This window comes from Tiliqua scincoides, chromosome 8 (genome assembly GCF_035046505.1).
Source record: "Tiliqua scincoides isolate rTilSci1 chromosome 8, rTilSci1.hap2, whole genome shotgun sequence".
NCBI classification, from domain to species: Eukaryota; Metazoa; Chordata; class Lepidosauria; order Squamata; family Scincidae; genus Tiliqua; species Tiliqua scincoides.
The window spans coordinates 7426805-7568419 of NC_089828.1; the positions used below are offsets into that span (position 1 = coordinate 7426805).

At 47.3% G+C, this 141615-nt stretch overlaps 5 protein-coding genes and 2 non-coding genes across 8 annotated transcripts; 2 read left to right on the forward strand and 5 right to left on the reverse strand.

The window, feature by feature from the left end:
• Positions 1-206: 206 nt before the first annotated feature.
• On the forward strand, positions 207-29122 carry MAP2K1 (mitogen-activated protein kinase kinase 1). 2 transcript variants are annotated; one of them, XM_066636606.1, is made up of 11 exons: positions 207-381; positions 12247-12457; positions 12815-12961; positions 15870-15947; positions 16875-16926; positions 22453-22577; positions 23255-23462; positions 24915-24979; positions 26581-26642; positions 27333-27378; positions 28037-29122. In XM_066636606.1, exons 1-11 carry the CDS (start codon positions 302-304, stop codon positions 28148-28150), a joined length of 1188 nt encoding a protein of 395 aa, XP_066492703.1. In that variant the 5' UTR covers positions 207-301; the 3' UTR covers positions 28151-29122. The 2 variants fall into 2 exon arrangements, with proteins under 2 accessions (XP_066492703.1, XP_066492704.1); XM_066636607.1 differs by lacking the exon at positions 207-381 and adding an exon at positions 10917-10986.
• On the reverse strand, positions 29055-35880 carry SNAPC5 (small nuclear RNA activating complex polypeptide 5). Its single transcript, XM_066636608.1, has 3 exons — positions 35742-35880; positions 32341-32430; positions 29055-30714 (listed from the first exon to the last, which is right to left on the reverse strand). The coding sequence occupies exons 1-3, from the start codon at positions 35829-35831 to the stop codon at positions 30622-30624; spliced, it is 273 nt and encodes a 90-aa protein (XP_066492705.1). The 5' UTR covers positions 35832-35880; the 3' UTR covers positions 29055-30621.
• Positions 35881-38551: 2671 nt separating this feature from the next.
• Positions 38552-45922, reverse strand: RPL4 (ribosomal protein L4). Its single transcript, XM_066635936.1, has 10 exons — positions 45839-45922; positions 43348-43519; positions 42169-42275; positions 41165-41303; positions 40815-40939; positions 40332-40461; positions 39700-39856; positions 39428-39511; positions 38872-38992; positions 38552-38767 (listed from the first exon to the last, which is right to left on the reverse strand). Exons 1-10 carry the CDS (start codon positions 45839-45841, stop codon positions 38642-38644), a joined length of 1164 nt encoding a protein of 387 aa, XP_066492033.1. The 5' UTR covers positions 45842-45922; the 3' UTR covers positions 38552-38641.
• LOC136659593 (small nucleolar RNA SNORD18) lies at positions 40210-40280 on the reverse strand. The gene has a single exon (XR_010794861.1). It is a non-coding gene; the product is annotated as a small nucleolar RNA SNORD18 (small nucleolar RNA).
• Positions 41378-41477, reverse strand: LOC136659594 (small nucleolar RNA SNORD16). Its single transcript, XR_010794862.1, has one exon. It is a non-coding gene; the product is annotated as a small nucleolar RNA SNORD16 (small nucleolar RNA).
• Positions 45923-48222: 2300 nt separating the features above from the next.
• Positions 48223-59012, forward strand: ZWILCH (zwilch kinetochore protein). The gene is made up of 16 exons (XM_066636148.1): positions 48223-48295; positions 48570-48685; positions 49416-49612; positions 50182-50261; positions 50405-50575; positions 50929-51000; positions 51474-51567; positions 51747-51799; positions 52193-52298; positions 52958-53037; positions 54391-54547; positions 55548-55576; positions 55790-55926; positions 57777-57872; positions 57960-58078; positions 58924-59012. The coding sequence occupies exons 1-16, from the start codon at positions 48275-48277 to the stop codon at positions 59010-59012; spliced, it is 1617 nt and encodes a 538-aa protein (XP_066492245.1). The 5' UTR covers positions 48223-48274.
• A 2561-nt stretch (positions 59013-61573) lies between these two features.
• Positions 61574-75559, reverse strand: LCTL (lactase like). Its single transcript, XM_066635372.1, is given in 13 exon segments — positions 61574-61689; positions 62441-62504; positions 63897-64096; positions 64709-64835; positions 70688-70956; positions 71866-72026; positions 72112-72179; positions 72335-72417; positions 73415-73556; positions 73680-73786; positions 74215-74302; positions 74772-74932; positions 75457-75559. Coding segments are annotated over 13 exon segments (1689 nt in total).
• Between the last annotated feature and the right edge of the window lie 66056 nt (positions 75560-141615).

A 141615-nucleotide genomic window follows, 5' to 3' on the forward strand; every position in this document is an offset into this window, starting at 1 on the left:
GGGGGGGCGCAGCTGCCTGCGGGCGGCCCACGTGCGGGCGGGACACCTGCGCCCCCCGCGCGCTCTGCCGGGGCCGGCGCGCGTGGCGGGGAAGAAGAGGCCAGCCCGGCCGGGGCGCTCCAGCCTCAGTCGCCCCCGCCCCCGCCCCGGAAGCCGCTGGCTCGGTGGGAGGCTGCGCCGCTGCTGCCGCCCGCCCGCCCGCCCGCCTGCCTGCCTACCGCCCGCCCGGCAGCCGGAGAGGAGCCGCTCGCCGGGGAAGAGCCGGCGCTGCAGGAGCCACTCGCGGGTCGAGCGCAGCAAGATGCCCAAGAAGAAGCCGGGGCCCATCCAGCTGAACCCCGCGCCCGACGGCTCCGCCATCAACGGCACCAGCTCGGCCGAGTGAGCGCGGACCCCCGGGGTGGGCTGGGGGCTCTTCCTCGGGCGGGGCTGCAGATGCACAGCGACCCCCCGGGGCTGGCTCGGGCTGGGGCGCGTCGTGCCTTCCCTCTCCCCGGGGGGGGGGGGCTGCGAGGAACTCTGGCCAGCAGCCTGGGCTGGGGGGTTCAGGCTTCGTGTTGGGGGACTCTCGAGCAAGGGGGGGGACGGGGGGCGGCTGGAGGCGGCAGGACGCGGTGGGATCCTGGAGATGCAACCAGTGGCGTAGCTAGAGGGGGGCGAAGCACGAAGTTTTGCAGGCGCCGTGCAAGCGGTCCCCCTCCCCTTCGGCGCCATTCCGGGCACGGGGAGAAAAACAGAGCCGTACGGGGCAGATCGGGCAGCGGCAGGACACGGTGGAGCCTGAAAGAGATCCTGAAAGTGTAACCAGTGGCATAGCTAGAGGGGGGCAAAGCACGAAGTTTTGCAGGCGCCGTGCAAGCGGCCCCCTCCCTTTCGGAGCCATTCTGGGCAGGGGGAGCAAAATGGAGCCGTATGACTCAGTTTTGCTCCCCCTGCCCAGAATGGCTCCAAAGAGGAGGGGGCCGCTTGCACAGCGCCTGCAAAACTTCGTGCTTTGCCCCCCTCTCGCTATGCCACTGCCCTTTCCTTCACTCCACTTTGTGTTCCACTGTTGTGATCCCCAGAACAACATGAAGTGGGTGTAGCATACATGAAATATGAAATATTGAAAAATATGCGCACACACCACATCATGCTGGATTTGCCAAACCCCACAGGTTCCCAACCCAAAGATGCTCCGGGTTGCATCACATCATGTGGCGATGTCCATCTCCACCTATTCCGGCAAAGGTGCCTTTTTTCCCCCTGATTGCAGGGCTGAGGAGATTGTGTTTGTACACAAGAAGGCAGGAGGTGGAGGAAATGGGAGACAGTTTTTTTGTCCCCTGTAGTCAAAAGCATAACCTGTCATTGTGGGGGCTGCTTGTGAATTAACAGCCATAGCAGATTGTTTGGGAAGTCTGTGCCGAAGCCTTCTTGGAGGTGTGCGGAATAAATTGTATAGTCACAACAGGTCCTCTTGCACTGTGGTCAGTGCAGGGTTTTGAGATGCCTTCTCAGAGGCAGGGGGCTTCTTCTGTGGCCTCTTGTCTGTTTGGTTCTTCAGGAGAAATCCATGGAGAGTCTGTCAATGGCTGTATGCTACCTCTGGGTTCAGTAGCTATATGCTGCTCAAGACCTGTTGCAGAAAAGCAATGGTGGGAGAGGGATGTGTCTGCGTGCCTTTCCTTTCTGCTCATGAGCTTCCCACAGGCAATGGTAGGCCACCATCTCAGTCACTCTGCCTGCCTGGAATGGCTCCGAAGGGGAGGGGGCTGCTTGCGCTGCCCCTGTAAAACTTGGTGCTTTGCCCCCCCTCTAGTTACACCTCCACCCTTTCTTTCACTCCACTTGTTTTGATCCCCAGATGACATGAAGTGGGTGTAGGAAATGCCACTTGAAAAATATGCACACAAACCTCAGGAGTGTGTAAAGACTGGAGTGTGTAAAGGAGTACAAAGACTGTCACAGGCAACGTCAGGTGTACAGACACTGCAGGCCATAACTGCCCATGTAATGCTTGATGTCTAGCAGAACCTTTAAAAAATGATTCCTGTGCAAGCAGACTTATAGAAAATTTATGTTGGCTTTAGGCATTCACTTTTTGTGGAGATCGACCTTCCTAACCTAAACTTCCACATGGATGAATAGACCAGTCCAGGCCTGCTGTTTCCCCCCTCCTCAGGAGCAATTTCACTAGCAATTACAGTGGTAGAATCTGTAGGGAGGTTGGGTAGGGAAAGAACAAATCTGTCTTCCGAAAATAGTCAAACATAGGAATTAGCTCACCAGAGTTCTGATTCTACTGGTGTGCAGGTGTTTTGACGATGCTTGTGACAGTCACTCCTGAGTAAAGATTGCTTTTGGGGGGGGAAGCTGTAGGTCCTGCTATAAGTCAATACAGAAGAAAAGCCCTTCTGGATCAGGCCCAACGCTGATGCTAGTTCAGCACCTGTTGCCCATGGTGACCTTCCATCTGCCTCTGGGAAGCTCATGAGCAGAAAGGAAAGGCACACAGGTACATCCCTCTCCCACAGTTGCCTTTCTGCAACAGTTTGTGAGCGGCATACAGCTGCTGAACCCCGAGGTAGCACATTGATAGACTGACTCTCCATGGATTTCTTCTGGTGCCTTTGAAAGCCATCCAAGCTAATGGCCATCGCTACATCTTGTGGCAAGGAATTCCACTGATCAATGATGTGCTGTGTGAGGAAGTATCTCCTGTTGTTCATCTGAAATATGCTGCCAGTTGGTACCATTGATGACCTTGGTTCTAGCATCAGAGAGAGAGAGGAAGAAGAAGGTTTGTCTGTGTACTCTCTTCACACCATGCATCACGGGTAATTTTATAAGTCTCAGTCATGCGCCCCGTCAACTTTTTGCCAAGCTGAAAAGCCCCAAATGTTATAGCTTTTCTTCATAAGGAAAATGCTCCATCCCTCTGATAATTTTGGTTGTCCCAGCAACCAGAAAGGCAGGATATAAATTTTTAAAAATAAATAAATCTGGTCTTGGTGAACAAGCTTTGCAGCACATTTCCAACATTTGCTAATGGCAGGGGGGGGGGCAGGCTTTTGAAAAATGCTGACCAATTACTGAGTGGTCTTCGCCACCCTGCGTCTGGTTATGCTTCAGAGCTAACCTTCCAGTGAATCAACATGAACATTAACTGAAGCCAGACCTTCTCTTGCCACTCACAGTGGGCAAGTGGGGCCAAAGACAACCTTTTGTGGCAGTGGTGAACTTGGGGTCACGACCCTCCAGCATGTGTGCTGATGAAAATGTGGCTGTTTAAATGAGTGGCCGGCCAAGATCTATAACCTGTTACATGGCTGGAGTTATAGATCAACCTTCGTGCTACATAGTAAAGGGATAGTGTTCCCTTTCTCTGTATCTCCTGTTCCTACAGTGCTGTGACTTCTCTGAGCAGTCATCGCTTTGGAAAATCCAGCTGGTTTTCAAGATGTGTATTTTAGAGTTCTCTCTATTTTCCTGCCCAGCCTTCCTTGTACTTGACTGCTTTCACCAAGATGCCCTTGGTGGGGAGGCATTAGGAACTTAGCATAATTCCACCCTAATGATGGAATGTTTTCTTAAATAAGCTCTTCCAATCCAGAATAAATTGCCTGTTCAATTCCAAGCCCAGATTAGTACACCTGCTTTCCAACCAACCCCCAAGAGAAACGGAATATTTTCTTTTAATTGCAAATACAACAGTCTGTATTTAGAGATTGTGAAAAGGAAGGTGAACTGAAAGTCTGTCTTTAATCCTTTTATTTGTTGCTGCATGAAAGAAAAATGTATCCATTACAAGTCCTTCTATACTTCTGCTGCAGGAAAGGAAAGGAAAGGAAAGCCTTCTGGGGCACAGTTCACCAGGAGAGTTATGCGAGTTCCATTGACATGATTCTGCTGTGCTAAAGAGCACATAGGTATGAAATATAGCTGGCCCACATCTTAGGTGCACTTTACGTGCACGAATTCAACTACATGTGCTTGGCAAAAAAAAAAAAAAGTGAAAAACAACAGTCTAAATCAGCGTTTCTCAAACTGTAGGTCAGGTCATGAGCAAAGTTTGGGTGGGTCACATAGCACATGGTTCTGCCACCATTGAAAATACAGAGTTGAAAATACAGGGTGAAGATCTGTTGAGCGGGGCAGGCTCCTGGTGGCAGAGAGGCCTGGTGCTTTGCCCTGAATAGGGGGGAAGATGGGATGCTGGGAAGGGGTGAAGGCTGTGTGGTTGGAGAAGGATCCAAGTTCTGTGTTCTTCTTTGATTTCCAAGCTGGAATGTTTGAATTCTGAGCTATGCAAAAAAACAGCACAAGTACAGTGGCTAATGGGACCTTTGGCTGATTTCAGCATAGGTTTGAAGTTAAACTGATGATGTCAGTTCCATCACCAACATAACTTCTGGTGGGTCCCAACAGATTGTCATGCTGAAAAGTTTGAGAAAGACTAGTCTAAATAGTGCAGACAATTCTGCATGCTTAAATATGTAAATTCCACTTACTAAATACATGCTCCAGAGGGAGCCTAAGATGGGAGAATTAAGCTGCTTGTTCCCTCATTCAGTCCCAGTACCCACTTGCCTCTCTTAATTTTTAAAGAGGCAGGACGTATTTTTTTGAATGCAAGGGATTTTCGAAGTAATTTTGAGTATACGAGATTTTAACTTTATGCACTGACTATGGAATGCAAACCTCACATAAGATGCAGGCCAACTGTATTTATTGATCATGTATTTTTTTTAAAAACCAGTTTCTGATGAGGAGAGGTGTTAAGGCACCAGTCTTGCAAAGCACCACTTTGTACAGTTAAGGTTTTAGTGTGTATGTGGTTTAATTCCCTTGAACGCAGTGGCAAACTGAATGCCCTCTGCAAAGCTGGCTCTCGATAAATGGTGCTCCAGGCAAGTAGCATCTTTGATGCCCACCCTCCATTTGCTTAAATTTTGCATATCTAATTTTTATTGCATTTGTAGAGCCTTTCACCCCTGAAATGTTCTGCATGCAAGATTTATCTCCCTCGTACAAGATGATAAATTTGTATGTAGGCATCTGCCGATCTGTATTTATTCATGCCGTAGATAAGCAAATTTATTTTCTCTGATCTTACAGACACTTGTTAAAAATAACTGAAATGCCCAGAATCTCTGATACTTGCCTGATGATGTCCTGGTTGCAAAATTATCCTAGCTAAGAACTGTTTTGACTTCTGACTAGGCACCTATATAGGCCCACTGTTGACTGTGATCCAGCATGATGGCGCAAGGGTGATGTTGGACAGTGACTTGGATGTCTTTAAGAAAGATGAGACAAATTTAGACCCGCAAGGTTTACCAATGGCTGTTACCTGTTATCCTTATCCAGGTGCAGAGGCAGTGTGCTTGAACCATCAAAGAGGCAAATGTTGCTGGTTTGCTTTTCAGTTTCAATGCATCTCTCTGAGCTTCCTGTCCCATAAGAGACAGCAAACCAACAGCTTCTATACACCATTCTTATTAAATCATACCTGTATCAGCTGTAGAAGTCCTCCAGGTTTTGTAGGTCCTGATTAGGTTGATTGTCTCATGATTTCTGGGCACAATACCTGTGCAGATTTCGACCAGTAGGGTCTTGCATAGCCTGGACCCTCCGAACTGGAGAGGCAGGCTCTTTCCTTGTGCTCTGAACTTTTAGCGCATTCTAAGAACTTCATCACGACAGAAGGCTCATGCCAAGAATGCCAAGCATGTTCGTGGCTGTGGCTCCTGCATTAAGATCTGCACTGGGAACTATTCAGGGCATTTTTGGGAATAGGACCAACTTTAGGCCAATTTGAGGAAATTAGGCCCCATTCCTCAGGGGCCCCCACGCTAGACCAGTGGATCGTGGCACTTTCCTGAATCTAAGAGATCACTTCCAAGCAGTGGCACGCCAAGCCAGCAGGAGAGACGCTGCCTGGACCAAGCAAGCACTTTCAAAGCTTGCAAAGCACATGGTCCTGCCAGGCTCCAGAGCCAGGGCCACCCTTAGGGTGATTTGGTCAAATCACCTGGAGGGGCCCCCTTGCTGGGGCAGCGAGTAGAGTGCCTGCAGCTGGCATCTTGCTCTGTAGCTGGCGCTCCGACATGGAATTTTCCAGGCTGAGGAATTACAAGGAGAGCTCAATGAGCGGAGCATTGCTTCTGGTTGGCCCTCCCAGGTGTCCCTGTGGCCGACTGGCTCAAAATCACCCCTCTGGAAGCAGTTGGTGGTGATGTCATCATGTCACTGCCACCTACTTCTGGGTGCCGTGCTTTGCACAGTGTGCCTTGGGCAGCTCTGCTGCTCATTTTGGTGAGTAGGGGGCCCCTCAGGGCAGTAGGGGCCCCGCACAAATGTTTTGCATTGGGTCTTACAGCTACTACGGCTGGCCATGTCTGGGAATTGTTCTCTCTTATTCTTGGTGCCGGTCAGGTTCTGATCTCCCAAGTAAAGAACAAGCAAGAGATGGCAAAATGAATTCTCTAGGCAGCATCTTTGCTGGGCCGCTGATTCTTGTTGAGAGAGATTTCCACTTTCTGCACTTGTGTACTGAACAGATGCAGCTGCACTCTCTGGAGCTGGATTCTTGGTTTGTCTCCCTCAGTACTGTGCTATCAGCAGCTCTCCAGGGTTTTCAGATGGGGGGGTCCTTTCCCCAGAGGTGCTGGGATCAAACATGGGACCCTTTGCGTGCAAACCAAGCTTCAGCCCCTCCCCTGTCCAATATGATTTGTTTTGTTGTTGTTTACATTCCACCTTCCTTCCATTGAGGCACATGTGGTGGTGGTATTTGTGGATTTCCCAGAGCGGCTTCCTTCCAGGCACCAAACAGACCATCTCCATTTCAGCAATCTGGGTGTATGCTGTGTCTAATGTGCTGTGTTTGGGAAACAAACGGTCACCAGCATCTGCCTCTCACCATCCACTTTCTCAGCAGTGGATGAAATGAGAAATGAGAGCACATTTCCAGTCCAAAGGGCTCTTCTTGACCAGACTTCTGCTTCCAACAAGGAGCCAGGCCGATACCTCTGAGATGCTTGAAGGGGGGGGGGGGGAGAGACAGCCCTCCTTGGTGGCTTCTCCAGCATCTGCTACACCAGGGGTGTCCAAAGTTTTTGGCAGGAGGGCCACATCATCTCTCTGACTCTGTGTCAGGGGCCGGGGGGGAAAAAAGAATTAATTTACATTTAAAATTTGAATAAATTTATATAAGTTTTCATAAATGAATATATTAAAGATGAACTTATATGAATGAATGAAGGTCTTGCAATAGCTCAAGGCCTATAAAAGGCCTTGCACAAAGCAAGGCTGGCCTTTCCTTTGCTGCCTCTGCTGCATCTCAGACATGAAACAGCAAGCAGTGGAGGGAGCCCTCAATCCACAGCTCACGCGAGACGTCAAACAGTCGCCCTCACGCTGACAGCAGTTGCGTCGGGCCAGTGCAGGCTCCAACAAATCTCCGGAGGGCCAGAGGCTCCTTGGAGACTGGGGACTCCCTGAGGGCCACATTGAGAGGCCTCGAGGGCCGCAAGTGGCCCCAGGGCCGGGGTTTGGGCACCCCTATGCTACACTATGACTTGCAGTGATGGCTAATAGCCAATGTGCTTCCTGTGGCCAGAAACCACTTTTGCTTGGGGAAACCTCTTTGGTAATGTCGAGTGTCCTGTCCTGTTGAGTTCTCCCGCCTTCAGGAGGGGGAACATTTCTTGTTCATCCTGTTATTGGAAGTAAATGATGGAAACTTTTCCCCTTTCCAATTTGGCAAATAGATCTTCATGTCAAGTTGCGCCCCAAAGGATTGCATCTGAGGACACTGTGCCCTGGCCAGTGGCATGCAAGCATTGGTTGCTGTCTGTGCTCTGCAAAAGCTCAACAGCTGTGTGGGGAGGAAGGAACCATTTGCTGCTCAGAAATTCCAAAGAAACATCTGCTCGGAGGGAAGCTCCCTCCTGCCCACAGTCCTGTCTGAACAGGAAGAGAACAAATTCCATTGGAACGTCACCGACTGACATTCCTTCATAGCTGTATCATGATTTATGAGCTCTCTGAGAGATCTCGTTGCTTCTTAGGCATTCCATTAGGAGCGCTGTGCTCCTAATGTCCGTGAGAGAAATGCTTGATTCGCTTAATCTGCAACCTCTGGGGAAAGGTTCCTTCAAAGAGGACCTGGAAAAAGATTCTGGATTCCTGGCAGCCCAGATTAAATGACTGAAGAGCTACCCATGTACTGTCTGAGAAAACGTTTAGGTGCCTACATACTAGCCTCAAATGTTTCAGAGCCCAGGTGAATGGGAACTTGGGGTTTTTTCCCGCTCCGTCTCTACATGCGATGCTGCACAGATTTCAGTTTTTATTCTTGCTTTGGTGTTCAGCAAAATTAGTAACATTTCCCTGGATTTACAAAAAAGAAAAGAAAAGAAAAAATGATTCTGGTTCTTTCAAGAGAAAGATAACGAATCAGTCAGTTTGATTACTAAATGAAGGGCATTTTAGGATTACTAAATGAAGGGCATTTTAGGATAATTGGAGTTATATAACATTACAGCAAAAAAGGGCTGCTAGAATAGCTTGGAAGGGAAGTCTACAATTCTGTTGTGTTTTCAGTCCCAGCAAAACTCACTTCATTAATGTGCCCTTACAGATGTTCCACAGAACTACTGCCTACTGATAACATTTGCTTCGTAGTGAAAATTAGGTCTCATTGAGGAAATGGGGCCCCTGACCACTGTGGTTGTAGGTGGGTCTTCATTCCTCTACCACTTAAATGCACTTAAAGCAGTATACAAATGCAGTGAACAAAAGAATATAAGAACAGCCCCACTGGATCAGGCCATAGGCCCATCTAGTCCAGCTTCCTGTCTCTCACAGCGGCCCACCAAATGCCCCAGGGAGCACACCAGATAACAAGAGACCTCATCCTGGTGCCCTCCCTTGCATCTGGCATTCTGACATAGCCCATTTCTAAAATCAGGAGGTTGTACATGCACATCATGGCTTGTAACCCATAATGGATTTTTCCTCCAGAAACTTGTCCAATCCCCTTTTAAAGGCGTAGAGGCCAGACGCCATCACCACATCCTGTGGCAAGGAGTTCCACAGACCAACCACACGCTGAGTAAAGAAATATTTTCTTTTGTCTGTCCTAACTCTCCCAACACTCAATTTTAGTGGATGTCCCCTGATTCTGGTGTTATGTGAGAGTGTAAAGAGCATCTCTCAGTGAACTAATATGAACATGAAAAATGTTATTAAAACAGCAGTAACAAAACGAGAAGGAGTGACTGAAAGAGCAGCAGGAAAGCTGCTTCTTCTTGCAACTCCTTTTGCTTAGGAGCTGCCTGTTAGTGTTTGTTGTTGCAGTGGCGTAGCTGGAGGGGGGGCAGAGCACTCAGGCTGGCAGCAAGGTGGGCAAGTGGCCCCCCCTTTGGAGCCATTCCCGGTGGGGGGAGCAAAACGGAGCCGGGAATGTCTCCAAAGGGGGGGCCGCTTGCCTGCCTTGCTGCCAGCCTGAGTGCTCCGCCCCCCTCCAGCTACGCCACCTTGTTGTTGAAATACTGAGCAAGGTCTTCCAAGCAACCCCTTCCCCTGATGCCTGCAGCTGCACAGTCTCTTCCACCCCTCTTGATGTATAAAGGTATCGTTCTTGGAGATGAGGCAGTGACAGGAGAGCTCATCAGCTCCTACGCGCCTGTTGCTTTTGGAAAAGGCAGGAGGCTGTATATGGTATGATTTGCACGAACAATTGCTGTTGGAAAAATCTCTGGGTTGGGGGAGCAATGTGATGCAGGAGACACCTGGATGTGTTTGGAGAAGCAAAATTCCTTTCTTCTGCATGACAACTAAAGCAGAAAGCCCAGAAGTTTCTAATTGCTTCACAAGATGAGTGTTTCAGGAAAGAGCAGTAGCAGGTTTAAGGTTAATCAATGTTCCGTTTTGCTACCCAAAAAGATTCTTTGCCTCAGTCTAGCTGCCTTTCTGTTGCTTTCTTTAGCACCTGGTTGTTCGTCTGCTTAGGAGGGGCGAAGCTGAGAACTTTAGCTTTGTCATCATCCTTCAGTTGAAAGCAGCATCCTCATGTGGCACCCGGCAGACCTGGCTTTGCCCTTGTATCTATTAAGCAGATGTCCACCATGTGGGAAATGGAGCATCTCCTGAAGCAGAGCTCAGCAAGAGGTCACATGACTGGCGGAGCCACCTGATCGCTCCCTCCCTGGGGAAACTCCGGCCCCTTTGGCTTGGCTGCCTGTCCTTAGCCAAAGAGTGCAGCTGATAAGAGGGGCCTGGCAGCTGATGTTCTTTCCGGAGCGTGAGCTGCTTAGTCTCCCTGCTTGTCAGACAACTTCCAGGCAGGAAGTACATAATCAGATTGCATTGACACTTAAATATTTACAGCGGTGTGATAGTGCAAGCGATCTGCTCCTCTTGCTGTTCTAATTTTGCCTTCCAATTGTCAGGATAAAAGGCAAGGCAGGAGGCAGCTGTTTCATCCACTCTTTCTGCCTTTTTCAGGCTGATGCTCCAGTTGTTTTGCAGTGGGCATGCAAGAAGAATTCTCAGCTTTTGTCCTAGCTGATTAAAGGTCAGAGCTGATCCTCTGGAGTCCTCTGATCCTCTGCTCTGCAGCAGATCTGTGTTGCAGACACTTTCAATCCTGCAGTTCCCATAAACAGCAATCTCAGAAAGCTGAGCTTTCTTTTTTAAAAAAATCACTACTCCTCAGACTTGTGAAATGCACCTACCCAGGCACTTCTATACAAGCGCAAGATGTTGCCTTCTACTGAGTCAGACCCTTTGTTCTTTCTAGCCCAGCGTTGGCCGCTCAGTCTGGTGGCAACACTCCAGGGTCTCAGGCAGAGCAGCTTCCCAGCAGTACTATCTAAACCCTCTTGCCTGGAAGTGATAGGGATGGAATCTGAACTATGCTTCCCTCCCAGCTTGCAACTGGTCACTGCCGGTGCTGCTACTGGACATGTGGGGTTTGCTGTTGCCCAGTGGTAGGTAGGTCCTCTTGGTCATGGCCTGAAGATGGAAGGAGTTTCAGCAAGGCAAAATTGGGGGGTTTACCTAACCCTCATTTCACATAATTTGGTTCCATGATATAAGGATAAGCAGGTGCTTGTTAGTATGTCAGTGCTGGGTATTGCCATTGATCTCCATTGGTTCATAAGGTGTGAAGGTGTCGGCTGTTCCTGGAATCTGATCAGAGCTCACTTTCCTGGTGCTTTGTACTCCGAAGCTGACAACCTGCAGCAGCCATTTTGGCATTGGCGCAACACAATCTGGGTGCTTAACAGATCAAGGAGGTTTTTCAGCTCCTGTAGCATGAAAGGGGAGTCAGCTTAAATTCCACAAAGAAAAAGGCACCGGCTAAAGAGGCGTCAGGATGGCCTGCCCAATTTGAAGCTGAAGCTCCTTTCTCTGGTGCCCTGCCTTGCTTTTAGGGACACGTTTTATTTTTGCAGGGAAGGAAATAAAAGCACAAGCCAGAAGCTTCCATACAGCATGTCAGTGCTTACATAATTGCCTGTGAATTGGCCCAGATAAGTGCCTAAAATATTTACACAGGCTCTCTGCGATATGGCGGGTGTTCTGTGCATTCACCACCCCCCCCCCAGCTGAAGCCGAGAGAGCTTTCTGCAGAGGTGGCATGATTGCTCATCAGAACACAAATCGTGAATCGCTGGCAGTGCTGAGTAATGAGTCCACTTGGCGGAGGTAGAGATGAAACTTGGATTAACTCTCTCCGCTGTCTCAAGGGGTGTGGTGGGTGACTGACTGGAAGTGCATTGTTGTTTGTTTATGTGCCGGGCTTACTAGTCCTGGCCTGAGCATCTTCTTGAAACATGGCAAGGTGGGCGTAATGCAGATTATGTGATTTACAGGTATGACAATTTGGTTTTGAGTTACCCAAACCAGCATCTTCACAATCATAAAAGGCAACAGTCAGGGCAGGCTTCAAAACAGCCTGAACAATTCTTTGCAGGTCAGCTTGGAAAACAAGTTCCACTGATTTTTAGTTAGAGTTAGTTTACCACTAAAGGTGCTTGGGATAGGACTCATTCCAAGTCCTTGCAAGGGATCAAAACTGCATTCCCGCAGGTCGTTGGTAAAACTGGGCTCCAACCCCTGGCTTCTGCCTCCAAGACAGGCTGATGGGCCACAGCTCTTCCTCCTTCATCCTGCTCCACCCTGCGCAGTGCCTTGGAGTCCTGCCTGTGTCCCTCAGTTGATGGCTCTTTCTCTCGTCTTGTCCCACAGGACAAATTTAGAAGCCCTGCAGAAGAAGCTGGAAGAGTTGGAATTGGACGAGCAGCAGCGGAAACGTCTCGAGGCCTTCCTGACCCAGAAGCAAAAAGTTGGGGAGCTGAAGGACGATGACTTTGAGAAGATCAGTGAACTGGGGGCAGGGAATGGCGGGGTGGTCTTCAAGGTGTCCCACAAGCCTTCGGGGCTCATTATGGCAAGGAAGGTGAGTATCCTTATCGGTAAGGACATTTGTGACAGTTTCTCCATAAATCTGGCCCAGGTTGACTTATTAACTCGGTGCTATAGCAAGCCATTTTTGACTATTTTACACATGGAAACCTGATCCAAATTCTGTCATCTGAAAACCCTCTACACCCCATGAGAGAAAAAGCATATAAAGCAATCGGATCTGTGTTTACTGAGGTTTGTTCTTGGAGAATTGGGCCCAGAATTATGCTGCAAGTTTCTTATGTCATAATTTTTCTGCATCCATTTCAAATTGAGGGTATAGGGTTATTTTTCCTTTTTAAAATTCTGAGGCCTGTGCAGAAAATTGTACAGCAATTTATCATTTTTGTAGTTAATTCATCTGGAGATCAAGCCAGCGATTCGGAACCAGATCATCCGCGAACTGCAAGTCTTACACGAGTGTAATTCTCCATATATTGTGGGCTTTTATGGAGCGTTCTACAGCGATGGGGAGATCAGCATTTGCATGGAGCACATGGTAAGCTTCTTTGTCGCCTTGAATATGTCTTGGGGCCTGCGCGCTTACTCTGCCTGGCCCACTGAGTACTAAGGGACGTGTTAATCGGATTGTCAGTGCCACGGTGAGATTGAATATAAAATGTTCTTTGTGCTGTCCTTGAAAATACCAACATTTTGAGATATCCACCATAACCAAGTTAAGGCATACAAAAGAAACCCTTGCTTTCTATAATGCACAGCTAATACATGGCACTTGGTGATACAGAACATTGTGGTTCTTGGATGGTGCCAGTGAAGAGCTCATCCCCCAACCTGTTTCTGAGCTCAGTTCAAATTGCTGGCTATTGCCTCAATTTTTAATTTTAATTAAATTAATTTTTAATTTTTTAATTTTAAAACCCTGAAGCTTTTGGTATTTGGATATTCAAAGGACAACCTGCAATAGAGGACTCCTGCCCCCCTCTCCAAGGTCTTCAGGGCTTGATTTTTCTAGATCTAGCTAAACTAATAAGCTTTTCCTTTTTAAAAAAAAATTCCCCCTTTCCCCATTTCATATTTACCATAATTTTTTGAATCTGCTAGAAAAGAAGTTCCACTTGATTCTTTGCACCTGTCAGCCTTTGTCTGGCCAGATGGAACCTCCCCTCACGAGCATAATTTCTTCCTCCCTCTCGTCAACCCCGGAGGAGGCACTGAAAAATTTCACGTGTGTGACCGCACATGGCGCAGAGAACAATTCTGGGATGCTTCAAAAATAGTTACTGTGGGGTTTTTTGCAATTGTATCTCCCCTTAGCCTTCCTTTTCCAGAAGGTAGAAGCTGAACTTTCTTGCCCTCTGTGCTTTTTCACCTCACATGTTTTTAAAGCAGTTTTGCTCATGGCAATTTGGAGAAAATTGGCTTAGAAAACAGTTTTTTTTTTGGGGGGGTAGGGAGCTTGGGGGAAGGGTTCAGCTCTCTAGACCTGCCCAAGATTTTCTTTAAGGCTGCGATCCTATCCACTCTTTCATGGAGTAAACCCCACTGAATACAGTAGGACTCACTTCTGAGTAGACATGCATAGATAGGATTGTGCCCCAGTCTCTCCTCCCCCCACTTCAAAGGAATTTGACTACAGACCTGATTATACACTTTGATCTACTGCTCTTGAAGTCAGACCTAACAGTGGTGTTAGGAACAAAAAAGATCTGTTCCTACTGACGAATGGGTTTGTGTTGTTGTTGGTGTTTGTTAATGTTATGAAACCCATCACCTTGCTTCTCTCTTACAGGGACACAGGTGTCCAAGCAGTGTGTGTGTGTGTGGGGGGGGGGTTCAGACAGGGGCTTGTTGACAAAGAATGTGTTGGCCTTAATGTATGACTTCTGCAAGACTTTGTGCACCGCAAGAGGGAACAAACTTCAGGCTTGTGGGATCTACTTTGCTTCTGATTAGAGAGCCCTTGGGGTCTGCTAACTGGCTGAAGGGGGTGGGGCCAATTATCTGCTGCACCCCATGAGCTGTAAACCACTGCAAATTGACATCCAAGTTGCTACAGATCAGGAATTAGAACACACAACTCAACAGTTGGCCAGAAGAGCTATACCACAAAGACCTGCTCAGATGCAGCCAATTCGGAGTCCTCTTTTACTGATGCAGAACAGAGAGGCTGAGAGAGAAGCTTTTAGCACCAGGCAGGTAATATTTGTTGACTTCTGCAAGTGTCCTGGCTGTTCTGGAACTACTGGGAGGCAGAAACCCCTTGTGCCCAATCTGTTGCAGATCACCCATGGATCTACCACTATATCCTGATCTACCTTCTGACAGACCCAGTTCTACAAAGTACTCTTGTTCAGTTCAGTTTATGCAGATTCGACCTAGAAAGGGAGAGGAGGGCACCCAAGACCACCCAGTTTGCCTTTTGCTGAAGCAGTAATTTAAATTTGAGTCTTGCTCCCCACCTGCTCTCTCCTAGATGTAGTCAGGGTGCAAAAAATGGGGACTGTTTCCCCCTCATTAATCCAGGCTAAGGGCTTGGTCCAAGATTTCAAGAAGGCTGGAACACTGTGAACCTCTCTCTCTCTCCCTCTGGAAAAAGTGCTCATGTCTTACTGCAAATGCATCAGGTGGACTCTGTTTAGAGCCTGCGCTTGACTTGTATGGCTGCGTACTAAAAATAAACACAGCTTCTGCTGTTTCCCTTCTCCCAAAGCTCTTGGCAACAGCAGTGTATATTTAACTCCGAAAAGGGTATATTTGTGTTCAGTAGCATCTTTCCCTTATCAGGTCACAATTGAAGGAGTTGCTTTGCATTCTGAAGCAAACAGCATCGCTGTCTTGTCTTGCTGTCTCTTGCCTGCCTTTTCCCTTCCAACATCTGTGCTGTCTTATGGGGCTGCTCATGTGCGATGTGGCCTGTGGCAGATGCTGGCAGTAGTGAAGCAAGCAGATGGGCGCTTGTCCCAGTGGCAATGGGTTCTGTCCTGGGCAGCTTCACCTCCCCCCCCCCCAAGCATATGTTGGAGGAGAAAATGAAGTTTCGATGGTGTCTCTAAACAATTTTTTCCAAAGCAGCCATTCAAGGGGGCAGTGCTGGGGAGGAAGGGGTTAGTGCTTTGCCCCATTACATTCTCTCAGTTGAAATTGAGATCACCCCCCCCCCCAAGATGATATATGCTCTGTATCTGTAAGTTTCCCTGGTGGGCCAACAGGGCCGTTTACTTTGGGGGGAAATAGTAGCCCTATTGCGGTGCTTGAATCCCGGCCCTGCCCTCACTTGTGCGCTTGCAAATCTCTCTATGGTGGCATTTTGTCAAGAAGAGAATTCAGCAGCCACCGCTCTGCTCTTGGGCGTCAGGGTGCCTTTTCCCAGGGGGCTTTTCAGAGTGTCTGCGCCGCTTTCTAGCAATCATTCCGCATCTGAATGTTGGAGCCTTCCTTCTTTCTAGGACGGCGGCTCCCTGGATCAGGTCCTGAAAAAGGCTGGCAGGATCCCTGAGCAGATTCTCGGGAAAGTGAGCATTGCTGTAAGTATGTTGCTGTAGCACTGCTGAAGCAGAAGGCAAGCGCAGTTGGTGGCTGCTGCAGGCCAGAGTCCAGAGGGCAGCTGAGGCAGCTCTTTTTCTCCCCTGTGGGCAAATGCAGGGATTTGCTCATCTTCTGCAGATCACCGGGAGAGATCTCACACGGGCAGGGGGGAGGATCGAACGGGATGGATGGATCAAAGTCCTGATGGATCAATATAATTATTTTAAAATAATTATATTTTAAATATAATCTTTTAAAATATTTAAAATATAATTCTTTATATTTTATATATATATATATAAAGAATCTTATATTTTAAATATAAAGAATCTCTCTGTGACTCGTAACTGCAGAGGGAACAATCCCCGAGAGATGAATGCTTACTTGGAAAGCGGGGATGATGAATTCATTTTAAAACCTTCAGACTGAGAATTCTTGATTTATAACTGGGTGGCTGTTTCCTTTATAGTGGAAGGAGGGTTACTTGTGCTTAACAAAATTCTTTTGAAAACAGAACGATGGTAACAATTATGGTCTGGTCATGATAACAGGTCCGCATTAGCACAATGTCTACCCTTCAGGGTGGTTCTTGGGCCACGGAGTTTGCCATCCCCTGCTTGAAGGACCAGCGTTTATTTTTCCTCCAGACAGAGAGATGGCCTTGGAAGAGTGAGCTGAGCATGAGCCTTCGTGGTCTCAGGAAGCCCCTCAGGGTTCTGAGAGCAAGGGGAGACCCAGTAGGGGGTCCAAGTGCACTGGCAGACATCTGTGCTTGCAAGAAGGCAGGGCAGGGCAGGCTACCCAGCGGGGCTGACTTTTTTGCCTCTTGGGAGGACAAACAGCCTGATTTTTTCCTTGAATCTTGTAAAATGTATGCGGTCTTTGCTCATTTGAGAAGAAAATTAATACTATGTTTTTAACCGCAGGTAATAAAAGGTTTAACGTATTTAAGAGAAAAACATAAGATAATGCACAGAGGTAAGATCCTATAGTTGCTTCATCCTTGCCTTTTCCCCCCCATCCCTATATAGAAAGGTATATTTGGAATACTAAGAATTGCTCATTGTTCCTTTGACTGCGCAGATTGGCTGTACGGTTCACGTTCCTGTTGGTTTTCAGAGAATTAAACACGTTGAGCAAGTGCTCTGTTTGAAATCCTTCAGTCCTGCCCTGAAATATATTTCGAAAGCTGGTTTAAGTCAGTTCAGGGATGGGCAGATACAGGCCGCAAGTCTATGCATACTTTCCTGGGAGAAAGCCCCATTGATTTTAATGGGATTTCTGAGTAGACATGCATAGGACTACCTTACCTTGTACCTGCATTGCCCTTACTTTGGTGCTGGAAAGTTGGTTAGGATTGAGCCCTCAGAAGAGTAATATGAAGATAAAATAGGAGGAATGTCCATGGGCACCACCTTGAGCTCTTTGGAGAAAGGATGGGTGCAATAAATGTATAATATGAAGCTTGCTTGTGAGTTTCTGAGGGGGGCCTGGCTGACCACTGCTGGGCACAGGAAGCCTGACAGCCCCTTCATGTCTGACCCGTCAGGGCTGCTCTTTTCATTAGAACCATGAAACACATTCTGATGTTTGAGGTGCATGTCATGCTGTTCACTGGGTCAGAGGAGAAAGTGAGGGGGGGCGTTGTTGTTTAGAAACGGCTTTGCTCATGTCCAGCTTTTTTTTAATTAGAAAAAGAGCACTGACAGTTTCAAATTCAATTTTATTTTTTTAAAAATCAATTTCCACTTCCAAACGCAGCGTGAAGTTTGGACGCCTGTGGCAGGTCACCAACGTGGGCTGCTGCTGCCCCTCGTAAAGCAATGGCAGTGCAGGTTTGCATCACAGTGTGGTGCCTCCATGGCTAACCTGGAGCACAGTTTGCAACCCCTGAGAGGTTGTCTCTAAAAGGCATCTTCCCTGCCAGCCATTATTGGGCGTTGCAGCTCAATAAGAGTGGAGAGAGGAGAGAGTTCAAACGAGTGGCATAAAGAAGCTAAGAAACGTTCATCTGATGTGAAACAGTTAATTGGGTGCTGTGAACTAGTCTACTTAAGGATCGACATCACACTATCCCTGTGCTTTACAGGGTAGAGAGGCCCAGTTTTGCCCCATGGAGCTTACAGTCTAAAACTGTACACAGGGGGACGAGGAGGGGAAGGCAACAGAGGTGGCACAGATATGCTTGACTGAGTGAGACCTTCCAAACGGTTCCCCCAGAGATGATTTCAGCTGATTCGGACTGCGAGGCCACCAGCTGCTTTGTTTTGCTTCACTTTCATCTGTGCACTCAGCTTGCCTGCATTTCTCTTACTCTCCAGTTGCACTATTCTCCCTCTTCCTGCCCTTCCCAAGGACTATACAGAAGAGACGCTCAGTATATTCTGCCCCGAAAGGAACCCAGATTCTAAAACTGGAATATGTGGCTTTGTGTCAGTTACCACTTTGTTGTGGTGGCTGAGTTACGAGCTCTGAAAACACTACCCCAAACATAAAAGTTTGTACCAAATGGCAGTGGGCCCAGGCCTCCCCAAGCCATTCAGACAAGTCTAGTAGCTTTATCCTGAGTCAGATCACAGGTTCATCTGGCTCCCAGCTATCTACTCTAATGGGCAGCTGCTGTCCAGGGTCTCAGGCAGAGAGAGAGAGAGAGAGCCCTTCCCCAGCCTTGCTGTCTCAAATCCTTCGAACTGAGATGCTGGAAATGAATGTGGGACCATCTGGATGCAAAAGCTGGGTTCTGTCACAGAGCTCTGGGCCTGCCCTCATCCATGGTTTTCTCCCACTTATGATGCTAATGGAAAATGCTCAGTCTTGTAACAATTCTCACACAACAACAATTGTGTGAAGCTAGGCAAATCTGCTTTGCCATTCGCATTCCTAAAGATGATGATGTAAGTTTGAGCAGGAAAAGGGTCAGACGTGCCCCTAAGGGTGGCCACTGAGCAGGACCAGCTGGGAACTGAATGCAGAACACTAAAGTGCAGTGGAACATCCACAGATCCTGATCTTGGCAGCTGTTATCCCAGAAGCGAATATATGATTTGCCTTTTCCAAGCAGGTACACAAATGAAAACGAGATGGTGAAGTTGTTGCATGCATTGACTTTCTCATCCTCAAAAGACAGGTGTGACTGAGGGGTGGACATCCTGGTTCCTTGAGTACCATGAATGCGCTGGGTCGCATTTCGGGTCTAGGTGCTGGCAAGGGAAAGGCGAGCTCTGCCAGGCTGTATTCATGTAATTGACGCCACTTACCTTGGTTTTCAGCCGGCTTGCTCTGCAGCAATAAAACACAGGGAAGTCATGACAGCCGGCCAAGGGGAGAGCAGAGAGGCAGTTGCTAAATATTGCATGCAAAGAGGGGAGGGCTGGTGTTCAGGCAGAGGTGCGATGGCCAAGATTTCCAACTTGCTGTTTCAGAGGGTTTCAGATCAAACTGGCCTGGTATCTTGTTGGGCACCTACCCCATTGCCCCACCCGAGTTGTGGTGCAGTATTCATAAATCTGCACACAGCACTTTTCATAGGATGAGATGATCGACCTGCCCCAAGGGGCTTTTGATCTAGAAACTGTTTTCAGAGTTGCAGCAGAGGTAGGGAAGGAAAATGGAAGGCAGCAGGGAAAGGGTGTCTGTTCATTTCATTTTCATGCTCTTTGCTTAGTTGCAGGAGGGGGTGGGGAAGGTCCCAGCAAGTTCAGACCCTGGCAGCATCTCTAGGCAGGGCTAGGAAAGACTCTTGCCTGAGACCATGGATAGCCCCTGCCAGTCGGCAAACCCCGCACTGAGCTCGATGGATTCCTCACAAGGTGTCCTTCCTGTGGGGCTCTGCACTTCTCCCCCAGAAGGACAAAAGTAGGGGGGGGAGCTTGGTTTGAAAGCAATATCCTGGAGTCTTCTGGCCTGTTGTACACGGCAGTGTCAGCACCAGAAAAAAAAAAATTGGGGCCTCCCCCAATAGAACATTTTTTAATGCAATAGGCATTTTGTGGGTGGATCAGGGAACTGGCCCAACATCTTAGATTTCTGAAGGAGAAAGAATGGTGCATTTCACGCTGAATCTCCCACCCAGTACACCTCTTACCCTGAAGTCCAATATCAAGTCCTCTTGATATCAAGTCCTCTTGATATTGGTGGAGTGAACTGCTGAGTGAACATGCTTGGACTGCAGCCTGTTTTAATTTATGAGTCCTGACTCAGGAGTGTGGGGGGTGGATGGGTAAGGCATGCGCCTCTCCTGAGCCTGACCATCCAGGCCAGGATTGTCATTGCCTGTGGCTCTGCAGGGCTCTGGCAGAGAGGGGTTTCCTTGAGTTGAACCTGGGAGCTTCTGCATGCAAAGAAAAGGCCACTGAGCAGTGGCCCCCATCCCCGCAAAGGATGAACCACTTGCCTGGGCAGATGTTTCTCTGTATTTTAAAAGTGGAGGTAGGGAAGGGACTGCAGACTCCTTGTTCTCCCTGCTCAGCATCCGAAAGTGGAAATCGCAGGCGGCTGCTCCTCTCGCTTCCTTGAATGCCCCCCCACTTTCCGAAGCTCTTCCCCTCCCCCCCAACTTACTGGGAGAATTGATTGCAGACAAGGCTGCCTACTTAATAAGGCTTAATGCATTGCTAATGACTGGATAAGTGCTCTGTTCTAGAGAGTGGCGTCCTACGCCTACAGCAGCAGAGATGAAAAGAAGTGCTCTTGGTGCTCCAGCGATTGCAAACAGGCAGTTTTCAGTTGCCTAGTTACTAGCGGCCTTCAGTTGAGGAAGCAGGGCTGCCTATATAAGCATCCAATTGCTGGTTCAATCAAGTCCCCTTTTTCTCCAATGAACCTTGACTTTTGTTATTCCTAAAAGACTTGGTGGGCACCTTCCGTCCACCTGGCCCGCTGGAAAATTCCAGGGGATCTCAGTCGACTGAAGAGGTCCAGTTGAGGGTGGACTTCAAGAGCGACCACGTTTTCCACACATTTGCCTAAAGCAGGTTGGTCTCCAGAACACATTTCTTGGTGAGTCTCTCCAGACCACCTAGTTTCAGCTGATTGTACCAGGAATCAATGGCCGTAAATGTGATCACTTCTTTGAGGCAAACATTCACTGTCTGTGTTGAATTGGTCCTCTCCGGAAAGGCTTTGTTTGCCCTCGTTATGGATGCTCCTTTGGAAGAGGGGAGTGGGCTCATTGCTTCTAACAGTTTCATATAATTATGAAAGGAGAAATCTGGGCAAGGCCTGTGAGCTTGGAACACCTTTCTAATTATTTTGTCTGGGGTTTCCAGATGAAAATGTTGTTGTGAGGGATATTCTGCAGTGACAACAGGGCCCACGAGAGGGGGGGGTAAAGTGGGTAATTTGTACTCAGGCCCAGGATCAAAAAGGGGGCCTAGGAGCTAAAGGAGGGTGCCAAAAAATTTCCTGGGAACTTACCTTTTCCATTCTCACACAGACCTGCTTCCCACATGGGATGCTGGGGGCTGCTGCAAAGCAAAAGCACCAGGCTGAAGAGTGCGTACATGACACTCCTTTACACAGTGTCAAATCTGGGAGGAAATTGGCCTACTACAGTAGCTGTTGGGCTTGTGGATCCACTTACCATGGAGGAATGTGTAGGAGCTCAGGGACGCATCTGCAGGACTACAGCTGCAGAAGTACATGTTGGTCCAAACAGGACAGTTTCCATTCTAGTTAAGCCTAAATACAATGATGCTCATTTTCTGCAATGATTTTCTAGATTTAAAAGATTTTAGAGAGACTTAAGAGTGTGTTCTGTATTACTATATCTAGCTACTGATGCTGCACAGGTGGGTAGACCTGGGCTCTGGATCAGGAGGCCTGGTAGACCTGGGCTCCCAAGGCTTTTCTGGCTGTTATCACCATCCCCTGCCTTGTTTTGCCCCCTCCCTGCCAATCCCTGTCACCACCCTCTACCCCTCCTCCCCTTGGGAGGGAACCCAAAAGAAACTTTGTACCCCCTGATAAAATTCCTCTGAGGCCCTGAGTCATGGTGTTTGTCCCATGGAATGAACTTGAAAGAGAAAAGGAGAGCAAACAAAACAGAAGGATCAAGAAAGAAATGCTTTTTGGGGTTTCCAGACCACAATCCAAAAATACCTGAATAATTCCCAACATTTTGCCCCAAATGTTGTGGCTTTCTCAAGGGAAGATCAGACTACCCTATCCCAAAACTCAGAACATAATATGTTGGGATAGCATAGTCAGATGTTCTCCTGAGAAAGCCACACACGGTTGGGGCAAAATGTTGGGAATTATTCAGATTTTTTTGGATTGTGGCCTGGGAACCCCAAAATGCATTTCTTTCCTGATGACAATTCTGGCTACAGAAGCCTCAGTTCGTACATTAAAATGGAAAGAGTATTTTTTGTAACTTCATAGTATGAGAATTTTTTTTTTTCTCATTCTTCATAGTGAGCATCAAAGATGGAAAAGCAGAGCAGGAATGCCTAAAATACTACCTAACCTATAGAGAGATATTTACTGATTCATTGCTTTTCCTAGATGTTAAACCATCCAACATTTTGGTAAACTCTAGAGGGGAGATCAAGCTTTGTGACTTCGGTGTCAGTGGACAACTGATAGATTCAATGGCAAACTCCTTTGTGGGTACCAGGTCCTACATGTCTGTAAGTACCACAAAATAAACCCCTGGATTTATACCCTTTTGTTAGTGTAGTTTGCACATGACAAAATGCCTATACAAAGACCAGTTCCATGAAGTATTTCTATGTGAGTGCATCTTTGTGCTGATTCTTTCATGAGTGGCAGCTTCACACTTGTGTGTTTTGCTGTGTACAGGTGCAACAAAATAACATGTGTGTGTCCATGACTATCTGTGTGTGGATTGCCCCCACCGAAAAGGCCCTCTATACTTGCATACTCCTGTCTGTTCTCCTGCAAAGAAGGGATGGAAACCGGAATTATGAAAGCTGAACTGGACAAGTGGAATTGTCCTCACTAGTGGCGTAGCTAGAGGGGGTGCCAAGCACTAAGTTCTGCAGGCACGTGAACGCGCCATGCAAATGGTCCTTTCCCCCTCCTCTTCAGAGCCAGGTGTTCTGCCTCCATTTTGCTCCCAACGCCAAGGAATGGCTCCAAAGGGGAAGAGGAGGGACCACTTGTACAGTGTGTTCAGGCACCTCCAAAACTTAGTGCTTGGCACCCCCTCTAGCTGCACCACTGGTCCTCACTCTCCCCGTGTTATGGCTGAACAGGAGTTTCCTTTTCATGTTACAGTACAGTGTTCCACTGCCTCTGTTTTTAGACGCACGTTTTGGTTTGGTTTGTGATTTCATGCACTTAGCCGGAAAGACTGCAAGGGACTCACTATTCAGTACAGTCGGACATCTGGAGCATGGGGCTGTCGCTGGTAGAAATGGCTATTGGCAGATACCCAATCCCCCCGCCAGATTCGAAGGAGCTGGAACTCATGTTTGGGTGCCCCATAGGGGGTGACTCTCCCATCTCTGAGACGTCACCCCGGCAAAGAACACCTGGTCGGCCAATGAGCGGTAAGATAACCCAGGGGCTGTGCAATTTCTGGGCTGGGGTTGGAAATGCCCGGGCGGTAAGATGTCTTTTCTTAAACTAACCTGCCTTGGCGTATGCAAGCTTTTTAGTTTAACCGAACGCTTTATTGTCCAGAATGGAAAAGTAGCAGAATCTCTGGTATAGCTGTACAGAAAAACCTAGGTTGTAAGCAACAAAGCATGTATAATTATGACAGCATATCATCAGCAGAAAGAAGTGGGGTTGCTTATAACCTGGCTGGCTCGCTTTCTACCTAAGATTCTGCTTTCAGTCGTGATCTTCCACATTGTTCATCCACCCCCATGAGGACCATGTTATGTACACACCCTTTTAGAGAAGATTCTGCACTCCTCTTAGATCAGAATAGGATTTTAAATGGTAGCCACCTGTCTGAACAAGACTTGAGAGCACCTTTGGGAAAACGTGTTCTTCTGAATGGTTCAGCAGAAATTTTACCATAATGAATCTCCCTAATCTGGTAGCCAAAAAAAACAAAAAAAAACTGCACAAGCCCCCCGCCCCGCCCCGAGAGCTGCATTCCAGGCCTCAGGCTTGCTTATGCCTGGAGTCTCTCAGACTGATCAGAACTCCCAACCTGCCTTCAGCCATATTCCTTGGTTCATGCATGCAGGGTTCCCATTCTCAAAGCATGGCTAAGGCCCCCTCAATGAGATCTCCTAGGGCGAGAACCGGGCTCGTGTCCAATCACTTCTGGAACAGCCAGGGTGAATTTTGCATGACATTGTTGGATGTCATTTTTTTTTAATTCCCAGCTGCTTCTGCAGAAGTGTTTTGCTGAATATTGAGAGAACCTCTTTCCTGACCACTTCCTTTTTCACAAGCACTTCATGCTGAGATGACAATGTTTTACTCACCATTTTGCCTTGCTTTGCATTCCATTGTTTTGTAACTAATTGCAAAACTTCAGTGATTGTGTCATAAACATCTCTTAAGCAATTGCCCACTGAACTGAATGCAAGTGCTTTGGAACCACCATTAAGAGATGGGGCTGATAAGACTTACTGAGGCGTTACTGATGGCGTCACTAGGGGTTTGTGTCACCCGGTGCAAGAGGACAGTGCGTCATCCCCATGATGGACCTTCTCCCATGCAGCGGGCGGGGCAATGTCCCGGCCAGTGGGCAAGGTGATGTGCCATCACTCCACCCCCACTGGTTTTTTGGCTACATCTTTTGATAGAATAGAAATATTTCAATGTGGTTTCTTTCATTGCATTCTGCATGAAGTTATACATTGAATGATATACAACATTATGGTATTGTTCAGAAATATAAGATTTTAAAAGTGGTGTCACCCCCTGTGCGCATCACCCAGTGCGGCCTGCATCCCTGCACCCCCGTAACAATGCCACTGGGCATTACAAGCAGTAGTGAGCTGTCTTGTTAATGTCCTGCCTCTCCTGTGACCTTTCAGCCTATGGCTCAGACAGCAGACCACCAATGGCCATCTTTGAGCTCCTAGACTACATCGTCAACGAGGTACGTGAGCTGGCTTCTTTCCTTGTGTTTTGCACTATGGCGTCTGTGAACTTTGCAGACAGAAAGCTTAACCTTCATGGGGAATAAAAACTGGATTCAGATATTACCTGGCCCCTGGGCAGGGTCCTTCAGGAGTTAAGTGTGCAAAAGTAATTTGCTGCATCCTGTTGATAGTCAAGGATAGGGGCAAAAAAGCTGTGCCAAATCAGAGAAGTGTGTCCCATTCAAATCCTCTTTTAATATCCTGATGACCCCAGCCCAGTTGAGCCCCTCTCCCAGACACTCTGGCCTTCTGGAGAATTATTTCCAGTCCAAAATTGTCCAATTCAAGTCCAGTTGGTTCAACTAGGTGTAAGGGCTCCAGAAGTCTGGCTAACCTGATCTTTCTTGTCCGGTGATGGTAGCCTCCCACTCTCCACTGGAAGGAAGTTGGGACATTCCCAGCTCTTAGAGATCCACTTTGGACCACGCATAGTTCTGACCCAGTGCTCCTGGAACTCTCATTCTGCCCAGGGGAATTGCAACAGAGCACACACTCTCTTTCTCCAGTGTTGTGGTTTAGAGATCAGTCCATAGGCTGGGTGTAAGCAGAAGGCAGGTTGCCATCAATGGATAGGCCTCTGGGTGATTTGCGGAAGATTGCCAAGGATTTCTGACTCCCAAGATTTGAACAATGGCAAGGAAAAACCCCACTCCTCTGCCCTGGCTGGCCTTGTGCCAATTGCTGATCTCAGCCTCCATGTCCCCCCCTTGTGAAACAGGGGCACGAGTTGGTTGCTTTGGATCAGATACCTTTGGAGAGGTTTGTGTTTACATCTCTGACCTCTGGCCGTTACAGAGTTGATCTGCACTTGCATATGGAAGTCATCCCAGCATATGGCCCCTGGGGTGCAGTAGAGGTAATTGACTGTGCCCCCACCCACCTGAGCCAGTGTTTAGCACCTGACTCCAGCAATCTTTGGCATCTGCAGCATGTGTGCCAAAAACAGTTGTCATGGCAACAGTACATCTATACTTCCAGTCTCAAAATGCTGGTTGACTGGAAAATATTTAAAGTCTCGGCAGTGAGCACATAGTAATTCCACAGACGGTAATGACAGTGGGTCTACTCGTGAAGGTGATGCAAGGAGTAGAGATACATGTGGGGAACTGGCAACAACCTGGGCTTCCCACAAAGGCCTCATCCTGCCCGATGCGCATGCGTGATACTCCTGGTTGAATCCCGCTATCTGCTTGCAGTTAGTTCTGTGGCCTGAATGTACCTGTTGAATATGGGAAGGTTCTTCTTTGGGCAGGTGGGCTGGTTTTCCTTTCCATCCCTTTCCACTCTTGGAGGGATCGTCCCGTTCATTGTCAAGGAAGAGCAACCTTGGGAAATGCTTTGGAATGCAAAGCAAGCAAAGTTTAGAACAAAACAGCTCAGCAGCCAGAGCCTGTGTGAATGTAGGTGCCCTCTACCAAAAACAGCCACAGTGTGCCACAGAAAGCCCACCCTGACTTGCACTGCGCTTGTGCATTTGTGTGCCTAACCTGAACAGCAAATATTGGAAGCCTCCTGAGATCAGTGGTTGTGCCACTGTCCCATTTGCCTTGTCTTTCAGCCCCCACCAAAGCTTCCCAGTGGAGTCTTCAGTCCAGAATTCCAGGACTTTGTGAACAAATGGTGAGTCCAGTTCCTCATTGTTGATTATGCACACTGTCACTCTCCCTGGCTCTAGGCAAGTGGCAGACCCTGATGGCGGTTGGCTATTGCTTTGTTATTTTACACTAATTTTTACATTATTTGTGGAAAAGTAGGATAAAGTAGAAAAACATGTTCAGATGATGTTTTGCTTTTGTCTTCATAAAGGGCTTTTGAATGCACTTGGGGTTTGCAGGGTGTTTTTTAAGCGTCCCTAAGATCCTGAAAAGCGTTTTCAGATGGGGAGGGTCAAGACACTTTCCTGCATGACATGAGATGCCTGATCTTGTCTGATCTTGGAAGCTAAGCAGGGTCAGGCCTGGTTAGTACTTGGATGGGAGACCGCCTGGGAATACCGGGGGCTGTAGGCTTATACCATAGTCTTTCGAGACTGAAGGTTGTCAACCATGAAAATTTCCAAGGGCCTCCTGCTTCCCCCTGCATTGTGCCCTGGGTCAGAACTATTGGGAAGTTCTCCTGCACAAGCTCCATTGGAAACAAGCATGAATTGCTGCAGGAGCTGCACTGTTGGGGGAAGGCAGGCCTTGGGGAGCTGCAACGGGCCGTGGCCGTGTGCTGCCTTTGCCCCTCGTTCTCCTGTAACTTTTGTGACACCCTTTGAGAGAATTGAAATAGCAACAAAGCACTTGGTGCTCTCTCTTCTTTACTCAGCTTGATCAAGAACCCAGCAGAGAGGGCAGACCTCAAGCAGCTCATGGTGAGTGGAAGCGCCTTTCTGTAACTTGCAAGCATGCTGAGGCTTTTGGGGATCCCTCTCGCCACCTCCCACTCTCTAGCTTATTGGAAACCATCAAGTGAAATCTGAAGTTGGCTCAAACAAGGTTGTGATAAAGAGGACCACCAGGCCTGAACATGTGGCAGGGGGATTATACTGCCTTGGAGACTGCAAAGTCAAGGGGCAGGATAAGATGTTTAGAAGTAAACTTTGGCTGGTCCCCTGGGCAGTCCCTGCATAATTTCTTAATTCCCTTTTCTTGCCTTGGAGCTCCCCACAATGGTTCCTGCTCCTGTTGTCCTGGGAAGCAGCAATACCAGCCATATGCCTAGGTAGAGAATTCTGCTGATCACTGCCCCCCCCCCTTTCCCTGTGGAGTGTAAAGGCTGGGAGCTATTGCTATCATCAGTTCAGAGCAAGCAGGAATGCTTGGTGAATGGGGAAGAGCACCACCTGCCCTCTGGTACCCCCCCCTTTGCTGCCACCCCCTTTTAGGAAGTGGAGCTGGGAGCTACATAATACCATGACTGGGTACCCTATAAAATTTCATCATTGCACCTATAAATGGTGGTATTGTGGATCACCATGAGGCCCACAGTGATGGGAAAGCAGTAATGATTTTCCATTTTCCTTCCTGCAGGTGCACACATTCATTAAGAGATCAGAGGCTGAGGAAGTGGATTTCGCAGGTTGGTTGTGTTCGACCATCGGCCTGAACCAGCCCAGCACCCCGACCCATGCTGGAGGAGTGTGAGTAGGAGTTCCCAAGTGCAGCTGCTCTACAAAAGTGAGGCTCATTTCGGAACCCCACCCAAGACCCTGGAAGTGAACTGGAGTGGCACTTGGTGGATTCAGCCCCAAAGAACCTCCTGTCCCCACTCGTGAAGGCAATGCTATTTTGGTCTCATTTCCTCACAGCTTCTGTTTATGGAGAAATGTGTATTTCCCTCCTCCCCGTCTGAAGAATTTTTCTCTTTAGCATGTGCCAAAAATTTTTTCCATGTCAACCTTTTTTTTCTTTTTGTGGTTCTAAAATTAACAGCTGTTGTGTTTTGATTACTTGTTAACTGACCAAAAATGTGATGCTTTAAGTTAGTGACCTGCCGATTCAGAGTGAATGTTGGATCTCCTTCCACCTTGGGGAATTCTGCTGGAGCTACTGCCTTCCTGTCCCTGCTAGGTTGTTTTTGACCCTCTGACTTTTGTAACTTGGTGGTGCTTTCAACTCTTGCTTAGCCAGCCTCCTGGGGAAAACAAACAGTTAGGGACACCCTGAACAAGCCTCAATCAGGCATGGATTTGCTGCTGCAAAACTCAGAGCAATTTTGCTCTTTTGGATTGTACAACACCTGGAAAATGAGAGCCAAGTCCCCTTCCTGCACTGCCCAATTCTCTCCCACCCCACTCCATCAACATTCAGAAATCTGTTGACATGTTTCCTATTTATTTTTAAATGCACTGTTGATTGCTTTGGGATAGCTTAGCAGTGGTCCATCTCCCTTCCCTTCTAGTTAATTTGCTACTTTGAGAATGGGGAGTGGGAGAGCTCTCCTCATACAGAATCAAGTGGTTGTTTTTTTTCCAAAAATGCACCAGGATCGCTTCCTTTCTAGATCAGCTGAAGTTTGACATGACAAAACCAGGCATCTGTTGTGTTTGAAAACCATTTTATTCTTTCAGATGTTGAGCAATTTCATCTTACACTAATAAATATATTATGCTGTTACATCAGGGAATGAATTTATTTAAAAACACACATACACCCCCCCCCCCAAATGTGAGCCAATGCTGTTGGCTGGTTGGTGCCAAAAAAGATCTAAGGCCTTCCGGCTACCAGAGTCTGCCTCCACTCCTCCACCCTCCCTCCTCAGCTCAATGGACTTAGTTGGAGGCATGTGCTGCCCTCACCTCAGGTCAGCCACAGATAAAATGATGCTGCTCTTCAGGCTCCCATACATCTAGGTGAGGATCAGTCCCATCTTCCTCCATATGGGCTCAACTCATGCCTGAGCAGGGGTTTTGCTGTATGCAACCTGGAACGTGGCAACTCTGAGCCTCCACAACTCATGTTTCATACTTCGGAGAGCCACAGGGTTCAAGCTGCTTTCTTAGGGTGACAGGCCCTCTCTGGCCCTAAACACAATTCTTACTTTTGCTGGCAGGTGGGAAGAGTAAGGAAAACCAGTGAGGATGCAGAAGAAGAACAGCCAGGGCCATAACAGACATGCTCCCTTCAGCCAGAGGAAACAGGAATGTTGCAAAGGGATGTGGGAAGGAATAGCACTTTCCTCCTTGTTGAGAGAACAGAGCAAGGAAGGGCTGAGCAGGAGAGGTCTTCCTTTAGCATGCTAGAGGCATGTACCCTGATCCCTACCATGTGACTCGTTTGCAGCAGGACAACGTCCAAATAAGGGGTATATAGGGTAGAATGCCCAGACACTCCCCAGAAGAGTGCAAGAGGTTCTCTCCAACTAAGCTTGTGCTAGTTCCTTCATTACAGCCCATAGTTTGGCACCCACATTCACAGCAAGAAACCCCTAATTTTTGGAAGGTCAAAAGTCTCCTCTTAAATTTCATATTCAGCCAAGTTGGAGAGATAAACGCAAGGTCCATCTCTGATTTGCTGTCAGGACCAATGTTCTATTTGCCCCTTCTTGCAGGGAGAAAAAATTCAGATGGTTTCCCCTTGATACTTGTAGATAATCTATAAAATGTTCAAGGTTTCATACTACAAGCAAAAGATGGTTCAAATTTAGATGTCCTATACAGAAACAAGAGCTGTTGTATTAGTGCCACAGCACCCAAAACTCATTTTCTTTTTAGATTTTGCACAGTGTAGCCTGATGAGGTTCACAAGGATCATCAGCTTACAACCAGTGATTTTCCAACCATTTTCACTAGTAGTAGAATATGCCTTCATGGGCAGGTTATTGCTTTGGGAGTTGCAAGTTGCTTCTCCCAAATGCTACTTGGCTCATATATAGTTTTTTTGTAGTTGCTTAAAAAGAATCATGCTACATAGTTATGCACCAACTTTTTGCATCCTCCCAGCACCCTCACTCACACCCACAGTTTTTCACCACTGCTGGAAGCCTTCAGGAAGCTGAGTAGGATCCGTGAGCGTAGTCTGGTTTCTGTAGCACCAAGCAAAGTCTGGTGAACTAGGTGGATGGGGAGTTCCTGAGTCTAGGGGAGAAAGGCAGTCGGGCTTCTGTGTGCTCTGCTTTAGGAATCCGATTCCTCTTCTTCCTCCTCTTCCTCACTGACAGGCATTTGTAGCTGCAGCTTTGTTTGATTGATAGCTGCTTCATTGTCCATCTGTCCAAGAGTTCAGTAAAAACAATGTTAAAATTGGTTGTTTTCATAATAAGAAACTAACGAGATATCGCTCTGGAAGTCAGCAGCTCTGTTAATTTCTGCCCAACAGAAATGTGTACACCTGTGGACCGGGCAGAAATGGGTTAATCTACTGCAGCAAAAAACAGAGTCTAAATCAGGGGTGCTCACACTTTTTTGGCTGGAGAGCTACTTTGAAACCCAGCAAGGCCTGGAGATCTACCAGAGTTTTTTTACAATGTTCGCGCCATCATAACATATAACATTTATGTGTACAATGTATGTTGATGTACCTTGCATAACCGCATGAGCCAATATTGCACAACACAACATAATTATCTTTAAACATTTTTTGTAATTACTTGAGTTTACTTTGATGACTTGCACTGAAGTGAATCAGCCAAGGATGCATAGTCTGGACAGTAGCTGCTGACAGCCAGCCTCAAGCACACTTCCAAATGTTCATTAGTCATGGTGGACCGGTACTTGGACTTAATGATCTTCATGTAGGAAAAGGCTGACTCACATAAATAAGTGGAGCCCTTCCTGCCTCAGGTGCTCTTATATCCCTGAGGGCCCTATTGCCTTCAAGTGGCTGCAGCTGTGCAGCACACTCTGCTGGATGCCCATGCCTTACCCTTAAAGGGGCCACTGCTGACACCACATCTACCTCGATTCCAATACAAGTGGGGGGGGGAGCAGATCTCTATACAGACCAGTGCAAAAACAGGGGAAAGGTGTGGGGGAGGGAAGATCTCTATATAGACATCACAGCAAGACCAGTGCAAAACCCCTTGCACACAGAACCAACAGATGGAAGTTGGGGGGGGGCAGATCTCCATACATACCAGTGTAAAAACAGGGGAAAGATAAGTCAGCCCCAGTAGAGTCAACGGGGCTCACTCCCAGGGATGCGTGGACGGGAGAGAAGCCTGCCAGCAGCTCCTCTCCAGGTCTACTCACCAGTCACCCCCAGTAGAGTCAACGGGGCTCACTCCCAGGGATGTGTGGATGGGAGAGAAGCCTGCGATCGACTCATTGTGCCTTGCGATCGACCACGATCGACATATTGAGCACCCCTGGTTAAATCTATCCTGAACTTATGACAAGGGTGGTCTTTCAGTACCATCAGGGCCTGTTGCGTTTGCAGGGCCTCCCACCTACAGAACGTGCACACTTGTGCAGACATCCTCAACAGAATCACAGAACAGCCTGGCTGGATCTGAACTCAGCCCCCATAGTTGGCCATTCAGTTTCTGACAATGACATTCAAGCTCTCTTATCAGCTCTTATTTGGAATGCTTGAGACAAGTTAACTGGGGCTTCTGGTGGTTCCCCATCCAGGTACTGATAAAAAGCACCTGCACTGCCAGGTAGCACCAATAAGGCTAACAGCAGCAGTTCCTTCCAGGATATTCCATGGACTCAACTGCACTGTAACATTAGAGGGACTCTCTTGTGCTGGAGGAAGTAAGCGTTATGAAAGGGATTTGCTAGCAGAAGAGATCCTGAACATCTTCCTCAGCACTAGAGCAGAGAAAGGTGGCCTCTTTTTGAACCAACACATGAAAGCAGCCTTCCTGACAACAGAAAACAGATGGACCTTACATTTGGACTCTCCTCCGTTACAGCCGCCGAAGATACTGACACAGTTCCTTCCCTGGCGCTGATCATGGACTGGAGGGCCAACTCTTCCACCTATAAATGTTTTGCAAGAGTCAGTCACTAAAATAAACACTCCGCATTCTGCTCTCAATTCTGGTCACACTTTGTGTCCTTTTCCCCCCATGCATCCCATGAATTCCCAAGTCAGTCTCCCCTTTTCCCCACGAGGCAGCCAGAATCAGGAAACATTTGTGTATGGCAAGTCAATAGCCAGAATTCAGTGCCCCAAAAGGACAAGTTCTGGATGTTCACACTGTGACAAACGATGCAGCTCTCCCTGAATCATTCGATCACTTTAGAGAGAGGGTCTAAGATCTTGTCAGCATCGGCACAGGTAGTAATATTTTCCAGTTATGTCACCTCTTTGCAGTTAATTGCTGTCTCCTTCTTGGACAGGTGATGAACAGAACAAATGAATCACTGTTAGAGGAGAGACAATGGAGCCTGGACGGGGGGGGGGGGCAAGGAGGAACCCAGGTAGCTTGAAAAACAGAATATACTCAGTCCCATTCTAGGAAAAACCCATTAGGGAAAAACCCAAGGGGAGTTTTGTCTCTGCAAGCCTTACTGGAATTAACTGGAAAGAGGACACCATGCATTGCCCAGACAGTTGTAAGCTTGTGGCTAACAAAGGTTGGAACTCAAATGCTTTGGTCAGCTTTGTACTTTAACCGAAAAATGAGTCTAAAAAAACAAACTTGGTTCTGCACCAGATCACAAAGTCCATGCTTACAAGGCCCACTTCCAGCACTGCCTGGAGGTGCCCAAAAAGTGGCAAGTCAGCTTCCGAATAGCACCACACAGCCTGCACATGCCAGCAAGCTTAAGCTTTAATCCCTTCCGGAAAGCGCATTCCACGGCCATCTATTTATAATGCCGCCCTTTTTGGTGTGTGTGTGTCTGGCTCACTCTTCTCCTCTTCATGCCACAGTCTTAGCACCCTGCTGACAGCTGTGCTAATACTTGTGAAGCCTTGTAGCATTTATACGGAGGTTGCAAACGACAAGTTTGGTGCAAAACTATCCAGGCCCTTTTGTGGGTACAAGCTCCACCGGAGGAAGGAAGAGTTGCACAAATAATGGTCAGGGGAAACGCCTATTTCAGAATGCCCCAAAATAGTTTTCTCTCAGAGACTATGGGGCCAGTGGTGAGAAGGCTGTGAATCTCCCCAGGTGCTCAGATCTTTAGGGGAGGCTGTGCTCAAGTTTCCTCTACTTTCTGAAGTTGGGCAGATTGTTTTACAGTTGCCCCACTTACAGCATCTCCCTACTGAAGTTCCCTCTCTCTCATAAGAAGAGCCCTAGTGGATTAGGCCAAAGGCCCATCTAGTCCAACTTCCTACATTTCACAGTGGTCCACCAGATGCCTCAGGGAGTACACAAGACAACAAGATACTGTACCTGCATCCTATTGCCACTCCCTTGCACCTGGCCTCTTGGGGAGTGGGCAATTATATTTTTATCCCAGTCTAAGGATATCATACAGGATTATATTATATAATTACAATGTAATTCTATACATGTTATTACCGGTGTTTTAAAACATATTTATGATGCAATTCCAGTTTAGTCATCTCTTCATATTGAGATTAAGTCAATGTTGTCTTAGAAACCACCTTGAGGCACACAATGGAATTATAAAACAGGGGCACAGATCTTTTACACACACACAGTATATATCTTGCTATCTGGAGAAGAAAGGCAACTGGTCCTGGCCTAGACCAGTGGAAGCAGAAACCCTGGGCAGCCTAAGCAAAAATCAGACACTTGTGCCTCCCTTCTCAACCTGTTAAATGGAAATAACAGTGACACAAGGCAGTAAGTGCACACAGCAATGCATTAATGGACTACAGCTGGGCAAAAGCAGATTTACTATTACATGAATCTAGGAAACAAAAAGCCTCCAGTCAAGAACTGAGGAAAGGGGGGGGGTGGCAATGACACTTGATTCCTTTTGGCATATATCTGCATACCTTCATGCAAACAACTATCACATATAGTATCAGACTGGGTTGGGTCCTGCAGAAGAGCTGGGAAGAAAACTGCCTGAGTAGCCCTGCTGGACCAGACCAAAGTGGGTATATCTAATCCATCACCCCACTTTCTTCAGGGGCCAAGTGGTACTCAGCTGCTGCTGCTCCCCCAAGAACTGACATCAAGGAGTAAGTTCAGTGCTTCTGGGAATGGAGCACCCACTGAGCTTTGGCTAAAGGCCCAGGAGGCAGAGCCCTGCTGGATCAGGCTGCACACCTGACACTGCAGCTGTCAACCAGGAAAGTGCAAAGGGGGGCATGACTGTGAGAGCAGCTGATATTGAGAGGTGCAGATTCCCTACAGCAGGTTCTTCAACCTGTGGATTGGGACTCCAGTGGGTTGCAAAGCCTCATTCTGGGGGTCACGGCAACCTTCAGGGCCAGTGCAAGAGAGCTTGGATCCAATCCAGTAACAGTCCTACCTTGTCCAAACAGAGCTCTTGATGCAATTCTGCACAGCCTCTTGCCCTGCAGCTCCTAGGGCCAGCCCTACTCTGGTTGCTGCAGGGTTGTTGTGAAGACAAAAATGGGGAAGGTGGGGGTCCCAAGAGGGGGTGGGATCAGCAGTGGGTCCCCAGTCTCATTATTTACTTGGTTTTTTGGGTGGGGTTGGGACAAAAAAGGTTGCAGACCACTGCCCTACAGCTGCTATCCCAGCACCAGAGTCCAAAGGGGGTCAGCCAGAGCCAGCGGGAACCCGTTTCCCACTCCGGCCAAGGGCATCTCTGCGAAGACCGTGAGCAGGGCATGTGGGTCCCTCTGCCCCTCCCCCGGAGGCTCCAGGCACCTGACACTAGGCAGCGTCAGGTGCTCATCACACCAGGAAGACGCCCTCACAGGCTGTCACAGGACGGGGTTTCCTGATGCTCCCTCTGGTAGCATCTGCTGACATCAGGGACTGAGAGGTAGACTGCCCCTGGCCATGGAGGCTCCAGGCACCTGACCTCGGGCACCTCATGAGGACCACCAGGGTGAACCTGTCACATGACGTCACGCGACCCTGCTGCTCCTCTGGCAGTCCGTGCTGCCCTCAGGGGCCGAGAAGTAGACTGCCCCTGGCCATGGAGGCTCCATGCACCTGACTGGTCGTCGCCTCAGGAAGACCATCAGGGTGAACACGTCGCATGAAGTCACGCGACCCTGCTGCCCTCAGGGGCCGAGAGGTAGACTGCCCCTGGCCACGGAGGCTCCACTGCCGCCCTGCTCCCCAGGGTGAAGGGGCGGCGCGAGGCCGGGCGGTGGCCGACACGCGTCCCAGGCCGGGAGCACGTGTGAACGCGGCAGCGGCAGGCGCCCCTCCCGCCCCCCGGACCTTGAGGCGGTTGAGCTGGTCGTGCAGCGCTGCCTTGACCCGCAGCAGCGTCTCCTCTTCCTTGCGCAGCTCCTGCAGGCGGCTCAGCATCCTGCTCGCCCACCCGCCCCGCCTCCTCCGCGGGCCGCGCGCACAGTGATGACGTCACGGCCCGCGCCCAGCCCCGCACTCTGCGCGGGGCGGTGCTTCTCGCCGGAAGTGGGACGCGACCTCCGGCAGAAGGCGGGCCTTCGGGGTTTCCCAGGCGACGGAGGGACACGCCCATTTTGTCCCGCGGGTCGGGTAAGCCCGAGGCTGGGAGGCCGCGACTCCTCCCCGGCGGCGTAGCTGGAGGGGGCGGGGCGCTCAGGCTGGCGGGGAGGCTCAGCGGGGCGGGCAAGCGGCCCCTCCCTTCGGAGCCATTCCCGGCGGGGGAGCAAAACGGAGCGGTACGGCTGGGAATTGCTCTTAGGCAGGGACCGCTTGTCCGCCCCCCCTCCAGCTACGCCGCCCTGCTCGGGGGCCCTGCACTCCTCTCGGGGCAGGGGCCTGGCGCGCTCCAGAGACGCTCAGGGGCCCCTTCCTGCCCGCGCAAGACCTGAAGCGGCCCCGCATCCACTCAGAGCAGGGATGTCAGTCGTGGAGCCTTCTGGAGGACGGGAGGGACGCCATCCAGCAGGGAGTGACGTCATCAAACAGATGGCTGCAAGAAAGTGAAGTCATCGAGCAACTCATGCCAAGACAGACATCATTAGACAGGAAGTGACATCGTCAAGCAAATGGTGGCCAGAAACAAAACTTTGTTCTCACCCGAAAACTCAACTGAGAAGATGTAGCTCTTGCCTGAAGTCAAGAGCATCACACTGGAAGAGCCACTGACAGGCCCTTATGCTACACCCAGGGTAGTTCCAAGCTGCTCAGGGCAGGGGAGCAGAAAGGTGAATGCCAGAGAAGTCCCCCCTTTCATTTTGGCCCCCCAGAGGCACCTGCAAAACTTAGTGCTTTGCACCCCCTCATTGTGTTGGCAACCTTCAGTCTCAAAAGACTCTGGTATCGCACTTTGAAAGGTGGTTCTGGAACAGCGTCTAGTGTGGCTGAAAAGGCCAATTCGGGAGCAACAATCCCTACCTCACTGGGAGCAAGTGCAATCTGTCCCTGGTCTGTCTCCCTGGCTATGGGCCTTCCTTCTTTGCCTCAGTCTGTTGGCCAAGTGCCTCTTCAAACTGGGAGAAGCTATGCTGCACGGCCTGCCTCCAAGTGGGCCACTCAGAGGCCAAGGTTTCCCACCTGTTGAGGTCCACTCCTAAGGCCTTCAGCTCCCTCTTGCAGATGTCCTTTTATCGCAGCCACCAAATGGACCAAAAGGTTCTTCCTTCCACCTTTGGGGCAGCAATGAGTAGATTCTTACATTGCAGGGTTTGGGTGGGAGGCATCTCTGGAAGGCGAGTGCCCCACCTCCAGAGCAGTTATGCCACAGGGCAGAAACTGCAAGATCCCACTTCCAGGGCAGAAGCTTCAGGGCACCAGGCAAAAGCAGAAAGGCCATTTTTAGATGCCAAGCTATGTTTAAATCATGTTACGCACAGTAGGCAGCATAGAGAATGGATTTGTTTTGCAGGGGGAAGGTCACACCATTTTACACAAGACATTTGCTTCTGGTGGTTCCACTGTCCTTGTCATTTGCAATGTTGCCCTTTGTATTTAGATGTGCAACATACAAAGGGCCCAATCCTATCCAACTTCCCAGCACCAAAGCAACCACCATCAGGCCCCACGCATTTGTTCCCATACCCTGTGAAGGCCTCCACGATTGCTCCCCCCACCAAAGGATGCAGCACACAAATCTTTTTGGCACAGCTACTATGGAGCTAGAAAGTTGCATAGGATTTATAATCTGTTACCTGAAAGCTCCTACAGGCCTCCTACTACTAAGAGAAACTGGTTTTCAGTGTGAAGAAAAAAAATTCTCAAAATTGAAAGTGTAGGTCTTTATCTGGTACTCCCAGCTCCACCCTCAGCATCACTGCTGCAAGGACAAACAGCATGATTTAGGCACTCCATCTCTTGAAAATATTATCATGATCTGCATATTTTTTCTTCTCAATGGCAGCTAATGAGATCCTAAGTGTATGGAACAAGCTTGACACTCCTGACCTAGAGATGCATGCCCTAGCAATAGCAGTGAAGTCCATCCAACTAAAATGCAAATGAGGCTTGTCTATTTCAGCACTTCTTTGATCCATATCATAAATTTATTGAAAGTTTATTTTCACAGTAGCACCCATTTTAAGCTTAAAAGTTGCAATTTCTCTGTACTTCTGCTCACAGCTGCTGTCAACTGCTACGTCCTGAAAAACCCATGCAGCATGGCTGTTATGAAAATGAAAACTGTGCTTAGATGTAGCTAATTGAACTTTTATTACCCATTCTCAAATCCTTTGCAATAAAGGTAGTGCTGTTACACAACCCCCATTCTTCCCTATTGTTCTGTAATTGCTAACCTTCATTTCCATGGAGTCTTCTTTCTTCCTCTATGAGCCTCCTTCCATCATTCCTCCTTAGTTCCCTCATATTTCCATGACATATACTTGGTGGTGGATGCAGGCATCTTCTGCATCCTAAGTCTTGCTAGATTAATTCACAACTAAACCCATCATCTTAACTCTAAAGCTCAGTTTACATTTTATTGAACACTATAAATTAAGGAATGGACTAGAACAACCTGAAGCCTAAGGACTGACCATTCTACAAACACATACTTTAGATTCCTAGTTATTCCAACACTTTCAGTAAGGAACAGTGTCAACGAAAGGTAATTGTGAAGACATTAATCTGGACAAATTTGTTTTTTATTAACTGTATAATCCACAGTACAGCCCTTTTCGGCACTGAAGCAGACAAAGAGCTGAATCTTGCCACATCTATGCTGAAGGCTTAGCCTTAGGCTTAGACTTGGCCTTAGCAGCTGGAACAGGTGCCGGAGCTGAAGCTGGAGCCTGCTGGGCCACCTCTTTTCTCTTTGCCACTTTCTCTTCTCTGAGTTTGTGCTGTGGAAGCAAAAAATATTTAGTTTCTACTACTCTGCAAACAGAAATTTTTATAAAAAATTTGCAAAAATGCAAATATTCAGGCAAATGTTCACCCCACTCACATTTTTAGCGTGGGCCAGAATGGTGTTACGTCTCAGAGTTTTGGCATATGGATTCAGTTTAATCATAACTCTCAAATTCTTCAGTGGATTCTTCTTAAGAACTCTGCGGTGAATCTTTTTCCTGCAGAAAAAAAGGATTGAGATAAAAGCTGTGCACTCAATTTGTAAAATTATACCTTGAAAAGGATCCTCAATCTTTGAGAACACCAGAAACACACAATGGAAAAGACCAAGAGAAATACTGCTACACAAAAGAGATCGTCAACTCAACAAGAAACTGAGCTTTAAATCTACAAACAGAAGATCTGCAATTAAACAGCCCTTTTATCTTTGAGGAATAAAACCAAAACCTTAGAACATAAGACCTTGCTGGATCAGGCCAAAGGCCCATCCATCTAGTCCAGCTTCCTGTATCTCACAGTGGCCCACCAGATGCCTCAGGGAGCACACACAATAACAGGAGACCTGCATCCTTGTGCCCTGCCTAGTATCTGGTAAAGGAACCTTTTGTTCCTTTACCATTTAATGCCGAGGATTCAAAACCAGGAAGACTTACTTTGGTGCACGAAGAGCTTTCTGGATCTCTTGGCTCTTCAGGATTCTTCCCAGATCGGTATTAGTCATCTTGTGCATTGGCAGGCTGCATTTAAACACAGTGAAGTTTTAAAAAAATGAACCAATACCTACAGCCCACTGAAAATACCACCTCCTTCCAAGAGGAATCTACCTTAACTCATCTGCCTGTTTGTCTAGAAATAGCTCTCAGTTGTATTTGTAACTGTTTGACAGAAGGCAGACAAACCAGTCTGGGTTTAAAAACATGCTTACTTGTAGTCACTCTTCAGGACAGCCGGCTTGCGCCAGGTCCCATACAAGTCATCCAGTTTGCGGAAAGCACTTTCAGTCCAAATGCAGAAACGCCCAACATGGCCACCAGGGGCAAGTCGCAGAAGGTTCAGCTTGTTGACGCTGAGAAGAGTAATTCCTAGAATCAGATTAAAAACCGCAGCATATAAGTTTTATACAAGAAACAGGCTCAATTCCTGTCAATGTAGAGTCAGTTATTTTCTTGCTGCTTCTATACTAAACCTAAAGGATTAGAATTCTGATCCTGCTTTTTGTAACAACTCAAGATAGGTTAGGAAAGATAACACGCCACTCGAATACATGATAAAAGTAGAAAATATCACCTTCAAAATGTTGAACAGTCACAGGAAAAAGACCAATTCACACTGACAAGAGGTAGGTTTCGCAACCTCTCAAGAACAATTTTTATCTCCTTCAGGGAGAAGGCTCCACAGCCAGAATGAAAAAAGCTCTTCGGCAGTTAAGAGGTGCTTAGTCAGACCTTCCACTCAATCATGTGTTTCAGAAACACGGACCAATGAAGTAGAATATCATCATTTTGCACATTCCTCGAGCCAGTCTCAAAGATCTTATGCATCTTGTGCTAAGATTACCTGGGATATTCCTGAATGCTTTTATGATGCCATTGTCCTCATTATAGATAATGCAAGGTCCCTTGCGCTGAATGCGACGACGGTTCCTCATTTTACCCTTGCCTGCACGCATACGCTGAGAGGCATAAACCTGGGTAGAAACAATTTGTGTATTTTAAGTCAAAATACACCACCATTTTCAGAAATAACACATGTGCTTCTGCAACTCAGAATTTCACCATCACCACTGTTCATCTGAAACACGGACCAGTGAAAAATTCATCATTTTGCAAAGACAGCATTCTTAAGCTTATAACACCAAATGCTGACAAGCTATATAAAAGAAAAACTGCTCGATTACTTACTATAGGGGGTAGAAACATCTTAGTGCAACAAGACACTAGTCTGAAACATCTAGTTACCAAATTACAGTAATCATATTTGTACTTTCAATGAAATTATTGATCTGCACCACACCTGTCTGCCCATCTATGATCAGCTCACCTTTTTGATATCATTCCAGGCTTTAAGCTTCTTGAGCAACAGAACAGCTTCTTTAGTTTTCTTGTAACCCTCAACTTTGTCTTCAACTACCAGAGGAAGTTCTGGGATCTCTTCAATACGGTGGCCTGAGTGAAAGGAAATCTTGTGTTTAAATAAGTCCGGATTTGTCCATGAATCCAAACAGCAAAATTATTTCTCCAGACAGCTGTTCTTATGTGTTCATACACTCTCTAGACTGTCATTTAGATACACTAAAGTACCCCCCCATATAATTCTGGGTGACACATGCCAACCTTCCAAATTCTATAGACCTGCCACCTCAATCAACATTACATAAACAGCATACTTACCTTTGGACATAACCAGTGCCGGAAGGGCTGAAGCTGCCAGAGAAGAGCAAATGGCGTAACGCTTCTGGGTTGTGTTCACCCTACGGTGCCAGCGTCGCCAAGTCTTGGTTGGGGCAAACATGCGGCCGCCACGACACATCTATTTATCCAGTGTAAAGGATGAATCCAGTGGTTTTCTTGTCTTAAACACACACACTGCCTTCCCATTAGCCTTGCTCAGAATTAGATGATCGTCAAGCATCTGCACCAGCCTGATGACAGCAGGCAACTGTCGCTGAGTACAGAGTAGGACGCAAATTACGACATCATGGCAAGTAAGATCCCTCTACCCTCATCTCCTCAGTAAAACAGTATGGTGATTTCTGTACAACTTCATAAGACCAATGTTTCTATACATACCACAGGACAGCTGCAAGACCGTTTAGAGTTCAAATTGTGGTGACTAAGTGATCATTGTCTGGTCTGATCATTGCAGGAGATCTGGTCTAGAGGGTAGAGCCTCCGTTAGCCCGAAGTTAACATCAGAAGGTCGCCAGTTTGAGGACACCTGCAGCTCCCTGAACGGCTGAGAATGGTGAGACCTTGAAGCAGCTGACAAGCCGAGCTTAGTGATTCCACCTGCTCTTGCTGTGAGCAAGAAGTGTCTTGGCTGCCCTCCATGTGAGATGGAGCTGCTTGCCAGCCTGCATGGGAGAACTGGAGGCCAGAAGTGAGACCAAACCAAGAAGATCCATTCTGAAATGTTGTTGGTTCTTGAAAGAGAGAACCTCTATGATTGTAAAAATTCCCTTGAGGAATTTAGAAATACCTGCCTATGTAAACCGCCTTGAATAAGGTCAGAGGAGTAATCTGATGACAAGAAAGGCGGTATATAAATACAGAGTTATTATTATTATCATTGTTATAAACACTCATATTCTTATAGAAACCCAGCTAATCCTGTCAGCTAATCAGAATTCAGTTCTTGAAGGCAGACTCAGAAGGGGCAACCAGAATAAGGATACATTGCCAAAAGCACCCTGGCCGGATCGATGCGTTCCACCACCACGAACTCTTGGAATACGTGCAACTGCTCTCCCAGTACCCCAGGATTCAGCACTGGTCTGATGGCCTGAAGGGGGAAAAAAACCAGATCAACTTTAAACTACTGATTGGATGCTCCAATTCTTTCTTCAGGAAAATGACTAAAGACACACCATCAGAACTGCCACTGATATCAAAGTGCTCAAAAACCATGAACCAGTTCAGTGTGAGTTTATCACTATTAAGTGGTACAGATTCTGTACTATGTTGCAGCTATCTGCATTAGGGTTAAGTGAAAAAAATTAATTTACTCCATTGTATTTATGACTTAGAGCAGGGGTGCCCAAACCCCTGCCCTGGGGCCACATGTGGCCCCAGAGGCCTCTCAATGCGGCCCTCAGGGAGCCCCCAGTCTCCCAATGAGACACTGGCCCTCTGGAGATTTGTTGGAGTCTGCACTGGTCCGATGCAACTGCTCTCAGCGTGAGGGCGACTGTTTGACCTCTCGCGTGAGCTGTGGGATCAGGCCTTCTTCCAATGCTTGCTGTTTCAGGTCTGTGATGCAGTAGCGGCAGCAAAGGAAAGGCCAGCCTTGTGTTGTGCAAGGCCTTTATAGGCCTTGAGCTATTGCAAGACCTTCCTTCATTAATATAAGTTCATCTTTAATATATTAATTTATGTAAATTTATTCAAATTTTAAATGTAAATTAATTCTTTTTTTTTCTTGGCCCCCAACACAGTGTCAGAGAGATGATGTGGCCCTCCTGCCAAAAACTTTGGACACCCCTGACTTAGAGGGTGTTAACCAGGCAAGAATTTCTACTATTGGCATCTTTAGAAATTACAGGGATGAATTTACCCCGACTCTGAAGTTAGGGAGCTGGTGGTGACTTAGGAGCAACATTTTCAGTACCAAAACCCCAGCTCTGACATGCCTCCCCCAGTTCATGTGAGGTCTAACTCAAAATATTGTTATTTCAGATTGTTTGTAAGTATAAGATTTTAAGCTTTACGCTGTCCTGCTATTTAATTTTTGTGTTTTATTATACTGTACCAGTTTTCATGTTTTTATCTTGAATGCCACCTTGAAATAATCTTAAAGACAGGATACAGGTATATTAAAATAAAAACATGAGAATATTTTCCTATACAAACCTTACCTGCAAGTTCGCTGACAGCATAGGGCTGCCTGTTGTTCTTTCGCAAATTGGTGTGAACAAAGTTCACAATATCTGGACGAATAGGAGCCTTGAACACAGCAGGCATGGTGACATTTTTACCTGACACCTCTCCCTTTTCAGAGTATACCGACACCAATGGACGAGTACAAGCCTAGAAAGAGAAAGCATTCTTAATTCACCTCATTACTCCAACACTACAAATATTTCTCAGTTTCAAAGGAATCTTCAGCTCAATAGCATGTGGATAGGAAGCAAGTGTCCCTGAAAAGTGCGTAAGATTCAAATTACATATCAATAAATGCATTCACGTATAAACCACTGTACACCTATACCCAACATACATATTCAGGTTAGGCACAGGGACATCTCTTTCAGGAACATCTGCTGCCACTGTTTCTACAAGCTTACTTAACATTTTGTTGAGATTTAGACTTATAATATAAAACACTGCAAAGAGTTGTTTCTTTCCCTCTCTTCTTGCACCTGTGTAATATATACCTGGAACAACAAACCACCTCAAAAGAAGAGACAGCAGGCACCTAAGTTGTAAGAACATGTCCTGCTGGATCAGGCCAAAGGAGGCTCATCTAGTCCATAATCCCAATTTCCTACAGTGGTCCATAAGCTGCCTCTGGGAAGCCCATAAGCAGAAGAAAAAGGCAAACTCTGATTTCACTGTTGCTCCTGTTAGAAATGTTTAAAAGGCTGGAATGTGGAAGCCGACAGTTGGCTGGTGGGCAGTTGAGGAGCTGACAGTGGGTGAGAAGACTGGTATTTTTGATTCTCTCTGAGAATAATACTCAGGCCCAGTGTGTAATACTTTGCTGTATGATGAGAAGTAAACTTGTTTTTTCCCTTAATGCAACCTTCTCTGAGGCCAACTTTTTTCCCAGGTGACCCCTGCCCAGACTTTTGCAACACTCTGCTTTTCAGAAGCATATTAATATAGTGCATGTCACCCAGTGCCATAGCTGGGGGTGTGTGTGCAAAGCACTAAGTTCTGCAGGGAGCCTCACCACAACACACAAGCAGCCTCTCCCCTCCTCTCCAGAGCCCTTCTGGGCAGTGGGAGAAAAATGGAGGGCCATGGTGAAGCTCCCTGTAAAACTTAGTGCTCTGCACCTATCCCCTCTAGCTACACCACCACTATGGTGGCATGCACTACATTTTCGTAGTAACAATAACATGCTTATAAGAAGCAGGTGCAGGGGGAGCCACAGTGGGATTGCTGTTTGCCTAATTGAGAGGATGGTCCCTGCTCCAAGAAACTGTCCAATGACTTTCTTCCAAGGTATCCAGGTCAGTGGCCATCACTACATCCTCCTGTTGCATCCAGTGGGGATGGATAGAGATGCTCTTTTACCTCTTATACAACACCAGAGCCAGGGAACATCCACTAAAATGGAGTGTTGGGAGTTAGGATACACACAAAAAATATTTCTTGACCCAGTGTGTAATCAGTCTATGGAACTCCTTGCCACAGCATGTGGTGATGCTATCTGTCCTGGATACCTTTAAAAGGGACTGGACAAATTTCTGGAGGAAAACTCCATCATGGGTTACAAGCCATGATGGGTACCTGGATGTAATTAGTCTGTGGAACTCCTTGCCACAGGATGTGGTGATGGTATCTGTCCTGGATGCCTTCAAAAGGGGACTGGACAGATTTCTGCAGGAAAAGTCTATCACAGGCTACAAGACATGATGGGCATGTGCAACCTCCTGGTTTTAGAAGTGCTGTGTGTGAGGAGGCTATTCAACAAAGACCTCTTAAAAAACAATTAACAAAGTCCTTTTGCTGGGAGGAGGAAGGGAAAGGGCACCTCTGAGAAAGAAAGCAGGGAGAAGAGCATCAATTTGGGGGTAACTGTTAATCATCAGTTATCTGCTAATGATAAATGAGTTGAGCAGGAGAGCTGCTCTGCACCCCACACAGAACTCAATCCTATGCATGTTAACCTAGAAATAAGTCCCTTTCTACTCAATGGGGCTCACTCCCAGGTAACCACGTGCAGGATCGCAGCCTTAGAGCCTCGTCCCATGCGCGCGTCTACTCGGAAGTAAGTCTCTTGCGTTCAATGGGACTTACTCCCAGGAAAGTGTGCAAGGAGCGCAGCCACAGAGCCCAATCCATGCACACGACTACTCAGAAGCAAGCCCCTTTCCAGTCAAAGGGGGTTACTCCCAGGGAAGTGCGGACTGGATGGCTGCAGGCCCAGATGGCTACGCACTAGCCAAGCCGCTTTCGGTGCCCCCCTTTGCGAGGCTTCCCGGCCTCCCCAGGCCGGGGATGGCAGCGAGGAGGCCTGGACGCCCGCTTCCCCTCCCCCACCCCACTCGGCCCTCCACGCGGCGGCTCCGGCCAGCGCTAAGATGGCGCCCGGCAGGCCCGAGCGCCTGCGCCCCCCCCGGCTCTGCCGCCCCACCGCCAGCCCCTCACGGCGGCCGCCTCCCCTTCCCCCGCACTCACCATGGCGGCGCCGGGCCCGACTGGCCAGGAGCCCCTCGCGCTGCCTCTCACTCCGTCGCGGCCTCGGCCGGAAAAGGAAGGACGCGTCGCCGCCGCCTCGCCTTGGTCCCTCCGCGTCACGCGCCCCGCCCCCCGCCCCCGAGGGACATAAGAGTCCCCCACACACACTCCGACCCTCTCAGGGCCTTACGCCGAGAGCCCGGCGGGCGGGCGGGTGGGCCCTGAGGGGAGCCTCCGATGTTCCTCCTGTGGGGGCGCCTCCGACGGCTCGGAGAGCCACTTTTTTCAGAGCCTTCTCACTGCGGCGGAGGGATTCGCGCTGGCGCGACTGAGGGAGAAGTAGTTCTGGTACGCAGTTCAGTCGGCGAGGGGAGCAGCGGTGGAGACTGGACATGCGCGGACGTAGCGCCGGCGCTCAGTCAAGAGCAACGAGTGCGCATGCGCGGGTATGATTGTGGCGCGCAGTTCAGTTGGCTGAGTAGAGCGGCGGCAACTGCGCATACGCAGACCTGACTAGGTCTAGGTTTCAGCTGCCAGCCGGCAATGGGCGCTCAGAGGCGGCAGGAGTCGGTGCTTCGCTTCCGCGGCCTCCTCCGCCAGTGAGTAGCCGCGCCTCGCCGCTCTGGGGGCAGCAGGGGGCTGAGCCTGCCTTCCTGGTGGTCATTCCCTGCCCCCTCCCTGCACAACAACCCTGCGAGGTTGGCCAATTGGAGAGAGAAAGTGAGGCGTTCACACACAGTTCTGCAGGGGGAGGGGGTGTTCTCCCCCCACCACCACACCACAGCCAGGGGGCAGCCCCTAAAGCTGAGTGTTGGAAGGGTCAGGGCAGACAAAGATTATTTAGCAAGTGTCTGTGGAACTCCTTGCCACAGGAGGTGGTGATGGACAAGCAGATGGAAGGATGCTCTTTCCCCTCTCTCACACACAGCACCAGAAAAGGGTTCATCTGCTAACTGAGCGTTGGGAGAATTCAAACACACACAAGACAATACTTCTTGACCAGTGTGTCATTACTCTGTGGAACTCCTTGCCACAGGATGTGGTGGCGGCTTCTGACCTGGATGCCTTTCAAAGGGGATTGGACAGACTTTTGAAGAAGTCCATCACAGATTACTAGCTGTGATGGGTATGTGCATGTCATTAGCCTGTGGAACTCCTTGCTACAGGATATGGTGATGGACATAGTGGCTGGAGGGATGCTCTTTTCTTCTAACACAACACCAGAATAAGGATTCATCCACTAACATTGAATGTTGGGAAAATTCAAACATGCAAAAGAAAATACTTCTTTACCCAGCATGTAGTTGGGCTGTGGAACTTCTTGCCACAGAATGTGGTGATGGTGTCTGACCTGGATGCCTTTCAAAGGGGACTGGACAGGCTTCTGGAGGAAAAGTTCATTGCAGATTACAAGCTGTCATGGGTATATGCATGTGATTAACCTGTGGAACTCCTTGCCACAGGATGTGGTGATGGCTTCTGGCTTGGAAGCCTTCAAAATGGATTGGACAGATTGATGGAGGAAAAGTCCATAGCACGTAACAACCCATGATGGGTACATGCTGCCTCCTGATTTTAGAAGTAGGCTGTCTCTGAATGCCCAATGTAAGGGAGTGGCACCAGGATGTCTTGTGTGCTCCCTGAGGCCACTGAGATACAGGAAGCTAGGCTAGAGTGGCCTGATTCAGTGGGGCTCTTCTTATTTTCTTAAAGTGGTTGGTCCAAAGCTGCCCAGTCTCTGTGCTGCCTATTCCCCGTATTTTAAAATTCATTCAGCACCCCTGCAAAGTAGGTTAGGCTGAGAAAGTGAGAAAATGATTGGCCTGAAGTCACCCTGTTGAAATTTTTGGCTGAGTGGGGGAGGGATTTGAACCTGGGTCTCTGTGACTTTAAATTTCATGTTCTGGCAACCCCATCATTCAGATAGTGCAGTCCCAGGCATGTCTACTTGGACGTAAGTGCCGATGTGTTCAACAGACCCACTCCCAGGCAAGCTCTTGAAGGAGTGCAGCCACCAATCCTTTATTCTCACCCTGATTTTTACTGTCTTGTCACCCTACTTTATATTTTGGGAAAATGACATATAAATGGTTTAAGTTAAATAATCAAACCCACAATAAATAAATAACTTAGGTTAAATTATCAAAACAAACATGCTTTGTTACATTCCAGAGTTTATGAGGAAGGAACAGCAAATATCAGCAAAGAACCGTTTATTTTTGAGGTATGTGTGTATCCCTTTTTCCCTGATTACTTTTATATTCCCAGAAAGTAGCTGAAAGTGTTCAGCTCTTTTGTTGGCAGAAATTCTTCCTTTAGAAGATCAGAAACTATTGTTTTGGTTTTGTTTTGTTCTGCCAGGGTGATGCGCAGTGCTTTCTGACTGATGGGGGATGTGCAGATCTCTTGGAGAGCTTTTGGATCGGAAGCGGTGCAATGTTTGTTGTGGAAAGAGTGGTATGTTGGGCATTGATTATTCCGCTACAAATGTCTTTACCGTGCTTCTCAGAACTGTGCTCTCCCAGGGTGGTAAACAGCAATTAATGAACAAGCCTGTGTATGTTTACTTGAAGGTAACTCACACTGTGTTCATAAGGCTTATTCTCAAGTCAGTGTTGATACAAATTTTGCAGTATTCTGACAGCCACCAAACTTCCAAAGCAGCAGTCCATTGTTCAGCGCATTGCATGTGTTTTTCTGCCCCTCCTGACACAATTACTGATTCTCACAGAGACCACATGAGGAAACCAGCTATGCGGAAGAGCAGGAGATTGATGGAACTTGCATTTCTGGAGGTTCTCTGAAAGAGGATTCGGCACTGCTCGCTTTACCCCTTTCACGAGCAAGGTTTGTTTATCTTCGCCTATTTTAAAAGAACTCACATTCGTGTGAACAAAGAGAAGGTTACAAACACATGAAGTTGCTTTGGCCTGAGTCAGACCATTGGGCCCTCTGGCTTACTGTCAGGCAGGGGCTTACCAGGGTCTTTGGTGGACATCTCTCATTCTCTGCTGCCTGATCCCTATAGCTGGAGATACCTCAAATTGAATCTGGAGTTTTCTGCATTCAGAGCAGGAACTCTGCCACTTAACTGAGAAAGCAGGGGCCTGGGAAAGATCTTGGATCTGCTGGACTGTGCCCTCCTGCTTACCCCAACCATTTAACACCCACTGTTCTGTGAGGGGGGGAGGGGGAAGAGGAGGAGACAAGCAATGGCATCTCCTGTTTCTGGGATCTTATTGCTGTTGTTAGACAATATCTCCTCAGTGAGATGGGATTACAATTTTTAAAACAAGCTATTAGCTCTCTCTGTAAACTTCCATCTAATGGTGAAAACAAATCACTTATTCCATAGACTGTCAGTTGCCACTTCTCAAAGAAAGGCCTTGGTTCAGTTGGCACAAACAGAATGGTTTTTACTAGCTATTTGCTAGTCATGATTTGAGACGACCAAATACATGTGCTGACCCCTAACAAAGAATGTGTCATCCTTATAACCTCACGCGGCACAGGTACAGTTAACTAGTTGTGTCACTGTTGAATTCTGACAGTTTAACAACTTTATTTTTATTTTTAGGCAGCTGATTTCATTCTATACACTGTCTCAAAATCCAAATTTGACTCATCTAAAAATAAGCAACCCAGCACCGCTTCCTCCGTTGTGGGTGAGATGTGATTGCTCTGACCCCCAGCAAACTATATGGCTAGGAGCTGAACCTCTCTGCTCTGGAAACAAACTTGCAGGAGTTACTCTTCACACTATTACATGCAATGGTGAGGTTTTCTCTTGGTTGGCGTTTCCCAGCAAGCCCCTTGTCAGATTTGAGTGAGGAAAGAAAGCAATGGAAGCCTGCCAATAATGCACATAATTTTTAAAGCTCATTTAAAATGTAGGGAGGGCACTTGTACTCTGGAGAAAGCAACTTGAATCCATGTGGAACAAAAGGTGCCTTTCCAGATGTGACTATTGGCACAATTAATGTTGCATGTAATATAGAAAACAATCACTTTTAATTCAAGTGACAGTCTGAAAACATAGCTATTTATTCTAGTTGTGGTGGATCCATTTGTCCTGCTACCATGAATGACTCAGCCTTACAGAAATGTGTTATTGGCTGCCAGATACCTTATTTGCCACCAAGTGGAGCATCATCTGGGCTATTCTTGGAGCTTTTTTCACTACTGGCAGATGCCGTAGGATCTGAGTGGTTCCTGCTGGTTTTAAGGGGGATTTTGTGATATCCCAAGGGTCATGGCTGTCCTGTGAACAAAGCCTGATGAAAGTTGACTGTTTTGGAAATGCTTAGAAGATTTCCTGCTAAATTCTGGTTTTATTTTTTCAGGCCCAGTATCGTACAAAAACTGTTCTGCAGATTTGGAAACACTGAAAGAAACTCACAGAGCCAGACATCATTCTTCTGATGTGAGTTCCTCTTGCTTTTTCATTCACAGCTCTACAAATGATGGAAATAGATTCGTCTTAACCTTATGCTTGAAATATCTTTGCTCCTGAATTTTTGACCTTTGGGAATAGCAGGCTTCCATAATAAAGCTTTTTTATTCTAGCTGACTACTAAAGGATTTGCCCGTTACAAGTTCCTTGAAGGCACCTCGTTGGAATCCATCTCTCTGGAAGACTCCCTTATTCCATTAGAGAGGAATATATTTGCTGATTTTACTTGGAACACGGTCACAAAGATACTGCAGACACCTCTCCTCACTTCTGCTGCTACACTGGTAAGGAAAACACTGGTGTCATAACCGGAGCAGTAAAGTGTGGATTAGATTAAATGATTTACGGCTCTCTCCTAATGGACCTTTACACTGGTAGAATGCACAGTTCTGTTGGCATAAACCGTTTTACGGCCGTCGCGAATGCAATGAGGCCAACACGCAGGGCTTGGCCACTGCCAAAAATGGTCAGTTGCTGGGTCCACACAAAGATGGACACCAGACTCCTGCCAGTGCAGGCAAGCTGGTGCAAGGGCTTGGAGGGAGGTGAAGGGTGGGGAGAAGCGTCAACGGATCTTCATTGGGCTAGAGCAAATAATATTTCTGTGCCAGTAAAGTGGTGTTTGTGGAAATTTCAGAAGATTCAGATAGCATCTGGGAGCCCTTTGAGTTCTGTATATGAGCTGAACAGAGAACTACAATTTCTCCTTGTAAGTATAACTGTAAATCTTCTCATTTAGAAGAAAGCGATTTAGCATGTTTTAATGAACTATTCGTTTTGAAATGTAACTAGGAGTATATTGCTTGAGACAAAAGTCTGAGTTTCTCTGTGGTTTGTGGGCCACTATGGAAAGTGGAATGCTGGACAAAGGCCTGATTGAGCAGGGCTTTTCTTATGTTCTGGGAAGGGCCCCTGCAAGTATAATGCACATGCTCATCAGTCAATTTACAACTTTGTGGAAAAGGTGGCTTTGCAATTTTACATCAGTGGTTGAGGTTGCAGCTCTCCTTTTCTAAGGATGCAGCTCTCAGTAGACTTCCAAAAGTGCCTGACCCATGGAGTCCAGAGTGCCCTGCAGGAGCATAGGGTTGCACAATGTGCGAGCATAAATACTGTGCTATAGGTTGGAATGTAAACCCCACCCCACGCCCGTCACTCTGGGCTTTTCTGCTTTGTTGCTAGGGTTTGGCAGAGTGCCTGAAGACTGGCCAGGCTGACTGGCCTAAGCCTTTGGAGAGAGGACCAGCTGTTGAACTGGTGCAGAAACTTTTGAGAGGTAATTTTGTGGTGATGCAATGAAGGAAGAGCATCTTTATGTGGCTGATACCTCACTATGCCAATGAGGATAAGAGAGTTGGGCTCAGCAAATGTCCTTGGTGCTCTTGCCAGGTTATTGCTCTTCTGCAAAGTGTGTCTTGTCACAGGCAGGTAATTTCATCCTCTCTTCTTCTTTAGACTTAAAGGACGAAGTGGACGGAGTAAAGACACTGAACGGTCATGATGCCAAAGTACGTGGGGCCATGAAGGAAATCCACACGTTGTCACTTGGCAACAGTTTCAATCCATAGTCTTATCAGCTGGGATGTGACCTCTAGACATGATCCTGGGTGTTTTTCACTATTTATCTTGCCTTAATATTGGTCTGTGAAAGGAGAAAGCATTTTGATACTCTCCATAAAACTAAAGAATGACCCAGTGATTGTTGAAGGCCTTAATGCTGGAATACGGAATCATGATGTTATTGTGTTTGTATGGGGATCTTCTGTAGACCGCATCTGGCTTCTCCTCTTCTAGGTGTATGTACTTAAGATGCAGTCTAATGGTATGTCCTTGACATTGCGTTACCATCTGTGACTTTAAATTGAAGGACTGCATTGAAATGTATTTTTCTCCCCCCTCAGGCCCTCCAGGATGACTCTACTACAGTTTGTAGCTCCATGAAAGCACGTTTTAGTAGAAGAGGAGACCTTGATGTTGTTGAGCAGCTGTGGTGCAAAATATGGAGGAGTATGTCTATTTCTGCATGGTATTTTTTTTTAACAGGTTCAACCTGTAACAGAAATGGTAGTGTTTATACAGTTTTCTCTTACTTAAAATTGTGTCTGTGTTTGAGCTACAGTGTTTGGGGCTCTTCAGTCTAGAAAAAAGATGCCTGAGGGGGGACATGATTGAGACATACAAAATTCTGCATGGGATGGATAGAGTGGATAGAGAGATGCTCTTTTTCCTCTCACATAACACCAGAACCAGGGGACATCTGCTAAAATTGAGTGTTGGGAGAGTTAGGACAGACAAAAGAAAATATTTCTTTACTCAACGTGTAGTTAGTCTGTGGAACTCCTTGCCACAGGATGTAGTGATGGCATCTGGCCTTGATGCCTTTAAAAGTGGATTGGACAAATTTCTGGAGGAAAAGTCCATCCCAGCTTACAAGCCATGATGTGAATGTGCAACCAACTGATTTTAGAAGTGGGTTATCTCAGAATGCCAGAGATGGCACCAGGATGCAGGTCTCTTGTTGTCTTGTGTGCTCCCTGAGGCATTTGGTGGTCCACTGTCAGATACAGAAAGCTGGACTAGATGGGCCTATGGCCTGATCCAGCAGGTCTGTTCTTATGAGCTGCTTTTCACTGAGTAAAATAAAGCCTAACTTCTTTCCCCTTAAGACGTTGCTTCGTATGAAGACTTGGTGAAATGTCTCATGTTGATCATGAAATCCCTCCAGCAAGGTGAACTGCAGACATGGGTATGTATGATTTCTGGAACTGGAGCCTTTCATTGATTGGCTAAGTTAGCTAAGGCATTTTCATCCTCAATTGTTTACTCAGAAGGAAATAAAACACCCCAATAAATTTTACATATAATTGCAGCCTTTGAGTGATTAAAATTTACTTGTGAATTAATTGGTGGGGGCCTTAAATAATCAATGTAGTTCTTACAGACAAGTCTAAAATCACAACCCTAGGCACATCTACTCAGAAGTAAGCCCCATTGTATTCAGTTGGACTTCCTCCCAGGAAAGCGTGCATAGTATTGCAACCTAAGACAGTTTTGATCCATTCATTAAGACCATGATTTTCAATTAGTGTGCTGTGAAAGGTTGGCAGGTGTCCCATGGGAGTTTGGAGTGCAGCAGCTGAAAATAACTGAAACTCTTCTGGGTTCTGCAGCTCTGTTTCTAGGGCAACTGTCTGTAGTAATGAATTGCCTGTCCCTCTGTCTGTGAAAAGAGCTGCAGAACCCAGAAAAGTCTCCTGGAAACTGGAAGTGACATCGCAAGGGATGAAGACCATAGAGAAGAAAAACCTTGAAGATCGCTGGGTTAAGAGGCCAGCTTTCCTTTCAGCAGGCAGCCTCCAAGGAGTGTAGGTCTCACTGTCTCAAGGAGTGTAGGCACCTGTCCTTCCCTCACAACTTGACTGCAGCAACACTGGGATGCCAGAGCTGAACTCATCACTGGTTTATCCATGTTGACTTGTGACAAAAACAGTTTTGCAATAGGGTAGAGATGCTCTCTACACCAGCATTGCAGATAAGTTCACAGAATGAGCAGTGCCGCAAAGACCGTTTTTAGCAGTCTTCTTACCAATCTATATGTGAATTTAGGAATTACTGAAATAAGGAAAGCAGACTAGAGCTAGAGAATATGGAATTGCCAAACTTTTGAGTTCTGCACCTAGTGAAGGGTTGGCAGTATGTGAACTAATTGAGTACAGTTCATTTAATTTTTAAGTGATTTCTCTAAGTGATCAGACTGTTAAGCCATTTCTGCCCAACACTGCATAAACGCAACAGGTATCAAATGTTACCTGATTAGTTTTTTTATCTGACTACTGTTTCTATGATATGTTTTTACCTGCTTTTAAATTATGTTTTTAACTTGTTTTAACCTTGTTTGTAAGCCGCCTTGAGTCGCTGCGGGGAAAAAGGCGGGGTAAAAATAAAGTATAATAATAATATACACCTCTGGACGGGGCAGAAATGGGCTAAGTATGCAAGATAAACAGCAATTAATTTGAATGGTCTTCAGGAAAAGGTTTATGTCAAACAACCTTTTGTGCTGAAATCCTAAGATATTTAAAGACCTGTTTGTCTTTAGATTCACCAAGGAAGTAACAGCTTACTGAGCAGGCTGATCAAGCAGTCTTATCACGGAAGTGCAGAGTCAGTTGACCTCAGTGGCAACACTCCAGTTCAAATGCTTCTTGAAATTGGGGTGGATAAAATGAGGAGAGATTACGTCAGCTATTTTGTTGGTAAGTCTGCTTTTGGGTAGCAGTCACAGTGGGGGTGGCTGAATCCACATTGCCATGTGTTCTCTCTCTCCAGATTTCAGATTTTTCCCATGCCAGATTTCAGTATCAGTGAATGCTGAGTCCACTGCTGGAGGGCCTCAGAAGGCCTCCCAGACACAACTAGAAGGCACTTCCGGTTCATGGCGGTGACTTCCAGTCACATCCAGAAGGTCCTCTGAGGGCTCCAGCCATGGGTTTAATTATCCATGGGGCGTCTTGAGCCTGCTGCTTACCTAGATGCTGAGCATCCCCACTGGGTTGTCCCCATATGCATTGCTTGTGTGTCTAAGCTGGCAAGTAGTGGTTCTTCTTCCTGAACAAGGTTTCTCAGCAAACAGCCTGCAGGTCTCTGTTCCAAAGTGGTTGTTCCTTCCTTCCTCCCATAGTAGAAACTAAAACTCTGCTATGGCTTGGCTCCTATTCAGTTATCTTTCTGTTTCAGCATTTTACCCGCTTAGACGCTACACTGCTTTTGGTGTAACCTCACCATTTGTTTTTGTTAATAAAGTAAATCTAAAGGGGTATCTCTAAACACAAGCAAGGTTCTCTTCCTCTCCTGTAATGTGAGAACTTTGTGTTATTCTGCGAAACTGGTTGTCAGGAGATTCAGGGCAAACAAAATGGAGCACTTCTCACAATGCGTCATGAACTTCTGGAATTCACTGCCACTGGACACTCTGATGGCCCCTAGCCTATGTTGCTTGAAAGGGGGGCTAGGCAAATTCATGAAAGAGGAGATGTCACTCAGTGGCTATTTGCTATAATGGCTGTAGGGAACCTCCTTGTCCATAGGAAGGAGATTTTTAGACACCAGGTCTGGTGACAAACCATGGGGAAGACGATTAACTTCCCTCCCTTTCCTGTGGGCCCTTTGCAGAAGCATCTGGACAGCCACTGAAGGGCTGAGCTTGGTGAATCTTTGATCTGGTTTGGCAGGTCTGCTCTTATGTTTGTGTTTCAGGAAAGGAGCTTGCAACACCCAGTCATCTGGTAAGATGCTTCCAAAAACATTTTCTGATGTTTTGATGTGAGCAGAACTAAAGTTGTCACTTTGTGGGCATGGTCTTGCTTGCCTTAAACGGCCTGCTCTGCATGGGCTAAGTGTTCAGGTGGAACCCTTGTTTAACGCAGCCGTCCAGGCCTGCTGAGCAGCTGTTATCCATGGGCCATTGCTACTTCCTTGGCATCTTTCCTTTCTTGCAGGACTGCTTCATCTCTCCTTCAGTTGATCTGCAGGAGCAGGTTCACTGTGTTCAGAAACTCCATCATATGCTGGAAATAGTGGCCAACTGTGTGGAACTTCTGAACCTTGATCATGAGAATCTCATCTTTCTGACCCGGTAATTGATTATTTGCTAGCAGATTTGTTTTGAATAGCAAGGACAAGGAAATTCTCTTGAATAGTTGGAAGATGTAAGATTAAGATGACCATCTTATTGGAGGGATCAGGTTGGGAACTGCAAGACCACTGCTGGTGTGGTGCCGAGTTTTCCATGTCCTGTTTGGCCAAGATTGTGTTCCTTGCACACTCTTTCTGCACTTGCAAGGGACTTCAAGAGAATCTCAGACTGAAATGAAGGAATCGCCACCAAGAAATAGAACTTCACAGAAGCATCTTAAAAATGAGAGACGTGTGGAACATTTTGTTTTCCCTAGTGTCTAAGCTGTTGTTTATTATTACTAATTAATGAATTCTTATCCCACCATTCTGTAGTTAAATATTCTCCCCACCTGTCCTAACTACCCGAGTCACTACACAAAACACAAACACAAAAAAATACATCTAGGAAGCAGTTCTCGAATCTAAGGGGAGTGAGGCAGTTCTGCAGCTATGGTGCCACCAGTGAACACCTATGTCGAGTGGCATCCAAAAGAGAGTCCCTTTGGATGATCTGAGGGAGCAGGCTGGAATATATGAAAGAAGGCAGTCCCTCAAGCCCCCTGGCCCTGAGCTGCACAGGGCATTAAAGGTCATAACCAGCACCTTGAATTAGGCCCCAGACTGAACCGGCATCCAGCGTTCTCCCTAGAGCAGAGGTCCAGTAGAGTCAAATCGCTGGGGCCAGCAACCACACATCCACCAAATTTTGCACCAATTACAATTTCTGGAACATCTTCAAGGGCAGCCTTACATAGAACCCATTACGGTAATCTAGCCAAGATGTTACCAAGACATGGACCATTGGTGTCAGGTTCAACCAACTCAGGTACCGCTGCAACTGGTGCACCAGCCTAAGTTGGGCAAAAGGTCCCGGCCACTGCTGCCACCTGGAGATTCAGGAGGAGATCCAAATTGTGCACTTGTTCCTGCAGAGGGAGTGAAACCCCTTTCAGAACAAGCACACAAACCAACACCTGCATTGTGGATTTCCCGACCAAAACAACCTCTGTTTTGTCGGGATTTAGTTTCAGTTTGTTAGCCCTTATCTAGCTCCCAACCACCTCCAGGCAATGCTCCAAGACCTTAAAAGCTCCAGTGGCATACCTAAGATATTGGGCACTCAGGGCCAGCCACTTGAAGCCTCAGGTAGACCTGGCCCCCACCAGGAGATCTCGAGGTGGAGGCCTGGCTTACCCTTTGAGCAGCTTCTCAAAGTGAAGGGTAGACCTGGTCTCCATCTCAGGATCCCAAGGGAGGCCAGATCTTCTGGCCGCTCAGTAGCACGTTTGATATCTTGGGTATATTTGACACCTGGGGCAGACTACCCCCTGCTCTTGGTATACTACAGAGCCACCCCCCCATATTTGAAGGTTAGAAGAGTAAGCACTAGGTGTGATCAACATATGCGCCCCCCCACTCCAAATCTCACTTCATGCTTTTTAGTCCCTCTTGTTTAGAGAAGGAGAGCAGCGTTTGGTTCTTTATTATTTTAGTTATGAATTTAGTTTTAAATTCATCCCCTTATTTTATCAAGAAAGCTAAAACTGGTCAAAGAACTGGAGCCTTAGGATATTTTCCTGCAACCAAGGGCAGTCCCTTAGCTCAGCTGTGTTCTTGCACAACTCCCATTCGCACTGATGAGGCCTGAGCTGGGTACTTTCCCAGTAGATGGTTCTTGGTTTGTGTATAGCTAGTAGCTCTTTGCCTCTTCTACATTTTGCCAACTGTAGAGTGGAGCTGTGCTTAGTTGGGGAGGGCTGTAGCAGCCAAATGTGTCCTGCACTGTTTACATAACCATCTTCATCATAGGTCCTGTGTGAGCTACTACAAAGAAAACCCTTTGAATGAAAGGCACACATTTCATCTGCCTGTGAGGTCAACTTTTGTGCGGGAGTTCTGCCAAAAGTAAGTTGAGTGCTGAAAATGCTGCCATTCTAACCTGAGGTCTGATTCCATTGTCACTTCTTAAGAATTGTTTTCTTTCTCCTTCAGTGCTTATCCCCAAATATGGAGAGTTGAAATCGGCAGTGGACAAGGGCAGAAAAGGGTTAAAACAACCTGGCAGCTGAGCACCAGTCCTCCAGCCACACACCTGAACCTGAGCAGTGTGGGTGAGTTGTTTTGAGGGGCTGCAGTGTAGTGCAAGGTGGGGAAGAAAGGAGTGCCTTTGCCATAACCTGTAGCCTGTCTTGGATTCTCCTTCTTCCAAACAGACTTTTGTTATTGTAAATCTCATTTTTGAGCAGTGGAGAAATGGCGTTTGGGAAGGGCTGGCACAAGAAGTCAAGGCTGTAGCATGGGGCTACAGTGGGTGGGTGCACAGAGGCTTGTGCTTCAGCAAAAGAAACAGCCCCTGGGTAGTTGGCACAGGGGAAGGTGAAGAGTGTTTTTCTCTCGGAAAGAAGTAGAACCTGTGTGTCCTGTCCTTTTCTGCTCCTCGCTGCTCAAGAGGTGAAAGTGTTTTGATGTTCTTGAGTGCTCAGGTTTTAGTTGATTGTTCCTCTACAACTGAGAGGGCTTCTCTTCCCAATCAAGGTTCTAGAAGCCTCTGGAACTGGATGGGGAGAATTACACATTGCAGAATACAGGGGGCCCTTGGTGTTTGCAAGGGATCTGTTCCAGGATCCCCTGTGGATACCTCATTCTGTGCAGGAGGGTGTGTCATGGCTGCACAGCACCGCAATTACTTACTGAAGGGCTCCCAGATGCAACTGGAAGGCACTTGGTAACTTCCAGTCATGTCTGGAAGTGCTGTGGCCCTACAACTGTGGGCTTGAGATCTGTGGATACTCCAATCCACAGGTAAGGAGGGCTGACTGTATCCTCTTCTTCCTTAACCAGAAATTTCCATCCTGCATAACTCCGGTGTTGTCCTGCTGCATCCAAGGCAGCTTAGCGTACAAACTCCTTGTTGTTGTTTCCTCTTGGCCTGTCACTACTTTCTTTGGTCTTGCAGGTCCCCTGGATAATGGAGAAGCTTGTGATAGTAAAGAGGAGACGTGTTTTATTACCCTGGCTGAGTGCAGTCAGGTGGCTTTTACATAGAAAAATATACTGTGTAGATGTTTTTTTAAAATAAATTAAATAAATAAATAATGGAAGCTGTGACGAGCAGAATGTGGATGTCCCCTCTGTATTCTGAGGACCCACTTTGTGGCTTAAGAACACTATTTGGTGTTCAGCGTCTATAACGATAGCATTGGAGTCTTAAAGGGGGCATACATGCTACTCTCTGTGAAGATTTAGAGAGTGCCCATGGTGTGCTGGCTACCAAACAGGGCACAGTAATGCTGCCTGTGCTCCCTCATTCACAGTACTTGCCATCTCAGTACTTAGACACAAAAGCCTGAGACGGTCCAGGACTGCCAATGAACATTGGGAACAAGTTGTTGGGCATGGCGCAGGGAATTGAGCAGCAGCAAAAGAGAGAGACACATCTGCTTTCAGTGCCAGGTCACGTATTTAAAGCACACAATCCTAACCAGGTCTACTCAGAAGTAAGTCCTATTTTGTTCAATGGGGCTTACTCTCAGGAAAGTATGGTTAGGATTGCAGTTTAATGCTTCAAAGTAACCCCAAATCAGTCAACTTCCATTTCCCTGCATTTCAATTAGGAATCTCTAGGCAATGGTGTGGGCAGTGGTTCTGCCCAGTGGTTCAGAAGTAATTTAGACTGCTAAGGTCCCAGCACTGTACAAGCAGAAAGGCTTAGCAAGCCATTCTCGAAGCCTACCACACAGTTGGCCCACAAGCATCACTGTCCCTATCTCTGAAACAACCTAATAAAAAGACAGTTAAAACAACATCACTTTATCAATTATCATTGTCCCATCAGCTTTATCAGCTAAAATCTTTACAAACTTGGATTTTAGAGGCAAACAGAGGCAAATGATGGGTTCTTGTCAAAGAAAGTAAGCACTGGCTAATGGTACAATCCTATGCATGTCTTCTTGGAAGTATGTCTCACTGAATTCCATGGGACTTACTCTCAAGCAGTGTGCATAGGACTGCAGACTGAGCCCCATAGAAACCAAAAGGAAACAAGTTAGTCATGATCAACTTCAGTGGGGCTTAGTCACTTCCTTCAAATGTAACCTGATGTTTTTGGTGCTGAGCAAGTGAGGTTTCAGCTGGTATTCTGAACTTGAGAATTTAGTTTTTCTTGGATAATCTTATTAGTATTCTAGAAAAATTTTTATAGGCAGCCTGTTAACTTTTGATTTCATAGTGAGGGAAGGAGACAGTGGGATGAGCTCTTCTAAGATTGTGGTATCCATGTAAAGGGCCCTGGGCTGTGGCCTGAAGCAGCCATCACCAAACTTATGACTGCTGTCCAACAGAAAACTGGTCCCTGTCTGGACTGGAGCTTACCATTCTGCCTCCACGCTGTTTGTGTTCAGAGTAGAGGTGGGCATCGGGATGTTCTGAGCGGTTGTATCTGTTGCCTGGCCTCCCAGAAGGCTGGGCAATAAAATGTCCAGGGAGATGCAACTGCCCAGAGCGTCCCAGTGTGGAGACAGAACGGCAAGCTCTTCTCATGGAGTGGAAGGCTTATCCCAAACCCTGGATCTGGCCCCCAGGCCAGGGTTTGGAGGAGCCTAGTCTGAAGGGACATTACTGTACCAGAAGCTAAGGGGTCTGGGCCTGGCCAGTGCCTGGAAGGGAGCCCTGTGGACATCAATGCTTGGCTGACATGGAAGTCTGGCAGGCAGGACAGAAATGCAACCTGAGGCTGAAAGCCTTTATAGTGGCAGCTTCTTTTTAAAAGGTACTCTTGCTGAATGAATGGATGAAGTTGTCTGGTTCTCCCAGCACTGGCCCAAAGGAAATATCTAATAATTAAATGGTTATCAAGTTTAAAGCCAAGGTCAATTAAAAATGAGTACTACCTTTACATTTCACCTACTGTCTGTGATAGGCCTCTTCAGAAGCCAACATACTTCCAATGAGTGATGCCTCACTTCCTTTACCAGCTCCTGCGCCTAGCATTTAAATCCCTAGTGGGATGTTTACTCCTTGTTCCTCATCTCATTAACTGCTAATCTGCCAAGATCTCCACCCTCAGTCTCAAAGACCAAACAACTTATTTTTATTCACTTGAAAACCCAACAATTACTTACTAGCTTAAAGACCCAAGAACTCATACTTTCATTATTACCTGCTTCTCATTAAAATACCACCAGCTTATTCTCTATAGTAGATAGAAGTAGTATTTTCTATAGTAGTAGTAGAGAGTAGTTATTTCCATAGAAGATATATAAGAATATTTCTATAGTAGTAGAAATATCTAATATTTGTTACATTTCTACCCTGCTCTTCCTCCACAGAGCTCAAGGTGCTGTACAAGGTTTCCTTCCTCCCCATTCTCTCCCCCCCCCACTCCTTGCAACAGCCCTGTGAGGTATGTGAGGGTGGTCAAAGGGTCCCCAAATGAGCTTCATGGTTGACTGGGTGTTGAGTCCACATCTCCCTGCTTGCTAGCTGAGTATTTGAACCATTGCACCACACTGGCTTTCAAAGACAATGGGTAAACCAGCAAAAAAGAGGGGGGGATGGGGACTACTTTGTCTCACAGCTGCTAATTGTATAAAAGACAGAGGTTTTTGTTAACGGCACTTCCTGAGTAGAAACAGTAGTAGAACTGCACTGATGAGAATACAGAAGATGAAAACTGTGGGCACAACGATCTCTGTCACCATTTCCAAGTGTGTTGTCAAGGGCTCTGAAATGGAAAGAAAGAGAAGGGGAGAGGTGAGCATATCTGTATTGCATCAGCATCTGCATTTTGATGGATTCCACATTCAGCTGGTGTCATTTTACGCAGGTGGCAATGATTGCCCTCAGCATGCTCGAAACCAAGGAAGTTCAGCTTTAGATTTCAGTTCCTGTGTGTGTGTATGTTTTGGTGTCAGAGTCTGCAAACATGCTCATGCTCAACATGTTGCAGAAATGGCTGGTGCTGGCCATGAATTAGCCTGACACTGACAGAGCAGCAGTCAGCTGTTGCTCTTATTTTCAGGGAGGAGGAAAGAGACTCAGTCATAAGACACTTCTGGAAAGTGCCAAAGTGAGCATTTGAGCAGCCATGCAGGTTGCAGCTTCAGAACACACCCAAGGGCAGATGCAACATACCCCAGATGAGTTGGGAGCCTGCAGCCTCCTTCCTCCCACCCTACCTGCATCGTGCTATCCTTAATAGTTTCCCTCATGCTGCACAGTCCATCTCCACCTGCAGCACCACTGGCTGCCAGAAACTGCCATTCTTCCTCTAGCAGCCCATGAGGGGAAGAGGCTGAGCACCCTCACAGCCACCACAGCTTTGTGGCAACTGGGCTGTCCCTGAGAAATTTGAGCCAGGATGACCATTTCACACATGCAAGTCACAGCTTGGTGCTGAGTGATGGACCTGCCTGTGTGCTGAATCGGACCCCTGGTTGATTAAGTGTATAAAACAAAAGACAGGAGAAAGTTACCTGCACCAGGGAGCTGGCTGGTAGCAGAACATATCTCGAGAGCCTTTACGTGCCAACTCTCCACCTGCCAAATGAGTTTATTGTTAACCATAAGACTATAGAGCTGGAAAACATTTACATATCATTAGAATACCCTTCATGAACTCATCTCTTAACAGGAGTGAGCAAAGTGTAGCACTGTGGCTGAGCTACCTGTTGAGCAAAGCATCTGCCCCTGAAAGAAGCTTGATCTGTGCTAAGGTGAGAAGCTGCTAAGGCTGCTGTCCAGCCCAGTGGTGTAGCTAGAGGGGGTGGAAAGCACTACATTTTGCAGGCACCTGAGCGAGCTGTGCAAGCAGCCCCTACCCTTTGGAGCCATTCCAGGTGGTGGGAGCAAAACAGGAAGAACACCTGGCTCTGAAGGGGAGGGGCCACTTGCATGGCATGTTCAGGCACCTGCAAAACTTAATGCTTTGCATCCCCTCTAGCTATGCCACTGGTCCAGCCTCAGCTAGAGAAGCACCCTTCCTCTCCCAAAGTACATGGCTTAAAAAACCGTGAGAGAGATCAGTGTAGCCTGTACAAGAGGGAATTTCCAACTTTCCAGTGTCAGTGCAGCTCCAAAGTAAGGGAACAAACATTCCCTTACCTTCTCCATGCCTGCCCCCCCCCCCCGGCATGATGCAGCACATGCCCTCTTGGCACAGCAGCCTCAGTGCTAGAATGTTAGATGGGATTGGGCCCTGAATGTTTGTGCTCTTTGGGAAGTAACAGAGGAGTATAAAACTGGGTGGTATGGAACCAGCTGAGGAAAGATCCTATTTGTGTTTTCAGTATTGCAAGAGATGTAGCATCATTCAGTGAAGTTCATAAACACTAAAAGAATAATGCAATGCAAAGCTCATGGAACTCATTGCCACATGATGCAATGACTGGTAGCATAGTCTGTTTTTTTAAGCAAAAAAGGGAGAGAGGAAGACGTTAGTGCTTGTATTATCAGCCCAATGCCACTTTTTTTTCTTTTCAAAGATTTATTTTGGCATAAGATGGCATAATTCTATCCAGTAGATTCATGCACTTAACAGGAGACAGATATAGTACCCTGCTTGTGAACCTTCCTAGAGCATCTGTCTTGTCATTCATTAAAGGTAACAGGGAGCTAGCTGGTGGCCTGAGCCCACATGTCAATTACTTTGAGCAAATATAGAAATAACATGGTAGAGCACAGCCGCCCTGTTACCATCTCTGCTTTCATCCTGAGGTTGTTCCTCTGCTGATTAATCCAGTTGGAAGCTTATTTAGTATTGTACCATTTAATAAAAATTTGCCAACTCCACAGGAATAGGACTGACAGCACCTCATGCAAGCAGATAGGTGATGGTGGTTGGACACTTTCAACTGGGTTATTTTAACCCTTGTTCTAAAACTTCACACAGCATTTCCCAACAAGGAAAAAATTAGCAGAAAGTGATCATACCTCCCGTGGATTAAGGAATCCATTTGCACCAATTATTTTCTTATAATAGTAAGCAGATGCTTTTGGATATCGTGGCTTGTGCTGTCTTTGAAAGTCCACGTAGTGGAGTCCAAATCTCTCTGAAAAACCTTGACTCCACTCAAACTTATCCAGCAGAGACCAAGCAGTGTAGGCCTGGATGTTAACACCATCCTTTGTAGCTGGAGAGAGAGAGACCATTGAGTTTTGTTATGGAACTGCGGAACTCCTGCCTCATCCTACTTCAATTTTGTGTGACTAGTTGACTTGCAGCCCAGTCCTAAAGCTGGTGGCTCCGTGAGGTGCAGCGGTGCCAAAACAGCTACCACTGCATCCTGTGGCACTGCTGAGGCTGCCAGAAGTCTTTTTGGGGGAAGCCCCGAACCCCACATTGGGACTTCTCAAGTCTGTGCCAGCTATTTTGCCAGTGCAAAGTTGAGAGTCTCCATGTCTTCTGGCCCAATACGGAGTTCAGGGTCTGGCAAAGAGTGCTGCTAGTCCTATTCCCCTCCTACCCTGGTTTCTTCTCTCACCCCACCCTCAACCTGCTCCATTCCACCCACTCCACCTCCCCCCCCCCTGGCCCAATGCTACTTACCACTGGCAAGTGCTGCTGGAGTGTCAACCAGCCTTTTGAGTGGCACTGAGGTTCAGTGTCAATCGGCACTGGCCCAGCGCCAGTGGCCCCTTGTCTCCAGGTGCTGCAGACATGCCCTGCAGCACCTTTTCGACACCTGGTGCTGGAGCTCAGCAGTGGTGCTGCTACTGTTTAGGATTGGATCCTTAAACCTTACCTTTCAGCATCTCATTAATGTACCCCTGAAGCTAGCCTATTCGCCATTCATCACACAACTGGGCATCCTGGGCCTTTTCTGAAATGCCGTTCTCCGTCACGTAGATCTGTGGATTTCCATATTGCGCCTATTAAACAAGGGGAGAAACCCTTCATTGGTGATGTATTTGTTTATCTTGTTTAAAACTTTTGTACCCCTCCAAGGCAAATGCCCAGCGTACCAAGGACTATGTAGATTGAATCCTATTTCCATGACTCAAAGCCATGGGAGATCTAATTAAAACAACAGGAAATTCTGCACAGTATTAAAGAGTAAATACTGTAAAAGTGAAGCTTTAAGAGAGCCTCAAAACAGGGCTTCAGCCAAAGCTTGAAAGGGAAATTCTGGTCCTCTCCAAAGGAAAATTAGGAAGTAGCTGATTCCTATTGAGAAGTTTCCATGCTTCTGAGGCCTCTGCAGGTGAACTCTGATTGATCTCCCCCCCCCCTTCCTGGTGATGCCTGCCTTACCTGGTGGAATATGTTCTACTGAGCACCTGTTATTGTGCTTCTCCATAAACTCCTCATGGTTTGGAGAGACCTTGACCCTCTTGACTCTCCCTTTCAGCTTCCTTTTACTAGTCCTCTTCTTTCTGAGGAGTCACTTTTTTTGAAGTCCAATATTTCTTTGTTGGACTTCTTTGGAAACTTCTCAGCTACATATACGTACTTAGTTGGCAACCTTCAGTCTCGAAAGACTATGGTATCACGCTCTGAAAGGTGGTTCTGGAACAGCGTCTAGTGTGGCTGAAAAGGCCGATTCGGGAGTGACAATCCCTTCCACACTGGGAGCAAGTGCAGTCTGTCCCTGGCCTGTCTCCCTGGCTATGGGCCTTCCTTCTTTGCCTCTTAGCCTCAGACTGTTGGCCAAGTGTCTCTTCAAACTGGGAAAGGCCATGTTGCACAGCCTGCCTCCAAGCGGGCCGCTCAGAGGCCAGGGTTTCCCACTTGTTGAGGTCCACTCCTAAGGCCTTCAGATCCCTCTTGCAGATGTCCTTGTATTGCAGCTGTGGTCTACCTGTAGGGCGCTTTCCTTGCACGAGTTCTCCGTAGAGGAGATCCTTTGGGATCCGGCCATCATCTGTTCTCACGACATGACCGAGCCAACGCAGGCTTCTCTGTTTCAGTAGTGCATACATGCTAGGGATTCCAGCACGTTCCAGGACTGTGTTGTTTGGAACTTTGTCCTGCCAGGTGATGCCGAGAATACGTCGGAGGCAGCGCATATGGAAAGTGTTCAGTTTCCTCTCCTGTTGTGAGCGAAGAGTCCATGACTCGCTGCAGTACAGAAGTGTACTCAGGACACAAGCTCTGTAGACCTGGATCTTGGTATGTTCCGTCAGCTCCTTGTTGGACCAGACTCTCTTTGTGAGTCTGGAAAACGTGGTAGCTGCTTTACCGATGCGTTTGTTTAGCTCGGTATCGAGAGAAAGAGTGTCGGAGATCGTTGAGCCAAGGTACACAAAGTCATGGACAACCTCCAGTTCATGCGCAGAGATTGTAATGCAGGGAGGTAAGTCCACATCCTGAACCATGACCTGTGTTTTCTTCAGGCTGATTGTCAGTCCAAAATCTTGGCAGGCCTTGCTAAAATGATCCATGAGCTGCTGGAGATCTTTGGCAGAGTGGGTAGTGATAGCTGCATCGTCGGCAAAGAGGAAGTCACGCAGACATTTCAGCTGGACTTTGGACTTTGCTCTTTGCTCTCAGTCTGGAGAGGTTGAAGAGCTTTCCATCTGATCTGGTCCGGAGATAGATGCCTTCTGTTGTAGTTCCAAAGGCCTGCTTCAGCAGGACAGCGAAGAAGATCCCAAACAAGGTTGGCGCAAGAACACAGCCCTGCTTCACGCCGCTTCGGATGTCAAAGGGGTGTGATGTGGAGCCATCAAAGACAACAGTGCCCTTCATGTCCTTGTGGAAGGATCTGATGATGCTGAGGAGCCTGGGTGGACATCCAATCTTGGGGAGAATCTTGAAGAGGCCATCCCTGCTGACCAGGTCGAAAGCCTTCGTGAGATCTATGAAGGCTATAAAGAGTGGCTGTCGTTGTTCCCTACATTTCTCCTGCAGTTGTCTAAGGGAGAATACCATATCAGTGGTGGACCTGTTGGCTCAGAATCCACACTGTGATTCTGGATAAACGCTCTCTGCAAGTACCTGGAGCCTCTTTAGTGCAACTCGAGCAAACAACTTTCCTACAATGCTAAGGAGAGAGATGCCACGGTAGTTGTTGCAGTCACCCCTGTCGCCTTTGTTCTTGTACAGCGTGATGATGTTTGCATCCCTCATGTCTTGAGGTACTCCACCTTCTCTCCAGCAGAGACAAAGGATTTCATGCAGCTCAGTGATGATGATCTCTTTGCAGCACTTGAGGACTTCAGCAGGGATGCTGTCTTTTCTAGGTGCCTTGCCAAAGGCAAGGGAGTCCAGGGCCACGTGAAGTTCTTCTAGGGTTGGTTCACCGTCAAGCTTCTCCAGCACAGGCAGGCACTCAATGTTGTTCAGCGCCTCTTCGGTGACTACATTTTCTCTGGAATATAGCTCAGAGTAGTGCTGCACCCAGCGTTCCATCTGCTGCGCCCGATCCTGGATGACCTCGCCTGTTGCAGACTTCAGAGGGGCAATTTTCTTCTGTGTTGGACCTAGGGCCTGCTTGATACCATCATACATCCCCTTGATGTTGCCCGTGTCAGCTGCTATCTGTATCTCGGAACAGAGCTGGAGCCAGTAGTCGTTAGCACATCTCCTGCAGTCTGCTGGACTTTGCTGCAAGCACCTCAGAGGACCTGCAGGTTGCGCTCACTGGGACAGGCCTTGTATGCTGCTTGAGCTCTCCTCTTTTCCTCAATGACTGGTGTCAACTCCTTAGAGTGGGCTTCAAACCAGTCTGCCGTCTTGTTGGTCTTCTTGCCAAATATGGACAAGGCGGTGTTGTAAACGGCATTCTTGAAATGTTCCCATCTGTTGGATGCGTTTGCATCGACCGGGCCTGGAAGAGATTCCTCAAGCGCTTGTGCAAATTCCTCCACTTTTCTCTGATCCCGGGTCTTGCTCGTATCAATGCGAGGTCTTCCTTCCCTTTTCGTGTGATACAGTCGCTTTGTTTGCAGTTTCACTCTGCTGCACACCAGCGAGTGGTCGGTGTCACAGGCAGCACCCTGATAGCTGCGTGTGATCTTGATGCTGGGAAGGCTGGAGCGTCTGGTGAGAATCAGGTCGAGCTGGTGCCAGTGCTTTGATCTTGGGTGTCTCCAAGAGACTCTATGTTGGGGCTTCGTGTTGAAGAACGTGTTGCTGACACAGAGACCATGATGACAGCAAAACTCTAGCAGGCGTTGGCCATTTTCGTTCATCTTCCCAGTGCCGAACTGACCTAAGCAAGTGGGCCATGAACTGTTATCAGCACCAACTCTAGCATTGAAGTCGCCGAGGATGAACAATGGCTCTTTTACGGGGATCTTCTTGATAGTGGTGGCCAGGTCATCATAAAATTTGTCTTTGGCTTCTGCTGGAGACGACAGAGTCGGTGCATAAGCACTGATGAGAGTGACAGGTCCTGCTGATGACTGGAGCTGCAGGGACAAAATTCTTTCACTTCCCACAGTAGGTGGGATGATGGATTTCAGCAGGGTATTTCTGACCGCAAAGCCAACACCATGTTCCCTGGTTTCGTTTGGTGGTTTTCCCTGCCAGAAGAATGAGAAATTTCGCTCCTTGACATATCCGGAATCTGGCAGCCTTGTCTCTTGAAGGGCGACGATGTCCATCTGCAGTCTGCTCAGCTCCATGTCGATGACAGCTGTTTTGCGTGCATTGTCTATTGCTTGCAGGTCATCAGAGAAGCCAGGTGTCATTGTCCTTACGTTCCAGGTGCCCAGCTTTAGGGCAGGAGTTTTCTGTTTTCTATTGCATGGTGCAGAGTCGATCCGCTTGTCGGTTTTCACCCTAAACCCCACGCACCCCGTGAGGTTAACGGACCGTGGCGAGGCAACACCTTACTGGCTGGGGACTGCCCAGCTTAAGGCGGGCGGTAGCTGCCCAATGAGATGCAATGATCTCTCCCACCGTCGGAAGCAGCCCCTGGCGTCATGCCCTACACCAATCGAGCAAAGACTTATAACCGGTAACTGCTGCTTCCCGTGTTGTGCCGACGTCGTATGGCGAAGTTGGAGTGTCCTCTCCAGTGCGCGAAGCCTGGGTAAAGAAGGTATGGAGGATAGGCTGTTACCCATGCAGCAAATCCCCCCTCTCCACGTCGCTGGAATGATCCAATGGAAAGGCAGAAACCAATACGGTTGGTTCCAGCGGCCTCGCAGGAGTTGCCAGAACATGACTGTGTGCAGCCACGAACTGCCTGAGGGACTCCGGCTCCTGATTTTGCCTCGAGGTTGACTCCTGAAGCCTTTTCCACAACTGGATGTAGCCACAAGGCAGTGGAGGTTTGGAATCAGAGTTTTCCTTCTCTTAGATGTCTCCCTATTCAACTTCCTGATAGCCACAAACCCCTCTCGTGCCCCTCCCCCTGCATCCCGTCTGCCTCACCACTGCTCCCTATTCAACTTCCTGATACACACAAACCCCTCACCCTCACCCTCACCCTGAACAGACAAATATTTTCACCTTTTTGATCACCCCCAAAAAATTGCCAAAGGGGAGCTGCTTTTCGGTGAAAGTATTTTTGGCAGCAAAGAAGCTCCCTCTTTTGGCTCAGACCAAGGAAAGAATAGTTGCCAAACAGGGAAACAGGAGAAAAATGAGTGTCCTTAGGAACACTACTCAGGACATCAAGAATGATGAACTGAATACTCAGCTGTAAAAGACAAAGACAAAATGAGCAGCATAAGATGAAAACAAAGGCAATACTAGCACTTATCAGAACCACTAGCTACATTTCTAAGTACAAGGATTATACGAAGCTCAGTTTGCATTTGGAAAAACCATCCATATGCATCCATATATTATTATTATTAGTATTAGTATTATACTAATAATATATGTGGACAGGACTAGGCTTTCTATTGGTTCTGTTGGAGTTGGTACAACTCCGTCTGCTTCCACAAGTGGTAGGATACTGTCCATTGAAAGGGTTAAGCCATAGCCCAGTGACCCTACCTGTCCACTTTGGATGACCTATGTGGGGGCGTGGCCCCAGACCCTATTTAACCTTCTTAAGCACACCCTCTTGCTCTCTTCCTCACCAAACACTGACCAGACAAGATCGCTGCTCCCAGCAGGGCTCTGCTGGTGACGCCATCTTGACCACATGGCACGCAGGACAAGGCAGCTTCAGGGCCTTGTTATCTTTTAAGTTAGTGTACCTCTGATCTCAATCAGATGCTGTAACCTTACTTCCAATGAATCGTGAGTAAATGAATCTCCTTTGCAACTTCAACCAGTCAGTGTTGTTTGTGTTTCTTGATTAGCAGTCAGCCGGGCGTGGGAGGCTCCCTGGGTTGATTCCCAGCAAGAGGGGGGGTTTGCTGCTGAAGCTACTCTGCTTCCCCCCTAAAGGAGGAAACCAGTTTTAAGAGATTCCTCCAACAGGTTCAACAACCCTTGCATCTCACACTAGGTCCTGGGCACCACATAGGATAAAGTCTTGAACTGCCTCCCCTCTGGTTGGCTCCAGGATCAACTGTTCCAGGGCACAGCCATTTCATGCGCCTAGGTATTTTTTCTCTTTGTCATGGCCTATGAGCAGACAGGCACCTTTTGATCCAAATCATTGTGCTTAAGGTGATAGAAAGCTCCATGTCTAGTGATGGGATGATGCTAATTCACAAGTCCAAGTTGCCACTGAGTGTGTGCCATCACTTGCATTGCATGTGTGAACAAGCCCAAGCCCACCTTTAACACATGGGTGATGTCTGAAAGTAGTTAACCTCAATATTAAAGTACACCTTGTAAAGAATCACCGTTTAACTAAGGGAGCCTAGATTACCTTGACAAAATTGAGCAGTCTTCGGAAGCCCCAGGGCACAGCATATAACCACTGGGACCCAGAGTTTGGCCAATTGGGGTCCACCAGTTCCACCAAGTCACGATCAGTGAAATAGCTCAGTCCGTTGGGGGAATAGTTCTTCTGTGAAATGTAATAGGTGGTGAAATGGCCAATCCCGAGGAAGTCAGCTGTGCCCTTAATGTAACTTTTCTCTTGTGCTGAGAAAGCTGGTAGCTGTGATGTCAGTCCTTGCATGGCACTCTTTCTACCTATCAAGGCAAATTGGTGGGGCAGGGAGAAAACAGTCAATATTGAGGCTGGATTGAAGCACCCTTGCTTTGCTCTGCTTTGGGAAGGAGGGTTTCCCTACCCACCCACACCTGTGCATGAAAGAAACTCTCTGATCAATCAAACAGCCCAATCCTCTCATGTTGCCTTGACAGTACTTGTAAGAACACTTTGGGTGTCACCATAGGATGGGATCATAGTTCAGTGGCAGAGCACCTCCTTTGCATGCAGAAAGTCACATGGGCAGTGCTCAGCTTCTCCAGGTAGGGCTGGGAAAGACCCTTGCCTAATATCCTGGAGAGCACCTGCAAGGACAACACTGAATTAGATGAGCCAATGATAAGAGGCTACTTCCTCTGCTGAGGATTTAAGGGCAGGATTGTTCAGATCAGTGGTTCCCAAACTGTGGGTCGGGATCCACTGGTGGCTTGTGATCTGAGTTTTGGTGAGTTGCCAAAGGGTGATGGAAAGATCAGATAACTAATTGCCTCAAGCCCTGAGGCTATTCAAAAGTCAGATACTGTAGCTGCTAATTGCCCTGCAAAGAACTCAGCTCCTGCAGTTTGCAGGCTTGTTTAAATATAGGGAGATAAATGTCTGAAGGTCTTTTTTTCCTGGTTATTACTTATAAATGAATAATTTTTTTTCTAGATCTTTTTAAAAAGTCTTGTAAACCTAGGTGGGTCCTGACAGAGTGTCCTTTTAAAAAGTGTGTCCAGGTGCTAAAATGTTTGGGAACCACTGGTTTAGCTCAAGATGTGCTGTACGATTAACTTGCCACTGGTGGAATCTCAAATTGGAAGCTGAAACAAAGACCAAAAAATCACACTGGCAGTCCTTCACACTGATTTGTAAAAGCAGCTGTTCGCCATTTAGCCAGACCGTCTTACCTACATAATTTTTCATAACTTCAGGATAGTCTCCGTGGTAAATGGGGTTGGCAAACCAGCCTAAGGAGAATTGCAAGTATCTTTCCGCTGCGTCCACATCCTTCTTGTTGCTTAAGTCCACAGGTTCACCCCACGCACTAGTTAAGGAAATCCCCAGCAAGCTTGCAGAAGAAAGGGAGTGCTGCAGTGCTCCAGCCATCTGTCAGAGTCCTCATGCAGAACAGAGCTGTCTGTTGGCAGCAGCACCGCCTGTCATTACCTCTCTGTTCAGGGCGCCATTTCTCATGATAAGAATGCCACCCCTCTGCGTGAGCCTGCAGTGAAAAGAAGCAGCCACGCTATTGCCTGGGAGCTTAAGTGGGGCAAGTGACGCGAGCTCTGCGAGCAAGTCTTGGGGGAAAGCTGGCAATGGCATTGCTCTGGACCTCCAGCTGGAGCCACTGCATGAAAGAGAGTCAACATGTCTTACCTTGATGATATAATGTGCTGCTTGGTAAGCGCCGCTTGAGCCCAATTTCAGGCCCGGTGCATGCTGTCCCATTTCATACCCGCAATTGCCTAGAAACACAATCTATTTTGGTAAATGTTTTATGTAGGAGAAAGCACATACTAGCTGTCACCATTGAGTTAAAGTGCGCAAAGTTCAGATAAAATGTATATCCTGGCCAGTATGTACATTTTCCCTAGCTCAGTGGCATAGCTGGAAGGGATGCAAAGCACTAAGTTTTCTAGAGAGCCTCACCATGGCATGCAAGCGGCCCCTCCCCTTTCCTTGAGTACTTTGCACCTCATCCAGCTATGCCACTTCCCTAACTTCTGTATGAATTATTTACTTAATTCATTATTGTGTGCAGGAACTGTTACCCTGCACATGCCCGATCTTGTCTGATCTTGGAAGCTAAGCAGGGTCAGGCCTGGTTAGTACTTGGATGGGAGACCGCTGAGGAATACCGGGTGCTGTAGGCTTCTACCATAGTCTTTCGAGACTGAAGGTTGCCAGCCATCTCCCTATACTGAACACTATCTCCCAATCTTGTCTGATCTCGGAAGCTAAGCAGGGTCAGGCCTGGTTAGTACTTGGATGGGAGACCGCTTGGGAATACTGGGTGCTGTAGGCTTATACCATAGTTTTTCAAGACTGAAGGTTGCCAACCAACCTATTGTAATTATGCCTTGCTTTTCTACACTGCCATGTCATCAAAGTTGCCTTCTGCTGTCAAAAAGAACAAAACATATTCAAAGTTCAGATTGCTTGACAATCACAAGGGCAGTTATAAACAATAACAAAACAGCAAAAGTAGGGGTAACGGAAAACTGTTTTTAGAAGTTGCCCGAAAGGGGCCAGTTGGATCTTTCTTAGGAAGCCACCACAATCTTGATGCCCCCACCAAAAAGATCCTGTCCTTTCTACCCACCTGCCAAACACCCATTGGTAGGTGGAAAGCGAGAATGAAAAGGATCTTTGCTCTCCGTGATCCAAGTTCTCATGCTGGGGCAAGGATCTTCCTAGGGCAGTGGAAGGATGAAGGAGCTTAAGGATGAAGTTGGGGCTGCGCACTTACCCATGGGTTGTTAAAAGTAATCCAGTGTTTCACCCGGTCCCCAAAACTCTCAAAGCACAAATCTGCATAGTCCTTAAAGTAACTCGTCATGCTTGCATTCTGCCACCCACCAAATTCTTCTTGAAGTGCCTGTGTGAGCAAGAATTATGAAAAAGTTGTGGTCATTACTTTTGAAGTCAGCTGATATTGTTGACCCTCCCCCCCCACCATGTGGGTAGAGTCCACGTTCCAGAAATCTTTCCCCTCCCAAACCTGAGGCAGATCCCAGTGGTAAAGGGTTACAATGGGAATAATCTTGTTTTCCAAGAGAGCACTGATGGTGTCATTATAGAACTGTAAACCTTTCTGGTTCATTTGTGCTGTGGAAACAAAGATCAGAGAGAGAGATAGAATCTCAGTACTGTGGGTTGCATCCTAGAGGAACAATGACATGACAAATGTTGTAGATGATTTTGTGGTAGGTGAATGGGAGCCCATCACCCTCTGTTGAAACCACAGGCTGTTTCAAAATGGAGTTGGTTCAGACTCCCATTATGAACACTTCACCTTGCATGTCTTCCTGCTCAAGCCAGAGGGCTTGCAGACACCTGAAGATGACCCATCCAGAAGATATGTGGCAAAACACCAGCTTGCCTATTCCCAATACCCTTTTGAACAATGGGCAAGAATGACACCCATGGTGCCCTGCTGAGTGCTGGCCACACTTGCCCATTGGTTGAGTCCACCAAAGCTTGCTTGGCAATCCACTAAAGGGGAATTCTAGCACATTCTTAAATGTTATGTTTACCTTTAATCCCTGTGGGCGGAACGCGAGGCCAGGAAATTGAAAACAAATAGTGATTAACCCCCAGCTCTTTCAGTAGCTGAATGTCATCCTAAAAGAAGAAGAAAATCAAGGATACAATAAGCTTTCTTTACTGACTTATTTACACCTGTAAAAACATCCTGCAGATTTAGTTAAGGCCCAGATCGGACTTGCAAAAATCAGGGGGAAATGAGCATTTCTCATGGAATAACCATGTTTGGATGCAAAACCCATGTGGGTTTCCTTATTCGTGAGTTTTATCCCACAGAACAAGCCAAGGACTTTCCCCTATTTTTTATTCCATAAATTCAGATTCTTCCATGTGGTTGCAAATCTCAGGTGCACTGACACTCCCAGATGTGACTCAAGGATACATTTTCCCAAGGAATAACTGCACATCTGGGGGAGCCCTTAGACTTGCATCACCAAGTCTTCTGACCACTGATCCATCTAAGCAAAGAAATATATTTACTGGCCTTGCTAAGCTTCACTATCCAACACTGCCATTTTCTGAGAAGAGGAAAAAAAAAACTACATACTTTAACTTTATAGTATCCTTCGCATGATAAATCCACTGTTTGGTTCATAAGCACCTTTCCTCCTTGATGTCCAAAAGCATCCCAGATACTTGGCCCTTTCCCTTCCTTGTCCCAAGCGCCTTCTGTTTGGAAGGAGGAACTGCCAGCGCCCCAGAGGAAGCCTGAGGATGTTAAGAAGTGAGCACAGCAAAAAGCAGTCAGGATACAACACCTTCAGGAAGGAACCACAATTCTCTTTGTAAAGTTCTTCTTTCCCCTCTGGGCTAATGGGATTCATGCCCCCCTGCTGTTTTCAGGATCAGATCTAGGGGAACCAAATGTGCTATTGTATTTCCATTTCCATTTAAAACAAAAATAGCTTAGTTCTAGGTATGTCTTGGAGGAAGGGAAGTAAAGGGAACTGGAGAAAGGAGGAATGGCAAAGGGCCTTTGAGGAGGAGATGAGAATATAAACAGGGGTTGTCTTTGGGGCCATGGTGTGGTAAATTACGTGCAGGGCCAGCTCACTTATTTCCATAATTCAGGATTGCAGAATTAAGTTTTTGTGGAACTATGGATTTGGCAACTTTGCTTTAGGTTTTAGTATATGCAGTATATCTAATTGTATATCTTTGAAGCTCCCAATCCTGGATCCGTAGGTGATCACACAATTTTCACCCCCAATCCAGCCATAAATGAAATATGCCTTTTGGAAAAATGCCGTAATGAAAGGAACGAGGGCTCTCCTTGGTCCATAAGAAATCCTCTGCTGGTGTTAGACCTGGTGCCAGCACAAGCACATGCACCATGCTCTCAAGACGTGCGCCTGCACTGCTCTTTGTACTGGCATTGCAAAGCATGGGCTCTGCCCAGCCTCCACCTGATGGAAATAGAAATACCCTGGTCAGTAATTTCAACCTACCATCTTTGCATTCCCCCAAATCAAGAGACAACGTCCTGCCCTCTGCTTCCTGGTTTTTACTGACTTTGCCAGTAGTGTGCAGTGTGTCAGCTTAAACACACTGAAATTAAACAAAAAGTTTTATCACTATGCCAGGAAAATGTCACCTGCTTGCTTTCTGTATGCCTGATTGCTACTGCAGGCTCATGTATGAGCAATAACTCTGAACAGAAAATCCATGTAAACAATTATTCTAGCAATTATCAGTGCTAAGCTGGCACAAAGTCTTTTAAAAATATGAAAACATGGATTTACAATGATGCATCCATGCAGTGGCGAAGCTAGAGAGGATGCAAAGCACTATGTTTGGCAGGGTGCCTCACCGCAGCGTGCAAGCGTGCTCCCTCCTCTTTGGAGCCATTTCAGGTGGTAGGAGCAAAACGGAGACGAATGCCTGGCTCCGAACATAGCGAACCCCTCCACCACATGGGACAAATGCTAAAGAAGAAGAAGAAGTCTGGCTCCGAAGGGGAGGGGGAGGAGCCCCTTGCATGCTACCATAAGGCTCCCTGCAAAATTTAGTGCTCTGCACCCTCTCTAGCTACGCCACTGTATCCATGTACTTTTCTGATCTAGAGATATATTTGTAAATGCAGTTTCAGCTTGCTTTTGTATAAGCGTCTGTGCCTCTCCTGGGATAATTTTCAGTCTTACCTGTTAGGCTGCCTTGCGTGATGTTCCAATGGGCAGAGACCTCCAGATTGTAGGAAATATAACAGAGCATTCAGAGACCGTTGCCAAACAGTTGCCTTGCTTCACTGACGGTCTCATAAACATAGCAGAAGTTTCTAGGTGAAACAAGCCCCACACCACATTCTGTTGACTGAATAAAAGTGACAACAATGCAGAACAGTCTCACTTCACTGCCTGGCACAGAAAAGGATTTAGCTTAACTGTACAAATCTTTTTGTGTTTGTGCGTAAAGAGTGCTTTCCTTTGGTAAGCAAAGTTCCATAATGGGGGGTCCAACCCTGTCACCACCATGGACAACACCCCATGAAACTTTTTCCCACGGACCCCTCATTGAAATGGCTTCCATCTGTGTTCTTGCAAATGCTCCTTGCTTTTCATGGAGCTTCTGAAAGAAACAGGATTAGTTGCAGCAAGACGCCTGAGCTGTTTTACCAAGTGCATGCAGGACACATCATCAGCTGTGCAGAAAAGTGTTCGTTGTGTTTTTTTTAATTGATCTAAAATTAATAATCTCAGAAGCGATTTCAAAGTAAGAGGGAATGAGGTGACTCGGAAACTGGGAGTCTCCTCTTTGGAGTAGGACGATTGGAAAGACAGGCTTTGAATCAGTAGTTTTGTTTACTAAGTATTGGCATGGTCTCCTTAAATGGATGATTGTTGCTTAGACAGCTGAACAGCCTCCAAGCAGTCAGATAGAAGCAGTGACATCAGCACCCACCCTGAGAGTGTCATGATTTTGGTTAGTCCATCATCTTAGAGTAGAGCCAGCATCTGCTGAGTTATGACTTAGTGCCTGTCATAATAGAGTTATGACAATCCTGTCACTTGAGAAGAACTGATAGCCATCAGTGCAGTGTCAAAGCCAGTACCAGCCTGCAAAATGTTCATGACTCACCAAAAATTGGTTCATGACCCACAGTTTGAGAACCACTGCACTAAAGGCATAATTTGGTCCTACTATTTATGTTGAAGAACATAGTCCTGCAGGGCCAAATGATGCATTGAACAAAGTCACACCAAGTCAGGCCACTACCCTTGCTAATTCAGTATTATCCAGGCAGACCAGCAGAGGTCTTTCTCATCTACCAATACCGGAGGTGCTCAGAGGGGGGCTGAGCCTGGGCTAGGCTCCCACCTCACAATTCTTTTTGGACATGTCATAAAAGCAGTAAAATGTGCTTTGGGCCAGGTGTTGCCATGAGCAATTCTCTCCTCAAGATGGCAGCAGAGGAACGACAATGCGTTCACTTGTGGTCCTCTTTCAGCAAGCTCAGAACTGCACTTCTTAGCACAGGAGAAAAGGTCTTAAATTGGATCAAAATGGGCTTACATTGATTGGAAGCTGTTTGGCCTTGACATGGTCCCTTCCTCGCTTTGGGGAGGTTCTGTTTCATCCCTCCTGGGTCCACCAACACCTAGAAGAGCAAGGGACAGCAGAGGGGATGCAAAACAGGCTGCAAGGAAGCATTTGGGAACTGTTAGGAAATCACAGAGATAATTTATTAGCATGATTTTTGACTCCTTGGCTTGGCTACAGTGGAGACCATGGAAGGTGGTGGAGGGAGCTGCAAGATGAGGAAGGGGGCATGAAACTCTGTGTCAGTCCTAGCGGTGGGAGTGGAAGACCCCCGGTGGGTTGCCAGCACCAATTAACCAGAGCTATATATTTACTCAGTAATCAAGCCTATTAATTGGTTAATCACACTCAGCAATCAACTAATGCTTTCAGACCTAGTTGGTATTGCTGACATCCGTGCTGTGCCCTGAGGCAACAATTTGGTAGCAGCCACATGGCCTCCATCTCCTGCAAAAGAAGCGTTAAAACAAAAGCGTGACACAGCAGCGAAGGTCACATTTCTCATGAATTCTAATCTGCAATATTTTCCAGATTTGGGTTTTCAAATATAGGTTTTCCTACAAATCTTTCTTTCTTTCAATTTAATTATATTTCACTCATGTTAAGGACATGTTTGAATATTTGAACATGTTTCACACACTCGTTTGTTGTTGGCAACCTTCAGTCTCGAAAGACTATGGTATCGCGCTCTGAAAGGTGGTTTTGGAACATCATCTAGTGTGGCTGAAAAGGCCAATTCGGGAGTGACAATCCCTTCCACAACGGGAGCAAGTGCAGTCTGTCCCTGGTCTGTCTCCCTGGCTATGGGCCTTCCTTCTTTGCCTCTTAGCCTCAGCCTGTTGGCCAAGTGTCTCTTCAAACTGGGAAAGGCCATGCTGCACAGCCTGCCTCCAAGCGGGCCGCTCAGAGGCCAAGGTTTCCCACCTGTTGAGGTCCACTCCTAAGGCCTTCAGCAATGATCTCTCCCACCATCGGAAGCAGCCCCTGGCGTCACGCTCTATGCCAATCGAGCGAAGACTTATAACTGGTAACTGCTGCTTCCTGTGTTGTGCCGACGCCGTATGGAGAAGTTGGAGTGTGTTTCACACACATACTCTCAGTTATCTTACAACAGCCCTTCAAAGTAGGGTCACACTTATCCCCACACTGCAGGTGGGAAACTGAGCCAGTGAACTCACAAAACTTCTGACATTGCTTTGACTAAAACGGGACAGCACATTTCTCCTGAGGATCCCTTTCTGAACACCCGCACACATCCTGAACATTATTCATTGCCGAGGATTCTCCTTCCCCTTCTGGCTGCTATAGCTGCGGCATGTGAAATGCTGCATGCTGCCTCAGCACTCATGTGCTTGTGTGTACCTAGATGTGAGCTAGAGACAAGATGTCTTTATTTGTTCAATGTGCTTATTTCAGGCATTTTTAGGCTGCTTTTTTTTTTACTCTAAAAATACACAAAGCAGCCCACCATAAAATGATACAAAGAGCAGCAAGAATTAGAACAAGCACAACACAATTGGGCACAGTGAATTAAAACAGCCCTAATGACAATATGAAATGGTACCAGCATCCATGGATGCATCCAACCACATTTCCCACTTCCATGGAGTTAGGGGAGGGGGACAGGGCACATTCGTATCAGGATGTCAGCAATGCACACCCAAAGGGCTTAAGCAGGGCAGTGTTTGGTCAGGAGCAGGCTTGAGAAGACAGGGGCTGCCCTTAGTTAACAGAGACAGCCTGAGCCTAGGGATTGGCAGCAGCTGGCTTAGTGTCACCTAGCAGATGAGACTGAATGGGGGCACTTCATGGTTCGCAAGGGCCAATCTTTTAGCCACTCCACATCACCAGCACTTGCTAGGGTCATAATCAAACTCTAATCATGTACCTGTTACCTGTTAGGCAGTGCTTTGATCCCTCCAGAATTAATTTATTTCATCCAAGGGAGCACTGATGATGAGTCACTTGGAGCATCTTTGCCAGATAGCAATCCTGGGATGTCAACACTCCACCACAGAGGACCGTGAATTATTTCCTTACCCAGGACCAAGAGCCCAATTCTATGCATGTCTACTTAGACGTATGCCCCATTATAGTCGATTGAGTTTACTTCCAGATAAGTGTGGATAGAATTGCAGCCCAAGTCTCCACAAGGCTTTATTGGGGACTGAGAGAGCCCTCTTTTGAATATGGAAAACACACTGAGCAGAGGTTTGTGTCATGCGTACTTGCTGGTGCAAGATGCTAGGTTGGCCTTGCTGGGCTTTCCAATACAATATCCTGCTGCGCAAAATGAATGGCCGTATTTAGAGGTATCTGGAAGTGATGACTGATACTTGGAGACATTGAAAAGCTTTTGATTTTCCATATGAACTCTCTAACCTGGCATTGCCGCTACAGTGGAATAGTTTTGGAGCTGAGATCATCTGATCATTGTTTCCTATGTCGTGGGGTGAAGTCATTATTATTAAAAAAATATAAATAAATTATAAATATAGTCTTAAGCTTCCTTAGGATTTTGCGTGTCTGCATGCGTCTGTGCGACAGTGAGGTTTGTTGGCATAGTCTGAGGAAAAGAATTTTGTCTCTTGCAGAGTACTTAGGTGCAGTAATGAAACTCAAATCTGATATGTACTCATTCCAGCTCAATTGGTGTCCCTTTAAAGCTTTGCCAGCCTGCTTTCTAGCCAGCAATGCAAAATGTAAATGTTGTATTTCAGTTTATTAAAAACTAGGCATCAAGAACAGTTACTTGAATTCACTGCTAACATTATAGCTGGCAGCTAATGAAAGCATGTTCCTTCCTCAGTCAGTTGCATTTCTTGGAGGGTGGATCAGTTAGGATGTTCTGCGGTCAGAGATTTGTGGAGTCAACAGGATTCCAATGCTATCTAGCAAATCCACCTACTGGCCTTAAGGGCCCTATCCACTCCAGAAATGTTATTTTCATAAATACTATTTTAACTGCCTTGGTTTCCTCCACAGAATCCTGGGAATTGTAAATTGGTGAAGGGTGAGATTTCTGATAGCTATCCCAAGACATGCACACACACCCAGATTCCCAGGGTTTCTTGGGAGGAGGGAATGATTGTTAAACCAGTTTAACTCTTTTATGTGGATATGAAGGTACAGCAGATCTGACATTGATAGGATTGAACAAAATGTTGAACTAATGGGGAGGGGCAATTTAAGTCAGGGAACTGGCACAAGATGCAGCACGCACTCCATGCACACACAAGAAACATGGCAAGGTAGGAAGCAACCAAAAGCTGCACCAAAAGTCCAATCTAGAGATAAGCAGGACTTGGATAACTGTGGCCAGGCTATCTCTGACCATGTGTTAATTCCAGCCCTGCTACTCATTGTTCCTCTGATTAGAGCATCATCAACACCACCCCAAACTCTTTCCTTGATGTATGATTAGTGCAAGGCATCCTATACAAATTGGGTGTGCAATCTGAGCCAGGGAGACTTGTGTTCAAAGGCCCTGTTCAGCATTGAAGCTCACCTTGGACTGTCACTACCTAACCTACCAGAATTGTTGTGGGGACAATGTGGGGGTAACCCCATGTGCAGGGTGACCAAATACAATGGAGAACAGGATGCCTATACCTTTAACCATTGCATAGAAGAGGAAATTTTGACAGGTGCAGCTCAATAAGGAAGGTTTTAAAAAGCTGCACCTGCCAAAGTTCCCTCTTCTATGCAGTGCGTAAAGGTATAGGGTCCTGACCTCCATTGTATCTGGTCACTCTGCCCATCTGTGCTGTGCTAAAGTTCAGGGAGAGGGGGTGGGGAAGCAGATGCAAGAAATTTATAAACAGGCTGTCCTCTTGTAGCATCTGCTCATTCAGAAGCATTATGGAGTGCCACTCAAAAATAACCAGCCCTGGATCATTTGCTTTCTTTGGCAGCAAGGGAGTAGATAACAGTCAGGTTGCAAAACATCAGATTAGAGAAGGTGGCAACTGCATTGGCCTGCTGTTCGGAGATTGCTATCTCACCAGCTTCTTTTGCAATCTAGCTTGCCCTAACAAAATTAATATCTCTTTAATTTAGGACTACTTAATAAAGGTTGAACACTTCCATTTGCATGTGTAATACAAGCTTCTCTCTGCTCCTTATCAGTACTATCTCCCAGCTTTGCATCTGAGTTTTTTTGCATGGGACAAGATGAAAGAGTTGAACTGCAAGCCAAGTCAAAAGTGTCAATAAGATGTAAAACATGTAAATGCCTCCAAACCATCCATCATATATCTCTTGCTCTGCAGAGGAGACCAATGTACAGACAGGAAGCCTTCTCAGCCTGGGGAGACTGCATTATAAAGGTAAGCAAAGCAAAGCATCTTACTTTTCTTTTTTTTTTTTACAAAGTTGTATCCCACATTTCCATCCTTACAGGCGCTCAAGGCAACTCACAACACAAAGTCTTCTATAATGACTCCATGTAACTTAAGGCCAGTGGTGTAGCTAGAGGGGGTGCAAAGCACTATGTTTTCCAGGGAGCCTCACCATGGCTTGCAAGGGGCCCCTTCCCCTCCCCTTCAGAGCCATTCCAGGCAGGGGAGCAAAATGGAGCGTTCATCTGGAATGGCTTCTGGAATAGCTCCGATTAATTAAACAATGAGGAGCCACCTTAGTGGGAAAACAGACATGTTATACCAAGATAGATTCAGAACCTTTATGGCATACAATAACAGACATACATTGGATAGCATATTACAGGACAGTAATATATAAGACCCATTCTGATAAATGTATTATATGGCTTCCTGAATACAAAACTTAAGGTACATACCAACCTGCTTAGTGCAGAAACTGTCATTACCCACTAACAGGTGCTGTGCTATCAAGCTATATGTCTAGTCCAGATCATTAGGGAGGAGAGGCTTAAGTAATCTTAATTGGGACTCTTGTTTATTAATATAATAGTATGTGAGGTAGGGAGTCAATATCACCTGACAAGCAGATGCTTGTCAAACTATCAAGACAAGAAAAATGGATAGTCAATCTTCTTCCAAATTTGTGTAATTATGAAAAAAACTTATGATTGACTTTATGAGTTTGAACAACTGTTTGAATCTGAAAAAAATAAGTTAAAAAATTAAAATCCAATCTAAAGGACGGAGAGGGAACCAAAATCACATCCAACTGCCACCCAGTGCGGACAGAACAAAACAGAGTTTGCCTGACATATCTAGAACAGTGTTTCTCAAACTGTGGGTCGGGACCCACTAGGTGGGTCACAAGCCAATTTCAGGTGTGTCCCCATTCATTTCAATATTTTATTTTTAATCTATTAGACTTGATGCTATCATGGTATGTGACTGCATTTGGGGAAATGTTACAGACCTGCACTTTGAACAGGCTACTATGTATATTCTTTTAACAATGAAAGTAAATGGGACTTACTCCTAAGTATGGGTAGGAGTGCAGCCTAGGATTGTCAAAAATGTTCCTGCTTGATGTTGTCACTTCCAGCCATGACATCACTTCCGATGGGTCCTGACAGATTCTCATTCTAAAAAGTGGGTCCTGGTGCTAAATGTGTGAGAACCACTGCTCTAGAACAGGGATGTCCAAACATTTTGACAGGAGGGCCACATCATCTCTCTGATGCTGAGTCAGGGGCCAGGAAAAAAAAAAGAATTAATTTACATTTAAAATTTGACATAGTTAACATAAAAGTTAACATAAATGAATTTATTAGCGATGAAACTTATATGAATGAATGAAGGTCTTGCTTTCTTGCACAAAGCAAGGCTGGCCTTTCCTTCGCTGCCGCTGCTGCATCACAGGTGTGAAACAGCAAGCAGTGGAGGGAGCCCTTGTCCCACAGCTAAGGTGAGAGGTCGAACAGTCGTCACCATGCTGAGAAAAGTTGTGTCGGGCCAGCATGGGCTCCAGCAAGTCTCCAGAGGGCCAGAGGCTCACTGGAAACTGGGAGCTCCCAGAGGGCCAGATTGGGAGCCCCCAAGGGCCGCAAGTGGCCCCCAGGCTGGGGTTTGGGCACCCCTGCTCTAGAAGATAGTCATGAAGGTACCAGGCAAATGTGCCTCGGGAGGAAGTTCTCCAGTCTGGGTGTCACCACCGAGAAGGCCCTCTCTCTGTTCATCACAGAAGAATATAATGTAATATATTTTTTTTCCATGCCTAGAACCATATACAGATACCCTGTACTTGGCAACATTTGAATTTGGCAGTAAATAAAATGTAACGGAGAAGGAGGCAGCAATAGGTTTTCTCTCACTTTCTCAGTTTTTCTCAAAAGCACCAAGAAGAAAAAACCCTGTTGTTAATTAGGTAGAAAAACCAAAACCCTAATAAGATCCATGTCTTATAAAACCCAGAACGTCTTTTATTTGTGCCAGTTCCTGGAATGGACATTACAGAGCCCAGCTACTTAAATGGGTTGCTAGGCGACACCCTGAGAACATTGGGGTTAATGACTGAGAGGCCCAAAGCCGTCTGCTCAGTCGCGCGGGCCCTGAGCGGAGTGGACATGAGCCCCGGAGCTGTCAGGAACGCGGCCACCTGCGTGGCCTGGCGATTAGAACATTTCATGTCAGAAACGTTTGTGGCGCTCAAGCACAGAGACCCAATTAAGAGGCTCCAAAGCCTCCCTCCAGCCACCCATCACTAACACTCCAGATAAAAACTGACATCTCTCTCGCTCTCGGGCCCTTTGCACAGAACTCTAATGAATGCGAGCGGCTTCGCAAGGGGACGGTGGCGTTGTTGGGAAGGCCGAGGACTCTGGTTGGATAATCTATTTAAATATAGGGCCAGCTTTCCCCCCCCCCCACTCCACCCCCACTCCCACTCCACTCCCATCTCCCTTTGGGAGACATGAACAATGCGGAGCATCTTAAAAGTTCACCTGTGGCGCAACTTCCGCCTTTCCTGAATTCAGTGGCATAGCTAGAGGGGGTGCAAAGCACTATTTTTTGCAGGGAGCCTCACTGCAGTGTGCAAGCGGCCCCTCCCCCTTCTCTTCAGTGCCATTCTGGGCAGTGGGAGCAAAATGGAAGCATATACCTGGCTCCAAAGGGGAGAGGGTGGCCCTTTGCAGGCTGTGGTCAGGGGCATTACTTAAGTCAGGCATTGTCGGCAAGAGGTAGCCCCCGAAGCATCTTTGGTGCCAGATCTCCACCCTGAAAAATGTGACGTGATATAAGTAGGGGTATGATTCTTCAGTGATTATGAAATAAAAACACACAACACAACATTCTGCACTTCTCATTTTTATAACACACACACACACACACACACACACACACACACACACACACACACACACACACACACACACACACAAAATCTGCAAAAAACCCCTATTTTCTGACACTTCTATATATTGATCCCTGTAGGCCAGTGGTTCTCAAACTCTCTGGGCGGGAGGGGGAAATAGTAGGGGCGGGGGAAGGCAGCGGCGCGATCCCCAGGATCGTGCCGCTCAGGGGGGCTGCAGGGGCTTGGGTACATGTACACGTATGGCGCTTTAGCAGAGGCGGGGCGTGATTGCTCTGCATCCACTTTCGCTGCTGTGGGGAGCCCTACTGCAGGTTGCGCAGGGTTCCCTGCACCCCCGGGAAGCTGCAGGGGCTTGGGTACGTGTATCCAAGCCCCTGCAGCCCCCTTGAGTGGCGCGATCCTGGGGATTGCGCCGCTGCCTCCTCCCTGCCTCCAAGCTGCCCCCACCCCTTAAGGGGCCAGGGCCCGCAGGCTGGGTTGTCACGACGCCCTAGTTTGAAAAGCTGTGCTGTAGGCTGATTGGACTGGACAAAATGGGTAATGACTGTGGCTGCAACTACTGTCACTATACCTTCTGCATCACCTACCTAGTACACTTTTAAAGTGATTATAATTTATAATTTATTTTAAAAATGCCCTTGGAATAAAAACACATAATACCACTTTCTGCAATTCTTATTTCTGGTCAAAAAAGCAAAAACTGAGAAAAAATTAGAACATCTCTAGCCTAGTGCTAGAGGGGAGGAGCACCTCTCCTCACACCCAGCCCAGCCTAGCCTACACACGCACAGCCCAAAGGACCAACACCTGAGGAAGATGGAACAGGGCCCTGAGCCTGAAAGTGTGGCCTTCAGGCAGGCCTGGATCACAGCACCTCTGTTTTGGCAGGAATGAATCACTAGGCAAGATTTTTATGAAGGAGGAACCACTCATGGCTGTCTTTATTTCTGCAGCTGGTGCAGACACTCTGAACCGGTTTAAACACACATCATGCAGTCCAACTCTTTTGCTCGCCATGTAAATCCATAGAATGAATACTCTACAATCGTAACAAGAACGTGAGGAAAAAGGTGTATTTTTTAAAAAACAGTTTGTTGTTGAATTTGTTAAAAAGTTTTACAAGCCAAATGCAAGCTGTGCCTTACTTTGGATCCACATATGCTGAGCCAGTTACCACTTTTGGTTCGACTAGAGACTCAGTTCAGGTTCAAGGCAACTGAGTTTCCATTTGGGTTCAAGCTCAGTTCACTGGAGAAACATCTCTGAATTGGTTTGGGGGCTCAAGTTTGGGTTCAGTTTGATTCCCTTGTGAATGGCTCAGTCTAAAAGCACAGTGAATCCTATAAACCCGAAGCTTGCTCTAGATCAGGGGTGTCCAAAGTTTTTGGCAGGAGGGCCACATCGTCTCTCTGACACTGTGTCGGGGGCCAGGGGAAAAAAAGAATTAATTTACATTTAAAATTTGAATAAATTTACATAAGTTTACCCAAATGAATACATTAAAGATGAACTTATATGAATGAATGCAGGTCTTGCAATAGCTCAAGGCCTATAAAAGGCCTTGCACAAAGCAAGGCTGGCCTTTCCTTTGCTGCCACTGCTGCATCACAGATGTGAAACAGCAAGCAATGGAGGGAGCCCTTGTCCCACAGCTCATGCGAAAGGTCGAACAGTTGGCCGTCATGATGAGAGCAGTTGCATCGGGCCAGTGTGGGCTCCAACAAATCTCAGGAGGGCCAGAGGCTCATTGGAGACTGGGGGGCTCCCTGAGGGCCGCATTGAGAGGCCTTGAGGGCTGCAAGTGGCCCCAGGGCCGGGGTTTGGGCACCCCTGCTCTAGATTAACTGATTCATCAATCCATTAAATCTGCAAATATTTGCAGAGGAAAAAACAATGATTTGGAGCGATTGGACCTACCTGAATTTTCATAGCTAGTATCAGTGTCGCTGAAGGCTGCTTCTGCCAAAGTGCATCGGGCCTTCTTCAATAAACCAATGTTCTGAGTCTTCACCTGCCCTCTTTTTGGTGACATATGGAAGAGAGACCTCCTTGTTCATTCTCTGCTTGTTTGAACCCCTGAAGACTTCCATCTGTGTGTCAGTGACGGGACCATGAGCTGTCCTTTGTTCCCAGCATTCCTTCCTTGGATATCAGACATGGAGCCACACTTGCCAAGCTGTCAGACTTAGTCCCACTCATGTACTCCAGTAATCTAAGAAAAGACCTAAACAAAGTGAGTGTAGGTTCAGGAAGCAGATCCCAGCAGGGATCACTTTCTGACAGCCAGCCAATCCAAAGACACTTATTTGTAAGACAATCTCTGTGTTTAGTGAGCAACTAATAATGCCCTATGGACCTTAGCAGAGAGGGGGAAAAACTGTACACGGACTTGGCTGCCTTTCTGAAATGACTTTTCTTCTTCTGGAAGTAGGCACTTGAATGCAAGAGTTCTCCTCTCTAATTCTCTCACCCCCACCCAGTCACAATTTGTTTTTCCCCAGTGTTGCTAAGACACTCTGTAAGTCAGTGATAAAAATCAGGAGGCTCTAAGGCCAGCACAGGCAAGTTCTCTCCTAGGCAAAGAGCTGTTCCATTTTGCACTGGCAGACTGGGCTGCCATTCCATCTTTTTAATGTAGGGGTTCGGCTCTGTTTAATTTGTGATGCTGCCAAACATTACCTGAGCACAGCTCGGAAATGCGCCTACAAGTGAGCTCCTAATGTTGGCCTCGACCATCTGCAAATGCTGCAATATGGGTTGAGCTCAGGTTCTCTTGCCTTGAGGCTTTCCAGAACATTTAGACTGGGTAGGCGCCATTGCTCAGCAGTGGAGCAAGTGCTTTGCATGTGGAAGGTTCGGTCCCCTGCCAGCATCTCCAGGTAGGACTGGAAAAGACTTGAGTGGCTGCTGCCAGGCAGTTCTGGCCTATGGTTTGACTCAGTATGAAATGGCTTCACATGAAGGCACTGCAGGTGGAGCTGCTGCTTTGCAGTGGTGTCACTAGGGGGTGCTGGGGCAACACCCTTGGGGGTGGGTGGGTGACACCACTACTGGCCAAAATTGTGAAAATGTTTGTATTTTAAATAATACTATCATCTTATATGTATATATCATTCAATGGGTAATTTAATTCAGACTGCAATGAAACAAACTACACTGAAATATCTGTATTTTATCAAAAGTTATAGCCAATCACCAGAAAAGGAAAACTCAGCTGCCTTATGTCATAAAAAGTGGATTTCTTTAGACTGATTGTTCTGAAAGCCAGTGAGGTGTTATGGCACAGCAGGGAACCAGTACGGTGTTAGTCTGAGTCAGCTCTCATTTCCATGGATCAAAGCTCATACTAGAACTCTTACTCAGTTGTCTGAATATCATCAAGCTGGCCACTGTTTTTTTGTGGGTTCTTGATTTGTTGAGTGAGCTGTACTGTTACATATTAAAATAAAGTGAAGGAGGGTGACACCAACACCTAGTGATGACCCTGCATTTAGTCTGTGTGTATGATTTTGTCATTTATTCTGTATGGTCTGATACAGGAGGAGGTCCACCACGGGGGTGATGCAATAAGCTCTTGAACCGGGTGCTGCAAACCCTAGTGATGCCTCTGCCACTTTGCATGTGCAAGGGGCCCCATTCACGCCTGCAAAGCTCCCATGAGGAGCTGGGAGAGACTGCTCTCTGCCACTCGAGGTCGACAGTCCTGGCTACATGAGCCAGTGCAGGAAGCTTCCTATGTTCATGTTAGATGCATTCACATTACCTAATTTTTGTGAAAAGTCTGTTATGTCTTTTTTAAAAAGTGTGTGTGTGTGTGTGTGTGTGTGTGTGTGTGTGAGAGAGAGAGAGAGAGAATCACTCCTGATTCATGTTACAAACCACAGGATGCCTTTGAGGTTCATCCCACATAGTTCTTGGAATTGTAAGGAAAATGCGGGAGTCTTCTATCTGGTGGAAAAAAGTAGGCAGATTCTCTCCCAGTTCCCCGATTCTTTGCAGAGAAAATGCTCTTAAAGCCAGTGAAATTTACCATGTAAATGAACTGCAGAACTGTTGAAATAGGGCTGAAAAAAAGATATTTAGTGTTCTTCCATTAATGGCTAGGAGGGAATTCTCCATTCCCTCCTCAGGTTCACACGTGAAGCAGAGCACCCATAAAAATGGGAAGGAGACGCATTTGGAATAGATAAGCCATGGGAGATCGTTTTATGGCCCCAGACCAGCATGGCTCTTGCCTCTAATGACTGCAGAAATAGAGTTAGCAAGCTAAAATATACATTGGCTTTGACCTAAATAATTCCCAATCTAGACAGTGGCTTGAAATAAAGGCAGCTTTTCAGTGGTATGGAAAAGATTTAGTGTGCTGGGATGGCAACGTCAGTCGTTGCTTTGAGGAAGCTCAAGTTCATGGGCCATTAAGTTCCAAAATGGGGGAGAGAGGTGGCTGTGAACGTCAGCACGGCTGACAACCCCTTAAGGTCTCATGCAAATCCACACACCTGAATGCCAAGCACAGTCAGTACGCCCTGAAAGAAGAAAAATCCAAAACTGGCCACCCTCTGCACTTGACAGGAGTCCTGCAGACGTGGATTTTGAGAGACTCTCCTTGCCATAAGATTTCATTACCATCGTGGCACCAAACAGCCATGTGCGCCTGGAGAGCAATTCCCCCTTTGCCCTCAAGCCATCCTGTTTATCAAGTGTGGGAGAACCCAGGTCCCCCTGGGTAGGAATGGTTTTCCTTCTCCTCCTGACACAGGGAAATGGCAGGTGGAGAGTGATGAGTCAATTAAGAATAGGGGTGGTGTATATCAGCCAGGGAGGTGCAGGAGCAAAACAGAAGCTTAGGCACCTTCCTTATGAGGAAAGGCTACAGCGTTTGGGCCTCTTCAGCCTAGAAAAGAGGCGCCTGAGGGGGAACATGATTGAGACATACAAAATTATGCAGGGGATGGACAGAGTGGATAGGGAGATGCTCTTTACACTCTCACATAACACCAGAACCAGGGGACATCCACTAAAATTGAGTGTTGGGAGAGTTACAACAGACAAAAGAAAATATTCCTTTACGCAGCGTGTGGTTGGTCTGGGGAACTCCTTGCCGCAGGATGTGGTGACGGCATCTGGCCTGGATGCCTTTAAAAGGAAATTGGACAAGTTTCTGGAGGAAAAATCCATTATGGGTTACAAGCCATGATGTGTATGTGCAACCTCCTGATTTTAGAAATGGGCTATGTCAGATGCAGGGGAGGGCAGCAGGATGCAGGTCTCTTGTTATCTGGTGTGCTCCCTGGGGCATTTGGTGGGCTGCTGTGAGATACAGGAAGCTGGACTAGATGGGCCTATGGCCTGATCCAGTGGGGCTGTTCTTATGTTCTTATGTTCCAGAAACACTGGTGCAGGAGGTGAAATCTGCTGCAAATAATGGGATCAGGTAAACCACAGTCAATGGAGGGGCACTTAAGGAGTCCTCTGCATCCTCGCCCTCCTATCCCTTGCTTTTCCACTTGCACTAGTCTCATTTCCTGTTTTCATTTCAGGTTTGTTGACTGCCACTGTCAACGCCGGCCACAGAGAATGCCTGGTCTTCACTGGGTAATTTTTTTGGGAGGGGTTTACAACTTTTTAAATTTTTCCGTTTGATTTGCAAGCTTATTTATTTCCATGTACCGAAGGACTCACCCAAGTCTGTAGTGACTTTATTGCTGGGGCCCTCCATTCTGCCTCCAACTGACAGGCACTCAACTACCTTAGCACACTGTCTATTGATGATTGCTGGTTGATTGGGAAGAGATCAGGGGAATGCCACAAGCCTCTCCAAGGGATGACAAACTCTTCCAAAGGATGCCAAACTCAAACAGTGCCACTACCTCTGGAACGTCCGGCCCTTTGGGAAAGTGGGGGACCAAGAACCAAATCATGCTCCTCAGCCCTTTTGGGCTTCAAAGCCAAAGCCAGCATGCTGAACACATCCAGAAAATTGACCAGAAGCCAGTGAACTTGAGACAAAAGAGAGAGGTCACTTTGCCCCTCTCTGAACTCAGCCTCTGCTCAGCTGGCTTCTGCCCAGTTGAGGCTTCCAGCTTTTCTCCAAGGCAGCCCCATGTAGCTCATGTTGCTACAATCAGAGCCATGATGTTACACCCATTACATATCCCTTCTCCCAGGCTCATCAGCTCCACCCCATCTCTTATAAGAGGAGCTATTTGGACAGAAGCGAGTCCTCACCCTGTGCCGGTGACATCACGAATGGCCAAGTGTGCGTAAGCCAGTGGACCCCTCCCTCACTAATTGCTTCTCTGCTGCTTGTGGTCTGACATTCCAGGTTATGTAAACTCCTGGGCTTTTCCAGCCTTCTCAAATTCCCCCAAGATCTTACCCAGTTAATGTGAAAGCAGCTCTCTGGAATCAGAGAGTGTTTAAAGGGGGAGGAATGCACACACTCCAGCATGATCAATTTATGATGATTTCTCCTGGTTATTTAACTCTCCAAGAATGCAAGGCTCCAACTCCATGACATGATGTGAAAGTCTGGTTTTCCTCAAGTAGGGCTCTGCCTGGCAGCCCTTCCTCACTTGGGTAAGCCCCGCAGGAACGATGCTCTCATTGCGCATGAATCCAGGAGAAGCCGCTGTTCACCAGGTTATGCCAAAAGGGGGCAATGAAATTTTGTGCCAAATGAGGAGGACCCAGAGGAGGAAACGGACTGCTGCTCCTGGGATCAGCCTCATGCCAGATAAAGAAGCTGGCAGGGTTACATTTCCAGGACAACACCGGCTGGGGAAAGCTAACATGACCAGTGGTGTAGCTAGAGGAGGTGCAAAGCTGAGGCTCCCATTCCGAGTTTGGGAGCTAAACGGAGGTGAATGCCCGGAACGACTCTGAAGGGGAGGGCTGCTCGTACCCGCGGTGAAGCTCCCTGCAAAATTTAGCGCAAAACCCCTCCAGCTGTGCCACTGATCATGAGAGGTGGTGCCAGTAGCAGATGTTGACACCATGATCTAAATCAGGGGTGTCAAACATAAGGCCCGGGGGCCGGACGAGCCCCATGGAAGCTTTTTATCCGGCCCTCAGGCTCTCAGCTGCTGAGCAGTGCTAAGGAGTTGCTGCTGAAAGGGCAGCCCACATGAAAACTGGGCTCTCCCATATCTTGAAATAGGATCGAGATTTGCATATTTGTCATTTGCAGCTAATGAGTTCCTAAGTGAGAAAAAGTGCTTATTTTGGGTTAAGACCTGTTTAATGACATCACTTCCTGTCGAACGACATCACTTCCGGCCCTCAGCAGGCATCATGAATGCCATTCGGCCCTCTGTATCAAACGAGTTTGACACCCGTGATCTAAATTGTGCTAAGGTGATTAACTGTGGGAATCACACTGGAGAGTATTTATTTATTTATTTATTTATTTATTTATTTATTTATTTATTTTTACAGCTCAACCCTTATAGATCTATGCTAGAAAAAATGCAGATGGATTTGCAGCAAAGAGGATTACTTCAAAATTTGTGGCCAGAAAGAACTTTTTATTTAGAAAACTGCCTTGACTGCCTTTCAGGAAGAAAGGTGGGTTAGAAATTGAATAAATAAACAAACAAATAAATAAATAGAAAGGTGTTTGATGACTGACATCACGAGCTGGTGCTTTTAATGAAATGCAATTTTATGTGATCCATTGGGGTCTGCTCTGTTTTATTGTTTTAATTGTTATGTTTTAATGTATTAGTATTTTTATATTGAACAAAAGAACAGCCCCACTAGATCAGGCCATAGGCCCATCTAGTCCAGTTTCCTGTATCTCACAGCAGCCCACCAAACGCCCCAGGGAGCACACCAGATAACAAGAGACCTGCATCCTGGTGCCCTCCCTTGCATTGGCATTCTGACATAGCTCATTTCTAAAATCAGGAGTACTGTATACTGCCCCAGTAAGAACATAAGAACAACCCCACTGGATCAGGCCATAGGCCCATCTAGTCCAGCTTCCTGTATCTCACAGCGGCCCACCAAATGCCCCAGGGAGCACACCAGATAACAAGAGACCTGCATCCTGGTGCCCTCCCTTGCATCTGGCCTTCTGACATAACCCATTTCTAAAATCAGGAGGTTGTGCATACACATCATGGCTTGTAACCCGTAATGGATAAATATATTTATATATATATAAGTATAAGTATTGTTTTACTATGCTCTGCTGGCAGAGGAAGAGGGGCATACAATTTGGTACTACAGACAGTTGCCCTAGAAACAGAGCCGCAGAACCCAGATGGGTTTTACTGCACACCTGTGGACCTTTTGCAGCACATCAGTGTGCTGCAGTACACTGGCTGAAAGCTGCTGGGTTAGGAATTTTTCTTATGAATCTACTTGATAGTTGGAATACTTTTTAGACAGTGTTGAGCCCGAGGACATCCTTAAGGAAAAAAAAGTGTTAATAAGGCCATTAAGCATCTAGAAAGATCATGACATTGTATGATGCAAAGCAGGGTATGAATGTCCCCCAAACTTTGTAATCATTTGAATGTTGAATCTTCCTCTGCATTCCGAGGGAGGTATAACATTCATAGCCTTGCAGGAAATGCGTTACGATTGACTAGTACTAAATTTGAAACCTGATATAATGAAGGTTGTAACTCAGAAGGTTTGTTATCTAGAATTTATAAGATATTATTGGAATTTGAACATTATTTGGGCAATAATTTTAAAGTAAGATGGGAAGCTGTCTAGGGAAGGCAATTATCCAAAGAAATTAGAAAAATATTGTTGTAATAGCTCCAGCCGCATCTCTGTGTGTACATTTTGTTTTGGAAGAAAATCACTGTCAGATTTTATATCTGTGGTATTTAACTCCTGAAAGGATCAGAGGCAATTTATAAGACAACAATGCAAGCTGATGGAATTGCAGCAAGAAGGGTGCTGATTTCATGCACATTTATTGTTCTAAAATTAGGGACTACTCACAGTGGCATAGCTGAAGGGGGCGGCCGAGCCAGTCTGGCGGGGAGGCTCAGCGGGGCCGGCAAGTGGCTCCTCCCTTTGGAGCCATTCCTGGCAGGAGGGGCAAAACGGAGCCGTACAGCTCCATTTAGCTCCCCCCGCCGGGAATGGCTCCAAAGGGAGGGGTCGCTTACCTGCTCCCTGCCGGACTGGGTGCTGCGGCCCCCTTCCAGCTACGCCACCAACTACTTAAAAGATATAATTAAACTGGTTGGCAATCTAAGAGCCTGATCCTATCCTCTGCCCCTTATAGCATGCAGCCGCAACACAGAGGCATTTATCTTGACTGCCCATGCACTCTGTTCTGCACTTTCTGTTTTGTTCTCACTTCTGGGAACAGCTCTGAAGGGGAGGAGGAGGGCCCACTTGCACAGCATGTTCAGGTGCCTGCGAAACGTAATGCTTTGCACCCTGTCTAGCCATGCTACTGATGGAGATCAACATGTGTACTGCCATCTGTGCAAGGCCAGGGGAGGTTGAGCCTCCGCCACTTCGAAGCCTCTGATGGCCTCCTCCCAGCCTCTGGTCACTGCCTCTGCCGCAAAGCCTGCCCAGCACCTGGCAAGGTGAGGGGTGGTGGACCAGCCTGGCAGATGGTGCACAGGCACACCAGGGACCCCAATGTGGGCATGTCCAAGATCTCACACGCCCTGCTGCTGACCCTGCACAGTGGCAAGGTCAAGGCAGGGCAGAATGTAGTTGACCAGCATGTCAGGTTTTCATGGAAGAGACCTTGATTCAGGTTTCTTCTCATTGATGAAGCTCAGGGCCAGTTGCTCTGGGAGACTTGGGATCAGATCTCTTGTGTGTGTGTGTGTTAGAGGTAAAAGCATCTGGAAAAGCTCCAAATGGGATTGGGGCTCAGTGGCGTAGCTAATGATCATGTAGCCCTGTGCCAAGCTCAAAATGTTGCCCCGGAAGTGATGTCACAACCGGAAGTGACATCACACCCAGGCTTTTTAGAAAGTGAAAATTGGGAGGAACCCACCTCCTCCCCATAGCAGCTCACCACCCACTTGCTCTGCTGCCTCCCCCCAGTTATCGGCATAGCTGAGGCATCTATCTGCAACTACCTGTCAAAGAAGATTTTGTGGCCCCCCCCACATGACAAAATCAAATTTAATTAAATAAATAAATAAAAAGTTATTGGTTCCATGCTGTATCATAATAGCATCTCATTGGCACTCAGAACAAACAGTCTCATAGGTCAGTCTAGAGTTAAGCAAATCCACTTTTTGTTCCACAAGTCAGTTGTGTAGTCATTTTCTGGTTAATTGGCCATAACTTTTGATAGAAAACAGATATTGCAGTGCTGTTTGTTGCATAGCATTCTGCATTAAATTACCTTTCCAATGATTTATAACATGATGCTATTATTCATACATACCAAGATTTTCACAATTTTGGTCACTAGTGTCAAATTCAGCTTGTTGCCCCCCTAAAACTTGATGCCCAGTGCAACTGCTACCCCCTGCACCCCCTTAGCTATGCCACTGTTGGGGCTGTAGTTAATTCTGGGGAGGGTAACCCTTTCTTCTTTGCTGTTTTCCCAATTCAAATCCCACCTCTGCAACATCCAAAGTACATCCAAATGTCTCCTTTCCGTGCCTGGATTACATTTTATGTGAAAGGCATAAAATCCATCCGCGTGATTTGGATGCCCCCTTTCTTGCCAAAGGCATCACAAGGTGACTTGCAAAATAATAAAACAGTGAAAACAGAACAAATTCAAACATCAACATAGGAATAACAAAGCAGCCAGAATATGAAAGCCAAAAGCTAAGAGGCAAAAAGGGAAGACAAATGAACCAACTCAGGGCCCAATCCTATCCAACTTTCCAAGAATGGTGCAATGCCAATGCAGCCCTGAAATGAGGGCACAAATGTTTCCATACTTTGAGGAGGCCTCTATCACTGCCCCACCACAACAGGATGCAGTGCATGCCCCATTGGCGTGGCTGCAACGGCACTGGAAAATTGGATAGGACTGGATCCTCAGGTTTGTTCTTTTTCTGGCCATCTGAATTTTCTTTTTCTTGTAAAGTATTAACATATAATAAATACCTCTTGCCTCCTTCCCACCCACTAGGGGGCAACCTGGAATGAATTCCTCATTCTCAGAGACGCATTTAGGGACCAGATGCACGAAGCCTGTGGCTGTTGGGTGCAAGAGTGATGCTGGAAGGACAGGGCTAAAGGGGGAGGAGGAGGGAGAAGGGCCTATCAGACCAAGGTCAAGTACAGCACATTCCAGATTATTGGCTAAAAAATGTTCGCTGCGGCTTCTATTGTCATTGTGAGGGTGTGTGCAGCCTGTCACACTATGTTTACATTGGAGCCCTGCCATCCCCATGTTAATTCAGAACCATTATTAACTCCCAGGTTGCACAAATGTTGATGCAGGAGCTAATGAGCGCTCGGGATCTGGCGCCACGGCTGGAAAGCAATCAGCCCTCGGAGCTTCTTGCGGAACCATTACAGAAATTACAGTGGAGAAAGTCAAGTTTACTGGCATGAAGCAGGCTTGGTTGTAATATCAGCCAAGGCTTTGATCTGGCTGACTCTCAACCTCACTGAGCTAGAAGACTTCCCTAATGATCTGCTTTAAAGCAACAAAACACCTGCAGAAATTCAAAAGGAGCTAAGTGGTGGTGGTGGGGGTACCTTCAAGCAGAAGGGGTGCAGAGAAGGCTTAGGGCCAAGGCTGGCAAACATTATGGTTATGGGAATCTCCTTTGTTTTTCACCAGAGCCTTGAGTCCTACCTGCTGCCACCAGATGCAAAAAAATGGTGGAGAAGGTCGGCAGAACCGGAGAAAAATGAAGGTTTAGAAGGTGCAAACACTGACCTGCTGCCCCCTCCACGATGTATGCACTGGAGTGTCCTGCATATACTATTAGAGAGCTACATTTTTGATTACTACAGATCAAGGATACTGGCACACTTATTGTGGGGGGGGGGGGCAGCCTGCTGGAGATTGGCTGAAAACCCTGGTCAATCTACTGCAAATTAATTAAACAGTGAGGGAGCAGATGCAGCCCCACTCCACCTTCTGCACACTTCCAACACAGAGTGACCAGAGCTAAGGAGAAATGGGACATTAGTAGGAAAAGGTGCCTTGATGTTTTCTGTGTACTTGCTTTGGGCCACAATCCTATACTCACTTACTAGGGAGTAAGTTAGATTGAACTCAATGGCACTTATTTCTGAATAGTGCACTAACTAGGCTTGCCCTATTCATGCACTTGAAGTGTCTTCAGAGAGAGTCATTCCTCTGGGGATGATGATGATGATCCAGCCTTTGAAACCATTGCTGTTAAATAAAATTGGTATATAATTAGAGTCCAAATTTACCCCTCAATGCCTTGCAGGCTTTCGTGATGCAGCTGACCCTGCACTCCACAGACACAGCACCTGTTCTTCTAAGCTGGTACTTGTCAGACTGAGGTCTGGGATTTGCACCTGATCAGTGGGATCAGCCTGCTCTGGGGAGTGGCGTGGGCAAAGAGGATTGGAAGTCGAAGCTGGAAAAATGCAAATCAGGTGTAGAGAGAAAGCACCATTAATCATATGGGAGTGATAAATCCCTGGCATTGGCTGCCAAAAGAGATGACGGATTCTCCACTGTCTTCTGATCATTCATGACTAGACACCTTCCTCCAAAAAAAGAAAAAAAAAGCAGATGCTGTAGCCAAGCACAATTTAAAGGGCTTTGCATGGTAAGTGTCTGGAGAGACTCCAGCTGGCTCCTCCTCCAGCAGCAACAGCATGTGCACCTACAGGAGAAGGTCCCCTACTCTTAGGCATAGGGCAAAGCTACACAGCATACCTGCATGGCCTTGGTAGGACATACCCGCTCCCAGGAAATTCTGGGAAATGTAGTTCTGTGAAGGTTGGGTGGCTAGGGATCATTAACAGACAATTCTCAATGCTCTTGCCAAATGACAATTCCCAAGATTTTTTTTTTTTTTTTTTTGGGGGGGGGGGGGGAGGCAGAACAGTTAAACTGAGATAAAGCCCATTTAGACCTGCAACATGGGGAGACACTTGGTCACTGTTGCCACTTGTGCCCCTGCTTCCTTGCTGATCTTTTCCTTACATTGTCTACATGTGACAGTGGGGCGCACATGCTCAGCCCCTCTCCAGATTGGTGGGGAAATTGACAGATCTGACTCATGGGGAGTTAAGACTAGTGATCTATTGTGATTAAGGCAGTGTTTTTCAAATTGTGTGTCGTGACCCACTTGGTGGGTCGTGACCCAATCTCTGGTGGGTCCTTCAGAGTCTCCAATGAAAACACAGGCGGTGGAAAAAGCAGATAACTAATTGGCTGAAGCCGTCAGGCTATTCAAAAATCAGAAAGCAGAAGCAGTGGCATAGGTAGAGGGTGTGCAAAGCGCTAAGTTTTGCATGCAAGTGGCCCCTCCCGTTCAGAGCTATTCCTGGCGGTGGGAGCAAAGCTGAGGCTTAAACTTGGCTCAGAAGGGAAGGGGAAGAGGCCACTTGCATGCCGCAGTGAGGCTCCCTGTAAAACTTAGCGCTTTGCACCACCTCTAGCTACACCATTTAGCAGAATTGCCCTGCCAAGAGCTGAGCTCCTGCAGTTTGCAAGATAGCTGCTAATTGCCCTGCAAACAGCTGAGCTCCTTCATTTTGCAAGCCTGTGTAAATATAGGGAGATAAATGTTTGATGGTCTTTTTATTGGTGTTTTATTTTCCCTCAAATCTGTCAATTGCAGGTCGTGGGGGTAGATGAAGTCTGGATCTCATAAAGAAACCCTTCAAGCCTTGAGACTATTCATTAGCGTTGCCTAATTACAAGAAATTGATTGAGGATTTTTTTTTTTTGCAACTAAATAAATCAATACGATAGTACTTGTAAATAAATAAATAATTTCTTTCTAGATCACTTTTTTTTAAAGTTTTGTAAAGCTAGGTGGGTCCTGATAGATTGTGATTTTAAAAAGTGAGTTGCAGCGCTAAAACGTTTGAGAACCACTGGATTAAGGTATTCATTATGGCCCCATTCTACAACGGAGCCTCAGCCAAAGCACGTGTTGTTATCCCCATGCAGTGTTTTCCTCTCTTGCCTTTTGTTGAAATGTTGCCTGTAAGATCTTTGGGGCAAGGACACCTCTCTTTTGCTTCTTGCTCTGGAACATCCAGTAAAATTGATGGTGCCAAAATAACTCTAAACAAACTCTGTGCAAGTAGGCTCTGGGACAGATTTCATTTCATTTCATGGGGGTTCACACATTATTATATTCTTCGGGTATACAAGGTCACACTTGCCCTATTTAATATTTAAGTTTTGAGGGGGTTCAAATTTTAATATAACTATATGTCTTTTTTCTCATCCATTCCTTTTTACTATATTACCAACACAAAAATATCTCATTGAACTGCCAATGTAGTCCCCCACCCCTACATTCCTGCAGAGGAGCAGGCTGAAACTCCCTCTCAGTCTCATGGAGGCAAATATTTTGCAATTTTCCAACAACCTTGCCAATAAATGGAAAAAAAAAAATAGTGCCCATATGTCATGGGGAGTGGCAGCTTTCTCCAGTGGCATAGCTAGAGGGGGTGCAAGGCAGTAAGTTTTTCAGGCAGCCTCACCGCAGCGTGCAAGTGGCCCCTTCCCCTCCTCTCTGGAGCCATTCCAGACAGGGGGAGCAAAACGGAGATTAATGCCAGAGGAGGGGCAAATGTGCATCAATAAAATGGGGAAGGGGCCCTATGGGATTAAAGAATTTTTCTTTTTGACAGATACTCTAGAGCAGACGTTCTCAACTTTTTGGTCTCTGGAGCCCTTGACACTCCTAAATAGAACCTCAGGGATCCCCACCAGTGCATGCACGGCGCCCCAGAGCATCGGTACATGTACAGAGTGGTGCAGCAGTTAGAGGCAACTTAGGGTGTGCTTGTGGAGCCCCTAAAGGGGACTCAGGGAACCCCAGGGCTCCTAGAAGCACACTTTGAGAAAGGCTGCTCTAGAGTACCCAGTTATAATGTGCCAAGGGACTTGCGGCCAAGTTCTTAAATACAAGATATGTGAATCTGAAGCCACAGTGTGCGGCCAACTCCGACGATGCCCCAATGCTCATAAATCAATTTATTTGTGTTTTTGCTGTGAACCTCTTAAATCAACATGGTTCATAAGCAGGAGATGCATTTGTCTCCCATGAAAACATTCTCCCACACCCTCTGTAATTAAAAGTAATCTTAAATTTCATCTTTCGCCCTGAGAAAGGAGCTCTCTTGCAGCAACCAGAGTGGGACTGTGGGCAGAAGGAATGTGACTTGAAAGCGTTAGGAGTTTTTCCTATAAATCTCTTCCTCTGCTTTCCTTGTCAGCTGTAGCGGTGCATTTTATGCATTTTTCCTTACATTGCTAACTGGGGAATGGTTACCCCTTCCCTCCCCATACTAAAGGACACAGAGCACATGGTCTTTGGAAGGAAATAACAGATCCGATGGAGTTTGTTTTATTAATACTGTAATGCGATTAGTCCTTTTGGGGTCAGAGTTGAGCTTCAGTCTTTACATGGAACAAAAGTGCTCTTTCTTGAGCGATTTATTAGCATGGATGTAATTTATTGGCTCTGTAGTGGGGCATGGCAACAGAGGACCCTGCTTGATCCTCTCGGAAGCATTGTTTCCAAACAGCACTCTCCTCTGGAGAGTGCTCATTGCACTTTCCCCATCTAAGGATGCAATCCTAACCCACTTTTCAGCACCAACATAAGGGCAATGCAACTTATGGGTAAGGGAATAAACATTGCCATGCCTTGAGGAGGCCCCTTGTGACTGCCTCCCAACTGCAGGATGCAGCACATGCCCCACTGGCACAGCTACACCAGTGCTGGAATGTTGGTTAGGATTGTCTCCATAAAACAGTGCATTGGCCAGGTGACTGAGACAGGTACGGTGGCCAGGTGACTGAGACAGTGCATTGGCCAGGTGACTGAGACAGGTACGGTGGCCAGGTGACTGAGACAGGTGCATTGGACAGGTACGGGTGGCAAAGTGCAGGGTGGGAGGGGAACAAATTGAGTGCCATTTCGGTTTTGCACCCAGGCTGATAGTTTCTTTGGAGGTCACACGGTGGGAAACAGGCAGGGCAGGAAAAACATGCATTTTGAATGGGATGTCTTTAGAGCTGGACTGGCTCCAGCTTTTGATCAACCCCTGGGCAAGACCCTCCATGGGGGGGGGGGGGGCTCCACGGCTCTGATCAAAGGGGAGTGAGGGGAACAGGGCTGTGGAACTTCTTCTACAGCAGGAGTGGTGGATTCGCAGCAGCAGGAACAATCAAGTGCTGCCTTTGGAGCTTTTTTCGAATGAACCTTAGCTGAGAAGAAACATCAAGCTCAACAGCAGGCAAACTGGAAAATGTGCCCGGGGCAGATGTGAATGTCAAGGCCCTTGTCTTTCCCAAAGATTGCCTGAGCAACAGAAAATAATTTCTGTTATTTTAAGACTGTGATCTTATGCAAATTTTTCCTGGCAGTCAGTTCTATTGAATACAAAGGGACTTCTTAGGAAACACTCATAAGCTGTCACTCAGATATACATTTTATATTTCTCTGAGATAATGTTTTAATCTCAATTTTCAGTGATTTACATTTGTTTGAAACGATTGCAACCCACTCCAAGAGTTTGGATGAAATAAACTAGAGCTTTAAATGAAGTATAATCAGTTTCAGAGTAGAAATAAAAGGATGCTCTAACAAAGAAATATCAAGTTGCTATTTTCTTTATAGTATTTGAATGGAGCACAACTCGCTGGAGTGTCATGTTGAACTGGCACTACAGAGTTAGGGCACAATCCTAACCAGGTCTACTCAGAAGTAAGTCCTATTTTGTTCAGTGGGGCTTACTCTCAGGGAAGTGTGGTTAGGATTGCAGCCTTAGTTGTTTTCTGCAAGAATGCCACATTTCGACATTTCCAAGAGGGGGAGATTTCTAGTGATGTGATGGCTGCCAGAGAGCTTACACATGAGCATCTCTCCTTTAAAAAACAACACCAGATTATTGTAAATGTAGAGGATTAGATGTCAAAAACACCAATTTATAAAGCAGGATTGTGCGTTTGCAACAGAGAAGTCTCCTGTTTGGTCCTGGCTTCTGGGGAGTTGACTCTGGCAAGTTGAAAGGAGCTATTTCGGAAGGAGATACAGCAGCAGTGTGGGGCCTCTGCAATCCCATTCATCTTTCACTAAGGAAGAGTACAGTCGGTCAGCTTTCAGCACTGGCTTTAATATTCCAGAAACCCCTGACACAAAAATGCACTTGTTGTTTCCATACGCAACTTTCAGCTGGACGGTTGTTTGCTAAAATATTCCTCGGGTCCAGTGGCATAGCTGGAGGGGGGGTAAAGCGCTCAGTCCGGCAGGGAAACTCAACGGGGTGGGCAAGCGGCCCCTCCCTTCGGAGCCATTCCTGGCGGGGGGGGGGAGTGAAACGGAGCCGTATGGCTGGGAATGGCTGGGAATGGGGAGGCTGGGAATGGGAATGGGGAGGCTGGGAATGGGAATGGCTGGGAATGGGGAGGGGCCGCTTACCCGCCCCGCTGAGCCTCCCCATCGGACTGAGTGCTCCACCCCCCTCCAGCTACGCCACCACTTGGGTCTTTTCCATTCTTACCTTTCATCATACTATCTTATAACCATATGAATCATATGCCACCAGTAGCACTCTGCAGATTGGCGGCCAGCTGATGTAAGCTGGCAGTGAGGGCAAATCAAGGGTGGAATGGGCAGATCGCAGTGGGAGCAGTGGTTGACAAATCCTATTCCCCAGCCCAGCCAAGACACACCCCTGGCACTCTTCAGATCTATGCCATCAGAAGAGCTGGCATTGATCTGAGGAGTCCCATAAGGGATCAGGCAACCTCCAGAGAGGTAAGTAAAAAAATTTTTAATTTACCTGTCTGGGCCTGCCTGCCTCTCTGCTAGCACACAGCACTCTGACTGAAGGCCTTTCCAACTCCTGGCACTTATAGGGTTTCCCCCCTGTGGGGGTTCTGTATGGGCTGTCCCAAGCCCAAAGCCACTCCCCACTCCCCTTCACTTACCCAGAGATCAACATGTATGCTCCTTCCTTTACACCACTCCTGTTTGGCACAGGAGCTGAGCGTGTTGAGAATGGAGCATGCTGGCTTTCTACGTGCTCTGCTCCTGTTCATTGAAGCAGAAACAGCGCGAAGGAGAAAGGGTGGACATTGTATCAGAGGGAAGGGAAGGTTCCTCTTTCCCCTCTCCTTATCCCCTTCACAGCAGGCAGGTGGGCACGTACTTGCCCACCTGCCCACCCACTTGCTCACCCACTCCCCTGCTTGCTCACTTGCCCCCTTGACCAATCCCTTACTCACCTGCCTGCCCGCCCCCTTTCCTTATCCAACAGGTGGGTGGACTTGCAGGGATGGCAAAATTGGGGGTATTTGGGCAGTGGGGCTGCACAGGTCCCTCCCGTTGGAAGCAGTCTTGCTGGATTGCGGTGATGTCTGGTCTGGGCAGGAGGTCTGGTCTGGGCAGGAGGTCTGGTCTAGAGGGTAGAGCCACCATTTGCCTGAAGATTAACATCCACAAGGTCGCCAGTTCAAGGCCACCGGCACCTTGCGACCTTGAAGCAGCTGGCAAGCTGCAGCTGAGCTGTTCCATCTGCTCGGAGCGTGGGAGGATGGAGGCCAGAATGTTAAACCAGATCGGAGTGTAACACCTTGAATGTGGTGGTTCTTGAAAGAGAGAACCTTCTTTCAATTTGTAAAAATCCCTGCGTGGATTTAATAAGCCTGCCTGTGTAAACCGCCTTGAATAAAGTCTTGAATAAAGACCAAGAAAGGCGGTATATAAATACTGTATATTATTATATATTATATTATGTACAATTTCTAACATTAAAACAGTTTGCAAGTGGCCTCTTCCAAAGTATATCTTAAATAACTGGTGGGAGGGCTTGCTAGGATAAAGTGTCCCTGGAGCTCAACCAAGAGACTGTTTCAGCACTGTACGTGTACAACCCTGCTGTACACGTAGTACCTGCAATCCAAGAGGTGGGCTTAACACATTGCGACCTGGCAAGGGATCCTGGAGGTGGGGTTGTGGAATGCTTAACTGATATATTGCATCCATGAACCTCACTTGTTTGTCTGTTCACAAGATGCACTTGTTGAAGCATGGAAAGGGTGACATGACATTGCTTCAATATATCTGTTGTTTTTGAAAGTGGCTTCCTGTCTCAGAGGGAGACCCTTAAGAACATAAGAACAGCCCCACTGGATCAGGCCATAGGCCCATCTAGTCCAGCTTCCTGTATCTCACAGCGGCCCACCAAATGCCCCAGGGAGCACACCTGATAACAAGAGACCTGCATCCTGGTGCCCTCCCTTGCACTGGCATTCTGACATAAGAACATAAGAACAGCCCCACTGGATCAGCCCATAGGCCCTTCTAGTCCAGCTTCCTGTGTCTCATAGCGGCCCACCAAATGCCCCAGGGAGCACACCAGATAACAAGAGACCTCATTCTGGTGCCCTCCCTTGCATCTGGGATTCTGACATAGCCCATTTCTAAAATCAGGAGGTTGCACATACGCATCATGGCTTGCAACCCGTAATGGATTTTTCCTCCAGAAACTTGTCCAATCCCCTTTTAAAGGCATCCAGGCCAGACGCCATCACCACATCCTGTGGCAAGAAGTTCCACAGACCAACCACACGCTGAGTAAAGAAATATTTTCTTTTGTCTGTTCTAACTCTCCCAACACTCAATTTTAGTGGATGTCCCCTGGTTCTGGTGTTATGTGAGAGTGTAAAAAGCATCTCTCTATCCACTCTGTCCATCCCCTGCATAATTTTATATGTCTCAGTCATGTTCCCCCTCAGTCGCCTCTTTTCCATGCTGAAGAGGCCCAAACACCATACCCTTTCCTCATAAGGAAGGTGCCCCAGCCTAGTAATCATTTTAGTCGCTCTCTTTTGCACCTTTTCCATTTCCACTATGTCTTTTTTGAGATGCAGCGACCAGAACTGGACACAATACTCCAGGTGTGGCCTTACCATTGATTTGTACAACGGCATTATCATATTAGCCATTTTGTTCTCAATACCTTTCCTAATGATCCCAAGCATAGAATTGGCCTTCTTAACTGCCGCCGCACATTAGGTTGACACTTTCATTGACCTGTGCACCACCACCCCAAGATTTCTCTCCTGATCTGTCACAGACAGCTCAGAACCCATTAGCCTATATGTGAAGTTTTGATTTTTTTGCCCCAATGTGCATGACTTTACACTTACTGACATTGAAGCGCATCTGCCATTTTGCTGCCTATTCTGCCAGTCTGGAGAGATCCTTCTGGAGCTCCTCACAATCGCTTCTGGTCTTCACCACTCAGAAAGTGGTGTAATCTCTCCTGCTCAAACTGGATATTGTTGTTTAAGATTATTCTGGCTCTGGGTAGCCAGACTAAAGCAGTACAGCTGAAACGTTTCCTCCGCTCTTTTGGCTACTGGGCCTTTTCCCCCTTTGCCACATCGTTGCAATGGAGACACAGCCTGATGTTTACCGACAGGCATCAGAATGCACATTTTCCCAATTGCCTGACCTCTGGCACCCAAGGCCTCCACTGCCTTTTGGTCCCCAAAAGCTACTCAACATCTGATCAGTCAGTTTGATTGGAATCTTGTTTGGTGGGCTCCAAGTTGGGGGGGGGGGGAGGAGGCAGTGGGACTCTACCATCTCAAAGGCATCTGAGGATCAGATTTCAAAGATGGACACCTTTGCTGAGGTGCTTTTGGGATTGATTTGGAAGAAAGATAAGCCACTCCAGCTCTGTTGATGGAGCGAATTGCATGTGAGCTACATTGTCTGCTTCTAATGAAAAACAAGCCCACTGTTTGTAAGTCTTCTCTTTAGAGGAGGTCCTTTGGGGAAGAAGGAATGAATAGCACCGGATGCTCAGTGCCTCATCTGTTTATTTATTTTAAGGCTGGAAGCATTAATTGATTCATCAGTAGCATGGTTCATCGACCAACGTGTTCATGGCAGAATTAAAATCCTCCAGTTCATTAGGAGAGGGGGCATATGTCAGTGGTTGGTTGGCAACCTTCAGTCTTGAAAGACTATAGTATAAGCCTACAGCACCCAGTATTCCCAGACGGTCTCCCATCCAAGGACTAACCAGGCCTGACCCTGCTTAGCTTCCGAGATCAGACAAGATCAGGCATGTGCAGGGTAACAGTTGCTGCACCACTCAACCATGTCAGCAGAAGAGCACATGTTTTGTTTGCAGAAGGCCCAGGCTCAATCTGTGGGATCTCAAGTAGCAGGTGATGGGGAAAGTCCCACTCCAACCAGAGCGCTACTGCGGCCAGCGTATCAGTGGATAGCTCTGAGCGAAATACAGGGCAATACAGCCCAGAATGCTACCAGATGCTCTCTCAGGTCTGCCACTTCTGCACAACCAAAAAACAACCCCCCAAACCCTTCCCATACTCCTCATGTGCTGCCGTGAACCCTGGAAGTCCTGCATTTCACAGCAGTGCACAAGGAACATGGTAAGGTGGGGAATGTTTGGCTTCTTGCTTGAGCGATCAGGAAGCAGGTAATTGGAGCTTGCACTGGGGCAGGTTGGAGGAAGGCCATGGTGAAAGGCGCCCCGAATCCACTGCACCCTCAGTTCCTTCACAATCTGTCAGTGATGCAACTTGCATCAGGTGGCTGCACAGATGGGCAGGCAGAGGCTGGACAGAGGCAGTAGAAGGCAATTCCGCAAGGCCAGCAGACCTCACCCCTGCTTGGGATGCTGAACAAATTCCTCCTGTCAAATAGGTATTGAGTGAAATGCTTTCTTCTCTCTCCTGAATCTGCTGCCTTTCGCTTTTGCTGGATTGCCTGGGTTCTGGCCCATGAGAGAGGGAGGGAGGTTTCGCTCCTTCTGCTTCTTCCACACCACTCATCATTTTATAGCCCTTTATCATGTTCCTCCCCCCCCCCCCAGTCACATATACTGCCTTGGGGAAAGTTTTGCAACAGGCCTGTGAGCAAGTCAGTTGCTTGTGCCCTCTAGCAATAGGGCATCTTGCAGCTGGATGACCAGAACCACACCCTGGGCTCCAGATGCGGCCGCCCTATAGATTCAGATCAAGGCAGTATTCTCTTGGCAGTTTTACTGAACACAAAAGATGCAAATATAGCGCACCTTGAGACCATCCCCCTGAAAGCACTGGCTGCTGGTCATGAGGCCAGCAGTGCTTGAAAGAGAGCACAGGACAATAAGCAGTTTCATGTGGTCTATTTTTCATTCTGGCATGCATGGAATCCTCCCTCATTAACAGAGGGTTTGCTGGGTGCTGGCAATGACCCGCAGGCTACAGGGAAGATTAATACCGCTCGCTCGCTATCTAATTACAGCCCTGCTGAAGGATACTGCTCAAACCTGCGCCATCCGGGTGGTGGCTTCCTGCTGCCTTCCCCCACGCCTCCCCACCCCCCACTTTGCCCTCCATTCTGGCGCTTCTGGAAGGGGAACAAAAGGCCGTGCAGAGAGGCGTGTGTCCAATGTTGGTGCAGCAATCAGAGGCCACAGCAAAGGATTTGCTCCCCAAGCTGGCAAACCAGAAGGGTAACTTGTGCATTTCCTTTAATGGACCATTTGCCTTCCAGGACAAGAGCCCTGGTTTGGACGATGAGGTCACGTGAAGGGCTAACAAAGGAAGTTTTCTTCAGTTGTAGGTACATGTGCACAGTTGCAGATTCCTTGAATCAGATAAGCAGGAATGCCTGGGGGTGATTCATGATTATTTGCAGACTGGATAGATAGATATCGGTTTGTGTATGTGTGTGTGTGTGAGGCCCAGGGAGGGCTTTGGAGAGTTGTTTTAAGAGTCCATTAAATACCTAGCCTACTCTTCAGCTCCAGATGGCTGCCAAAGTGGTTGACAGCAAACGATCAAACTATAGTAAACAATGGAAGAACAGATTAACACAAAAACGTAAAAGCAGAAACATGCTACAATAAATCAGTCTGAAACAGATAACCCCCAAAAGCCTGGAAAAATAAAAACATGTCTTCATTTTGTGCCAAAATGATATCAGGCTCAGCACCAGGCAAGACTTCCTGGGGACAGCAGCCCCAAGGTTAGACACCACCACTGAAAAGTCCCTCCCCACTCTCCACCCTCTGAAGTGTAACCTCTGAAGTTGTGGGAGCCCACAGAGGAAGACCCAAACATCTGGGAAGGTTTGCATGAGAGGAGACAGTCCTTCAGGTAACCTGACCCCTATCCAGTTTGCACTTTCATGGTTAAAAACCAGCACTTTGAATGGACCAGGAACTAAGTATTGAGCTGGTCTCTCTAAATGTAGTCACTTTGCTTTAAGGAAGCAGCTTCTCCTACAGCAGAAGTGGTAACATTCCCAGCAAAAGTGCTCAGGTACCGCCTTTGAAACATTTTTTGAAGCACCAAAGAAATATCAGGTTCAGCAAGAGGCAAACAGAGACATTTGCCTTGGGGCATCTGTTAATGTTTAGGGGGGCATCATCTTTCCCAAGGGCTGCCTCAGAGACAGTATATAGCTCACCCTTTATATAAGTAACAGTCCTGTGCAAATTTCCCTGGGATTAAGCCATATCTGCCCAGTGTTGCATATATATGCAACAGGGATCAAATGTGTATACCTGTGGGCTGGGCGGAAATGGATTAAATCCTACTGAACACAATGAGGCTTACTTCTAAGTAAACTTGCATAGGCTGTCATATTCCTTTTCTACGAGTAGTTATCTTGGTGGTGTTTTTTTAAAAATTCGTGTTCCAGTTTTTATATATGTTTTAAACTATTGCTGTCCTTTCCAAGAGTTTAAGATGAAACGGGTTGCATTTTAACTAAGGCTGCAACCCTATTCCTGCATGCCTGGGAATAGGTTCCATTGAACTCAAAGGGACTTATTTTTGAGTAGACGTGTAGGAATTGTTAATGAAATACTGTTTATGTTTCAGAGGAGAAATAAGTGGCAGGGAAAGTAAGCAAAGGAAACATTTTACGGTTGGTTTTTGTTGTTGAATAGTCTTTGAGGGGCGTGGCTGTGGTGGGCATGACCAGTAATGTAACTACGGGGTGGGGGTGACGAGGTATATATTGCAGGCATTGCAAAGTGCTGTGTAAGTGGCCCCCCCATAGCTATGCTACTGCATTTCAGAATCTACTCAGGGGTCTCCAAACTTTTCAGCTAGAGGGCCACTTCAAATATCTGGCACAGTGTTGGGGGCCGGAAAAGAAAATTAAATAAAAATTTTAAATAAATACATTAGAGATGTAACTTAGATGAATGAATGAATGAATGAATGAATGAATGAATGGGCTCAAATGTCCAGGATTTCTCCAAGCACCAACACAGCCCAAGAAATAAAGCACACGCTTAAATGAACCCCCATTCCCCCAACCCACAAGCACAACTCCAGTTGTGTTTGGTCAACTGGGCCAGAGGCTCTCAGGGGATCAGAGGCTGGCTGCAGGCTGGATAGAGGCTCTCCATGGGCCGCATCTGGCCCCTGGGCCAGGGTTTGGAGACCCTGTCTACTCCCCTGATTCAAGGTGACTCCCATACACAGGATTCTGTGAAAGGGAGGGGCTGTATCTCTACTACAGAGTTTCTCCTTTGTATGCAGGTGCAGTCCCTGGCAGCATCTTCAGAAAGGGCAGCCAACTATTCCTGAAGAGCTGTTGCCAGTCAGTATCAGCTGGATGGAGCAAATGTCTGACTCAGTATAAGGCAGCTTCCTAGCACCTGCACACACACAGTGGCATAGCTAGAGGGGAAGCAAAGCACTAAGTTTTGCAGGGAGCTTCACCACAGTGTGCATTTGCCTCCGTTATGTTCCCCCCACCCGGAATGGCTTCAAAGGGGAGGGGGAGGGGCCTCTTGCACGCTGCTGTGAGGCTCCCTGCAAATGTTGCTCCTTTGCACCACTTCTAGCTATGCCACTGGGCAGCTTCCTAGCACTGGTCCACACAACAGCAAACTCTGGGGTCATCAGCAGAATGTGCTGGTAAACCTTCTGGGAGTTTGTGGGCTGTAATGGGGAGCGGGTGGAACTTGGTGTGGGGGATCTGTGTTCAGACCCTGCTCAGCTATGAGCCAAACTTCAATAACTATATTTAAATAACTAAAAATAAATAGAAATAAAAGGAAAAACAAACATAAGAACACGGAAGAATGTCGTGGAAGGTTGGGTGAAACTAGACGAAAGAGGACAGCATGTGGGAGAAATGTGAAATGTGGTTCTAACTGAAAACAGCCGAAAGAGTGAAGCGATGGAAGTAAAGCAGATGAAAGTCAAGGGATCGCTGTACACGCTGGAATCCTCAGCGCAGTTCGACGCTGCACAAGACTGATGGCGCGTTTTCCTTTCCAACATCTTCCTGCTTCCAACAACATCAGTGGCTGCCATGGGGTGAACTCCAAGGCAGTGGCACCTCTCTGGGTGTCTTATTCCACTTATGTCATGTCAGATCTGCCACTTCCAAGTGCTGCCTGGCCCAGTAAAGCACAGTGACAGCCAATAAACACATCTGGCAATGTGCTTCTGGAGTTTGCTGGCTGAACCCTCCACTCTGGTTCTGTCACAACGTTTCTTGTTCCTTCTGTGTGCGGCAATGTGCAGAATTTCTGAGCCTGTTCCCAGAGGACAGATAGCCCTGCATGCAGACATACCAAGGGGAGTATCCCTAAGGGCAGCAAAAGAAGTGCACGGCCCTGTCCAGAAAGCAGGCAGTGCTGGCTTGCCTTCTGCCTCTGAACAGCAGAAGAAATTAGACCAAGAATCTACACAGGCAAGCAACCAGTGATGGTGATGTAGGAAACAGCTGCTGCAGGTGATGGGGGGGACCCAATCCTTGCCACAGAAGGCAGGCGCACAGGCTGTTCTTTGTTGTTATCGTTAGTGGGTCAGAGGGCAGGACCAATGAGCAGTGGCTCAAGGATGCTGCAAACCCAACTTCATTCCTGCAGCCAATTGCACCCTTACTTGCAAGTTAACCATGAAACCTGTTCTCAGGTTGCATTTTATAAACCTGCCTGAGCATATCTTTTTGGACAAGATATGTGTTCAAAGCATAAGAGGCAGAACCTGTCGTTTGCTGTTTATCCTGCCTAGCTCTGCAAGGCATTTGGGGGGTGTCCTGCTTAAAACAGATGACTGCAATAAGAGTTGAGAGTGAATATGTCTGCCTTGCTCTTGGCAGTAGGGAGAGATGCCACCTAGCACCACTTGGAGCATGTGTCCTTGTGGGGTCAGGATGAGCTTTGAATACCACCTGTCTCAGCTATCACAAGAAGCAGCACAGACTACATTGCAGGGAGGAGACCATAACAAATAGACCCGTTGTCAGTTCTAGGGCTAAAAATGTGCCGTGCGTGATCTTAATGCCATCAGGAGATTCCGAGCCCAGTTCAGTCCCGGGCCAGTGCTGGTTTCACACATGCTGCCTGAAGGACAGAAGCACTGGTGAAGAGGCCAGCACAGGTGGTAGGCTGTGCCTCTGCAGTAAGTATCCTGCTGAATTGTGGGGAAGGGTTCTGAGGGGAGAACAAGAGAAAGGTGGGGGGCAAAACTGGGCAGGGGAAGAGCAGTGATGGCAGCAGAGGCTGCCACCACCTCCAAACCCCCTCCCAAGCCTGAAAGCCCTACATGGGTTGACTCTGATGCATGCCAGTGGTTGAGATGGTCCAGATCTGAGTAGGCCCATAGGAGCCACTGAGCCTCAACACGGGGTAAGGATATTCCCTTTTTTGAGTTGATCTCCAGCTGCCCCCCTGGCCCCACAGGATACAGCAGCTGCCGTTTCAGTACCAAGGTGGCACAGGCAGCCTGGATAGGATTAAGATGCCCAAATATTTTGCCCTATTCCAGCTACTCTATTCTGGCCCTGACATAATTATGTTGCTTAGGCTGCAATCCTAACCACACTTTCCTGAGCGTAAGCCCTATTGAACAAAATAGGACTTACTTCTGAGTAGACCTGGTTAGGCATGTGCCCTTAATCTGTCATGTTTTGATAAATGCCAACCTTTCCCTCTTCAGTTGTGCCCAGTCCCATGGCAATGGCACGCACGGATTCTGTTTCTGCGTGATGGACAGGGGTGGTGGCAGAAGTTGGCCAGGTTCTGTTCTGGCTGAGGCTCTCCCCCCCCCCCCCCAAAATCTCAGTAACAATGTTAGTGCCAACTGTGCCATCAGGGGGAAGGTGAAGGGCCCAGGTTGCAGGGGACGGGGGGTGGGCTTTGCCCAAGGCTCCCCAACAACCTGGGACCAGCACTGAAGATTGGCATGTTTTTTTAAAAGTCTTGGGCAGGAGGGCAAAAGTGGAATCTGCAGTTAAACATACCCAGGAGCACTAAATATTACTGTTTTTTTGTATTAAGTTCCAAAGATTTGGGGGGGGGGGTTGCCATGCTTCACCATCAAAATGCTCCAAATAGTCTCAATGTATCTTCTGTTTCTGCCACGAGATCAAAAACTATTGGCCTCAAATTTGGAATTGGATCTCTGAAACAAAATGTGTCTAAAGATGTACAGTACATGATATTGCTTACGCCATTTCTGCCCAACGTTGCATTCACGCAATAGGGATCAAATGTGTACACTGGATTGGGCAGAAATGGGTTAAGCTCTGCTTGGACCAGAGAGAAGGTGAATTTCCTGGGTGCCACAGGAGTGTTTGCCCAACTTGTGGTGTTATGCGGAGTGGAGAAAAAGAAGTTCTATGCAAAGGTACATTGTGCTTTCTTGACTGCTAATTGCATCAAATAAAACAGGTTTTGTGTTTTTCAAGCGACCCTGTGTTTACTTGTAAAATGGAGGAATTCCTGTAATGCCTCATGCTGAGTTGAAATTCCATAGTATGCACAAAAAATCTGGCAATTCCTTCAACTCCAGGCTAGTACAGAACAGGAAGAGAAGACGTGGTAATCATTCTTTGCACGGCGGTGAAATGGTGATTCTCCAACAGCAAAAGCCAAATCCCTGTGGAATTATACATTGGTCCCCGTCCCCCCCCAAATGTTGCAGAGTCGCTATTTCATTGCACTGCCTCTGACTTTTTGTAGTTCTTCCTGCTTTGGGATTACAGCAGAGGGCACTAACTGAGCACTTCATCCTCCTCCGTCCACCACTACAAGCTTCCAGCAAGTTTAGGCAAGCCCTCAGTGGAACAATACTATGACTGTGAGCAAGTGGGGGAGAGGTCTTGCAGCAGTTGGAGGGAATTGCTCTCAGGAAGGCACTATGATCATTGAAATAAAACCCACAGGAAAATGATTACCCTGTGACTGCTTACTATCAGAATAGTATAATGTACAGCAGTGTTTCTCAAACTGTGGGTTGGGACCCACTAGGTGGGTCACGAACCGATTTCAGGTGGGTCCCCATTCGTTTCAATATTTCATTTTTCCTATGTTAGACTTGATGCTCCCATGGTATGTGACTGCATTTGGGGAAGTGTTACAGATCTGTACTTTGAACAGGCTACTCTGATTATACTTTTAACAATGAGAGTCAATGGGACTTACTCCTGGGTAAGTGTGGGTAGGATTGGTTGGCAACCTTCAGTCTCGAAAGACTATGGTATATAGGCCTACAGCACCCGGTATTCCCAGGCGGTCTCCCATCCAAGTACTAACCAGGCCTGACCCTGCTTAGCTTCCAAGATCAGACAAGATCAGGCACGTGCAGGGTAACAGCCTAGGGTAGTTAAAAATTTTCCTGCTTGATTATGTCACTTCCGGTCATGACATCACTTCTGGTGGGTCCTGACAGATTCTTATTCTACAAAGTGGGTCCCGGTGCTAAAAGTGTGAGAACCACTGATGTACAGAATACAATAATGGTCAACACAATCCTAATTTGCACTGGAACAGGGAGGCCTGCATGCCTCCAACACAAGTTTCGGGCAGAAAGTGGCTCAGCCTGGGGCAAGGGAAATCCCTTCCCCTTACCCCAGGGAGAGGTATAGCAGCCCCCAGTGGGTCTGCACCTAAAGAGGTGGTACAGATCTGGGCAGAGTAGGGCAGCCTCGAGCTGCTCCATGCTGCCCAGGAGCAGAGTTAGGATCTGGCATAACTGTCGAGTCCTGGCCATGCCTCTCACTCCTCACCTGCCCGCCCATGGGCCTGTTCACTGCCTGCCCTCTCCTCACCCTGAAGTGCCTCTTCCCTACCCTTCCGCACACACCCGCATTGGCCAAACTCAGCCAGTGCAGACCTACCTGTCCCCATCCATATGGAGGCTGGATGTGGCCTTCGTGGGCTGGCGTGCGTCCAGCCAACACACAAGAAGGCGCAAACGCCTTGCACCAGCCAAGCACTACTTTAGGATTGCGCTCTAAAATGCATACTAAAAGTTTAGTATGGATGTAATTACTGGAGACAAAAACTTATGTAAATACCATTAGACAGTATCATATATGGGGCATCTTCACGCATTGGTTCAATTTAGACATATAACACCAAGCCATGGTTTGTGCTCACCACAGTTTAGAACTCAGGTCATGGGTTGAACTTCCAAACTTACAGGAAGGTCATGGTGTAGACCTGTTTGTCTACTTTCATTTTCTATCTGCTTGGAGAAGGAAATACTTGTTGCAGTGGCTTCCAGAGGAAGAGTAAAGAGCCCGAGCTCTGGATCGTTAATTCAGCCATCACACCAAATTGGTTTGCAAATCAGCTTCAAACCAAGGTTAAACATTCTGGTTTCCTGGCAAATTACAAAATTTGGCATCTCAGTTCAGATCTCACACCAAACTACTGTACTGTTTAGTTAAGCTTCCTTAACCATGGTCTGGTTTGATGTTGGAACTGGCAGTTGCATTTTAAAGTGTCCATTTTAAAAGACTTAGTGTGAACATGGCCAGCGTGGCTCCTATATTTGTGACTGAGTTTCCCCTTTAATGTGATAAGTAGAGGTTGTCAAATAATGATCAGTAGCTTTAAAACAAGCTCTGAATTCATTTTTTTCCCTCCTTGATGTATACATTTGTGTAGTTAATGTAGTAATTTTATTAGTGGTGGATAGGAAATGAATGTTTATTCTGTGCTGTAAACAAGAGAAAATGTCTCCTATATTTCATGTTTAAACAATTGTGATGTGAACACTTCCCCCTCCTGTCTATTGTATATTTTTACTTTGTTCTTCCTGAACAAATACAAAAAAAAAATTAAAAAGATAGACCATCTCAAAGGAAAACTAGACAATTATTTCCACTCTTAATAATTAGAAAGATAAAAATGTCAGAAGTCCTGTTTATTTAAAATCAGATATCCTGCCCAGTTTTGCAAAATAAAACTGGACAAAAATAAACAGCTGGAAGAAGAAGAAAATGAATTTTAAAAAAAAAACTGAAATGAGACTCGGTGCCAAGGGGAGAGGCAAATGCGTCTTCGTACATTTCCCTTTTGATTTAACAGCTCCAGACTTTTGTCTCCATGCGGTAAGCACTTCCTCGCATGATTCATCACACACATGAACTTATCAACAAATTGCAACTTGCTCGGTCATCACAGGTTGCTTGACTGAACGATTTGACTACAAACCTTGGCTACAGCCATGCATGAGATAAGGCGATTGGACTTGGCTGTGTAGGCACAAAAGGTTCGTGCCATTTGCTCTCGGGGCACTGACATAATACCCCAACTTTACGCCTCAACTTTGCCCAGTTTTTCTGCAACCTCAGAACTGCCCACCCAGTGGCGTTGCTAGACGGGTGCAAAGCACTAAATTTTGCAGGAAGCCTCACCACAGCATGCAAGGGGCCATTCCCCTTTGGAGCCAGGCGTATGTCTTAATTTTGCTCCCACCACCTGAAATGGCTCCGAAGCGGAGGGGTCCCTTGCAGGCTGCAGTGAGGCTCCTTGCAAAACTTAGTGCTTTGCACCCCCTCCAGCTATGCCACTGTGTCCACCCACAGCCAGTGTTACTTGCACTGGCATTGCACATGTGCCCCCCTCCTCACCCCTTTGCCAGAGGCAGGTTCTCCAGCTGGCTCCCTGGCTGGTCTTGGCTAGTGTCTGCTGCTTGGGTTCTCCTTCACCATTCAGGGTTGGCAGAAATGGCCATCTGGGGAGATGCCTCCTCAAAGGGGAACTCACTGTGTGTTACATCGTTGGCCCAACACATGTTCAGAAAGGCCATTTCAGCCTCTCCAGGACTGTTTTGTTTCAGTGCCATCTTGCAGGCGTGACTCATCTTTGTCTTGTATTTTGTGAGGTTTATTGGGGGGGGGCAGTTGGCCTCTTTTCTGCCAAACATGGCTATGCTTGCACTTCCAAAAGGGAGCCTCAGATGATACCAGAACATGACTTCATTACAGAGAGTTCAAAGAGCCCTCTTAATTAGCTGCCTGGATGAAACAGAGGTTCCTTAATTCTGAACAGATTGACACGATAGTAACACCATGAAAAATGGGCAGAATCTTAATGAACGAGGGCCCAGGCGCTGGGAGCTCCCAAACAGGTTCAAGCCAATTTGGCATTTGGCTTGGGGGGAGGGAAGGTATTTGTACACACCAAAGCCCTGCTGTTATATAACCCAGCCTTCTGTGCTCCATGGTTACTCTTGGAAAAGACGACAAGGTGTGCACCCCTGGAAGTGGACCCTCAAGGACCCTGTGCTCAGAGGGGAGGATAAGGCCCAGACTGGCGTCAGGGATCAGCAGGATTGGGCAACTGCCAAAGTTCCACAGCTGACTCCTGAGACCACATCCATGCCCATCACTTTCATGTGGTGGTGGGGAGCATCGCAGCCTCCTCTGGGTAAGGGGCGACCCAAGCAGGGCTGTGGACCCTGTGAAATCCGGAACCAGTTCTGATAAAATTCACATAGTACTGGAATTAACACACACCACCACAATCAACAACAACACAGTGGCAGCTGTGTGAGATGGTTCCCTGCCCCTTCTCCGCTGCTGGTGTTTGAATGAGGGCTCACCATCAATGCTGGTTACGTCAGACAAAGAGAGCCATATCAGGACAGAGGGCCAGCACTGCTGCAGGTAACCTGTAGGAGCTGGAGTTGCACATTCTTCTGCAGTTCTACAAGATGGTTACCAGCCACCCAAAGGGTCTATGAGGCCTTTGGAGAGTCTCCTCTCTAGAGTCATTTCATTCTTCATAAGCCAGGCCACTTCTCAAGCAGACACGAATCTGTTCATTCACAGTCATCAGTGGCCTTCCTTCCAGTGACCACAGAGATCTAGTGGGGGGGGGGGAAGAGGGAGGTGGTGGGCAAGCAACCTGTCTGGGGAGGAATTTACAAAACTGTGATAGTGGAACAAGTTCCAGGTGCCCACACAGGCTTTGGGCTCAGCAGCCAGGTGGCAGAGATGAAGCCCAGAAGCTCAGGATGCAGCAGAGCTTTGAAAAACAGAGGAGTTTCCAAAGAGAGAGAGAGAGAGAGAGAGAGAGAGAGAGAGAGAGAGAGAGAGAGAGATTGGGCAAATTAACATTGCTACTTAGATCTTAATTAGAGTGGTATGGGGAGGGGGGATGTCCAACCTTCCACACCTCTGTTTGTATATAAAAGATTTAGAAACCACGTTTCCAAATCTCAGTGCACAGTTAATACCGTCAAACAAAAACATATAAAAATAACAAGAAAGAAATAAAAGAAAAAGAAAAAATAAATAAAATGAATCCAACTGACAACGATACAGAGCAGAGAAAAAAACATCGAACACAACAAGAATAGGACCATAAAAGCAACGAAGAGTATCCAAAGGGGTCGAAAGGGAAATAATCCCCCCTCCATAGCCAAGAAAAATAAATATGTTTTTAAATACTGCTGGAAACCATACAGCAAGGAGGCTATCCTCAGGTCTTCTGGAAGTATTGTTCCACTGCAGAAAAGGCCCTGCACTTTGCCATCATCCCCTTAGATTCCGATGGCAACAGTGCTCTAAGCAGAGCCCTCTCTGACGTTTGTAGGGGATGGGCAGGGTTACATGGGAGACGGTGGTTCTTAAGATTTCCCAGTACTGTGCTATCTAGTACTATGCTATCTAAGCGCCCTACAGGTAGACCACAGCTGCGATACAAGGACATCTGCAAGAGGGATCTGAAGGCCTTAGGAGTGGACCTCAACAGGTGGGAAACCCTGGCCTCTGAGCGGCCCGCTTGGAGGCAGGCTGTGCAGCATGGCCTTTCCCAGTTTGAAGAGACACTTGGCCAACAGACTGAGGCTAAGAGGCAAAGAAGGAAGGCCCATAGCCAGGGAGACAGACCAGGGACAGACTGCACTTGCTCCCGGTGTGGAAGGGATTGTCACTCCCGGATTGGCCTTTTCAGCCACACTAGATGCTGTGCCAGAACCACCATCCAGAGTGCGATACCAGAGTCTTTCGAGACTGAAGGTCGCCAACAGGATGCTATCTAGAACTTAAAAGGTAATCTTCAACTTCTTGTACCAAAGGCCCAGAAGCCTACATATGAAGCTGACATGGATTGAAGGTGGAGCCTCCTGCACACAAAACACAGGCCCCATAAACTATGGCTCATCTCATCAGACTCAAGGGGTCTTAGGCACCCAATGTCCCATCAGAGGCAGGCTGGGGCTGCCACAGCATGTCAGCTGCAGAGTTGCTCCAGGATCTCAAGCAACAGGTTGAGGGTTTACATGGGCAGTGTTGGGGCCCGGCAAGGGGGGAAAACTTCCCAAACAAGTAGCTCCCCCCATCCTCCATTACTGAATCACAAGTTAGGGCCCAATCCTATCTGGTTTTCCGGTGCCAGTGCAACTATGCCAACGGAGTGTGCACTGCATCCTGTGGTGGGGAAACAGTCACAGAGGCCTCCTCAAGGTATAGGAACATTTGTTCCCTTACCTCAGGGCTGCGTTGTGGTTGCACTGGTGCTGGAAAGTTGGATAGAACTGGGCCCTTAGTCATTAAAATAAGCCTGCAACCCTGTACACATTGGGGACCACGCTCCCCAAACTCTCAGGCACGTGCCCCAGAGCTAAGCTTCCTGCAGCTGTGGGCTTTTAAACTGCCACTTGGGGTGCCACAATCCTGGTCAGAAGTGAGGTGCATGGGATGGGGGAGGCCTATTCTTTCCCCCTGCCATGCACTGTTTTGATCCTGAAAATCATCCAGCTGCTGTGACGATTTAATCCTGAAGCAAAATCACTGCTTTGGGGCACACTTCTGCACCAGCAGGGTAACTTTTGGGAGAAACACAGTGCATGGAGGGAGAACGAACTTCTCTCTTCCTGGGCACCCCGGCTGTGACTGTCATCCCTTGTGACAGTTCCAGTGGCATAGCTGGAGGAGGGGTGGAGCTCCCAGAACCCCAGCCTGGTGGGCAGCGGCCCCTCCCTTTGGAGCCATTCCCGGCGGGGGGGGGGCAAAATGAAGCCGTACAGCTCCGTTTCCCCCCCCCCCCGCCGGGAATGGCTCCAAAGGGAAGGGCTGCTTACCCACTGGGCTGGGGCTCTCCACCAGACTGGGTGCTCGGCCCCCCCTCCAGCTACGCCACCAGACTGTTCTAAACAGAAAAGGAGGCAGTCCCAATTGGAAGCACACCTCCAGAGCATGTGTGTTCAGAGTTTGGCCCTTACTTGATAGCGGAGTCCATTGAAAACGATAAAACTTACTTCAGAGCAAGCATGCTGAGGATAGGACCTTTACTGTGAAATATCCTATAATTTTTTTCTGAGGAATCTCACATGGAAGACAATGACCACGCTTCCCAAAATGCATTTTGCCCCTTCCTGTATGCCCTATTACAGGGGTGCCCAAACCCCAGCCCGGGCCAGAGAGATGATGTGGCCCTCCTGCCAAAATGTTTGGACACCCCTGCCCTATTATACTTTCAGGGTGTTCCACTGCCACTCCTAAACATGAGCATTCAGGGCCAGCGACCAGGAACTTGATGCTGCATCCTGCGGTGACCAGGAGACAGGCGCATGCCCAGTGCACAGTGACCGCAACACCAGTGGCCATTTGCATGCGTGAAGGGGCTACCAGCACAGATCTAACACACTGCACGAAATGTCCATGGCACTTGAAGAACAGACTCCTTCAGGAGAAGAAGTGGTGCGCGGCCTCTGCGAAGCAGCCCCCGGGCGAGCTTGTTTCACCCTCTTCCACCTGCCGATCCAAAGCAAGGCAGCCACCCTGCCTTTGTGGTCTCCAGCGTCAAGTGCTGTCCTGCCTGTGTGGTTTTTTTGCATCATCTTTCACAGGGTTTTAAATTTCGCAACTTCAGTGCTCCCTCTGACCGCATCTCCAGCAAATGTTTAGGTGTGAGCATGTTTAATCTGGTTATTACATTTTAGTTTTTTCCAACAGTTTTGAAATAGCAAAAGCACAGATGCCTCCTGGCACGAGGAAAGTGTGTCTATTTCCAGGTGCCAGTTGTATTGTGTGGAGAAGAGCACTTCTTCAAAGGGGAGGCTTCCCCCGCCAGCAACATTGCAGTCTCCAGAGCTGAAGGGTGCCTCTGGCACTCCGCTCAGAATTCAACATGGAGCCACCCCAAGCACGGATTCTGTTTATCTGATTCAGCTCTTTCTTGAAGACTTCCTTGGTGGTTCAGTAATGGCATAGCTAGATGGGGTGCAAAGCACTAAGGTTTGTAGGGAGCCTCACCACAGCATGCAAACAGCCTTTGCCTTTGGAGCCATTCCAGGAGGGGGGAGCAAAATGGAGGCGTATGTTGGAATATGCATATAGGCATATGCCCTAACCCTTTCCAAAGGTTAGGGGAAAGTGCGGCTTGCATACTGCGGTGCTTTGCACCCTGTCTAGCTACATCACTGTGGTTCAGTCTTTTGCAAAGCGGGTTCCCTTTGGGGGTCAAAGATCAGTTAGGAGTGCACCCGTCTGTTAATCTGCAGACTGGACAAGCACTATGGATGGTGCAGGAGCGAAGCCCAGAGGTTGGGGGGGGGGTTCCCTGTCAAGCAGTGTCGGTTCGGCCTCTGCGGCCAAAATGCCAAGATAGGCCTGAGCACAAGCCATGACTCACATTTTGTTCCATGTGGTGATGAGCATTACTGTTCCAGCCTCACCAAATGTCTGGTGCCTTGCAAAGTACAGGAGGGTGGGTTCCTGCCCCAAAAGGCGTACGGGTTGAAATTTCACACAGGGGAGATGACAGAGGAAGGGAAAGGAAATGATGGCACTGACAGGGCTTAAAGGAAGGTGGAGAGAAGTTTATTTCAGTTATGTGCACTGAGGCTTCATTACACTGCTAGTGTTCCAGGCTGGGCCAGCGGACTTCACCCAAAGGGTAGATTTTGAGGAGGGATTTAAAAGCAGTAAGAAAGACAGGATGATGCAATCATGCTGGGAGGCCATTAAGGGGCAGTGAGGGAAGAAAGGGCAAGACTGGCCTCAGGGGGCTGAAGTGAGTGGTGAATGCATGCAGATCAAGAGCAGATGAAAAGAGTTGCACAAACACGCTATGAGTGCATGTAGAACACTGTCATCCCACCCTCCCTCCAAGCAGAGCAGGGCACCACACATTTCCCTTGTGTAATATCTTCACAAACCTGGGATAGAACAACTGGCTCAAGGTTACCCAGTGAGCCTATGGGTGTGGAGGGATTTGAGCCCAGACCCCTTTATACACTACACTGGTTCTCCATACAGAAAACCCTGCCACCTGAGAAGGTGAAAGCGGACTGGTGCCGGAATGGCTTTCTTGCCTGGATTTGCTGCAACAGGTGAATGTGGCTGCGACCTCTTGGAGTGGACCATCAAAGAGGTCAGCCATGAAACCACCAGCCTGTGGACTGAAAAGTTGCAGCACCGCTTCTGGTTTGGCCTGGACCTGGTCTCCTGAGAACCGCAGTGTGAGTGTGAACCGCAGCTTCTCCCACGTGGCCCACAATGTGCGTGTGTACTTTCTGGGTTTCGTGGCGGTGCCTGGGTGGGAGCCAGCTCCAGAGCCCATCAGCCGGGCAAGGACATTCCAGGCCCCGTTTGATGCTTGAGGTTGGCTCCAGCCGCGCTTTGCAGGCCCTGGCCTCGGCCCCTTCGCTTCTCTAAACATGTGTGCTTTGAAAGGGAAAAGGGCTGCTGCCAGCATGTCTGACTCCTTCGTCCTGACAACAGTCCTGACAACATCCGACCGGCCCCATTATCAAGTCTTGCTGGGACTTATCAACAGACGCAGTTAAACAAGCTTGTGTTTATCTGGGGGAAGCTGTATCAATTGCGCCCTGGGACAAAGAGCTCGCCGGCACCAGGCAAATCTCTTGCTGGCATGGGAAAGGGACGGCCCGCCTGACTGCAACAAAGGCCTGCCATGTGAAGGAAAGGCACCCAGAACAAGGCTCCCGGTTCCCAGACCTCTGGAAAGGGGTGGAGAGGACACTCTGTCCTGCTTCTGCAAGATTTGAGGCCTAGGTGAGCAGACTTCAGGTGTCAGGGAGGTCATAACTGGCAGGACATTATTAGGGCGCAATCCAAACTGTGCCTTGGGCCAGCGCAAGTCCCTTGCACTGGCCTGGAAGGGTCTCGAATGTGCTGTAAAGCACATTTGCGTCTCCTCACGTGCAAGCTGTGCCAGCAAACAGAGGTGCGCTGGCCCAAGGAGGCCGGATCTGGCCTCTGTGGCAACAGCGAGAGGTAAGGTTGTGTCTGCTGGGCTCAGCTGACACAGGGGTCTGGGGGGGTGCATGGTGAGGGCAGGGAGGAGGCGGGAGGGAGGCATTCCAGGGCGGGGGAGGACGGGTGGCAGGTGTTTCTGGGAGTGGGCAGGCAGGGAGTGGGAGGGGGGACTAGGTCCCAACAGTTATGCTGGATCCTGGCCCCTGTTCCGGGGCAGCACGGAGAAGCCTCTGACTGCTCCATTCTGCTCAAATCTGTGCCACCTCCTAAGGTGGTGCAGATCCGAATTGACCCACTGGGGCCACTGCAGCGTGACACAGGGTAAGGGGAAGCAATTCCCCTTGCCTCAAGCTGCATTGCTTTTGGCCCCAAAATTGCAATGGATACAGCACAGGCCTGCTGGTCTGCCTGTTCCAGCACAAGTTAGGATTCTGTTGTTAGTTTTTCACTCACAATTTTAAGGAACAACAAATTGTCTCAGCACTGTCCCATTTTATGGCTGGGGAACTCTGAGGCAACTTGCAGCCAGCCCATGGATCAGCCAAGTGAGCACTGAAGCCCTTTCGGTGCTACTACTGGAGTCAGAGAGATGGCCAGCCTTCTGCAAATCACTAAGAGCTCTGCCACTGGGTGCCAATCTAGCTTGTACCCACACACCCACCCCAAAGAAAGGGCAGCAGCATTTTAGACCTGAACAACTTGCCTGTGTCTCTTCTGGCCTTCACTTGCTGCCCTGATCTTGACTTAAGTTTAGGGTCCCCAGTTTTGGCTGAAGTTATGCCTGGAGAGAAAAAGAGAGAAATAAAAAATCTCCCATAACGCTTCCAGTCATGACCTGAAGATCAGTGCTAATTTCTGAAGGCTCCTGGCCAATCTTGGTTCAAAATACCACAGACTCAGCAGCAGAGCAAAGAGGGAGGTGCTCCTACTGTCTTACTTCTGGTGTTCTACTCAGGGCAAAGAAAACCAGACAGAAGGAGGAACTGTTCAATGGTGTTCAAGAGACTGTTCAATGGTGTCCAAGTTCTGGCAGATGGAAGAGATTGGTTTTATTCACCAAATGTTTAGTGAAGAAGGCCCAGAAGGTCACTAAGATCTCCTCCTCCACAATACCTGGCCCACATAGAGTGGTCTACAGGCCACCTGGAGAAGTCCCACTGGACTACTCTCTGCAACAGCAATGGTGGCAGAGGAGTGACCCCTTTCACTGCCCACAGCACCACAGAGCAGTCCTCCAACTGGACTCTGCTCATGTCCACTTCGACTAGACATGAGTCTTCCTCCATTGTCATTCAGGTCACCTCTCTAAGCACCTCTTGGCCAGCAGCTCCTCAGAAAACCAGGAAGCAACCTTAGTTCTGCATAAACTCCAGAACCACCGAGTCAAAAGTCCAAGGGCCTTCTCTACTCCAGTGATCGACAAGGGGCTCTGTGGATGCACCAACTACAGCAGGAACCCATCAGGACTGATACGTCTTTTTGGGCAGGTCCACCACACCTGCAGAGGGTGAGCAAAGACCAAACCTTATCAGGCAATGACCTGTTCATGACAAAGGAGTGGTGTCAATCTTCTCCTCAACCAGGTCCATTATCAGCCTGCCCAAGCACCAGACCAAGGCGTGTCCTGCCCCACGCGTGAAGCTGTTATGAATTGAGACCGGCTCACGATTGCCATGGTGGCCATGACATCCTTTGTTGCACTATCACCAGGGGTCTCGATGTGCTCTGGACACCCCCAGCATTGCTACATTGGAAAGGTGAGATAGAAATAGTTAAAATAAACATAAACCAGTAAAGGCCCTGATTCTGCGACATTCATGAGCATTGGAAGTGAGCCTGACTTCCTGCTAGCAATCCCAGTTAACAGGGAGTTAGGAGGGTCAGAGTGTTGCAGAATTGGGGCCATTCACCCTGAAAGCCAGGGCCAGCAGCAGCAATGCAGTTCCTGTAGTCCAGCTTCCAGCTCAGCAGAACCCAACAGCCAGAGGTTCCTGCATTCTCCCTCTCCCCATTTCCCCCTCCCATCCCTACTCACTGGGAAAGAAGTAAATAAAATGACTGCTAGTTTCCAGTTTCTGGACTAAAGATGCCTTTTCTCAAAGGAAGAGCTTGATAATTGAAAAGGGGAAACTCACCAAGCGAATCACATCCCTTTCTAATCTTATTTCCTCTTGTGTATCTGTGTGGGGCAGGTTTGGGCTGAGTCCAAAGCCTCAGATTAATTCAATTCAGGAGGAGGGTGGCTCCAGAGATCCTAAGTGGAATGGGGAGGGGGTGGGAAACGCAGCGAGCGAAGACAGGCCGCCCAACTGGGCCAAAGAATGTGTCTCTTCCTGAGCTACTGTCCTCTCCCCGATGGCAGGAGTCCCAAGTGCGCACGGCTCTTCTTCCAGACATGAGTGCTGCTCACTGCTCGAGACAAAAAGCCGCTCTGGAGGTCAAGGGTGGCTCGGAATCTTTCTGGCACTGTGCTGGTTTCCAGGCCTCTTCCGAGACAAGCGTTTCTTGGAGATAGGCAGGGGCTGCAGGAAGGAGCCTCTTCATATCTGGAGCTCTCTTATCTTCCTGGCAAAGTTGTTTTGACAGCTGAAGGCCCGGCTCAGGACAAAGACCTCTGGAGGGGACAATGAAGTCAAGACTGGCCATTAGCAGGGAGCCTGCTTGCGTCAGCAGCACACGCTGCTCGCTGCCTTGCACAGACTGCACGCAACCCAGGCCGGGGCACCAGGAGTCAAGACGGGGGTACGGGCAGGGTAAATAATCAGGAAAGCCCCCTCCCCAAAGGTCAGCCAGCCGAACTGGCTGGCTTTGCCCAGCCCAGGTCCAAATGGCTGGCTTGCTGGATGAAACAGCTTGCAGGCTCCACAGAACCTACTCCAGCTGGCCCACCCCCCCCCCCGGCAAACTCGTTTGGGCAGACCAACTGGCATCGCAAAGGGCAACATGCCGCTGCTTTCCATTTGCAGGGGCTGCAAGCTGTAAGCAATCTAGGGCAGGTTGGTCAGCTGAGATTAATCCACTGGAGCCAACTTTAATTGCCAATGGTAAACTGTGATAGGCGGACAGGCCTGATTCTTCATTCACACTCTTGATTTTGGCCTGGCTACAGTAACGAGAACAACAATAAAAAGCCATCTTTTCTTTTCACCAGAAATGAACTGTTCGTTTTCTGTCTTAAATAAGTTGTCTGACATTGTTTTACATTGAAAACATTTCATGATTTACATTGATTGATGGGGGGCCCCGCTGGGATACTTTTAGCCCACCTCAGCACAGTCACCATCAATGTTCTGGCTCTTTGCATGGGCTTGGTTGTTGGTGTAATTTGGCTGCAGGGCAGGATCTGTCATTAAGAGGCATGCAAGGGTGGACTCCCTGTATCACCTCATGCTTTATTTATGACATTTGTATCCCATTCTTCCTCCAAGGAGCACAGTTATGGCCTGTGAGTTTCTCTCCTGTCCGTCCAAGATAACTTCACAACAGCCCTGTAAGGCAGACTAAACTGAGAAAGGGTGACTGGCTCAAGGTTACCCCAAGAGCTTTGATCGTTTGAGTAGGATTTGAACCCAGGTTTGAATACACTGTAACTACTATGACATAGTTGAGGGCCCTCTTAAGGGGCCTGGCTCCTGAGGTTCAAGTAAATGGCTCAAACTGTCAGTTGCCAAAGTGTGTGTGTATGTACACCATTTTGATAGCAACCAGGCTGTCAGTTTTGAAATCTTGCTGTACATCATGCTTGCTCTCTGCAAAGATGTAAAAATCAATAAAACTGTGTCCTGTTTTGGCCTGGTTTTTTCCCCTGATTCAAATCTAGCAGGTCAAGTGAGAGATATTCTCCCACCAGAACATCTTGGGGGAGTATTTTCTGTGCTCAAATAGCCATCACTTTTGCATTCCGACCACTGGTTTTGCTTGCTGGGGCTTGGCAAGAGATGACCTAAGCCAGAATGCTCAGATCTGTTCAAATGACAAAATCCTGCCTAGCCTCCCTCTGGCAAGTGGCATAGCTAGGGGATGTGGTGGGTGCAGACCGCACTGGGGGGTACATCACCACAGGCAAAAGTGAAAATCTTGGTATTTTCAAATAGTATCATCACTATATATCATTTAATGCATAATTTCATGTAGAATGCATTGAAACAAACCACACTGAGATAGCTGTATACTATCCGTATTCAAATTTACAGCCAAATAACCATAAAAGGAAAACACAACTGCCTTATGTAACAAAGGATGGATATCTCTAACTCAAAACTGACTAATGGAACGGATTGTTCTGAGAGCCAATGAGGTGTGACTGTGACACAGCTGGGAACCAATAAGGTGTTGGTTTGAGTCAGCTCTCATTTCCATGGATGAGACCTAATACTAGAATTCTTATCCAGTTGTGTGAGTGCCATCAAGTTGTCCACTGGCTTTTTGCTTGCTGACTTATACTGTGCTACATTAAAATAAATAATAAAGTTCATGGGGGTTACACTAACCCTAGTGATGCCACTGCATTTAGGCTGCGTATATCAGATGGTAATTTATTCTGTATGGTCTGGTACTGGAGGAGGTTCCATCATGGGGCTGGCACAATGAGCTTTTGCACTGGGTGATGCAAGCCCTAGTGATACTTCTGTCTCAGACAGAGAGTGGATTTGAACCCAAGTCTTCCCAGCCCAGGTTTAAGAGCTATTCCACACATTATTGCTTCTACATGTATGCTGGGAATTTCTTTCAGTGTACAATACATCTCAAAGTGTTAAAGGCATCAGTGTAAATGATGCACCCCTGGGGGCTGGGGATAAGAACAGGCCCTCAGTTTGGCTGTACTTGTCGTAAGAGGCGACTAAACAGCCACCGGGTAGATGGGACTCGTCAGCCTGGGAAGGCAGCTCATCTGAGAGAAGGAAAACTCTGATCCCAAACCTCCACTGCCTTGTGGCTACACCCAGTTATGGAAGAGGCTTCAGGAGTCAACCTCGAGGCAAAATCTGGAGCCGGAGTCCCTGAGGCAGTTCATGGCTGAACACAGTCACATTCTGGCAGCTCCTGTGACGCCGCTGGAACCAACCATATTGGCCTCTGCCTTTCCATTGGACCATTTCAGCGACGTGGAGAGGGGGGGATTTGCTGCATGGGTAACAGCCTATCTTCCATACCTACTTTACCCAGGCTTCGCGCACTGGAGAGGACACTCTGTTCCGGAACCACCATTCAGAGCGTGACACCATAATCTTCCGAGACTGAAGGATGCCAACAACAACAAATGATTGCAAACGTGTGTCATCCAGTACTCTAAACTGGGAGCTAAGCTGAGTGCAGCTCCTTGTGGAATTGAGTGCACAGTCAGAGGCAGGTCTGGGCTTGTCCTCAGTGTGTGAAAAGGTGGTGGGACTTGACCCACTGGCCCCATCAGCAGAAGACCTTTCACAATATCCAAAGCAATATCTGTTTCAGTGTTGGGAGGTGGCACAGGCCAAATTGTTTCAGCTTATTTTGTGCCTGGAGCAAAGACTCCAACAGAATTTGTTGTCATTCTGTTTCAAAGATTTGTTAATTGACTGGTGCCAAGCAGTTTAATTAACTGCACCTGGACAGATCCATTCTCTCCGTGCAAATCAAGCAGTTGTTTCACACACACCATTTTTTTTTTTTTTCATAATTACTTCATGTAAAAAGCTGTAATCACAGTCCATAATGACTTCCTAGTGGCAGGCTATTTCATAGACTATGAAAATATGCTGTGAGTGGAAATAAACCATCTTATTCATTGAGCTGAATTAAAACCAAATGCTTGAATTTCTAATTAAAAAAATGTTCTTCTTCAAGCTGGGGAATGAGAGTTTTCATGGCTTCAGAGATGCAAATATTTCCCCATTTCCTTTTTTGGAATTCACCGGGGGCTTCTCAACTCAGGTGAGCATTTCAAAAATACCTGCTCACGGAGTGCTGGGTGATCCATCCTTTTGGAATGTGCTATAAATGCATGACTTGGCACTGGCTCTTTCCAGATGCTTAAGAAATGGTACAAGAAAGAAAATAAACAAAGGGAAATGGAGAAAAGGAGAACGGCAACCCAACTAGTGATCCATTCAGACCCAAAACTCAGGTCTATGTTCCGGAGCTCCCATGCCACATTCATTCAGATGAAGTAGATGTGTATTATTATTATTATTGAATTGAATTGGCAACCTTCAGTCTCGAAAGACTATGGTATCGCGCTCTGAAAGGTGGTTCTGGAACAGCATCTAGTGTGGCTGAAAAGGCCGATTCGGGAGTGACAGTCCCTTCCACGCTGGGAGCAAGTGCAGTCTGTCCCTGGTCTGTCTCCCTGGCTATGGGCCTTCCTTCTTTGCCTCTTAGCCTCAGACTGTTGGCCAAGTGTCTCTTCAAACTGGGAAAAGCCATGCTGCACAGCCTGACTCCAAGCAGGCTGCTCAGAGGCCAGGGTTTCCCACTTGTTGAGGTCCACTCCTAAGGCCTTCAGATCCCTCTTGCAGATGTCCTTGTATCGCAGCTGTGGTCTACCTGTAGGGCGCTTTCCTTGCACGAGTTCTCCATAGAGGAGATCCTTTGGGATCCGGCCATCATCCATTCTCACGACATGACCGAGCCAACACAGGCGTCTCTGTTTCAGCAGTGCATACATGCTAGGGATTCCAGCACGTTCCAGGACTGTGTTGTTTGGAACTTTGTCCTGCCAGGTGATGCCGAGAACGCGTCAGAGGCAGCACATGTGGAAAGCGTTCAGTTTCCTTATTATTATTATTATTGAAATTTATATCCTGCCTTTCCCATGCCAAAGCAAATGCCCAAAGCGGCTTACAAAGCGCCAAAATAAAGTAGTAGTAGTAGTAGTAGTAGTAGTAGTAGTAGTAGTAGTAATAATAATAATAATAATAATAATAATAATAATAATAATAATAATAATAATAATAATAATAATACAGGTATTTGTATACCGCCTTTCTTGGTCCTCAGGTTTCTCCTTAGACTTTATTCAAGGCAGTTTACATAGGCAGGCAAATTAAATCCCCGTAGGGATTTTTACAATTTGAAAGAAGGTTTCTATCTTTCAAGAAACCACAATATTCAGATGTTTCTTTCTTGGTCTGGTCGCACATTCTGGCCTCCATCCTCCCACGCTCAGAGCAGATGGAATAGCTCGGCTCAGCTTGTCAGCTGCTTCAAGGTCGCATGATGCTGGTGGCCTCGAACTGGCGACCTTCGGATGTTATCTTCAGGCAAATGGAGGCTCAACCCTCTAGACCAAGCATTAAAAACATTAATTTTAACATTAAGCAGTGAAACATAAAAACAAAAACAAAGTAAGACCTGACACATATCACTGGGGAGCAAATAAGTCCAGTGAAGCAGACAAGTCACAGCCCTATTTCAGAGGCACAGAGAGTCAATATTTACTCAGCAACCAAATGCCAGGTGGAAGAAGTGTGAGGGAGGGAATCGTTCTCAATTCCCCTGGAAGTGAGTTCCATAATTGTGGTGCCACTACAGAGAAGGCTTGCCCCCAGGCTGCCACCCCTCCCATTTGGGACAGAGGTGGTACTTGTAGAAGAGCCCCCTCAGATGACCTCAAATGACCATGGATCTGTTTGTTACCTCCATGGAAATATAATGGGCTAGCCAACATGTGCAAAACATGCATGCCCTGGAGCACAAATGGAGGGGCGTTCAATTAGTTGTTTTTTTTCCTGCTTTGGTTTCCCTAACCAAAGAGAGAAGCTGTTTTTAAGACTGGCTTGTATCTTCAACAGTAAGAACTCTTGCCATGAAATCAGGAAGCAACATGATAATGGCATAAAAAAGTTATTCCCCATACATGCATAGCCTTCTTTTGGACCTCAGCCAAGGACTGGAATGATGCATCCATCCCCTTAAAATCCTTAGAATTTACTCATGTACACCGGAGAGCAGGATTGCACCCAGGAAGTCCTGTGGCACCTTAAAGATGATTTATGAGTTTACTGTGGCTCTATCGGATGACTCTTGTGTCTGAAAGGAAACATTTGCCACAATGCACTCCATGGTCTTTTAGGTGCCACAGGTCTTCTTGGGTGCAGTCCTGCTCTCAGCTGTGCATGAATACGTTCTAGCAATTTCAATGGAAATGAGGCATTATTGTAGCCAGAGAGCATGTTGCTTTCAGAGCATGCTGTGTGAGTTCTTACTCTTGAAGAGAGAAGTTGGTTGGACAAGGGCTTGTTTCCTTGGCTGAAGAAACTGGAGTAGCTGAAATCAACTATGAATCTGAAATTCTCCACATCAGGAATTGTAACCCCAGGCTCTAAAACCGGCCAGCAGAGCTGCACAAAGAACTGGTCAAAGACAACTCATGAACAGTTGTATTCAATAAGTGTGATGGCTGAGAGAGATGCAAGAAGCAGAAGGCCAGTCATGGTACATACTTTTCTTGCAATTTTAGTCACTCCTCTTCAACAAGTTGGAAACTCTTGCCAATCAGCTGAAAATCACTGAGAAATTGACTAGTAGGTAACAATTCACCTCCTGCCTGCCCACCCCTTTCCCCAGCATAAAAGGTGCCCTCAGCCTGTTCATCCTTGGTACTTGCTTGCAAGTCAGAGCCTGAGAGTGACCGCTGACCTTTTGAAGGCTTCTGAATAGCATTGGAAACAGAACTTTCACATCTTCCCTTATGATGCAATGTGGAAAGCTACTCTGCAAAGGGGAGATCCGAAAGCTGTCTTTGAAGTGAAGTCTGAGATGCCTTTGTGGTCCAGAGGCTGGTGACGGGAGGGGCAGGGGCTTCCCGACTGCAGCACCTTGTGAAACAGCTTCTTCCGCCTCACAGTAGGCTTCCAGGTATGTGACCACCACAACTTGTCTTTGGGCCTAATGCAAATCTCTGGTCTGATTTATTGTGATTATAGTGAAGTTTTTGCTTAGGCAGTTCTTATTATTTTATATATTCAATTTCATTCCTCTCAATCTATTTTGTTGTTAAAGTTTGGAGTGTGCAAGTTGCCTTGACTGCTTTCCCATGCACAGGTTGGCCATAAATGTTTGTGCCAATAAAAGGAAATAAGATAGCACAATATGGAGACACCCAGGAAGGAGAAAACAGGAGGCTGCGGCTTCCAGTCCCTCCTTGCTCCAAACCACAGCAGCTACTTTCAGGCTACAGCCAGGGGATGGATCAACCTGCCATTGCTCTGTAGATACAGGCTGAGCACCACCAGCTCCTTCAGATGAATTTCCATCCATATTTCACAAAAAAGAATGCAACAGGAAGTGGCAAAAACTTTTTGCCCAGCTAAAATTAAAATAAATACTGAAAGTTTCCCTCGCTTCACTGCAACAGCCATGCTGTAATCAAAAGCATATTTTTGCAATTTTGAGGATATTTTGCCAAACCAACAGAAAGCACCAGGCTCCACCACCTAGTCCAAAAATACCCAGCATGTAATTTATACCAAAGCAACAAAACTCTTCGTTTGCCCATCCTCCAGCCCACTTCAAAGCACAGGCTGTGGAGAAGGCCAAGTGTGAGAAGTTCAGGAGGAGATCTGTGGCTCCGCAGTGTTCCGTTGGTGACAATGAAATCAGCAAATGTTACTGGTGCCCAGTGGTGTAGCTAGAGGGGGTGCAAAGCGGGGAGCCTCACCACAGCATAAGAGGTCCAGGAAAATGGGGTTGTTGCTTTCCTGCTGGGGACAGAGGATGAGCTATCTTGTCAATTGTTGTGAAACATTAAAGTTGAGATCCAAAGATGAAGAATGTATGTGAAGAGGGGCTTGCACATGAGTAACTAACAACAAGGCTGTGGTCTGTGGCCAAGATCCAAAGATAGGATGCAAAAGATGTGTAGAAACTCTGGTGTCTGTACTTGGGCATGGAGTGTGTGGCTCTTGGGGGGCCAGTAGCTACTTGGCTCTGCCCTCTGAGCCACCATTTGCTCCTGGCTTACCCCTCTATTATTTTGTACCTGGCTTCAGGGTTCTAGTCACAAGTGCAGCAGATCTCACACCTCTGAAGTCTGCCCACTGCTGCTTTATGCAACAAGGAGAAGACCTTACATAGATTGTTTTTCCGGGAGGACTTTCTATGCAACTGACCACTTGCTGGTTGCACCTCCAGTAACTACCCAACATTGTAGTGGGCCTTCTGCAGCCCTGGAGGAGATTACAAGGCACCACTGCAGCATGCCAGCCTTTGGAAATGGGACAGAGGGGCCATTCTTGATTTTGCACTGTGGGGATTTTCAAAAGCTAGGACTGGGGGTCTCCAGCCTCCTTTGCAGAAAGCCAAAGCAACAATAACAAGAGCAAGTCTTTTCCTTGCTTGTATATCTGCCCCACTTTGGCAAATCATATCAGGTCTCACTCCATAAAGTATGGCAAGGAATAAATGCCCTCCTGTTTCCTCTTTTTTTTTTTTTTTCCAAAGAGAAGTGACAGAGTTCCCACAGGTAAAAGTTCTCCTTTTTGTGCATGCTGCTTGCTAAGATGATGTGTGTGTGTGTGTGTGTATTAGGGAAGGTCATTTTTATAGGACTGAACTACAGTGGCTTTTTTTCTCTGCTTCACTTGTACTTACTGATGGAGCAAATTTTGCTTTTCGTGTACAGGTGGCATAGATTCAAATATAAAAGTAATACAATCAAAACAAGGCAATTAAAACAAGGGTGCAACTCTATACATGCTTCCTGAGAAGGCGGCCCCACTGCAAACAGTGGTCCTTACTTTGGAGGAAACATGTGTAGGCTTGAACTGAAAGCCATCACAGTAGCAGCCTTTACCCAGAGACTCAAAATCCAGCATGACCATAAAATAACTATTCAGACCAGCTGCTGCACATAGTGGAAAATGGGGCAAAAAAGAGTATTTTGTCCCAGTCCTAACCCCCCCCCCCAGCCAAGCTGCCAGAGCACACACTGCAGCCGATGGTGGGGGAGTGGGTGGTGGCAACCAGATGGCCTGGAAGAGATAAATAAAAATATTTTTTGCTTACCGCTCCATAGGCCACCTGGCAGCCAGCGGGTCTCCTTGGGCCTATTTAGCTGGCAGAGGTCCAAGGTATCTCAGGGCCTGTTTCTGGTCCAGGAAAAGGGGGAGGTAAAATCTTGGCATGCACTCATGCCACTGAAAGCCACCCCCACCCAACCTTGAACCACCCCTGCATGTCCCTGCCCCGATCCTCCCCTGAACCACACCCCCCACCACCACCACCACCTCAGCTGCTCTGGTGAAGCTCCTGCACACCATTGTTGCACACCCAGGGCATCAGCAGTCCTGCAGCAGCAAACCTTTTGCAGTGCCTATCTGTTAATGCCTTACGCCAAGGAGTGGTAACAGGATACAGGACTCTTGTCTGTGTGCTCCCAGAAGCATCTGTGAGAAGCAGGCGACTGGCCAGGTCCAGAAGGGTTTTTCTTATGTCTCAAAGCTGGAATCCTAAGTGTTCCTGCTCAGACATAAGACTCAATTCCCAAGCACGTCTATAAGACTGAACAGGGTTATTTTTCCCCTGCTCCTGCTTTGAACTGGTCTAATCAGAATGTGGCCTTTTGGTGTGAGAAAGTCCCAAGGATGTTCTAACAGCACTTTCAGATTCAGCTCTTCATGGTAAGAAAATGAAAAAAGGCAATTCAAAGACTGCAGAAACCACATTCTGTGCCATATGAATGTAGCTCCAGGAAGTTTGCTTGTGATTTACTTTTTAAACCTTTCCAGTCTGGATGATCTCTTCTTCCATGTTTTCTACCAAATTGATGGAGCTGCCGATCTCAGAGGACTCGCTCCATGTTCCTCCTCCTGCTGCAGTTCATTTCTGCCTCCAGTGCCACTCCTACTCCCTGAATTGGAAAAGGAAGCAAGAAGGAAGAGGAAATGTGGGGGAAGCGCATTGACTGGAGCATCCGCATCCACTCCAGCCCACCCCTCTTGGAGTATGCAGCAGTACATTTCACTTGCGCCTGTACCAGCAGGGCCAGAGGCATCACCAGGGTTTGTGTCACCTGGCTGATTGCGTCACGCCCTTGATGGACCTCCTCCCATACTAGACCATATAGAAAAAATTGCCATATCATACACCCAGCCTAAATGCAGTGGTGTCACTAGTGTTAGTATAATTGCCATTAACTTTATTTATTAATTTACTTTAATATACATATTTGGTTCAGGTCACCCAACAAATCAGGAACCAACAAAAAACCAGTGGCCACCTTGATGACACTCACACAAGCGAATAAGAGTTCTAGTATGGGTTCTGGTGCATGGAAATGCAAGCTGATTCAAACTAGCACCTTATTGGTTATCTGCTGAGTTCGTAATAACACCTCATTGGCTCTTGGCACAATCAGTTTCATTGGTCAGTTTTGAGTTAGGGCAAATTCACTTTTTGTTCCATAAGGCAGTTGCATTTTCCTTTTCTGGTTATTTGGCCATAACTTTTGATAGAATACAGAAATTTCAATGTGGTTTGTTTCATTGCATTCTGCATTAAATTACACATTGAATGATATATAACATGATGGTATTTTCGAAAGTACCAAGATTTTCAGTTTTGAACAGAAGTGGTGTCACTCCCCCGAGTTTGTCACCTGATGTGGTCTGCACACTCTGCACCACCCTAGCAACACCACTGAGCAGTGCGAAGTCAGGCTAATTTGAGTGCAGGAGGGAGACAAGGTGCTTCTCAGGGAATGCATGCTTGTTGGTTGCCCAGAGACCCTGACTTCCTTCTGCTCTCTCTCTCTCTCCCTCCCTCTTGAGGAGGAGACATGTGGCAGCAGGATTCATCTCCATCCTCCCTAAAAAGATGCATTTCCCTTTGATAAAGTTGCCTTTCACTTTTGAACATGAGCCTAACAGAAAGCTGTCCTGTGTGTTGTGACTTTTGGTGCTTTGACCCTGCCCGCATCTTCCACACTTCCTGTCCACTCTGCCCCCCTCTTCCTTTTCTGGTCCATGGAGCAGGAGGAGCAGATGCTGACACATGGCGGGGGGGGGGAGATGCCTCATTGCCTCTGGCACAAGGTCACCAGATGCCCTCTTTTTCCAGGACATGTTAATAATAATATAATAATATACAGTATTTATATACCGCCTTTCTTGGTCTTTATTCAAGACTTTATTCAAGGCGGTTTACACAGGCAGGCTTATTAAATCCACGCAGGGATTTTTACAAATTGAAAGAAGGTTCTCTCTTTCAAGAACCACCACATTCAAGATGTTATGCTCCGATCTGGTTTAACATTCTGGCCTCCATCCTCCCACGCTCCGAGCAGATGGAACAGCTCAGCTGCAGCTCGCCAGCTGCTTCAAGGTCGCACGGTGCCGGTGGCCTCGAACTGGCGACCTTGTGGATGTTAATCTTCAGGCAAATGGAGGCTCTACCCTCTAGACCAGACCTCCTGCCCGTTCTCTTTTTAAGCCTCATGTCCTGGGAAAGAACGTAAATGTCCTCCTTTTCCCTGTGAGTGGCACTTGCAGGCGGCGCATAGCCTTCCTGTAATTAATAAATTATATGTAATATAGTTTTAAATTTAATAATAATTTACAGCCCAATCCTATCCACACTTTCCTGGGAGTAAGCCCCATTGACACTAATGGGACTTACTTCTGAGTAGACATGCATAGGATTGGGCTGTTAATAAGTAACCACATGAAATCAATACACGAGAGTTTTCAGCTTTTATTTTGTCATGTGCTACATTTTTCTTGGGTGTCCTACATTTTGGGGTGCCTTGTCCTCTTTTGTGGTTATGACATCTGGTCACCCTGCTCTGGTACCAACAAATGGTGGCGGGCAGAGCCTTTTGCCTGTGGCACCCCCTGAGCCAGACTGCTGGACTCCCTCCACGCATGCAAGAACTCATGTCTCCACTCGAATGAGCACAGTTCACGGATTCGAGCCCAAAGCTCTAAAATCTGCCAGTAGAACTGCACAAAGTCCTTGCCAGAGATAACCCATCCACATGCCTATTTTACAGGTGAGGAACACTGAGGCTGAGAGAGGAGTGATGCACAAGAGGCTGGTCAGGACAAAGGATGGGCTGGGGGTTGCTTGCTATTTCACTGCAAAATGGGTTAAGCTATTAGAAGTTGGAAACTCTCACCAAGCTCCTGCAAATCACTCTGTGATCTACCAGCAGATCCCCATCTACCCCCTGCTCTTCTCATCCCTCCATCACTTCACTGCTTCCAAACCTGCAGCTGGGGCTTCGCAGTGCCCACGTCAGTCCAAAGCCTGTCCAGTCAGGTTGCCTCTGCATAAGTCCTGTTTGTTTGTGTATTCAATGGCGCTCCCTGTTATCGCCAGCCAGTTCTGACACCTGACTTTTCCTGTTTAAGATTCTGGCTCCCACCCCTTTTTTTCTTTTTCCTTCCCAGCTGGTTCCAGTCAGGGATCTGGGCTGCCTGTTGACACCAGTCTGGTCATCTTTCCCCATTTACACATGTTTAGGTCAGTCTGCCAGACCATCCCTGCACCTTTTGTTAATACTGTACCTGACAATACAGTATTTCTGCCTTAAAGACTGTGGGGTCAACCCCCACCCCCCACCGCTCCTTTGCAGTTTCTGTTTGAATGACACTAGACTTAAACCTGTGACATGCTGCTGATGGATTCTGGCCTTGGTCCCTAGTTATAGATCCCACAGGGCCCTTATTGGTCTCCTCTAGTCTCCGTAGTTTGCTTTTCTGAGGTCAATGGCCAAGTGGCTGAGTCAGCAGTCCCTCATTGCCACCTTCTGAAACCTCCCTGACCTATAAGAGTGAAACTGCTATACAGTTGTGTTCTCCCCCCCCAGCCCATCTCTTCCAGCAGCTCAGAAGGAGATCATAAGAACATAAGAAGAGTCCTGCTGGATCAGGCCAAAGGCCCGCCTAGTCCAGCCTCCTGTTTCCCACAGTGGCCCACCAGCTGCCTGTGGGAAACAGGAGACAAAAGTAGACTTCTCTCTCTCCCACCGTTGCTGCCCTGCGACTGTTGTGGAGAGGCAGATTGCCGCTGAACCTGTCATCATGGCCACTGATTCCACTAGGCTGCACAGCTGCATGGCTGAGAACCCAAAGACACGCATGCAGCAGTGCAGAACTCTTAGGGAACAATGATTGTGACTAGTAGCCATTAGTAGATCAGTCCTCCATGCTGCATGCTCTCTTGCCGCACACCACACACTAGGCATAACTGTTCACGTCTCAATTGTGCTTCCCCAGTGTCGGGGCCCTTCCCAGAGGCCCTGACCCCCGACTTGCCCGGGAGCAGGCACCCCATGCCCAGGGTGGGGAGGCTTCACTGCCCTTGAAGGGGGCAAAGCAGATTGGCTCACCTCAACCCTCCAGAGGGGGCTGGCAGGGCCAACAAGGAACACTACAGAAGACAAGCCAGGAACAGGAAAGGCCTTTTCTGCCCCACCTGGTGGAAGGGGAGGGGCCAAAAAGGGGGCGGGCTTGCTCCATAAAACAGGGAGGCCAGGGATGAGAGGCTGTCAGTGTGAAGCAGGGAGCTGTGAGGTCAACAGCTCCTGCTCCTAGGCCAGATCTGGCAGCTCTGCTAGGGAGGAGGACAAGGGTGCTGGAACCCCTTCCCCCTCCAGCCAATCTGAGGCCTCCCTGGGGAGGAACAAGCCTGCTCCAGGCCCCTCCAGGGGAAGGCCCCTACACCCAGAATCAGCTTTCGTTCCAAGCTGGAAAGCCCCAAACATTGTAGCCATTCCTCTTAAATCAATGGCCCTGCTACTGTGGTCAATATATATATATCACAGAAGCTGTTCAGAGATCTAGCAGGATTGAACTCCACCCTGTCTACCTCCTGGTGAGAGGGTCATCTACGAGGGTAGTCAAAGCCATTTCAGCCTCAAACCCAGATTGAAAAGGATCAAGATAATTGTTAAACCATTGAGAATCTGTAACCCTTGCTGATCTACTCCAGATCATCCACTGATCTCCTTCTACTAGTTCCAAGCTACCTTATGCCCACTGCTGCAGAAACTACCAAACTTGAATGCTACAGCATAGCCTGTGTCCTGTTCACTTACAGACAGGCTGATTCAACACTCCAGCAGTCTGACAGCTATTAATGACCGATCTTCCTTTTGAATCTTAACTATACCTTTTGCTTTTTTTCACCCAGAGTGCTACAGGATGTTTTATTATCTTCTTCTTTATTTATTTTTCTTATTTATTCTTCTCTGAGATTTCCTAAACAATGCTGTTTGCAGTCCCCAGAAGCATGCTAAGCTTTGCAAGAATCAAACTGCTAGATAAAGCAAATCTCCTTGCCAGAGCTCAACTGCAACCAAAGCTAAGCCTTGCAAGTACTAAGGACTGTGCTTATATATATAGCTGCCATATGTCATACTGTATATTCCTGGAAAATATGGTTCTGTTTCTATTATTATGTCCAGGGCTATTTGCAAGGTGCATACCTGGATATACAGGTAGGATACAAGGATGCTATTGGCAATGCAGGGCATGGAGACCAGGAGCATCATTAAAGAGGCACAGCCTGGACAGGTGTGCTAGATGGGAATCAGTAGATATCTGATATTGACAAATAGTTGTGTCAAATTATGGAATCCTTTCTATTTAGTTTGGACTAAATGTTGTCATGATGTTGGATCTTCTTTTTGAAGGTAGGTGGTTGTTGATGGAACTGAGTAGTGCCAGGACTCTGGCATTGTCCCCATTTGGTCAGCAGGCAGATGGGCAACTAGTGTGTGTGCCCAGAATGTTCCTACAGGTAGATGTGTATGTTTCTCTCTCTCCATAGTTCATGGTAGCTCCATGTCTGATCTGAATCAAGGTTGCTTTGTGGAAAAGAAAAAGTTTTGACCATCCCCCCTACTCCAAGTCCAAACTGGGCCCCCCCTCCCTGACTGCCTTTTGAGAAACAAAGAGCTGTCAGGAGCACAAAATGCAAAGCTCACATGTTGTGTCTGTCTTAGTCCTGATCCCCAGAAAGTGCTGACGTGTCGGGGGCCATGAGTCCTGTCCTCTGAAAAATGTCAGCAGACCCAGAACTGGCAGCCTTTCTTGCACTCCTGATCTATTTTTGCAAAGATATTATTTTGTCTCCACTGGCATGCGAAAATGTATTTTCCAACACCCAAACATAAATTATTCTTTGAGCAAAAGTTTGAAGAAGATTTCAGGAATACTTGGAATTCAGAAGGCTGCATTTTTAGAGGCATGCTGGGCTGAAACTTTTGGCCGCTGTACTGAGCAAACACACACAAAAGACATGGATAGGGCAAAAAAGGATACAAAGAAATAGAATAATCTTCCCAGAGAATAAATTGTTCAGATTGATTCTGGGCAACACTTTGAGGTAGCAAAATGGTGGAATGATGCAATCCAGGAGTGATACACAAGTCAGGGGAATGGTGTGATCATTTAATATGGCCTTGTAGCCAAGGGATTCCATCCAATATTTTGGACATCAAACCCATCACTTCCAATTATTCTTATTCAAGGCAACTATTACCCTTAACCATTTCAAATCACCTCTCCTGTTTTGGCAAAACAAACTGTACAGTTGTTCAAAGTTCTCTCTAGGTTTATTTTCTTTAAAGATGAAGAGCACAGTCCTGCACAAGCCCCATTAAAATGCATAGGAGCTGATCAAGAGACTCCTTTCCTGAGACTCCTTTCCAGGGTAAGAGTGCCAACAAGAAAATATGACAGCACCCATTTCGAAACTCTTCCCAAAAAAGTCCATGATCCATGGGAGCTTTAGAACGTGATGCTTATCCCAGTGTTTAAGGCATCATTCAAATGCGCAAATTTGTTGCACTTGGAATGCAAGCCTGGACTTCTGCAGACACACAGGGGTATTTTTGTTGGAGGCAAGGAGAACAATTCAACAAGAAGGAAATTCAGACATCAGAAACCTGCCAAAACGGCACACTTGGTGTAGGAGCAGAGAAGCCTCTTGCGTGGCTGAGATTAGAAGCTCAAACGTGCTGCAGATGGTCTTTTCTCCCTGTTTCCTAGAGAGAGAGTTTCTGGGTCGTGATGGAGCAGGATTAGGCAGGCAGTATTTGTGTTATGCTTGCTTTCTAAACAGGGCCAGATTAGGCTAGAGCAGGACCTGTAGCATGTGTTATAAAGGGGTCCCTGTCACTCCCCTCCCCGTTGCCCCGTTACACCCTTCCCCAGCATGTTACACCCTTCCCCCACCCCTGTTAGCTGGCAGGGAGCATACCTGCTCCGGAACATATTCTGTGGGTGCAGGCAGGCCTTTCCGCTGGCACCTCAAACTCTTCTGCTGTCCCATCATTTGAGTGCTAGGCTTGCAAGAGGGGCGTTTCACTATCCTTAAAATTAGCAAGCTTCTGTAAGCCTAGAGGAAATAAATTTGTTCTTATTTGATTATAGGTGGCATGGCTCAATACAGGTTTACTGCTTCCTTCATTCAAATGTTTCTGCTTATATGACAGGGATCTCCTCTATGGAGAACTCGTGCAAGGAAAGCGCCCTACAGGTAGACCACAGCTGCGATACAAGGACATCTGCAAGAGGGAGCTGAAGGCCTTAGGAGTGGACCTCAACAGGTGGGAAACCCTGGCCTCTGAGCAGCCTGCTTGGAGGCAGGCTGTGCAGCATGGCCTTTCCCAGTTTGAAGAGACACTTGGCCAACAGTCTGAGGCTAAGAGGCAAAGAAGGAAGGCCCATAGCCAGGGAGACAGACCAGGGACAGACTGCACTTGCTCCCAGTGTGCAAGGGATTGTCACTCCCGAATCGGCCTTTTCAGCCACACTAGACACTGTGCCAGAACCACCATTCAGAGCGCGATACCATAGTCTTTCGAGACGGAAGGTTGCCAACTACTACTAACTACTACTACTATATAACAGGGATAAATCATGCATGCAAATCATGCACTGAAATCACTGGAGGGCCGGCAAATGCAATCAAAAGGAAGGTACAGTAGTCAAAATCTGAACAAGTGGATGGGGGAGGCAAAGACACTCCTCACCTGGGATGCCATTTGGTCCAGGTACAGCTTTCGAT

Excerpts from the sequence above, each read along its gene's own strand:
- MAP2K1 (XM_066636606.1), top strand. The coding sequence starts at position 302 with ATGCCCAAGAAGAAGCCGGGGCCCATCCAGCTGAACCCCGCGCCCGAC. Across the intron at positions 22,578-23,254 it reads GTACCAGGTCCTACATGTCT|CCGGAAAGACTGCAAGGGAC; the intron begins GTAAGTACCACA and ends TCATGCACTTAG. Across the intron at positions 24,980-26,580 it reads TAGACTACATCGTCAACGAG|CCCCCACCAAAGCTTCCCAG; the intron begins GTACGTGAGCTG and ends CTTGTCTTTCAG.
- SNAPC5 (XM_066636608.1), bottom strand. The coding sequence starts at position 35,831 with ATGCTGAGCCGCCTGCAGGAGCTGCGCAAGGAAGAGGAGACGCTGCTG. Across the intron at positions 32,431-35,741 it reads ACCAGCTCAACCGCCTCAAG|GTGGAAGAGTTGGCCCTCCA; the intron begins GTCCGGGGGGCG and ends AAACATTTATAG. Across the intron at positions 30,715-32,340 it reads TAACGGAGGAGAGTCCAAAT|ATGGACAATGAAGCAGCTAT; the intron begins GTAAGGTCCATC and ends ACTCTTGGACAG.
- RPL4 (XM_066635936.1), bottom strand. Across the intron at positions 39,857-40,331 it reads AGCATTCAGGAATATCCCAG|GAATTACTCTTCTCAGCGTC; the intron begins GTAATCTTAGCA and ends ATCTGATTCTAG. Across the intron at positions 39,512-39,699 it reads GTCCTGAAGAGTGACTACAA|CCTGCCAATGCACAAGATGA; the intron begins GTAAGCATGTTT and ends GTTTAAATGCAG.
- ZWILCH (XM_066636148.1), top strand. The coding sequence starts at position 48,275 with ATGTTTGTTGTGGAAAGAGTG. Across the intron at positions 48,686-49,415 it reads TTACCCCTTTCACGAGCAAG|GCAGCTGATTTCATTCTATA; the intron begins GTTTGTTTATCT and ends TTTTATTTTTAG. Across the intron at positions 52,299-52,957 it reads GTGGTGCAAAATATGGAGGA|ACGTTGCTTCGTATGAAGAC; the intron begins GTATGTCTATTT and ends TTTCCCCTTAAG.